A 144,179-nucleotide genomic window follows, 5' to 3' on the forward strand; every position below is an offset into this window, starting at 1 on the left:
AGAACTAGCAGATACTAGTCTCTAACACTTAGTTTTAATTCGGAAGGAAGCAAGCTTTCCTGCCCTTCTGCCCTTCCCCAAATCTCAATTGCTTTCTCCAGTCTGAAAGAACTAGTTATTGAACGAAAACTAAAACTGGAAGAAAACATCCCCTCTGTCCCTTTACAAGCGGGTACTGATGCAAAAGGTTAGTTAAGTGCCCAGAATTTGATGAAACAATAAAGTAGTGGCTTTCTCTTTTTAGGATTTGACTTTCCTCAGAACTTCACTAGCAAACACATACAATTGAAGACCATCATTTTTTTAAACAAGAGCTATTTAAAAGTATGTTTGAAACTATGCCAGTGTATAGTGAGACTTGAACTCAGGCTGTTTTTATATAATGTTCTTTCCTCCACCTCTGGAAGGGTGAGTTGCTTTGTTGTTTTTCTTAGTTTCTGTTCACCCTTATAAAGTATATAAAGTATTCAGAATGGTCCTCATGTGGAACTTTTTGCATCAAACTTCTTGAGTCCTTGAAAAAGGCTCTTTGTTCATTTTCTAGGCAGTTCAAATGCTCTTTGATAATGTGATATTAATGAAATGATCATGCTCAGTCTTCAAAGAAAAACGTGGATGTCCTCCTAGGCAGGAAAATATCTACCAAAGTTGTATATAGCAGGGAATCCACTAAAAAATACAAATGTGCATGTACATCTATGAAGCGTACACAGCCAGGACTGAAGTACCAAAACACTAAATAAAAGGAATTTGGGGGTGATAATGATAGCTGTCTTGTACTTCTTCAGATATCATCAGACTGGTATTTGGCTGAGAGTGTTATAAAAGCAAAGGAACTTGAGACTTGAGAAATATTTTACCCTGAAAACTTGGTTTTAGGTACTTACTGTTATGAATTGGTGCAGTGCTTGAATGTATGTACACATTTAATTCTTCTGGGTGAGCTGTGGTCTAGGGAACTCTGGGTTCAGTTTGTATCACTGATTTAAATTTTCCATGCTATGGTCATAAAGGAAGTTAAGCAACTTAAGTTTTCTGCATGTTTAAAGTATGGAGAATACAATGTTCTTGGTTTGTCTTGTGTATTTATCTTATAAATACTCATCATATTTAAACGTTTGCACAACGGGACCCTGACCTTAGCAGGGGCTGTAAATGCTGTCATCGTACACATAATTCTAATCAAGCTTCAAAATGGTAAAGTTGCCAAAGGACTAACACTACAGTATTCTGCAAAACTCATAGTGGGCAAGAAAGAATAGAAAAGATTTTGCTCTCCTGTCTTTCAGATACGCTACATTTCTTTTTCTTACTGTACTTTCTCAAACAATGTTTCAAAAATTGTTATGAAAATTGAAACATTCCAGGTATAGCATTCCCCTGCAGTGAAAACTGTTTAATTGTTTTTTTTTTGTTGTTTTTTTTTTTTGGGAGGTCTGTTTTGCACCGCCAGTCTCTTCCTGGAAATAAATAAGTTGCTCTAAATAATCCCTTTCAGGATGTGCTGAGCAGCAGCTTTTATTTTTTTGTCTTTCCTCCTTGGGTTGCAGGGTGCAGTGCCAGCATACAGCATGACGCAACAGTCTTGGAAATTCTTGGAAAAGCACTTCCGCTTGCTCTAGGTAAAAATTGTATTGGCAGCAAAACTGACTCTGCTGTTTACAAGTTGGCAGCATTCTTAAGTGAACTCCAAAAAGAGCACTTTAATGTATGTGGTTCTGCATACCCATCCAAGATGCAGAGGTGTTTGAGACTGTTGGCCTGTTATTATGGGTGGTGCCTCTGGAAAGGGAATGTCTTGAGTATTTCCCCAAGTGTGGACTTCTTTTTAGTAGCTGTAGACAGCTGGCTTATCTCAGTTTTTCTGGGTCTTCCAGTTTCTGGTTGTTCATTTTAAGTGATGGGTGTAATTGCCATAGTGATATTACTTAGCTCCTAAGTGAGGGAAAAAGTCACCTGAGTGAGGGGAGAGGACTGTTAGCCATTATCTTCATTCTGACAATGAGTATTACTATGTTTAAAACAAAGACGTGAGTATGAGAACCTGTTTGGTACTGATTTGCCGTTTGATTCTGGAAAAATCATTTCATGTCTGTATGTCTCCATTGCTACTTGTGTAAGGGCATGATATTTTGAAGATGGGCTGAATTTCCATTAACATTTAATCATCGGTAAATAACAGTAGTAGCCGCTATTGTCTAATATTTCACCCTGCTAATGGTACATGAGGATATCATGCTGAATCCTGTGCTAATAATTCAGTGACTTGTAAGAGGAAGCAAATGCACAGAACACCAGCACACTTAATTGTGCTGCAGTAGTGGAAACCACGCTGTTATTTAAAAGCTGTGTGAAGGTATTACTAACAACAGAGGACAGCTATGGAAGACAAATATATTTAAGGGTCTTGCTGGAAGAGTGATCATTGGAATATGGAATTAAAGTATTTACCTAACTAGCAAAGACATCCTTTCCACCCTAGGATCTCAAAATGCTTTCCTAATTGGTAAACTATACTTTACAGTTCTACCTCTGGTATCTTCCTATAACGATGCTATGCCCAATATTTTTGAGATGTTTTTTATGACTTTCTGAAAGCTGCACAAGGGTTCTCCCTTAGCAGAACAGAAGGCATGGCCATAGCCAGACAAACCAGCTTCCACTCCCAGTAGATGCAGCAAATGGCTGATTAAGCACCCCAGTTTCTCTCATTTGTAATAAACAAACAAAATCTCCCTTTCCCTTCCAAATTTTGAGGTTCACATGAAATGGGACCAGGGCTATGTGACACCAGCTGTACCATTGCAAGAGATTTATCAGTAGTTTTAAACCTAAAACCCAGAGTATCTAATACCATATGCCAGAGGCTTGGGATGTTCCCCAGCCCTGAACTGGTTGGACTAGAAAGGGGGAAAGGAGTCCAGGTGAGTCCAAGCAAATTTCCATGTGCGTCTACTCTGATATTATTCAGAATATTTGCCTATTTGTGCTTGCTTCCTCCGTGGTTACACATGGACCCGTGCTACCTCTGTGTTTGTCTGCAGCCGCTTGGGTTGCATCCCCACCAAAAAGCAACCAACCAACAAACAAAACCAACAGAAAAACCCAACCAACCAAAACCCGAAGAAACAACAACAAAAGAACACAACCCACAAACAAACAAACAAACAAACCAAACCCCTCAAACAGCCCCCCTGAGCGTAGCAGGAGCACAAGGCAAACGTAGCCCTTTCGGAGGTGGAGGGGAGGCTGCTTCCCTACAATGGCTTTGACCATCAGAAGCGGTGCGTGGGAGGGTATCTGACAGCGCTGGGGCTGTGCATTGACTGGCTGGGGTCACGTTTTTGTAAGTGAGAAGGTAGCAGCTGTCCTTTGTGGCATGCAGGACGCAGCATTTCAGGGGAAGTTGGGGATTTTTTTCCATACGAACTGCTCTGTGCTGTGCCACGCTGCTGTCCCACCCCCTCCCCCTTGTCTGCTTTCGGGGGGAAGGGGCTGGGTGCCCAGCAGGAACGCCAGCGCTGGCATGGGGAGGGAAGTCAGCCTCCGGTCGTGTGTAAGCTTAGCAGAGGCAAACCGGTCACGTTTGTTGCTTTAATTTTGGATTTGGTTCCCAGTTCTTTTAAATCTTCAAGGACGAAAGGATGGCAGCATCTGAAGTGGAGTCAGTATAATGCCAGGGTGTGGGATTTCTATAATTCAGTGCTTGTCTGGTTACTTTTTAGGAAAATGCTTGAAATTAAAGAAGTGGAGAGGTAATATGAACACGGTGGTTTTGCAATAAAACAAAATAATGAACAGTGCAAACTGGTTGTTGGTCAGATCACAGTCTTCAGGGGAAACTGTCTCTAATAGATGTCATTGTAAGGGTAATGCTGCACTTGGCACCAAAAATTAGATTTAATGCCATAAATGGAGATAAAGCATGTTGCAGCTGACAATATACTTCCAGACCATGTCCCTGGCTAAGAAGCTTGCAATGCAAGGCACAAATAGGTGCAGTATAGATAACTGCCTGGGGGGGGGCAGATTCTGCAAATGCTTACTCAGGCACTTCGCTTGAACCCAGTGTGACTGCTGGGGTAAGAGCTTGCACAATTCTGCCCGAGGAGCGGGGCTGGAGCCTTATAGCTGTTGGGTAAAGCAGAACTGCTCGGGGGGGTTATTTATTTTTCAAGTGCCTGGTGAGGCTGGTGTTAAGTAAAAGCCTGCTTCCGACCCTGACTTGTATGCCTGCTTATTTGCTGATATTCTTAATCACCTGTAATCTAGAATTGCAAAACTCCCGTGGATACGCTAGTGATGCCTTTGGTAAAGGTTCTCTAGCAAAAAAAAAAAAATCAACTGGATTTAAAAATCACATGCTTCTTTCAAAACGCTTAGCTACACCGTTCAGTCCTGCCAGCCTGGTGGGCTGAGGACATTTCAGAAAAGGTCAGAGGGCCACATTGAGTACTATGGGTCCAATTTCCTAGGCTGATTTGTTGCCTGAACACTTTAAAAGGAGTGGAGCACCTGCAAATCCCCTTCTGGGGATTCCCTTAAAATGTGGGGAAGCCTCCAACAGGTGTGTGGAGCTGGCATGGCCTTGGCCCTAGGTGGGGAGAGGTGTGGTTGGGACACGTCTGAACCTGCTCCTGGGCTGCAGCAGGGAGGCAGAGGCTGCAGTGGTAGCTGCTCCCAGCTCCTCTCAGTTCCCTGTGTGTAGGGAAGGGATGCTAACCTCCACAAGGCACTTCTGGAAGCTGTTTCCCCTTTCCTGCAGCCCATTGTGGGGAAGTGGGCAGTAGGACAGCATTTGACATCAGGCAAGGCAATTGCAGCTGCTTGTTCCCCCTCAGAGCGGCAGAGGGTTGGCTGCAGGGGCAGATGCTAATTGTATCAGGAAAGAAGTGGGAGGCAATAGAGCTGATTCAGATCCCTGGTTTAAAAATCCTTAGCCTGGCTGTGTGAATGCCTGATTAATATATTTTCTTCTCAGATTCATTTGCTTTGAGGTCACAGTTCAGAGGCTTGAGAGAAATTGGCCAAAACATTACAGGTCTAGCGGGACGTATGGCACATGCTCATTGCCTAGGTGCTCCTCATGTAAAAGGCTTTGAGAAAGCTAAGTCCCAGACAGACTCCAGTACTTCTGTGCTAGAGGAGGCTTTTGGCTGGGATGTTTGCTTGGGTAGGGGTTTGAATCTTTCCTTTTGGTAGGAAGCAGTTTGTTGGCTGGCACTAAAAAGTTATTCCTTCTGATGGGTCATTGGATCTTCTTTGTAAAGCTTATTTAAAAAACTTACTGTTCAGGGGATAAACAAAGCATTTCTTTTGGTTTTGTTTAAAAAAAAAAGCATAAGCACTTATTTTGAGTAGGAAATGAATTATTATTCATATGAAGTCAGTCTCTGCAGTGAATGAACAGAAAAAAAGCCAAATTGAGAGAGTACATCAGTTCTACTGAGGGCAACGGGCTTTTAAATTCTGTTCATCCCCAGAAGTCTTAGAGAGGAATAAGTTTTCTCCCTCCTGCTTCTTGTCAGAGGATTTGGCAGAAAGAAATCTACCTCCTTCTCAATCTAGTTTTTAGAATGCATGTGCTCTTTAAGAACAAGTCAGCATGGTAATCCTGTTTCATGTTAACTGCTATGAAATATGGTGTTAACTTTTTAGCCCTATAGTGGCAGGAAATGGGATTTAAGATTTTTTTCCTTGAGTATGGAAGAGCTTAGGAGCAGGATTTCAATAATAAAATTCCTTACAATCCTCCCTCTGAGTCTATTCCCCTAGACTAATCTTCTTTCAATTCGTATCATTTGTCTATTACGCAATTTGGTGTATGACTAACCATGATAGTCTTTAAATGCAAGCTGATGCTTTAGATCCCAGTGCTGGCTTTGACTTAAGAGTCCATAGAGCCAGCTTATTTTGATTTGTACTTTGGTTTTCTAACTTGCTGGATTCTTTACTTTCTCCAGAATTCTCAGCTGTGCACATACTTGCTTTGTCCAACCATTTCTACATATTTGCCCTATCACTGTAATCAGTTCATTCTCTGGCATGTGCCCATTCCTATCTGTTTTCTCTGTCTCTTTCCACACAGACTTTGCACCATGTTCTGGGGTGTCCTTCATAAACACAACAGTCATTCCTTCACTTTAAACTACTCCAGAACTTCAGAGAGTCACCAAAATAGTCTCAGACTGCATCCACACAACTGCTGGTGTGGCGTCTGTTTGTGCGTGAAGACTCTCTTTAGAAGGAGATCTGTGTTCCAAAACTCCCTGCGAACACTAGTCCTACGAGAATATTTGAAAACCGCTGGGCAGAAATATTTTTTTTCCTGACTTGCATCAAACTGAGATCCCAGTAAATAAGAAAGCATCATGCTCTTAGGGAGATGAAAGTGAGGAATATCTATTATGACTTGCACGAAAATCTTCTTCTGGCTGTTCTGTTGAAGAAGATGCCTTTCTGCTTCCCTTAGTATACCTTTCAATGTTTGATTAATTCTTCTGGAAGAGTCATATGATAAAGTTCTAAGGAATATTCCAGAAGAGAGGAACTTTGATGTTTCGCTGCTTTGTCTTGCTAGATACCAGCGGTTACATTGAAGCCTCTGGTTGTACAATTCCCACTTGTTTTTAGGCTCAAACCTCCATCATGTGTCAGTCTTGCTTTCCAGGTCTACATGCCCTTACATCTGAGGGGAACTTGTGACTGATGGAGGGTTTGATACCAAGTGCTCTCAAATCCTATTGAAATGAGTAGGTTGAGAGTGCTCATTGCGAAGATCGGGCCCAACAGCTGAGATGCAATTTGCAGATCAGATCAGTCATTCCTGCACTTGGGTCACAGAGCTTTGGAGAGAAGCAGTGTGGTCTCATTCCCTGTCAGGGACAGCTTTGAGCCTTCTCATTACATTGATTATTACTTATTAAACACAAACATAACATATGCACTCTTTCTCTCATTTAAATATATTGGTATAATAGCAGACATGAGTGTGCCTGTGTGGACTAACTGAACACATTTATACTTGGTGCTCAGTTACAGCAGCAAAAAGTAGGTTTTGGTACTTAGTGCTGAATAGCAGAGGCCAACTCATCAAGTTTTCCAGTTGCAAATATGCTATGTCTGAATTTCTTAAATAGTGTGTGTCTATAACAGGCACAGAGACATGACAGCACATGTGGAGCACATGAAGGGGAAGACACAGGACATGAATTTTTCTGCAGGTTTTAACAAAGCCAGAATTTTCTGTGCCCTCTGCTCTGCCACTCAGAATGGAAGCCCCTGGGGATTTGTTTCTAGAGTCATCTGAGAGCTGCCAGCACAAAATGAAAGCCCCAAGGGTTTCTCCAGTCACTGAAGGGGCACCCAGTGCCTGTAAATGTGAAAACGCAACTAAGCTGCACTTTGAAAGCGAGAGGACAGCAGCCTGGCACAGTCTCTGGGGAGTCACTGAACAGTTGAGACTGATGCAATGTGGAACTCATGAACTTGTGCTTAAAGAAGTAATTTGTTTAGCCAGTATGTGACTTCCTACATGTTGGTGGCTGTTGGGCCCCACATCCCTGCCACCTTCCCCATGTCTGTCCATAAGGCAGCTTCCCTTCAGGAGGGGCAGGACACCTGATGTGACAAAAAGCCTGCTGAAAAGTCCCTGATGTGACACAAAGTCCTCCTCCATTGCAGACTTGGGCCCGTGGGATGCCTGGCTCTAATGGAGCAATGTGGGCTTTCCTCTGCTATCTTTTTAGGGGGACTGCCACCTGTGTGTGTGTGGAGACAAAGGTCTGCATGGCCTCTGTGGGGAATTTCACCAGGAGTCTGCTCCCACTTTTGGCTCCATCAGACAGATATACAGGCCTTGGATGTGAGTGATGTTGCTGCCCTCCCCAGCCGCCTCATGCGGCTCACCTTGCGTGAGTGGGGCAGAGAGCGCTGCAGGAGGGCGCTGGGGGGACCATGGGCAGTGCAGGGGGTCTGGCTCCAGCCCTGGGCTGTTGGGACCCCCGGCAGCAGGGCTGCTGTGTGGCTGCGGTCACGGACAGTTGCACCTGATGTGTGGGAGCTACCTGGCACCTTGTGGATGTAGCTGCCCATTGATTTTCGTGGAATTGATTCATAGAGCTATTTAATGGAATTGATTCTTTTTACAACTTTTTCCCCTCTTAAAGACCAACTGTTTTTCTTGAGTGATGGCTACAAGTTTGTGTTTATGTATTAATATACTCACGCACCCACGGCCCTGACTGTATTCCTTCTACTCACACTGCAAAGGAAAGTTTCAATCTCAAATGCCATCTTAAATTTTAATACTATATTTGATGTATGACCTGGAATAAATTAAACGTGCTAGAACTTGTGAGATGAAATCCTAGTGGTGGGTATAACCACAAAGCAGTGTTCTATTAAGCCAAGGACTGTTGAGAATGTCTGTTGTGGTTGTGTCTGGGTTACGAGTGGCTCCCTTTGGTTTAGTGTAGGTGGATATTTTTATTCTGCCTGGCTTGTGAACAAGGGGATGAAAATTCAAAATTTACCTATGAGAAGTGTAGGACTATGCCGAGTTTTCCTTTACAAGCCCATAGGTAGGAACCACATTTTTATCCTAAAACCAATATTTTTATTGTACTTAATCTCTTTCATTGATTGTTGCTAACTGGCTTCCATTAAGAAAATCTGGTATTATGTGCCTGGAGGAATACTATGAGAAAGACTAAATATTATCATTCTTTGTCACTGTTTTGTACCTCATAGGTCAGTTCTGCCAGTAAGTTTAACTTGCCACAAATTTCTTTTATGTTTTTAGGATTCATTCTTTTTTCCTTCCTTTCTCTCTTTCTTCTTTCAAGAAGCACCAAAATAAATTTGGGCAAGGTCCTAGCTCTTTGTGAGAATCCTGAACGGATACTGCACCACCCAAACTTCCAGATCAGAGAGACTTAAAAATGTTGCTGAGGGGTTAGGATTCTGCTAACAACTGCCTGTCAGGATACACTGAAATACATAATCTCTGAAATAGCCAGCACCCAAGTCATACAAGGTATTAATAATCCAGAAGTATCTCCTTGAATGGCAATGCCAAACCAACAGGACATCAACAATCACAGTTGTTCCGTGTGATCCCTGTATGAAATTTAGCTAAGCAATTTGGCAGCTGTACGTACTACTAACTGCAGCCCTAAGCATAGTACATTTTGGTAATCTAGTTATCACCAGAGAAGTGACAGAGATAGTACAAGCCAACACCCTGTTTGAATAGAAAAGCTCTCAGCTTCATGACTGCATATCAAAACTTCCACCCTTGCCCAGCTATCATTTGTAGCCATCTAAAAACTGATGAGAATCCAGCAGGGCCCCCTACTGTGCATTTAACTTATACTGGGAGTTTAACAGGATGGCCAAGAATAATATCATTAGCATGCTGAATGTGCAACTGCTGTAGAAGTGGGTTGTACATGTGAACAAAGCTTAGTAGGAAAACTGTAGATGGTACGTGCATGATGCAGAGCAGATAATAGCAGTTCATCCGGTTGTCTTATATCTACAACTCTAAATCCCACATGCCATTAGTTTTGGAAAAGGACTCCAAATGTAAGCAAATTGCCTTGACCCAGATTTTAAACTGGTAAAGGGACTTGAATTCACATGCAAGATGATATGGGCCTTTTTGCAAAACATGGTATTTAAATGTGGCTTGCTTAGAGAGGCTTCCAACAACAATCAACCTTAACCATGTGTCCCAGAAGACAGCTAAGACTTTATTCAACATCTTAGTGATCCTAAATGGCAGTCTTTGAGAGGGAAAACTATATCATTACTTTGTAAATTAAACCTGCAGCAGTTGAATTATACTGTAGTTTTACAGAGGTGTTTTATATACCACAGCCACATTGTAAACTAGATTTTGTTTGCTTGGAATTATACTAGTGATTTGTAGTCTCTCTGACAGATGTGTATGTGTTTCTCTCTAACCATCATATGCCCTAAGCAATTATGCGGAGTTAACAAAACCTACAGAGAAGGCAACTGCTCTTATCTGTCTTGCCCCATGCCAAGTCTTTGCCTTCCAGTCTCTGCTGGGAAATAGTAGAAATTCCAGGCATTCTTTGGAAGGGAGAGGGTTAAGTTTAAAGAGAAGGGTATCTTGTCTTTCACCACTACTGGGGTGGAAAGTTTTTAACTGTGCCTGCTTCCTAAAGGTGCTTCGTTATGGATGTGATGATACAGGTTTGACATGTCCTTGTAGGATAGCTTGGACATTAAGGATCTATACTGCCGAGGTTTTTCCTTGTCATATGGACAGATTCTGGCATCATGACTCTCAGGGTATCAGAAGAAGCATTTACGTGAGTATATGAGATTTCATAGTTGGTGGTACATATACTCCTCTATAGCAAAGACTATAGATAAAAGCATTGTTTATTTTAGGGAATGCAAAGCCCTAAAGCTTTCACTAGGTGCAGTACAAGCACAGTCTCTTCCCTGAAGATGCCACAGTCTAAATGGACAGGATAAGCAAGGTGAGAAAGGAAGCAAAGCCATGAAGAGATGCATTTGAAGCCAAGGTAGTGTGACAGATACAGAGGACTAGGAGAGGGAGAGAACCTTGAGTTCCAGTTTACCTTGCTGCTAGAACAGACTACTGTTATCATAGCACTCTTTTTTTTTTTTTTTCATCCTTATTCTTCCAACTAAATTAACTTGCCTTGCCTCAACAACTGACACAATCCCTGCAGAGTCTTCTGGTATACTTCAGCTGTTCCAGAGAACTGGACCAGCAAGCACACTAACAAGTTACTGCACACTGACGGATCACTGCTTACACTCAATATGTGAGTCTTTAACTCATGGCAGAGGAAGGTAACCAGACAAGACAGCTTTGTGCCCAGGACAAAGGCAGCCACACAAATAGAAGTTGCTTTTGGGTTTGCACAGCTACATGTCAGTCTTGCTAGTTCTGGAGATGCTTACCTTCTGTTTTGTTTCCTGGTGCTTCCCACAAGCAGGTGTTAGACAAGACAGTGCTAACGCCACATGAATCTGCCCTAGGTGTGTTCTGGGCATGCACGTGCATCTTACCTGAGCTGTGACTGAGCTGTAGCCAGCGCTCTGATTAAGTCATAATGGTGTAAGATGTTCTTGACTATTTAACTTACAAAGTGCAACATCATTCCCCAAGACCCCGTCCAACATCTGGGCACCTACCCTCAGAACACAGAGTGGAGACAGTTTTTATGGGTCTTCCTTGAGACAAAGTAACAGGAAGGTAAAACAAATACAACTTCTTACCACTCCATACTGCACAGAGTGGTTTTATCAGAAAGGTCCTGTGGTTGTCTGCTCTAATCTTGCTAGTTTAAATTTCCTTGCCAGACTCCTGTCTTACCAAGCATTTGAGGGATTGCATTTCTGCAGTGCTTGGACTTGGAAAGCTGTGAGACGGAAACAAATATTCCTGCTCCAGAACATGGTAAACTGGACCAAACAGTTACTTAGTCTTTGTGAGTTGCCTTGGTAAACTTAAAGACTTCCTTGTATTAAATGATGCAATAGCAAATTCTTCTCAAAAATAAAAATAAAATGCCTGTAATCAGATAATGGTTGCTCTGGTGCTAGTGGTAACATGGCATTGAATATCTCTTGGTTTGGCTTCCACAGTTCAGGGGTGAGGGGAACTGGAATGGTGTTTACTGAGCCAATAAACTTCTCACTAAACATAATTCATGGGCTCTAGCTGGCTAATAACCAGGACCTCAATGCACTAACAGTTGGCCTCATACATTTTAAAACAAAGCTTTATTTGAAGTGAAAACTTTAAGAAAAATAAACTTTAGGATTTAGTGGCCTCTAATATTATCCGCCTCCATAGGCCATGGGAGATCTCATAACCAAGGAGTGCATTTTTAAGTATTTCTATTGCAGTTTCTTTGACCAATGCTTGCTCCAAAGATTGCCTCAGCATCATTTTTTTGTTTGTTTGTTTTGAAACTTACAGGAATCCATACAGTTCTTTTAAAACAACACTATGCAGGGATATTTTCTCCCTATTTATGTTTAAAAGGAATTTCTGCTGGCCATTTGAGTGCTCCAGGCAATCAGTGGTTCTTCAGTTAAAAGAATAAGGTGAGGAGCTGAAACAAGGCTCTCTTAAGATGGCATTTTTGAAATTATTTCCATGACCTTTCTTGTAGTATTAGATTTCCTCCAGAGAGGAGAGATCTTCATCTGAACAGGTTTATTTAAACACTTGCTAGGTTATGAAGCAGAATTTTCATTCCTCACCTCATGAATGAAAACCTGTGCTTCTGCAGGTTGATTCAAGGAGTGCTTCTACTTGGGGCACTGCAGAACTTAAGATTTGGATTGGTTTCCAATCCCCATCCTTTGCATTTATGGGGAAGAGTACTGCGTTACATATTTGTTTAGTTTCTAATGAATGTGATTTAAATTCGTAAATAATCCCTAGCAGTTCTCGGAGGAGCGTGGGTGAGTGGTGGTTCTGCCCTCTGGTGCACGTCTAACTTGTACTGGGAGCAATGTAGTTCATTTTTAAGGACTGGGAATTAGTTAATTTAGATTTCTGCTAATGGTTTTACCTTGTCTGGTAGACATTGCCACTTTGTGCTTCAGCTTCTTCCTTGGATGGATGGAGAAACAACGCCTGCCTGCCTCCTGTCAGATGCTTTGAAGTCTGTAGATGAAAGATATCATATGAATGCAAAGTACTTGCCAGTTAATGTCAGTAAGTCATTTTGCTTGTACCTTGATGGAAAAAGCTTTATTGTAGGCTTACAATGAATAGATTTGCATATGCACCAGCAGTTCTTTCCCTTTTACTTAAGTCTTTTGGAGAATTATATTGACTACCTCTCAGAAAGATAAAGGGAGGTTAAATAACAAGCAATAAAAGATTATTAGAGGAAATATCTTGTCATGTGATACCTTAAAGATAATACTTGTTAATATTTTGAAAAAGAAAGAAAATAACAACTATGCACCTAGTCCACCAAGAGTTCCTGCTAAATACTATCTCCTCTTTCACGGATTATTTTCTGATGCAGAGCCAAACCTAGTTCCATCAATGCAGAGAGAAGTTCTATTATTGTACACTGATTTGATAAGATAATATAATCAGTGTCTTGGACCATTGATGCAGACCTCTACTGTCCAAAAACAACATTAGGTTATTAAATCAATTCTCCTATTTGTTACAGTAATAAGCTAAAATAGCATTATTTAGATACCACTTGTCTAAACTTAGATAAGTCATTCAACTGTATCTGTGTTTGCTTATCCACATTCTTCTAGTGCTTTTAAAAACCAACACAAATTCAATAGGTAGGTGTAGGCTTTGGATTTCCTGGTTTTTATTATTTGGTGTGGCAAGGTCTTTGCTGTCGTCTATTTGTATCTTGTCTGTTTAGCTCTGCCTCCCCATGAGCAGATGGGCAGTAAGGAAACGAGGGCTCCAGTGGATAAATGCATCATCAGCTGCTTTCAAGAGTACCCATGAAGCAGGCTACAAGTGAGATAGTGCCTGGGCAGCCAATCTGAACAGGTACCTACCAGCAATTTCTGCTAACACACAGACTGGGAGACCTGGGTTTGACAGTTAAACTGGCAGAGAGCCAAAATCAACAGATTGAAGAATATTCAGGTAGAAAGGCAGGGCTAAGTTTCCCCAGACTACAGTTGGCTTGAGGGACTTGGAAGCCCTCTGGCTCCTAGACATTCTAGGAAGAATGGGCCTTGCAAAATGCCCATTTCAAGTATAAATGCTATCCCAAAACTCCTAGTTCATAAGATGCTACAAGTATTTATAATTCTACAGGAGATGTGCTGTCTTATTCAGAGGTTGCAGAGAATAGGTTTTGTAGGTAAATTTTGATGGGCTCTTTTTAGCTGTAGAGACACAGATTATACAAGACAGTCTGATCTAGCCTGATGTTGAGGGACTATTGTGTCTAGTGAGATGTCTGTTTTTTTTTTGTTTTTTTTTAATATTGCATTCTATATTAACTTGGGCTGCAGACCACAATTTTGCTGTGGCCCCCTGTTCTGTAACACATTTATTTGCATGGGAACATCCTGCTTCTTGTATGTGTGAGGACTTCCAGGGTGAGAGCCGAACCCTGATCAGCTTTGATCCCAGTTCTGCAGTGGAACACAGAATTCTTTGAAAATGTAAAGAGCCAAGCTCTGCTGCTGTGTGCTCCCAGCATGCTGCTGGCAGGAGAGCGCAGGGCCAGATGGAGAAGGAAGGCTATTTAGCGGGCCGTGTGTTATTGGAACTTGCCATCTAACATTCCTCGCTTTCCCCAGTGTGTTCTCCCCCTTCCAGGGTGGAATGCAGTAATTGCCATACCAGAAAGAAGCCATGATCTGTCTGTCTAGTCTGGCATCCTCTCTCCAAGAGAGGCAAACACCAGATGCTTGAGGGAAAGGTACAAGAACTCCTAAAACAAACAACTAAGCAATAACTTGCCTATAGAGGAAGTTAGTGGTTGGCTTATGCCCGAAGGCGAGAGAGTTCCTAGCCTTTCCATGAGTGTTCTGTGTAGCTGGGTATTCTTCTTCACGTACAACACACTTGCAGTTAATCCTTTCTTGCTGACTCCATGCCTGTTTGGACTGGGGACCAAGGCACACCGCAGGTCAGCTGCACTGCTGTGCACTGTGCTGCAGTGGTTCTCAGTCTTCAACTTTCTGTGGGACAGGGAAAGCGAGATGTGATGTTGTTCCTTGGTGCATCACTGACATCGTTGCCTACAGAGCAGTGCTCACTCTGGGCAGCTGCCATTCACACCTCCTTTTTCTTTTCTTTCTTTTGCCAGCTTTGTTTGCTGACCTGTTTTCAGTCATCTGCCATCACTAGCCCTGCGTCTTGTGCTAAAGGCATGAACTGTGTTTGCCAATGTGCTTTTTCGTAGGGCTCAGTTTTGCATATCTCTGTCCTCTGTCTCAGTCCTTTCGACCTCTGTACAGCAGTCTTTGCACACTGTACGTGGCCTTATGCTGTGTCTCATCTCTTCCTGCATGCTAGGCCTGGTTAACGTAGTAGATGTCCCTGGTCTTTCAGTAGATTTTCCTGGAGAGGGTCCTGAGAGAGCGTGTTCCAGGTGGTATTACCAAATGATGGGATTTACCCTGTCCAGTAAAGTGGGATCGGATCTCTCTCCTACTCCTCCCTTCTAAACACAGGAGCAGGAGGGTGGTTCCACTGGTGCAGAATCAAGGCCGCCAGTAAAGGACCACTGAGCCTCTACTGCAAGGCAAGGTAAGAACTAGCATCCAGTTCCCTCCCTCCTGGTGTTCTCCAGTGGCTAAATCTTTCATCACAAGCTGCAAATACGGACAGCATGTCCTGCTGCACAGGAACATTGCTGGTAACTGGTGTGAAATAGCCTCCAGCAACTGAAAGCAAGAGGGAGAGAGGCCTGCCTAGAAATGAGAAAGACCTCAAGCAATATCTTCATTCTCTGGTGCTGATGTGGAAGTCAGTATTATGCAGGACCTGTGTTCACCTCAGGGATGAGGAAGGGGAGAGTGCTTTTTTAATTATGTATTGCTAATTCTTTCCCAACCAGCCAGCCTGGGATTTCCTTGCATTCTGAGGTGATGCTTTCATCTGTCTCCTGTTAAACAATCTTTACTTGCTTGAGAAGTCGGTTTCCCCTCCTGTAGAAGACTGCATCAGAGCCAGAGTGTTGCTTACTTAACATTTATAATCAAAATTCTTTATCCCTTTTTTTTTTTCCTTCTCCCACTCAAAAAGAGGAGCGTGTATTTCTGTGGAGGAAGATCTTTGGGGTTCGGCCTATTTAGCACCCATATTACCAGGTGCTCTCGCCTCAAGCAGTTGGTCAGTCTCCCTGTTGCTAGCTGGACTTCTGTAGTTCTTTTATATAAATACAAGAGACATTATTATATAGATGTGACTAGCAGGGAAAGAATCGTTTATCCTGGTTCTGATTTCCCCTGAGATGTCCCAGCAGTTTTACGTAAACTGCAGTAGAAAAGTTAAGTCTCTTTTCCTAAGTGGCAGCTAGAAATTTACCATTGCTTGCCACTTCTCATCTGTGAAATGATCTTTGCTGAACACTTAGGATGAAAAAATGTTGTGGCCATGCAGCTGAATTGTGGTGTTGTATGGCCATGCACGAAACTATCTACAAAAGGTTTGGATTGCTTAGGTAACCTGGAAACATACCAGTTGCTTACAAACAGCACAACAATGTTGCCCTAAAGCTTGAGAACTATCTGGTAGGTAGGTAGATTTAGGTCATGGAAATGGTGGAAGTCAAATCTAGATGTAGGTCCATAAGCAGCCTGTTGTACAGATGTGGCTGGGGTCTGGTGTCTGTCATTTCACTGCATGAAGTAATACCATGAGTGTTTCTCATGCACTGCTGTCTTTTCCCAATTTTTATGATATCAATGTCCTTTTTCCTCACTTTTGCCTGCTAATGCTTTTGTTCTTAACAACACATGTGCTCTGGTACATTGAAACACAAGGCAAATGTAGAGACAGAATTCTGTTTCGTTGATGTTTTTTATTTTTAATGCAGCTTGAGATTTGTAGATATTAATAATTAGTAAAGTCAAATTTATAATTTTAGTTGGCTTGTTTTTAAGTGTGGGTGAGAATTAACTTCAGCATGGAAGTGGGGGGACTTCCTATGCCACATTCAACTCCAACATAACGTGTAACTTCATCCTTTGTTCAGCTCATTAATCCTGCATGGGCACTCTTAGAATTAAAATGCTCTTAATTCAGTAAAATGAGATAAACCAAATCATAGTTCCTTTTCAAACTGAATGAGTGTGCCTGCACAGAGATGTGGTTTAGCTCATTCACTTTAAATTTACAACTTTAGTTAATCTGAATTAAGTTTCCCAAGTCCTGCGTGTAAGACCTCTTTATTTAGAAAGAGCTGCTCTTGTGGAAAGAGGGATGGACTCAGCCCTGTCCTGAGGCATTCGGGCGTGCAGCTAGCTTTTTCAGGGAGAGTTTCTGGGCATTAGCAAATTGTCTACCACATCCTTTTCTTCTCCTCCCAGAACGCCTCTGTGCCACCTCCTAATACTAAAGTTTCTGAGCCATTACTCTGAATACTTGCTCTGTTCTTATTTGCTGTGCAGCTGGAGAAACAATATTTCAGCAACTTACATTATTTAAGAACAGGGAAAATCAAACTCATTGTAAAACCAGCCACGAACATACCCTTTGATTTGAAAGTCCTGGCTAGTGGACAATTACTGCCCACTCCAGATACAGAAAGCAAGAAGCAAAATGTGGCATCTCTCTACAATAGTAAAGGTTTGCATTTAGATGTGAAAGCCAAACAATTAGCACAACTATTTTTTTTGGGTTGGACTTGAGCTCGGGGATTTGCTTCTGGGCATACATGCTTTTCTGCTTGGAAGTGATCTTGTGGCCGTGTTACACTTTTCTTATGAAAGGACAAACTGGTCACATGGGTCAAGTATGTCCATTTAGGACAAACACTGCTTAATGAAATTTGCTGCTTGCCAGATGCAAGGAGTGTTGGACCATGTGAACTCTGCCTGCAAGTTTCACTCAGTTCTGTTTATTGCACTGTTTTCCAACTCTTGCCCTAATGGGAAGTTGTTCATAGAATCCTTGCATTGTTTCATGGGTTGCTGTTTTTGCCAAAAAATCAACTGGGGAGGATCAGTTGGCTTCCTCTAAACTTTTTTCAGTTGGAATTTCCAGTACATTGATCATGGATGTTATGAATAATGGGGAGGAGATAAAAGAGCAAAAATTATTTTCTTTCACTCCAAATTTGAGCTGGAGTACAGAGGTAGGCAAACACAAGGGAGGTGGTTTTCTACGGATCAGTTGAAGAATTCATGTTCCTTCTAACTGGCAAAGTCATACCTGAAATGCTGAAGTCTCCAGAAGCCCCGAAAGCATCATGCACTGTGCGTGTGTACTATAAATAAACTTTTAAAAACGTAATTTAAAAACACCTCTGGCAAAGCACATGCTTAACTGAAACTCGGTGGAGGTTGACTCAGGGGTGTAGGAAGGAGGTGGGGAAAGAGCAAGTGGGAGGAAATAAATGGAACCTGCTGTCAGAGAAAAGCCACTTGTTTGTAATTTTTAGGCTGTCCAAGCTCTTGGCATCTCAGCTTTGGGAGATCCCTAGTGACTTTCTGGATATTTGCCCTTGGCAGGCATATGTATGTGTGAACTGAGAATTCGAGTATTAACAAAGCTGAATGAGCAGGTTTATTCAACCTACTAGAAAAGGATCAGATGTCTTGGAATTATGGTTGACTCTCTAGTTCTAGGAATCCAAATGCCTCTTGCTGACAGTTTCCAATCAATTAGACAAAATAATTTCAACAAACCCTCTTAATGAATTTTCATACATTCAACCTGCAATTTAGATATCTGCATCCCTTTATTTTAAATGGACAATACTTTTGATCTGCACAGAACCAGAGGCTGTTTGGGAAGATGGAGCTCTCTTAGGGTAAATTTCCCTGATAGTATCTGTGTAGGTATGTAATCCGCATTGCTGCTGACTCAAGGCAGGGCTGGCTTACTTGCTTGCTTGTTTTTCAAAGATGTATGAAAACATGATGCATCTTTGAGGAGGGAAAATAGGTCTTTTACACCTGAGCCTTTTAATGTCAGCCACTCAGGGGTTAAACCCATTGCCCAGTTATGAGGAAGCCTGTTCCAAGGAAGGCATTGACTGGAATAAGGTTTTGCTGCAAACACAAGCTGATGTGCTTGCAGCAAAGATTGCAGGCTTATCAGTAAAGATAAACACGCAAAGGCTTCTAAAACTGTGTGTCCCTGCCACTTGTTTGGGATCCTTTTTCAGAGACAAAGAGAAAATACAAGATCTTCTCCCAGATAGATGCTACTGCGAAGCGGGCAGCCAGCAGGCTGTAGAAACAGAGACCATGTATTACTGCATGGTTTGGAACAGGTACAGGAGATATTAGTTTACCTGATTCAAAATAGTACTTGAGACTTTGCAGTATCATGTGGGGTTGGCTCTTCCCACTCAATCATCAGCCTTTTGCAGAGTGTCCAAATACTGGACAATGCTGCGTTTTGTTGTCCTCACTTAGTTACTTCCCATGGCTAATTTCTGCATGCGGCTTTCTGCTGCTGAGCAATCTCCAGACTTTACTACCTATTTGTTTGCCATTTCCCACAAATACTTTGAATGTTCTTTTATTTTAATCCTGGTGCTGAGAGGAGGGGAATGGAGATAGTTTCTTTAACAGACTGGAATAAAAATGCACAGGATCTGCTATAGAATTTCTGGGCACAGAACAGATCTTGAGTTGCCTGCAAAGGCAGCCCCAATGATAATATTAGGCGTTATTATGGAGTGGCCTTATATATATTTATTTCTCCCTTTTCCTACTTGTATCACCAACACTGCAAAACAGCAGATGCAGAAATCAAGCAACTTGCCTCTTCAGGTCAAATTCAAAAAGTCTGCATTTTAAAATACAGAAATTATTCCAGATGGGTGAGGACTGGCACTTTGTTTCTCTCCAGGAAAGTCTGTGCCATTCTGAAATCTCAGCCTGGGTTCCTCTGTTTTGCCACAGAGTCTGATTGACACCTACATGTGTGTGGCCCTTTTATACAGGGGAGGACTTAAGTTTGAAAATCCGGACATTTTTGGACTGTGACAACAGTTGGTATGGTGTTTCAATTCATATTTTAGTTTTAAAAAATTAGATTGATTATTTAAAAAGAGATTGTAGCCACATTGCAAAAATCAGAGAGGTGAACAGTTTGTAAGTTTTATAATTTAAAAGCTTCTCTCAATAGAGTGATTCTTTGAATTTGAAAAGAGGGATTTGTACTATTTTAAAAAATTCTCTTCAACTTGCAATGTGATAGATAAAGCTAGTTCTGAGAATGTGAAAATGTGGGCTCCATGTGCTAAAGCTATTTGAAAAGAGGTGTGAGTGAAGGGGCCGAGGTTGGTGTGAACGTCAGACTTCCTGCCTTCTGCACTTTCTGTGTCGCAGCTGTAGCACGTTCATAGTGTGGCACTTTTTTTAAAAAGGGACTCTGAACTTACCCAGCCTTTCAGGAAAAGACTAGCTGCAGCCAGAAATTCTGGTCCATTGCAGGATGACAAGAGGAAGAGCTTTGTTACTAGCTTGTGTTTGATCTTAGCTGCTTTTTTTTTTTTTCTGCTCTCAGTAGCATGCTAATGATACCTGTGGGAGGTGAAAAACGGGTGAATTCCTGCTAGGGTGCGGACAAGTTCGCAGTTTAGTTCTTGTCCTCTTCTTCCCCTCTGGTAAAAATTTTGGGGGCTGTCCCAGATACATAAAAAGGAACTTTTTCATAGAATAGTTTTCTGTCTTACATCTGCTGAGGACTCTGAATCAGAAAGACAGTAAGCAGTTGACTCAGTTTGTTTTGTCTCCTCTCCCCCTTTCTTATGTTTAAAATGATGAGTATTTATGGGAAATGACTGGCTTGAAAGCCTAGGACAAGTCTGAGCTGCCCATAAGCCATTCCTTTGCTTCAGTTCAGGTTTGCTGTGTTTATTTTAAACTTTAAAGCTGAAATGCCAAGTGCATCCTGAATTCTCATTCTGCTTCAAATGCCAGTTGCCAGTTTTACATTTCTTATATGTGATTCTCAATGTATTACTCCACTCTTGGTATCAGAGAACCCAGCGAGGGTGGGTAAGCTGCACCCCGGTCAGAAGAACAGGGTAATGGTGAAACAGAAGGGTGCCAAATGTGGAGGCAAATATGCTCCAGTTTCTGCTGCTGCCCAGGAGAGGGTCTGTAAGTCTGTGATAAGGAATGGAAAGAGACCGAAAGGGATGGGTGGGCCCCCAGAGAAGGCGATCTGGATGCCAAAATATCTTGCTCCAGCTTTGCACAGAACAGTGTGCAACTGCTTCAGAGGGAGGGCTAGCTGTGGTTTGTGGTTTAGGGAGTCGACACAAATAGTCTCTGGACCCTTTTTACGGGCCTGCAAAGCTGTGTTCTGCCCGGTGAAATGGAGCTTACCCTCCTTGGTGTAATCCTTTCTTGCTTAGCAGGTTCAAGGCAGTGTTCAGAGCAAGAAGTCATGGCTGTCTGTCAGAAAGGCTCCCAGCTTAAGAAATGGGGTTTAGCATCCTATGTAGTTTATGCTATGCTAGAGTTAGATTATGCTGGACATGTCTGTAATTAAACACTTGGATTTGGGTTTCTGTTTTTAAACTACTGTTGTAAACCAGCAGTAAGTACCATGGCAGACAACCCATGAAGATGTTTCTGTGCCCAAGAACCACATGGTAGGCTAGGCTATTTTTTTCTTCTCTCAGTAAGTGAACTGTGTAACTTTTTTTGTGGACAGAAAATACAGAACAGTGTGTTGACCTTCATTGCTGATCAAACTTCAGTTGCACCCAGATATAACTGATAGCAGGCCTTACCTGGATTTACTTTCTCTCAATGCACGTAGCTGGTCACAGGGAGGGGAACTGAAATGCTTCAGTGTAATAATACGTACAGCATAAATGCCTGGATGGAATAAAGAGAAACAAAGCACATCAGTGGGGAAAAAGCACTACAGATCTTTCAAATTCAATGACAGAAAATTTCAGTAGTTCAAATATTTCATTTTGTATGCAAGGCTGATGCTGTACCCTGTAAAACTCATCCAGACAGGGGGAGATTGCTGATACCTGATACTAAAATACCAGCATGCCCATTGCCCAGTACTATGCTCCTCATACCTGGCAAAGCATTGGTTATGCTAATCTCTCAGTCTGCTTCCCTTCCAATTGAGTGTTTTTCTATAGGGATGACCAGAGGGAATCTTAGTGATACTACAAAGAAGCCTGTTTGCTTAAGAGGGCATATGTATATCTTTTAACAGTTTGGTTGTGTACCTCCTTTGTGGGAGGATCCCTGATCTTATACAGAGAGGGACAAGTGCTAATTAACTTAATTCTGGGAACAGGAGGTGGTATGACCTTTTCCAAAGTGATTCTTTTGGGATAGAGTTTATGGAGAGGTATTTGCTAGATCAGTGCCTGAATTTCCTATAAAAACACTGTTTGTTCCCTGGTGTGGCTGAGGGAAGAAATTAACCTCCTGTCCTGCTGGTTTGGGTTCACAGTTCCTTGCCTAAAGATTGTTGGCAAGATTTATCCATCTTATCTTTTAGCACTGAACACAGCAAGTAGATCCAAGTTTTTAAACTTACTTTGGCCTCCACTCACCATATGTTGTGAACATCCAGTCTTTTACTGGTACCCCAGGAGGAAATTCATTTCTGGAGCTTTTTTCTTTTTTTCTTTGTAACTATCAAGATGTTGTCTGTCCTGCACATCTTAAAATTTTCTCCCCCTTTCACCAAAGAAGTGTTAAGGATCCTTAATGCCATCTCTTTGCTGCACCCCCTCTGAGCCGCTCAGGGACACAATTACAAATGCCTTGAGGGTGCCAATGCTGTTTGATTTTCATTCTTGCTACCAGCACTAAGCGATCAGTTCCAGTGGCCTCAGCGCAGACAAAACCAGAGGCAGCTACAGCATTGCCTTAGCACTAACTGAAAAAAGCAGAAGTTACAAGACGTGGCTGAGATCAGCTGGACCGAGGGCCTTTGGTCTGAGTGCTGAGGAACTGAAATGCAGCCCCCACAAAGCAGGCAAGACCCTCTGGCTCACCACGTCCCTGGCTGCTGAGCAGTGTGCAGAAAGCTGGCCACGGGGTCTTACTACATTGAGAGAGGTAAGGAGGCAGCCGATGAGACTGGATTTTCCTTACAGAAAGAAAGATCTTTGGTTCCTGCCCCCTGTTGTCTTCTAATGTTTCAAAAAAAAACAACAAAAAAGCAACTCTTCCTCATTCCCCACCACCACCCCCCCCACCAAAAAAACACCCACAGGTTTGCTGGACCCTAAGAGAAACAAACGTAAGTACCTCTTTGGAAAACACTCCTGAGGCCTGCGGCCATCCGGCATTCCTGAGGAGGCTGCGAGCCTCCTGAGCCTCCCAGTGCCCGCCGGGCAGGGCAGCGCGTCCCGGGGGCTCCGGGGCTGCCCCCGTCACTGTGCCAGCAAACCCACTTAGCACTGTGATTAAAGGCTCCGACCTCTCCTAAGTCTTTGGGCTACGGCTCCGACCTCTCCTAAGTCTTTGGGCTACTCATGCTCGGGAGATGACGGCTTAGTTTTCCGCCACAGTCGTTCGAAGGTCTGTCCCATGCCTGAAGTGTGGGGGACTCGTCCATATCCTACTAACACCGCGAAGCAGATGCCGTGTCCTCATCTCACGTCTTGCCACGGCATGGCCACTACAGCACGAAGTCATTTGGTAACGCAGCTGGGTAGGGGGGATTTATTTTGATCAGAATGAGGTGAAAATCTCTATTTCCCAGTTGGTTTGACCCCTATTTACAGAGATCTATTGGTATGTGTATGTAGAATAAAGATCTACATGAGTGGAAATGTGCCCTGCTAATATTAAAAGGTACACTGTGGAATTTTGCCTAAGGATAAGATGTAATTTTAATTGAAAGCTGCTGTAACTTGATAGGGAATATCCACAACAGTCTTGAGGATCTACTTTAAAAAATAGTTAAACACAGAGCCAACTCCCATCACTCTGTCTCAGAGCTATGTGCCCTCTTTGATCCATCCATGGTGCTTACGATTCCTCAGAGACACGCACACTGCCAGTAGTCAGAGCTCATTAATATTTATATGATTCCTTCCATCTTAAGATGTGCGCTTTGCGATTATTAATTAAAACAATTTCACCAAACCCTAGAATTTAGCTCCATTTTTATAGCTTACAGAACTGAGACCCAGAAAGTTTGTGTGTCCTTGCATGAAGACAGAACGAGATCAGGAATGAGGAAGCTCGCAAGCACGGACTCCTATTAGGCTGCATTTATTTATCTTTCCTTCTCCAATAATTGAGAAGGCAGCACAGGTCTCCTCTGGCACTAAGACATGCTATGTGTCTGTATAACCTGGGCAGTGCTGAGAGGGTGAGTGAAGGGAATCTACTCTTTTATTTTGGTTCTTCACACGGCATTTGGTTGCTTTTTAAAAACCTCTTTAAGAACACAACCTGGGAATAACTTGCCAGCCTTGCAGAAAAGCGAATGTGTTAAACCTTTCCCTAGCACGCTGTGTTTTAGTTCCAGAGTAGGAGCAGACAGAAGGGATGGTGGGTTATAATCCAAGCCAGACGTGGGCTCTCTCCTTGCCGTCCTTCCTGGTACATATGGAATGAAGGAGCTGGGCCGAGCGTGAGACTGATAACGGAAGGGAGGGAGGGCTTGCCACGCGATTAGACCAGTTCACTGTAAACACCTAGGTTGCACAAGTAGCTCAAACTTTGATCTTTTTTGTTGTGGAAAAGAAATCTGAGACCGTGAAACCTGCCTTCAGTCACAAACAAGGAGGTGGACATTACTCAGACCCAACTTTGGAAATGTAAATACAGGTAAATGTGATCAAAACGGGAAAAGCACTATTTTTTTCCCTATCCTTGTCTCCCTGGCATAGTCTGCTTTCAGCAGGGGCTCCTACTCTGACTTGTCTAGCTCTGTTTGTGAATGCAGGCCCCAGTCCCACACCTGAAACGCCCAAATCCAAATGCTCCCAAATACTGTCTGGGATAAGGTTTAAGCCACAGGTGCAATTAAGCTTTTAAGTGGTAAGCCTATTTGGTTAGGGGCACACCTAGAGCCTACAACAAGCTGAGAGAAAAACGATCAGTCTTTCAAACTGACAGGCGGTTCCCGAAATACTGCTGGAAGGGTTAAGAAGAAGCTACAACATTCGTAATTCTCCTGGTATTTATTGTAACGAGTCTCTGAACAAGTTCTCTGTGGATGCATCTGGCTGCCCTAGTGAGGTGGGACTTGCTTTTAATTACAAATCTGGTAATGGATTGTCAAAATGATGGTGTTGCTAAGGCCCTGGGCACACTTTTCTTCACCCTCTCTTCTTTTCCCCCCACCCCCTCCTTCCCAAATCTGCCTGAGCAAACACTGGAGCAAAAGGAGAAGTTTCACAAGAGTGTAGGCTGTTAGCCTGTGGCCTCTTTTCCTATTGGCATTTGGAGCTCTGATTAGATTTTTAGAGGAAAAATGTCACAGCAGGTTGAACAGTAAGATACTGACGAATATTTTAGACACACATATTCAGAGACATTCAATGAGCATATGAAAAATTCTGGGTGTAACACTCGGGCTGATCCTCACCATTCTGATTTCTTTGCACCATGTCGTAGCGCTGCCCTTACGATCACTGAGACAACATCAGAGACCTTTGCTTTGCATAGCCTTGAGTTCTTGGGCAAGGATTGAAGCGTGGAACATCAGGACGTGTTAGCGAACACGTCCTAATTAGCCTCTGCCTTGGCTACCACAAGCTAGCTTAAAGGCTGTGAGCCTTGCTTCCACGATGCCTCTCGAGCATGTTCTATAATACAGCATTTTATCCGAGTCTAGACAAAGTCTACGTTGGGGGTAACGGGTTACGTTGTCTAGTCAACTAATCACTCCTTTTAGTGGGAAAACTGCTTTCCTTCAGGATTGTTTCTGTGCCTGCTTTTTCCCCATTGCTTTCTCTTTTCTCCTCCTTCCCTCTGCATACCTTCCCTGCAGCAACTCCAGTTCCATCTGCTGTAATGTAAGCGTTAACTGTTTAATTGCTGATTAGGGAAATCTCATCACGTGGCCTTTGGAACGACACTGGAGTGGGAAGAGAGGGGTGGGGGACAGAGGAAGGAGACGTGTGAGTTCCCACTTCTCTCTCACAGGCTGACCTGCGAGGGCATTAGTCATTTTTGACACACGAGGGTGTTTAACGTCTCCTCGATCTGATGGGTAGAACTGGTGAATGGGATTTGGATGTAACTGAGTCCTCGTCATCTTTTGCTGCTGAACTTGCTATTTGACCTTGAGAGAGTTAGGCCTGGCCTTTCATCCCTTAAGTGGATAAAGGGCAAGTACTGCAGCTTCGTTCTTGGATTCTTGAATGCAGAAGACATACTCATGCGAAGGACTAGCGCTTTTCCTGTATAATAAAATGCTGTGTTTTCTCCATTTTTTTTTCATGGTTTTGCATCAAGTTGCAGAGAGTGAGATGATAAGCTGGAGGAGATCTGCAGTTCTCAAAACAGTGAAAGCCCTTTTAGCTCTATGTTCCCAAGCAACCATATGGGGGGCTTTTACCCAACTAACTTACTTCATTGTGCGATGCGCATTCAGCTGGTGTGCCCCTTCTCTCCCTCTGGCACCAGCTATTCTAAGCATTCTCATGTTATCAGCATTTTGGCGCCTCTTGCACTTGCAGCACCTAGTTGCCACAGCAGCTGTGGCGTGCAGAATAATACTTGAGAAAATTTGGCAGACTCCTGGGGGACCGTGGGCGACGGAGGAGAGGAGGTGTGCAGGTGGACTCTGCTACCCACGTAGTCAGTCTCTGCTCTGAAAACTTTTTGTGACTAGACGTAACAGCCAGTTTCTCACGTGGTTTTGCAGGACTGTAGGAATTGCTTGGAGATATGAATTGGACCTTTTCCTTTCTGTCATGAAAGGACTGAAATATTTTGATAATTGGCAAACTAATGAATTTGCCATTATAGCAGACGAGAAAGTGGTATTTTTAGCAATTAGCAAAGAAAAGCGTTTTAGTCAATCTGAAACTATCTTCTCATTTGTATGGGGATTTTATTGCTAGCAGATGTTTAATTTCCGTAAGCAATTAATATTTTGGAAAGCTGAAAAATTATTTATACACATGTAGAAAAAGACTTGTATTTCACTTCAGTCAGAGAGTAAGCACTCACACAGTGCAAGCTCAAAGACCCCACAAAGACCAGAACTGGCATTCTTCATACTTTCAAGGAGCAGATGGGTCTACATATAGGAGAGCACAAAGGAGAGAGTAAGTGTATATATGGCAGGGAATGGAAATTAAGGAAAATATACCTTTGAGGAGAGGGACAATAAAATGCCAATATACTTATCATGCTGTCTGCCTTCATCACAAAAAATCCCCTCCTCTTTTTCCCCATTCCCACCCCAAAAGAAGTCCAAATCCATTTAGAAAACACCCTTACAGATCACATGGCAGCTGGCAGAGGCTGCCTGCCCTTCTGCTGAAGACAGCTTAAACTCCTGAAACAAAGCAAACTGGGCTGAAATTCTAGGCATTAAAAACCCAGAGCAGCTGCCTCCCTGACATCCTGGGTCGGACTCTCATTTCAGTTTCGCTTCTGCTAGATCTTAGGTAATATCATCGCTACGGTGTAACTGAAATCAGGGTCTGCTCATCCTGACATTGGTCACCCGTTGGTAATCCATTTGTTATCTCTGCTGCATTTGTGGGAGCACACTCACCCGCTCCCTGTAGGCTGCAGTAATTTATTTGGCCTATTTTACGTCTGATGGTCACTTGAAACTGTACCTCTTGCCTGTCAGCAGCTGTAGTTGTTTTGCTAAGTGACTATCTAAAGTGAGACTTCCTTGTGCAAATGTGTATTTTAGACACTGTCACCAGAAATCCAGTGGTCCTCTTCTCTCCCGACCCCTCCCGTCCCCTTCAGCTGTTTAAATTTCAGGACACATGGCTTACACGAACGTATGCTCGGGGTTTGCAAAACGGCTTGGATGACAGGAGAAATCGGATCACACAATGCACGTTCAGAGCCCAGCCACCAATTGGTACAGCAGGAGCCTGCAACTCCCTCACGCTCGTTATTGTCTCAGCGTTAACATCTAGCAGTGTGCCTTTCTCACGTCCCCCCCTTAAAAATGGTAACGCAACTGAAAGGAGCAGGCGGAGGAATGTCACCACCTCCCTCTGAGTGGCTGGGCTGTCAGCCTGCGCTCTCTGTGGTACCCCCAAGGGCTGTGGGTATCGGGGTGGGGAAGGGCCTGCACACCTCATTGTGCCTTCTTGCTTACGCTGGAGAATCTCCAGCTTATCCTGCCAGTGCAGTGACTGCATGTGGAGGAGGGGGAGAGGTTGTGTTGCAACCTCTGAGAAAATTAGTTGTCTCTATTTTATCTTTTGCAGCTGCAGCACTTTTTTTTCCCCTCATCACCCGCCCGCCCCCCATGCGAGTGGTATGTCTGAACCATATCCTTCAAAACCAGTTTTCTAAGCAGATTAGATGGGTAGCAGAGACAGCTATGCAATCAGGCAAAAATGTGCACTCAAGCCTCCACTTTTTGCAGTGGCCGGAGCAGTAAGTGTCTACCACCTGGATTTTTTTTCTTTATTCTCTCCCTTTCCTGTTATTCCAGTGCTGCACTCTGTTACTGTTGTAGGCTAAAGCAAAATGCTCATTCGGGATCTTAATTATATCACAAATAGGGAGAGGAAGGAAGCTGGGTTCCATGCTGATGTTCATTAACGTGCAATTAAAGCACACTCCCTGGCTGGCATGCTGCACCATGCAAAGTGACATTTGCTCCCTGTGACTGCGTTGAGGGGTAAGCTGGGGATTACCTCGGGTCTTCCAACACCAGCTTGCCCCTGACTGGTCTGGAAAACCAGCGTCTAAGTTTACTGCCCCTCTGAATTCATTCTGCTCTCGTGGACTGCAGCTGCAAATGAATTTGGTTTCTTGCTGCCCCGTATCTTTCGGTGCTCCCTGTCGGCCTCGTTGCATGCTAGGAATCTGACAATAATGGTCTTCACCTGCTTGGAGATATCATGAGAACTCTTAAGCATTGGTATTGGTTTCACGTCTGGTCTCTTACAGGACAACGAGCTGAATTTAGGGCTAAGCTCTTCAGACAAGTTTGGAAACCTTGCAGCTTGTTCGGTGTGGGTGGAAAATGGGGATAGGTTAGTGGGCTGAGCGGCAGACCTGAGGAAAAGAGTTGAGTAAGCTTTGGCTTTCTTCCATGAGAGGAAACAGAGCAAAGTGTCCCAGGAGCCATTTGTTGCTTCTCTGGAGGACAGGAAGGAACCCAAAGCAAAGTGATCCAGAAATGGTTTTCACTGCGAGTCTGGAGGAACACAGTGCTTAAGAGAAGGAGGGAGAGAAGACAAAATATTAAACCAGAGAAGTTTGGGATTCAGGTTTGGGGGAAGAAGAGGGAAGAGAAAATAAACCCTTTATTTCCCATATAAGGCACAGGAAAGAGAGAAAAGAGAAACTAACTTGAAGACTTTAGTGTGCTTTATGAGGTAAGAAATAAAAGATCAGAAGCCCAGACAAATGAAGTTGTATTTGAAATATTGATAGAAAAATGAGCTTTAACGTGTTGGCACAATGCACTTGTTTATCTTCTGCTGATTCCCCAAAAGTGAAGAATTAATTTGAGAAGATGTAGAAATTATACACAGAAGGAAGATCCAATCTTACTGGCAGAAAGGGGGTGAAAAAGTGGGTGGAAAGCTGGTTGGATGTGTCAGCCACAAAAGCAGTGAGATACGATCATAAAGAATTCAGGTTTTAAAACACAAGGAAATCATGCAGAGATACCTTTCTCATTGACTCAAAAGCAGCGTCTTCGGGTGCACAGCACTGCCAAATGCACCCCTGTTACAGGGGCAATTTTCAGTAAGTTCCCACCAAAGCCATGCGCCATCTGTTTGTATTGCTCAGAGAAAAGGTTCGTCTCCTTATTCCCTTTCTATTAGATGTGACAGATTAATGTCTTTGAGGGCAGATCACTGTTAGGCTAAATCTTTCTCTGGTTATGATTCCTTATAACTATAAAACAGTCACAAGGTTATGGGGTTTAAAAAGAGAGGTTTATTACAGTTTCCAACACTAAAACTACAGGCTAAGTGTCTCTCTCTCTTTTTTTTTTTTTTTTTAAAGTAAATCAAAACCATGCATCCACATGCACTCTCTACCTCCTCTCGGATACACAGAACTAGGGGTAAAAACACACACTGCAAGACAACCATTACAGATTCTGCAGGAAAAATGCTAAATTAACTTTCTGTGAAGGTGCACTAAACCTCATTGAATCCTCTCGCCTTGTTTTAAGAACAGTTTGGTGAGCACGAGCTGGTGGCACCCCTTAGGTTTGGGGCAGATCTCAAAGCCTTCGGCAGCTCCACCAGCACTCGCCTCTACCTAACCAATGCAAAAGCCACGGCCATGCCTCGGCTGGAAGCGAGATTCAGACATCTGTTGCAAAACCTCAACCTCCATCCTTGTCAGACCCTCTCTAAACCAGACGTTATACTTGGTCAATTAACTCAATCCTCCAGTCCTTGGGTCACACCAGGAGCTGTGTAGGAGGTGGAGGGGTGCTGGTATTGCTGCGATTTAAGTTCCCTGCTGGGGAAATTTCTGTAAGAGTGAGCTTTGTTGACGGGATTGCTTTTAAGACAGCGCGTTCAAGTGCCCAAAGGAAGGTGCTGCTGTGGTTGGTCTGAGCCTGATCTGAGTTTTCCTTTGTAGTGGCTTTTTCAGGGAAAAATAGTTTCTTTGAATTAGAAACTGGTTTTTTTTCCTCTTAGAAAAGCCCAATTCTAGACTTATGTTCACCTGTAAAACTAATAAGCTTGCTCTTTACCAGAAATATTACATTGACGGGTGTATGCTATGTGACAGGTCTATGCTATGCACAGGTGCTCAGAGAGCAGCACTGTGATGTACCTGTCCTCCCCTGGACTCTAAGGGCCCTGGATTTCCCGTACAGCTCTCCCTGAGACCACACTGTGCCATGGGGCACCTCTGTGCTACAGGATCTGCCTTCCAGCCAGGGAGACAGACCCAGAAGCCACTGTGAGAATAAAAGCAGTTCAATAGTGTACTGACTCAAAGCAAAATTTCTTGGGTCAGGTCACCAAAACAAAATGAACCAACCTTGGTTTCAGAAATGTCAAAATATTCCATTTCAAATAAGACAAAATGCACTGATGTTCATGAATAGGTTTCTCTTTTTTTTTTTTTTTTTTTTTTTACTTATGAATTTCCATCTACGAAGAGTCTCTAATTTCAGTTTTTCTCCCTAATTTGGGATGAGAGCAAATGTTGAAATACTGGAATTTCTTCCTTCCTGGGGAGGAGGCAGCTGATGAATATGAGCAGCCAGTTTGAGGGTTAGGACCGCTGACTGTGAAGACTTGCACATTGGAGCGGTGAAGGTGATGGTGGGGCAGATACAGAGAGGTGATGGAGGGGAGCGGGCAGGCAGAAGGCAGGCAGTAAGAGACAGGAACGAGAAGCAGCAATGAGGGCAATAACAGAAGAGAACGGAGAGAGCAGAAATTTCTATGCAGGTCCCTGGGCCCTAGGAGCTGCTGCATTTTTGTACTCTTGTGCTGCTGGCCATGCCTAGCACAGCACCTCCTGTTTTGCTGGGTGACCAGCAGAAATGCAAGCTGGTGCTGCACCAAGGGCTCCGTCAGGGAGAGCTTGAGGCTTATCTGAGAGAGGGCAGAGTGGGGTGAGGTGGAGACCTGAGGTTCACCCCAGCGCACAACCAGGCTGTGCTGTGCAGTTTCACTTCTGCTCACTGTGCGGTTGAGCTCTACCACGTTAATCGAACAGGGGTGAAAGCAGGGCTAGAATTTGAACATTTCTCACGGCACGGAAGCCCTCGCGAGCTAGAGAATCTCTGTGCCACTAATTTTTTTTATTTTATTTTTCCAAATAGGAAGAACAGGAATATTCCTCTGTGGTGTGACTGGGAAGAAGCACTAGTTACTGTTCCTAACACACTGCACAGTGTTTACAGTGTTTAGTATGCTGATGCTTTTATTATTTAACAAGTTTCTTAACTTTTTTTTTTTTTAAGTATACCAAATTGATACACTCCATCCATCAGCAATGCCCTCCAGGAATGAGTAGTTAATTAGAGAGCAGGACTTGTGAAAAGACAAACCTGGGTTATGCACAGAACAGGTTTCTCCAGTATTTATTGCCTACATTACTGGCCAAGCTTCCTTGTAAGTAATAGTCAAATAGTCGGCCTGGGTCCTTTTGTGAATGGCTTGAGTCTGTGTGGTCTTCCTTTGTTAGAACAGCTCATGGGTTCTGAAAGCTCCTGCACCCCCTGTTCTGAACAGCAGAGCCTGGTGGCACCAGCTGCTTCTGCCTGGAACAAACATTTGCATGTGACATTAGAAAAAAAAAGAGCCACTTTAAAAAATGTATTTGCTTTTCCTTATCCCCTCATTTTTCAGCCCTCCTTAGAACTCTGGAAATATTTAAAAGATGAATATATTTAGCTTTTGCTACAAGCATCTTTTAAACAAGTAAAGCTTGAAGAGGAAAGAGAAATCTTTCCTTCAGAAATAAAGCAGCAGCCAGTGTTTGGAAATATTTTAACAATAGACCATATGGGAGTCCCAAACTATTAAGCTTTATTATTCAGAAGGCGGAAAATGTGGTTTGATATTCAATTGATATACAGCATAAATGAGAGCCACAAACTCGGCTCCCTTGAGCTGGGATTCAGATGTTCTCTTGAATATAATAACTAACGCTTTGGCCTAGTTCCACAGAATGCATCCAGCCTGCTGATCACAAGCCAAGAAACTGTAGGCTTTTTTTTTTTCCTTCCCCTCTCTTCTCCGAAGTACTTTCCTCTCCTGCCAGCGTGAGCTTTTGGCCTGAATATAAATCTCCTGATATTAGATGTGTATAGAAAATGGGGAGGATGCTAGTAGTGCACAGCAGTGGAGCTGTGTGTGTGTGCATGTGTGTTTGTTTTCCTCTGCTTTAATGATAATAAGGTTTTCCCTCTGTGATATACTGTCAGGGGATTATGTTGGTCATCCTAGGTGGGAGCTTCTTTGTTCCTGTTTCACTGTTTGTTTCTTATTGCTGTGGGAGCAGGTGAACATCTTTTGGGGTTACTGTGAAGTAGTGCCAGAGACCATGAGAGTGTGGAATTTGTTGGATAGAGAGACTGGAAGTGGTTTCAGTTTCTTTCTTTTTTTTTTTTTCCTGATCTGACTTGCATATATTTATAATTGCCCTTTCCCATTAGCATCACGTCTCTCTTAAATTTCTGTCCTATAGGGAAAAGAGACTATAGAAGTTGCTTATAAAATAATACATATGTGGACTATGATTGCCTATGTGCAAAGGGAGACTGAAAGTTACGCAGATACCGCGACCAAGTAATTGCAGGCTGGGTCACCTGCTATTTTTTGACATAGGATCCCTTATTCATTCAGTATACGGGATGGACCAGCTCTGTCAGTGTGGATGTGGGAGGTGTGGGATGAACAAGGAATTGCAGGGATATAAAAAAATGGTCTTGTGGATCAGCAGTTGAACGCTGCCCTGAAATACTGAGTGCTCTGCCTGTCTTTGTCAGAGAGTTCCTTGAGATGCCAGTGTTGTCCTTGCAAATGGCTGAACTCTGGCCACTGACACCTTCTACCTGGGTACAGGCCTCTGGCATAGGAAATTGTGCAGAGGGTCAAAGTGGAAAGTGCTGTTTATCCCTGGAGTTGGTGCGTAAAGTGACAACAGCATGAGAGTGGACCCAAGAGCAGGGACTTCTCCTTGGGCAATAAGGCAGGAAAGCTTCCTCCTGAGGCCACAGTTCCCAGGAGAGGTGCCAATGTGCTGGGGCCCCGCTTACAGAACAATACCTAGCACCAGTTGGAGAACTGGCTGTGATGCTTGACAGCTGGGCAAACCGAATCATACTCTAACAGCCTAGATGCAGGCTTAACAGAGTATGTTCTGTTTCTGTTCCTTCCCTGTACATGTAATGGTTTTGAATATGTTTCAAGTGGTAGATGTTCTCAGAATTTCGTGCTGTAGGACTTCATGAGTATCTCTGAGCGACACTCTACCCAATTTTGTAGCTGTTGTCCTTGCTATGTTGGGTCCTCTCTTTTCCAGCCTCTCAGAATCTGTTATCAAGCAAAGAGTTCTCTATGGATCTGCGATTTCCCCTGAGTTGGCTGGAAGGCTCCAGCATTAAGCTATTTGGCACTTTTCTCTATAAATGTGATGAGCCCAAGGAAAAGTCTTTCACTTTACGTTTAAGTCCAGGAATGCCTGTAACACAGAACACTAGAGAGAATATAAATTATGCAGTCTGAATGTGAAGTTCAGTTTTGGCTTCTGTCTTTCTTCCATTTCTCTTCTCAGTTGTTCATGATAGCTGAAATTTTCCATGTTTTTGTCTCAACCCACACACAAATTTTTTCCTTTGGGGAAAACTGGAGCAAAATCAATTTTAGTGCAATTTTTCAAGCCTCTTTGACTTGCACCTACATCTGTTTGGTGTGGGGGAGTGGAATTTTATCATAAAACGTTTGATTTATTTAATGTATTCAATAAGCATCCAAGATGTGCCAGGTACTTTCTCAGCCCTTTTTGGATGAGAAATCTTGCAAGCTAAGAACTTAATAAACAAAGAAGCTACAGAACTCAAAATTTCCCTGCTGTTAAAGTGTCCATATATCTAAGGAATAAACCAAGTTTGAACAAAGCAGACCCAAAGACTTCTAAGTTACAAAATGTCACATGCGGTACTGATGAGACCTAACATTGTAGGAACAACTATTATTTAAACCTATTTCTTGATCCTGTAAGCTGCCCAAGTTACAACAAAGTCAGCTGAGATGGGCCCACACAGCAGCTCTACTCTCATTGCAACTAGGAGTCTGTTTTTATTGACAAACCCATCACAATGACTGTATGATAATGTGCTAACTAAGGGCACATTTACACAGGGTCACTGATTCAGACCAAGGTAAGTTACAAATCTGAGCAGAAGAGCTGTTCCCAGTTAACTTCATCCTAATGAAGAGGTGATTGGGAATAAGGAATAGCTGTTCTGGAATAATCCCTTTTTAAGACAAACCCTTACTCTTTCTATAATTGTATTCTAGGAAGCTATTCTGTACTGAATCAGCATGGGATAGAGTGCCTAGAAGACGTTCAGACCAAGCACAGCTAGCGGTGAGTGGGGCAATATGCGCTGGGATGCCCTATTGCAACTATTACGAGTGAGCAGAAGAATAGCAAAATGGGTTGCCTGTGCATCTTTCTAGATGGCAACTGAGAGTATTGTAACAAAATCACTGTGCAAAGGCCTCTCACTTAGCAGGGATGAAATATTAGCTACCTGTCACTGTCTCAGCATTAACCCCACGTTACAGACAGAAAACATGTTTCAGCTCGTAACTGATCACAACTGCATTAAACGTTGGGGTGTGGAAAGGACTTGTATGCTTTTTTCCTTGTGTGTATTTACAGTTTTATGTGGGGAGCAATCAATTTATCAAACCTGTCTGATTATTCAATAGTGGGGAAAGACAGTTGTTCAGAAGAAAACTATTGTTTCTAAGAAGGACAGAAAATAATATTAGATTTAAAAAATGCACAGTTTTTTTAAGGAGAACCTATACCAACAAACTAATTAAAAAAAAAGAAAAAAAAACACAATAACTTATAATGCCAAAGAAAATTTTCTTTTAACACAAAATTTTGTGCTTGACCTTGCTAAGGAGGATGGGCTGGAATAGAGATGGTGCTCTTGTACTTTAATGCATTGTAGTTGTGATATAGTTGCTGTTAATTCATAATTCTCTTTTGGACTTCTGGAATTTGTCCCTTCCCATAAAATGGAAGGTGGCAGGCTGGAGTGGAGAAGCTCCAACTGCAGCCCTTTGGATGGTAATCCACCCTGACTTTCTTAAGCCTCCTACTTAAACCATTATCTTAATGAATCACCACTGCTGCTATCTTCAGTGCTACACAGGAACATGCAAATTTTAAACAGCCTGGGGGAAAGACCTTTTTGTCTGTAAAGTGCTCTGATACTTGCATTTAGATGTTACCATGATAGGTACCTTGGATACTACTTTCTGCCTAACTCCATGGATAGATCATGGGCTCTGTGTATCACCAGTGCATGCTGCTAGGCGGCTCCCAGGGCTTGCCTCTGAGAGGAGATGGATGGGATTCTGCCACTGACTGTAAGAAGCAGCTTTAGCTCTGGCAGATGAAGCCAGATCGCTGTGCAGGTTTGTCATTTATTTAACTGCCCGTTGGCTATCCTTTTGTTTGGTTGCAAGATGATGAATAGTTAAGGGACTGGGGATGGGGGTCCTTCATCAGCTCTGCAGCTGCCATTGTAACTTCGAAGCAAGTTTCTCCACCTCTATACTCAACTTTTTTTCCCAGCACAAATAAATATGCCATGCAAATGTTCATATACCAACTAAATTTTCTCCCAGATAGATGAAGGAGGGAAGGAAATTTGATACAGCAGGAAAATTGCAAGAAAATCTTAAGAACATTTCTTTGAAGAAAAACTGAACATAGCAAAGCCACTGCAAAATATCTCCACAACTTTCATCGTTGTGTTGTCCAAATGTTTTACTTGAAGAGTCAGCTTGGCTAGGCATTGAGCTTTCCCTCTGCCAGCTCCTCTAGATGACCACTTGAGAAATGCTTACTTGTAGACAATGGCTATGGAAAGGGAGCAAAATGTACAGCTGCTTCAGATGGCAAATCCTTATGGCTATTTTCAATATACATTGAAAGACTTGATTTGTTTTTCAATGAAACTAAGAACAGGGGAGGCCATTTTATGCAAATGTCCTGGATGGTAAGAAGCATTCATCTCAAGTTGCAAACTAAATTCACCCATGGTCCTCTTTTTGTGGCTTAGAAGAGCCCATTCCCTTCCAGCAGTAATAGTTCTGCTTCTGGAACGGTGACACCAGGTGAACAGAGATTCTAGAGTCTTTACTGGAAGAGGACCCTATTAACAGAACTCACATGCATTTTCTGCAATAACATGATGAATTGTCAAGTCCTGCTGGGAGAGTCACACCCACAAGAGGCCAGAACATCTATCTCCAGGAGGGCATCCTCATTCTTCTCAGCCAAATCTTCTCCAAAACCAGTTGAGCTGGAACTAGATGTTTTTCAGCTATGAAGAAATGTGTTTTCTTGGCTCATGCTAAAGCTAAATAACATGTCCTTAATCAGTTACCAAAGAATGGGGATGTGAGCAAACTGCACATAGTGACTTTTTGCAGATGAAAGCCTGGACAGAAGTCCAAGATGAGGCAGGAGATGTTTCCTTACCTGTTTGTGCACACCTTCCTAGATAGCAGCAAGTAACTAGTCCTGTGACTCAAACTTCGGAAAATCCCTACAAAGAGTAGAAAGTTCAGAAAAAATACCAGAAGTGGTGTGTGTGTCTGCGTGTGTATAAACACATGTATGTCTTTCAAAACAGAGAGAACTGAGGTGACTAACATTTGAGCCTGAGTGCAAAACTTAAATGCAACTTTATCTCATTCCAGCCTTCGAAAGCAATGGTGATGGGTGTGGGCTGGTCTCTGTCTGACTTTCTGAATTGTGTCTGTCAGAGATCCAGCAAGGGATTTGCAGGAATTTCTCATCCCATTGAGTAAAAGTGATGGTCTGTCCCACATTAATTTCCTTCAGAAGAAGAAGGAAAGGGACTCTTCTCCCCAGTACTTAACACACCCAATGTTATTTTTGCAGGCACTGTATGCAAAACATTCAGAAAATGAGATACCCAGAAGGAAAGTTTAGATCTCAATTTGTTCAACTGGCTGACAATACTCACCTAGCTTCCGCATGCTATCTGACGCTTCTGGGCACTAGTAGAATTCTGTCCATGTGCAAAGGTTGTCATTTCAACCATTTGCTCATTTAGATTGAGAGGTTTCTAACTATGGAAGTAAAGTGTGTTTCTGCTATTATTTTGTTAAGGTGTCTTGAGCTATCTTTGTTAACTGCATGTTCACAGCAGCCTGTGTTTGCCCAAATTACCTGCTCAGTTTTCTGATCAGCTATGCTGAGATACAGTGTTCCTGCTCGTAACTTTGTTTTGTGTTACCTTTCTCATGGTCCATTACAATGCTTCCCAGAAATTCTGAAGCTGGGGTCAAATGAACTGTTCTGATGTTTCTCCCAGCATTCACAAATTTGGCAGGATTTGAGCTGCTACTAAGAAGCATGGAGAAATCGCAGCTGAGCACAGTGACTGACAGAGCTGTCGTGAACAAGTGATGCATGTGGCATTACACAAGATTTTGATCTGCAAGCATATCTATCATTAATTTTAAGGGCTTTAGGAACCATGTAGAAGAGAGGGGAGATAAGCCAAGCAATTAAATGGAGCAGCTATATTTGGTGAAGCATGCCTCTTGGGATTAGCGGCGACTCATGAGGCAGTGTAGTGAGCTGTGTGCATTATGGTGCCAAGTCTGACTGATCCTTGCAGGACACTAATTAATATGGGAACACCTGGGAAACTTCTTAAAACTGGGGCATTTGCTGGGATGAGCTTATGGAAGTTTCCTGGGTTGGTCAGTATAGATTTTAGTGTACCCATGCTTCTTCCTGCCTGCCAGGGAGAACCACGTACTTTCTGCTTCTCTGGCTTGTGGGACTTCCTCCTGGGTGTGCAGGTGAAAGAACAAACTGTGAGCTTTGAGGATCTGCAAACTGACATGCTCGTGGGAAAAGGGGAGAGTGGCAGGGATTTGAAAGCTGTGAGTTTCATAAGAGACGAGTCATACTGGAAGAAATGGCTCTTTCTTGGGAGCAATGAAACGAACAGAGGAGTGGGAGATGGAAGAGAAGGGACCGCAGGTACCGCTCTGACCAGTGTGAGGGTGTTTGTGGCTTGTTCTGCTGCTGTGCTTTGACTCAGAGCACACTGCTCTGCTCCAGCTCTAAGCCCGGGGTAGCTGCAGTACCGAGCACTCTGCAGGCCAGGAAATGGGGGAGGGAGGGAGTGTCATTTTGGTGTTTTAGTAGATATTTGACAGTACAGGAGGAACTTACATTGTGAGCTAAGTATACATCGATGAAACAACCTGCAACTTTGCACCAAAGGTGAGCTTAAATTAGGAAGAAAAGAAAATAAGTTTTAGCATTTTGTGTTACTATTTGTTTTTAAGCAAGGTAAAGAAGGCAAGGTTTTTTGGAAGGTCTTATATAAAGCCAACTAACATAGCAGCAAAATCAGTTAAGGACTTGGGCTCAGAAGCTTTTTCTGGGTCTAAATGGGGAAAAAAATAACACATGTAGATCATGTTTCATGTTTTAGCCTGTGGTGACAGAATGAGCTCGGTTTTGTGCTGTGCTTTCCCGGGGTCCTGGGACCGCCTGATAGCCACCTGAGTCCCCAGGGGAGCGCCAAGCAACCACCCTGTGTGCAGCCTTGGTCTCCTGCTGGGATGAATCCAGCAGTTCACAGGTAGCCAGAATGCCAGCATGTGTGGAGGGGCGGTGGTGGCAATTGTAAAAATCCACCTCCGCATAGTAATTTAATTCTTTAAGACAAAGAAGGCTTAATGCGAGCTGAGGAAAGTTAGTAAGCACCTCAGCTGTGGTCTCTCTGCAGATGATGACAAGGTTCTTCCCTCATGGTTCTGGAATGCCATTCTCTCTCTTCATGCTGGAACAGTATTTTACAAATTACTTCTGCCTACTTTAAGCCCCACGTATTAAAAAAAGAAACAAAACAAAACTTAACCACAAACAAATCCTTATTTTTACTACCTTTAATTGGGTAAAAAGTTTACAGATCTGTGGTGGCACTTGTTTGGAGATGAAAATGTTCACTCGCCATCCCAGCAGGCTGTTTTAGAGCACTCTCTGAAGCGAGTCCCCAAAATCTTACAGAGAGCCCATGGGCCAGCTGGGAGGAAACACTACACTCCCTGAGCAATCAGCAAACTCTCTGGATGTTTACCCAAGCTGGTAAACCAAACAGAAACCATCAGTATGCTGCTGTGTAAATTCGTGGTGTGTCAGTGCCCTAAACACTATGCAGTTCTGACTGCCACCTCTCCAAGGCAGTGGTGGACCAGGGACAGTCCGGAGATCATCAAAGACGGGTCTCAAGTCAGTCAACAGGATTTCTCTCCTCACCATAGAAAGGAGATGACTTATTACAGAAATTGCAGCTGTTCTGTGCTGTCATGAATGGGGAGGGGAAGGGGAGGAGGGAGGGATCCTTCACAGTTCTTGTGTTGTCTTAACTAAACTGAATCAAATCAGGCAAAGACGGCACACACTGTCAAGCAGCAGTTACCACGTGAAACACATTGCCAAAGGGTGTTATGGATAGTAAAAGTCTAAACAGATGCAAAAATCGATGAAGGGCAGATAAGTTCTTATTAAAAGTGATGGCCTGGATGCAACCTCGGGATCAGAAAATCTTTAACAGTTGCAGAGGGTATAAGAAGGGAAAAGACTGCCTGTACTCTACCCTATTTCACTGCCTCTTTTTTTCCCCACTGTTCTGGCTACTCCTGAAGAACAGATAGAAAGCTAGACCTCTGCTCTATTGTAATATGGCTATTTTTATAGTTCAAAAGTAGAAGGGAAACTAGCTACAGTGCAGTGCAGGGAACTGGTTTTGTCTTGCAGCCTACAAGTACTGCATAGCACACTGAAATAAAGAGAATTAGGAGCCAAATGCCTCCTTAATACCTTAAAAATCTGTTATGAAATGCTTCTGTAGCCTGCTTACTTCATTAAAACTCTGACTTAGCAAAAAGCTGACCGTCTTAATGAAGCAGTGAGTCACTACAATGTTTCTAGTTATTTTTCCCACCTCTGTGTTTCCTGCTAGGCAGTCAGCTTGCCTGATAATGCACCTAACGAGCTGGCTTAGGCATTTGAGCTCAAGTAGTAGTGACACCTTGGGCTGGAAGCTGAGGATGCTTTGGGAGCACAGCAGGGAGAGCAGCAGCAGCAAGCTGAGCAGGAGATACTAAAATCTCTTGCATACGTATAAAAGCAGGAGAGTCTAATACAGAGCAGGGCGTCTAGTTGTGACTGCAGTGGCAACAGTCAGTTGGTATTTGGGAGGTGAAAAAATCAGTTTTACATTTTGCTAGACGACCATACTGTAATACAGCAGTGCCTCCTGGCAGGGAAAGCAATGTAATGTAAAGCAATTCAGCGTGGTAGAGCAGTTGGAGCACTGTCAGAAGCTGAGTAGCTTGGAATGCTTCCACGTGAACCTGGGAGCAAGCGAGCTCACTGCAGCATGGCATTCCCCGGCCGAGGAGGAGTACGGACTGCAGCACGGGCGTCAACAGCACATCTTACACACAGAGCGGGCCAGCTCTGTGGAGGACGGCACTAGGAGGCTTTTCAAGGCAAAATAGCGAGAGTTTCTCTCTCCTCTTGGACTTTGTCTCTTCTTGGATGTTTGGTGGTTTCTCTTCAATGTTATGGAGCCCTTCTGAGTCTGCATGCCAGGCACCCCTGGGGCAAATGAGTTTGTACCTGTCAGCTGTCATTGCCTGCCACACCCGAGTACTCAAGGGCACAGGGTTGCCAAAGGTTTAGCAAAAAGTGAGGACTCCACAATACAGGCTGCAGGAAAGCTGCTGTCTCTGACCTGACTGGACAAACAAGGGAGTAATGACTTTTTTTAAAAAAAAAAAAAACAGTTTATATTTCCAGAGGGCTTTGGAGCATGGCATTGGCTTTTATTCCAATTTTTAGTTGTTGGATAAACTTAGCAAACTTACTTGTGGTTTTTAAGCCTCCCCCCTTTCCCTGTCCCCAGCATTCTCTTTCCCTTCAAATCCTCTGCCCGACTCCATGTATTGCTACTATAAACTGCTCTGGACGATGGGTCTGGCTTCTTACTTGGAGCCTCTGGATGCTATTAACAAGTAATTGCTGGGGAAGCTTGTTTAAACATCAAAACAGAACATTATTTTTTAAATTGCCCTTTGAGGTGGCAGAAATGCTACTGAAAGATTACTTTCCTTTAATACTGGATAAGGGACTTTATTAAGTAAGGGAAATGGCATTCCCACTAGTGTATGTCGAAGAAGGGACATGCAGCTGTACTCCCTCTGCTTGCCCCTAGCTCCATACCAGCAAACCAAACGATGTTTAGACAGAGGAGCAAGGAAGTTTTATGATTCTACCTTTTCAACACATCAGGATTTTTTCAAAACTCTGTAAAAACTCAACAAGTCATTCTCCATGCTTGCTCCTTAGCCACCACTGAAATCCAGCAGTACTGGTCAATTACCCCTGGAGATTCTCTCGTTGCCAAGCTCCACATAGGAGGGCTGTTCAGCAAGACATAGACCAGGGCACTCTGTCTAATACATGCTTCTCTTGCTGTAATCACACCAGCTGGATTACTGCTAACCTGCAGTCATGGATGAGCTCCACCATTCAGAAACGGGGCTCGCTACACGCATGCTGCATCTCTCAGGGTTAGGAGTGCTGTCAGATCGGCTGAAGCACACGAGGTCTCGTTCAAGCTGTGACTGAGGTGTGCTCCGGCCATGGCACTGAGTCACTGGGAGCCTACCAGCAGCCCCTGGCTGATCAGGTGAACCCTGCATTTCTTTCACATACTGAAAGCTGTTAGCAAAGGCTTCCTCATGAGATCAGTGTCTTCTGACTTCAGGAACAAGTGGTTCACTTTGCTTTGACATTTATGCAGTTGCAGGGACACAGTAAATGTATTGACTTTTTAATCTGGTTTTGCCGAGGCATTTCTTTTCATTTCAGTCTACTTAATGCGGTAAAGGATTTCATTCAAAGCTGAGAAACCAACGAAAGCTTAAGAGAACTGGGATGCTTGTTTTCCTTTTCTAAGTTGGTGAATAAGGACTAGGTATAATGGGAGACAAATATCAGCTAGCTCTACATTTTGAAGGACAAGGAAATAAGAACTCAGTTTTACATCATCAGCTACACCTCACTTCTCCTTAATAAATCAGTTTGTTTTAAATGTTAAACATGTTCTGACTTAAATGTTTAGTATGCCTGATAAGGAAATGAGGTCAGAAAATTCTCAAATTATTTTTTGAGTTTTCAGGCAGTATAGTTCAAATGAAAAAAATAAAATGTCTAATAAATGTCATTGGCTGTTTATTAAAATAATAAAAAAGAGGAAAAATGTCAGTTGGATAAATACCTGTAAAATAAAATAAATGTTTCAACTGGAGATAGTGCATCCCTCCAGTTAGCAAAAAAATAATACCAAATTGAGACCAGGCTACATTTAGGTGTAAATCAAAATGCCTTAGCAGTTACCAGCCACTGATCATCCTTTACAGAAATAATGTGACTGTAAATGTAAAACAAGATTAGAATTGGTAGCTTTAAATGACTTTGTTTTCAATCTACCCTTCCCTCACCATTGGACACTATTTGAAAAAGCAGTAAGTAAAAGCACCTTAACTGCTGGCATGGCATTGCCACGGCTTTTCCTGTATCTGCTGTGATGTGACAGATAAAGGAACTCTCTCTATGTGTTCATGGAGTAAGTCAATAACCTTACACTCTGGTCCCCTTCTTCTCCCCTTCCTCTTTCTCTCATCTCCACTACCACCCCCAAATATCAAAACGGGCAACTGGATTTTAAATTTGTCATGTGTACATACTTCTCAAGGTGTGGGAACTGCCTCTGGAGATAAGTGCATCTGGCCTCCTGTTTTCCTGTCTTCTCTATGTTTGATACAAACTTCAAGAGAGCCCTAGAGAGGTTTTTCTTATTTTACTACTGGTCACATGTTTGGTACTGTAACTTCTGAAAATTAGAATTAATTATGACCTTAGAGGCAGACAGTCCAATGGTGAAATAGCTTGTAATTTATTTGAACTCTGAAATTCTGCTGGTTAAAACTGTGTAAAACTTTCCAATAATTTGTTTATATATTTCAAGAAAAAACACCTTAATTATTAGTCTGGTTCCTCAATAAAAAAGGATAGCTATCTAGTTAATCATTGCTATGCACTAGATCACTAATTTTCTTCTTAATGAGTGGGATTTTTGCCATTTTCCCCTGTAAAACTTCTTCAATTATATAATGCCAGCATTTGGTTTAAAGGGATGCTGTCTAGGATTTTCTGCCCCAAGACAGGCATGTCACGAAATAGCTGTAGGTTGGTGAAGAACCTCTCTTGGATTAAACGCTTGCAAGTACTGACAAGAGTGGGAGTTGAGCATTTGGATGGAGGCCTGTACAGAGGCTCATGGACAGCTCTGTTCGCAGCTACTCCTACCTGAAGTGAGCTATTTTGTTGCTCTCTCACCAAGAAATTCAAACTTCCTGAGCCTTTAGAGAAACTGAGTGCTGCTGCCTCCCCATGGGACCACAGCTTTTACCTAGCTGTATGTAGAGCTTGCTGATAAGAAAGCTTGGTTTTCTCAAAGTCTGAATTTTTATCTGTAGAAAAATGATGTGAATGATTGCACTCCTGTTCAAAATACGGGGAATTTCTTTAATGGTTTCTTAATTATTTGCTTCTGCATTAGATGCATCATTAAAAATGAATGTTTCTCAATACATCTTGTATACTGCACAGATATAAAATACAGCTGGGCCTCCATTTGTCTGCTGGGGACACAGACCTGCCCTTGTGATTTGGTTTCAAGTTGCTTGAGAAAGACATGGCAGCGTATATTCTAAGATCTCATGACAGATGTGAAGAGTTAAGTGCTCTTACCAGGCTGGCTGCTAACTGGGCAGGAAGTCTGTAACACTGTGATCGCCAAAGTAGAAATAAAAATGTAAAGATGTTAAATCTTGGCTATGGGAAACTGCTCAACATTTAAACTCCTCTTGTCTGAGAACATGGGGTGGCATTTGTAACAGATGCTTGTCTAGTAATCAAAGCCCCGGTGTAATAAATAGTTGGCTTAAGAGTAAGAGTTCACCTGGCGGTTAATGCTGCTTTTTATGGCTATGGACTTGAGACCTCCTGAAAATGAGAAATGGCAGTAGTAAGAACTGTACATGTTTCTAGGGGTAGATGGATTTGGGGCTTTTGGGGTTCTGCTTATTTGTCTAAGAATGAAGTATCATGGCATGGCCTTATTCTGGGATTCATTTGACCAGGGATGGCCAGTGGGCTGAAGGGATGACTGGGACGTAGAGTATGTGAGAATTTCTCTTTGCTTCCAACCTGTGCTGGACTGATGAGTTGGGTACACTGAACCCTCTGTGTCACCCAGCCCTCAAGGCATTCTGGTGGCCTGAAAAAGTTCTACCTACGCCACTTCTGAGGAACGTTTAGTTTGGCACTGCCTCCACCGCTGCCAGCTGCTCGCATGGCCTGGGGCCATTTATCGTAGGGATGAGCAGACAAACCTGATGTGTGCTCAAACCTGGAAATCTGAATTAATTAACCAGTGGAATAATTTATGGATGTGGTAGATTCCTCTTAAATTAGACTTTTCATTAAGATCGGTGCGTGCACTCTCACTCGTGCACTCTCTCCTATAAGCTGCTGCCTGAATATAAGAATCCCCTGCTGGAAAACGAAGGAAGAATAAGGCAGGAGGGTCCTACACGGCTCTGCAGGCCTCCGCCTCCAAGCCCATGACTGCTGGTCAGCAGCTTCTTGCCTCCATCAGCTCTCAGTCTCCTTGTCAAGTACTGCATGATGCCCTTCATGAGATGGGTGGCATGGGAGCAGTTCTTCATGCTGAATACTTCTGTGTTGTGACGCAGAGCTATAGCAAAACCAAGTAGCTCTTCTCTTTTATTATCTGTGCCAAGCATAAAGACGTGATACAGAAACTGCTGTTAATGCATTTGCTGCCCCCAGAATTTTCTTGTTGGCTTTTGCAGCCACCTAGGCCAGCAAGGCCTAGTGACGAATTAGGCTGAAATTGCCAAGGGGTGTCTCTTCCTGCACTGACTTGAAGAGATGTGTGAGGCTCACTCTCCTTTGTCCTTCCTTCATCCTGTGCTAGCCATATCTGTCTTGTGCCCTGTCAGCATTTTCTGCTTAGGAATGGCTGAGTGGACTTTGCTTTGTTAGCCATGCATCTTTTTTTAGTTAAAGGAGATCTCCAGAGTGTCTGTTTGGCATAAATCAGTTGAGAATTTGCTGGTAGTAAGTGCAGAGAAGGGAAAAAAGAGAATTCTTGGAGCCCTCTGCTCACCGTCACTTGGCAGTGCCTCGTCATTGCTCTTGGAGGAGTCTCTTGCTCGTTCCCGAATTGATCCAGCCCCTCGAGCACAAATGCCGTGAAGCTGCAGGCCCGGGGTCGCTGTCTGTCTCCGGAAAGTCACATGGCGAGGGCCCTGCGTGGTATGGAGAGCGGCTCCCCCCGTGCGAGGAGTTACAAGATACCGCTGGGGGTAGCTCCAGCTGGTATGCACTGGTACTAATATAATCCCCCAGGACTGTGTCCATGAGACACAAGTGTGACATGTGAGGTATTTAAGGAGACACACCTGTTCTAGGCACAGGCCCGGGCACTGCATGCTTTGGAAATGGGAGGTTTTGGTGGAGCAGGAAAGACTCCTATTTCATCCACAGGAGGGCTTTCCTTTCTTCTTTCTCTTCCAGCCTCATGTTATTTTATAATTTCCTAATATCACGCAATCTTGTGGCCTCCTAGCACTGGGCTGTTTCAAAGGCCAGGCTAGCGTTTTGCATTTGAACTTTTTTTTACCTTTGTGTGATTCCAGAGTGATTAGTACGCGAGAACAGCTTCTGGACTGAGTGATGGTTTGGGTGTAACTGCTCCCAAGAAAGGGCAGAGAATTCGGAGAATGTCATCTATGTGTGGGGCTGGGTTTTTGAGTCCTTTAGATGATTCAGATTTTATGTTGTGTTTACCTGTATTTTTATTATAAGACCACTGTCTTGCAATTCAGAGCAGTAAAACACATAAGTGATATCAATTTACCAAACTTTGTACAAAAATATGTCATCCCTTTGCTTTGAAACCTTTGGGTGTCTTTCTCCCTCTTCTCCCCTACTGCCCCCCATCCCCAAAACTGTGAATGGCTACTTTCCACGGAGAAGAAAAAGCCAGCAAATGCAAAATAAATCTCATGGTTGTGTAGTATAAAGAAATTAAATGGCTTAGATTTTTATCTCTCTTTTTAAAGTTAATTTGACATTTATTTGGCAGAAGTTTTTCGTCATTGAAAAGGGGATGTATTAAGGCGGAGAAAAAAAAGTTGCAGAGTTTGCCATATGACTTGATTCTATCTGTTGTTTTGGGGTTTTTTGGTCTTTCAAGTAGAATGGAATTTTTCTATCAAACTTCTTTTCATGTGCTTTTTTTTTTGGATGTCAGTATGGAATCTCCTAGTTTGCCTTGGTCCCACACTGTATGACATTTCTCTTTATGGATTCCTGCTCTTGGTGGTGTTATAACTGCTTGTTGGTGTGGGACAGCTTCTAGGATTGGGGCCAAGATTTCTCCTGTACCTGATTGTTGTGTGAGAATAGTAGCGACTGTATGGTCTTTCCCTCCCATCCTTTTTAATAGACTTTGCCAATGAATATCTAATATTTAGTTGTTTTTAGAAGTAATAATGGCTGGCAGAAATACAGGAGAGATGGTGAGAGGTACGTTTTATTTCAGGACTTGGTTAGTTTTGGCTGTTACGTATTGAGGTGGGAGGTGGTTATTATCCCCTTCTATAAAAGCTCTGAATTCTGAGCAAGGTGGTGGAATAACCAGACCCTGAGGGGACAACAAATCCTCCTTTTCATATATGAAATGTTGTTGGCAAGGGAGAAGACCCCGGGACTGGAGATTCCTCAGCTCCAGCCTCACCTGGCCCATGGGGCAGTCCCAGAGTGAGCAGGTCACTGACCCTTATGGCACAAGGACATCTGGAATCTTGTTAATCCTCTTCTGAAAGGTGGCTGCAGTGTGCCTAGAGCCTCCCTGGCTGCACGGGTGAGCAGAACTGCTGACCAAAACCCACGGTTCTCTTCAGTCCCTGTATGCTGGCATTCCCAGTTTGGCCAGCCCCAAAGCCTCAAGTCCGTTTTCTTCCTTGTGGGCAGATACTGGTTTCAGTCTTGTGCAGACACATTTTTGTATGGATTAATGTGAAAATACCTTTGATCATGACACTAAGAAGCAGAATATCTCATTGTAAAGGAAGCATTATCCTCGGCTGGGTGTGGTGCCCCCCAGACTTGGCCGAGCTCTGTATCTCTGCACATCACTACATTTTGCTGCACGGACACAGCCTAGGGTAGACACGGCCTCACTATGCTTGCTAGCTGGTAATGGTGGGCTCTCTCCCACCCCTGTCCCCACTGGATTCCCACAGAGTTAATCAACTTCCAACCAAAAATTGGAGAGACTTACTCTGTTTTCTCTCGGTTTTTTTTTTTGTTTTTTTGGTTCCTTAACTGCGCCCCACTGCAAAATGTCCCTGCTCAGTTGTTTCCAAATGCTAGCATCTCTAGGGAAGGGGTTATAAATTGCTAATTTAAAGCCTGCAACAGGATAATTAACTAACCAGTTTGATGTAAATGGCTTAATGGGGCTTTACTAGCCCCTTTGAACTTAAAGTAGCACTAAAAAGTAAACTGTAAATACCTTCAAGGAAAGTACTGGCATGCTTGAATGTGGGGCTGCTTCATTTTAAGGAGCAAGCCTGTTCAACTTGCCAGGAATCTGGTGTCCTGTGTGACAGCAGACATGTCAAGGGGGTGAGGGGACCGACCAGGCACTCCTTTGGGAAGGCTCTGCAACTGCTCTAGTTCTTCAGGAAGTGCATAAACTCTGATATATCAGGCTTTCAAACCTGCCCTGCCTGCTTTGGAAAATGTAAATCACAACCTCAGTTTAAATGCAACTGTAATGAATTTCATCAGGATTGAAGAAAAAAAAAAAACCCTGAGGGGGAGGCAGCTACTAGAGTCCACCCTAATTTTCCTGGAGTTGTATTTGCATTAAGGTCTTTTGGCAAGTCCAGGCAGAAATGCGTACTACATTTTGTTTCAGAAGACCTTATTACCCACTAAATCTGCTGAGACAACGTACTGCAGCCCTGCAGCAGCTTTCAGTTTCTGATGCATCTTGGGGACTTTTGGGAGAACCTCTAAATGTTCATCCTTGCTGGGCTGCTACAAAATTCCACGGGAGGAAGCCAGCAAATATTAAGCATCTAGAAATAAAGATTATTATAAAGGAGAAGCATCTCCCATTGCTAGGCATTGATCTTGCTTCTGACTGGAGTGTCAGAGAGGAGAACTTCAGGCCCAAAGGCAGGCAGGAGTATTCGCCTCTGTTCTTCTCTTTGATGGGAGAGAAGCTCCTCCTGGTCCAGAGTGCTGCTCTGATCCATCTTTTCATTGCACATGCACCATGCAGTGCCAGCAAAAATTGTCACCACCTTCCTTGTCTTCATTGTTCCTCTGTCTCCCCACCATATTCCACCCATTGCCAGCAGCCTTCCTGGACAGGGGAGGATGTTTTGGAGTTTGAAGCACGATCCTCAATTAGTTTTGTGACCTCTGACATACGGGATTTGGCTTTACAGCCAGTTTTGCTGATGAGTGTTCCTGGTCCTTGGCTGTGCTTTCCTGCCTGCTCAGCTGCGCTACAGTGGAAGACCGTGGGGTATATGGCTGAGCCAGAGCAGGCTCGATGCAGGACAAGGGCAAGACCTAACCTTTTCAGTGGCATCCTTGATTTGGATGGGCTAAAACAGTGCCTCATCATTTATAGTTAAGGATTTATTATTTTTTTTTCCTGAGCTGCAAAATGAGGAAATAATATATCTGTCTTTGCCACTGGCAATGTTAATGCTGGTTTTAAAAAAACAAAGGTGAAAGTAGGGTGGACAATGATACAGGAGTGCTACATCTTATCCTAAAAAGTATGCCTGACACAGGATTCAGCTCTGTGCTCTGATTCTGCAGGGGTCAATGGGCCTGTTACATGCAAAGACCAAAATGCTCTGCTGTCCTTTGGAGGAAGAGGTGTGACATGGCACGTCTTTGCCCCTACACGCTGCCTGAAGCCGTGGCACTACCTGCGTGCTGCGTGTGGGTGGGAGCAGTGCGGGGTTGGTTGTGTTAGCAGGGATCTGACAGCAGAGCGTGCCCAGCTGCCTGTGCTAGGCTGTAGCTGTTAATCCTTTGCTTTTATGAGCACTAACCTAGATCACATATTTAAAAAAAAATAAATTAAAAATGCATGTGCTACTGGAGAGAGAGACTTGCAAGCAGGAGAGCCCTGTACACACGCAGTGCTGACGGCTGGAGACTCCCTAAAGAAACGCCAGAACACCTTAGCATGCCAGCACTGATATCTTGGCATCTGACTGGGAAATGCAAATCCTCAATCTTAATCCATCATTCCCACACGCTGACTTGTATCCAAGGGGAGCTTCTGTGAAGCTTGTTATTCCCATATAACTTCAGCTATTTCTTTACTTCCCAGCACCACCCCACCATGTGTCCAACTGAACGTGGTGTATTCCAGGCCTTTTATGGCAGATCTTTTGGATTTGTTTCTCTCATGGGAAGGCAAAAGGGCATCTAGGGAGCGTGTGTGGCAGGAGGAGCAAACCCTGTGTTTGGAGGGGGGGTTGTTATCATGAAGCTTTTCTAATTTTTACCTCCCTGGCAAACTGTTCTTTAGGTTTTTAGATTCCTTGGTCAGTTCTTTAAATAATATGATCAATTAAAAAATAAATGAACAAAAAAGCTTTTTCAGGTGAGGAAAATAAAAATTCAGTTAAAGAAAAAGTGGATTGTAATAATCATCCTGTCTTTCAAATGAGAGACAGTCTGAGTTGGGGATTCTTTCTGAAGTTCTGGTGTGCTTACACAGCTTCTGATAACCATATTTTTGTCTCTTACGATGGAAGTTTTATACAAATAGTAAAAGAATACATATAGGGAGAAAAAAAGCTAGGAAGCCTAAGAATTTTTACTGCACCTTTGCTACATTCATCCCATTGCAAGACCCAAACTCATCAGCTATTTTGGGGCATCTCAGTAAATTTCAGCACATTTTTTAGGCCTGTCTGGAGCTCTGCGTATATTCCAGTGACCTGGTCTCTTTTGAAGGGGAAGAAGTAGAATTTTCAAGATGGCAAAGCAGAAATTATTTTCTCAGCAATTTCACTATTTGTTATGAACAATTGTCTTTAAAAATAAAACAAAACCAATCACAATTAACTCCCTTCCAATACACCTTTTGTTTCAAAACTCACCAAACCTGACACCCCTATTTGATATGTTGGTTCAAGAGTAACAGGGGAAATGTGAGCAGTAAACCCTGGCCCAGCACTTTCAGTGACTGCTGCTAGAGAGAGAACAAATCATGTGTAACAGTGCTTTCTTGACCCTTCCTCTGTTTTTAGAAACACAAAAAATTTCATCAGCACTTTCTGGCTACTACAAATAATAGAAAGTTGTGTGAAAATTAGAACATAATGAAGACAAATTTTAGAGTGGTGTCTGCTGCAGGGTCTTGGGTGTGTTTGCTGAATTGCCTCCTACTTAGAGAGGCGTTGGAAAATCCAAGTCCTTTCCCAACATGTCAAAACCAACTTTTTCAAAGGATGCAGTAGTAGTGCCAAAGCACCTTGCCTGTTTGAAAGCAAATCCATAGCATTGGAACCCTCTCTGCTTGGGCCAGCACTCTCACATGCAGCTGGGCTGTATTAAATCAATTTGATGAATTACCATGTAACTTTTTTCTTCAGGCAAGTCCCTGCTATTTTTCCCCTGCACAAGATGAAAAGGGTTTTTATATTACATACCTTGTTTTAAGACTTTGATTGGAGTGGGTCTGTGTATGCAATGACTGGTCCTGGAAGGATCTGGGGATCTGGGATTATTGTCAGGCTTCTTGTGTTGAGGTACCTGAGGGAGAAAGAGCATAAAAGCCATGTTAGCATCACAGTGGCCTGCCTACAAACGAACATAGTCTCTTTTAGACAACAGATGTATTTCATGATGGAGGATCCTTATGGTAAGAAGGATGCCACAAATTCAAGTTCTTTACAGGAGATGATTGTTGTTTGGGGATTTTGGAGTGCTTTCCCTGCTGCTAGAAAAGGTGTCTGCCAAGAAAAGGCTTGGAGAAGGGATCAGATTAACCCAGATGGATTGACCTGGTGAGTCAGGGAAAGTTGGATGGCATCAGAACACCCCTATGTCTTACAAGGAAGATGAAACATACCTCTTCTCAAATTCATGAGCTTAAGGACACGTGTTTTGGAGCACCTGCACTGTGGCATAACAGTGCTACAATTTATTTAGCCCTCCTCCAGGACAGAACTGCATGTGGCTGAATAATGTGCAGCCAAGGGCCTGGGACTGAAAGCAGCTAGATACTAGATACAGGTGTTTGGGAATGCACAATGCCAAAAGAGAGGTTTTAGTCCAAATATATCTTCATTAAACATACTTTCTGCATCACCTGGAAGTCTCTTGATGCTGTTACATTAGCAAGCTCTGCTGGAAGTGGTAAGGATATAAGAATTTTATGTTTTCCTTCCAGTCCAAGGTGTAGCATTGGTGTTTGTTGTGGGTGTTAGCAGTAGTTTGTACATATATTACTCCTTTGGCCAGATTCTGATCATATTTATGGAGCTGTAAAACTGCTGAGTTGTTTCATCTGTGTAACGGAGGTTTCAGTCCCTCTGGCTGTTTTGGTTTTTCTGTTTTGGTTCTGTTTTTTTTTTTTTTTTTTTTTTTTTTTTTTTTCTTTAACCACTTTTCTTGCTGAGAGGGTAGAGCTCTGTGGGAAGTGATCCAGCAAACTTTTAAAATAGCCTTTTAGCGTGTGTTTTTTTTTTTTTTTTTTTACTCTTGCTCAAGGTTTTAAATATGTGAATTCTCCCTGTGAATTCTCATCTGAGTGCCTATGAAACCTGCCAGTCAAGCCTGAATCTTGCAGGAGGTGCGGCCACGTTTGTGTTCTCAGAGCTCTCTGGCACAGACACCTGGTACACCTGCGTCTCCTGCTAGTTTCAGTACTGTCACAACTTCACCACTCGTGCCTGTTTCTCTTGTACCTCCTGTTTTTCCCAAGGTTATCTGCTATAAATAGAATCTGCTCCAGCTTTTCACTCCCCCACACCCATCTTGAGGAGAATAATTACCAAATGAGATGGTTTTAATAGTGCTGAAAGAAGGAGGGTGATCCATTCTGCTGTGCTCTTTGAGGCTTTTTTCTGACAGGAAATAAATGCACAAATGGCTTAGCAGTTTCCTTAGGTGACAACTGCAAAGTGAGTAGCTTTCGAAATACTTAAGCCTGAGTATTTAAACATTTGATAAACCATGGGTTATCTGAAGAATAAAATTCTTTTAACTGTTTTGGAGCTGACAGAATTCCATGCCAAGGTCTCAGTCTGAGTATAAAATGTAGTTGTTTCCTTAATTGTTGCTAGGCTGGTGGAGATAACTGTGGTATCTATTGTTCACCTGTCCAGAAACCAAAGCCGTGCTCAACCCAGGCTAGCAGAGATGCTTTGGGTGATGCAGCTTGCTTTCAGCAAGTGATGAAGCAGCCAGAGGGTGCAAACATGTAGAGCGTTCATAAACCATAAACCTTCTTAAAATGAAAAGAAAAAAAAACACAGACTGCATGTAAGGGTTTACGGTGATGATGCCAACTTTACTGTGCTTTAAACTATGCTCACAGCAGCCCAGACTATCATAGTAAATCAAGAGAAACGAAAGAGAAGCTGTCTATAGGCTATATGAAGCAACTGGTGAGCAATCACTCAGATGCTGGGGTGCCCTGCACAGAACAAGTGCCTACAGATACAAATGCTGTGCGAAGGAACCATTAGTGACACGCAGATACATGCTGGCAAATTAGGCTGTAGGATGATAAGACTTTCCTACAGCTTTTAAAATCATCCTTGTCGTGATCACCTCACCATAAAATATGAATTTCTCCAGCGCAAATAAAAGCATAGCGCATCTCCCAAATAATCTCTTAAAACCAAAACAGACCGGTAAGAGTAAACCAAGTCGAACGACCAGCCTCATCCTACAGTCCTACCACCCAGAGCTCAGAATGAAACGAGACTGGCGGTACTTGTTCAGGTTTCACAGCCACCTCTTTGCTCTACTCTGACAATTATTTATTACCACTAACATTGTACTTTGTAAACTTATACAGTGCTTTATGAAGTAAGACGTTTCCTATTTTAAAGATGTTATAATCTTGTGTGTTGGTAAGGGGTGCAGGTTATCCCTTGGATGTTCATAAACAGCATTAGCACTAAGAGTTTTATTAGTGCTGGGTCCTTGCAAGCGTGTGGCTCTTTCTTGTTCTTAACGACACTTTCCCAGTCAAGTGCTGGAATAAGGATTTTGACACCTTTATCTTCCAGGCTGGAACAGTGTGGGCATGCTTTTGTTTTGCTTGTAGTGAAAGAGCAAAACCCAAGCAGAGCTCCAGTGGAGTGACTGTTGCTCTGTATGGGTTTAATCCACTGCCTTTTGATGCCTCTCTGAGACGAATCTTGAGTTTGGATGATGGCAGCAGAGAGCCAGTTTGTGAGATCTGAGCGTGTGTGTGTGTTCGTGCGCGTGTTTTAAATAAACAAACAATGGAACAGCAACTTTAACAAATTGTGAGTGGTGCTAATTTGTTGTAGCGCTGTCTTGCCTTCTGGCAGTGTTGATTTAGGAGAAGCTGAGCAGACTGGAAGGGATGCGGGAGATGCTGGTTCTTTTGCTGCGGGGTGTGCATATGGTTCAGCATAAAGCGCTTCGGGGGTCCCGTTCTGAAGATGCACAGGCTACAAATTCCCCTTTCAAACAAAATCTTGGGCAAAACTACCTTCTCCTCTGCCTTGCCCCTCCCCTTTCACTTTTTTTAAATGGAGACATGTTTCGAGTCTTGATTCATGACAAGAGTCTATAATTTGTGTGTTTTGAGAACTGCCAGAAAATCCTTGACCTTGACAAGAATAGTGTGTAGGGCAGGAAAGGAGTAAGATACTTTGCTTTGGATTGTAGCAAAGTTTTCAACATCCCATGACCTTGCTGGGCAGCTTTTCATAACCCTCCTGGGGTTGTAATCACTGAAGCTGAGAAGCCTTCTGACAGAGAAGGCTGGCCAAATGTGCCTGAGATATCTGCAGCCCTGGACCACAGTTGTGCAGTGCTGCAGGGTAAGGATGGCAGGATGCGAGCCTCGCTGGGAAGAGATGGGTTTGGAAGCATATGTGGAGTGACCTCCCTGTAGCCAGTGAGCCAAATGTAGAGAAGATTTGAAGTCTCAAGTGAAGAAAAGAGAGGAACAAAACAGTTGAAATGAGAATTTGGGGTACCAGTAGTGTTTGAAGACAGTCAGAGAAGGAAACGTGAATTTTTAAAATGAGTAAAATCACACAAACCATTCCTGCAATGCCGTAAGCTCTGCTTTCCCCTTAGGATATCTTCATCTTGGACAGATTTGGCTGCAATACAAATAGTTGGCAAGACCTTGAGTCTGTGTAAGGCTGCCTGCTTTTACAAGTGATAGTGGCTTTCTGGCATCTTCTTGTTTGCCAGGCTCAGAGTTGCAGAAACACTGCGGTGGTTACAATGCACCCAATACCTCAGTGTTCAGGATGATCAGTTAAGCATATGATTTGGAGGGGTGTTGGACGGGCAGTACAGCACAGGGTCTGGATTCCACCAGGATTAATTCTTAAACAGTGCTTTGCTTGAAAGACTTCACAGGAGTGGAGCATACAGGAAGAATTTGAGGCCAGGTTAGTGCTTGGAGGCAAAGATTTCTCTGGAAGTACAGGCCTGAGCACATGGTCAGTTCTTGGCAAAAAAAAGAAAAAAATGGTGGATACAATGCAAAAGGTGCCATATTTGAGGCATTGCTTATTTGTGTTAAGGAGAACTGCTGCTGCAGCCACAGGTATGGATGAGATAAGGCAATGAAATTTGATCTTGCAGAAAAAATGGGATGGCAAAGTTTGTTTCTCTACTCACTGGCACCTGGCATATGGTGAGAGAGATGACATTTTGGTCCAAGACTGTGACTGCCCACGTCCTCCCTGCACCCCTCAGCATGGAGCTTAGTGGAAATGTAAACTACTGCACCACGTTCACAGCATTAGCAGTATTCTGTATGCAGATGCTCCTGCGCAGACTGCTGCTCTCTGCAGAAAAGTTTGCTGAGTCCACACAAGAAATAAAAATAAGCAGGCCAATTGAGAGGATCTTTATCAAACCCTCTCCCATTTCTTCTAGTACTCTGAGGCCTTGTTTGCTCTAACAAACCCTGTAACTAAGGGGTCTGAGTCACAACAGCTCGTGGATTTAACACTCCCAGCTGTCTGCTTCATCCCTGTCCTGGAGATCCCTCCCCAGTCGCCGGGACAGCTGAAAGCCATGCATTTGCTCCAGAACTGCTGCATTTCACAACCCAGCTATCAGCTTGTACCTGCGCTGACTCAGAGCCCTAAAGCTGTGCTGCAACTGGGAGGCTGCTGTAAGACAGTCTCAGCTGGAAAAGGGTCACAGCGTTCCTTCCCCACCACGCTGCGTGCTCTTGCCCCCAGAGCAATGTCCGGCATGAAGCTGCCACCCCATGCACCCCCTGCCAACTGTAGCCCACCACAGCGAGGAACAGGCCCTGTGCTTTTAGGACCAGAAGCATCTTCTCACTCCATGTAATTCATAGGGTTGTTGATTTTGCCTAACACTCTCTAGGATTAGCTGGGAGGTAGCAGCAGTCCTTTAGTCATGTCCTAAATTCTTGCATTGTAAAGGGAGAATTCTGTATATCAAGGCTCAAAGGTAGCTGGGAAACTGGAATTTTGCATACCAAAGGGCCCCTACCTGGTGGGTGGGTAGGGGTTCCCTTCCTCCTCTGAGGACTGAGCTACTCCACTGGCTGTGTGGGTATTTTAGTGCAATAAGGAGTCCTTAGATTAGTGTGGGGCATCAAAGCTGCCTGTACCACTTGCAATGCAGTACCAAGCTGGAGCTGAGCCTGCTCAGTTGGTGCAGGGCTGCAGGAGGGCCCAACATCTATTGCTGCTCCCTGGTTTCTGAGCCTTTATTTGTGTCACTGCTGTGCTGAGATCAACTGTGCTCTGCAGACATGCAAGGGTTTGTAGTGCCTGGCTCTGCCTGACAAGATGTCTGATGTCCATGCCTCTGCTTTTCTCCCATCTGAAGGATTTGGGCAGTCTTCATGTCAATGGTGAAAATAGATGTACAGTATACAAAAGCTCTGTTTAGGAATTGGCAGGAAGCTTTATTTCTGACTGCAGCATGATGTTCTAGCAGTAGGAAACACCTTTGTGTTAAGCAGTTCTCTGCTAATCTCTGCCCTAGAGGGGAAACACAACTATGGAGAAGAGCTTCTTGCTTCACAGTAGCAAGAAGTAAATTGCTGTAATCTGGGTGTAAATCTGCTCTTGAGCTACTGTCTCGAAACCAGTCCAAAAAATACCTCAATGCAGCATTGAGCCTTTCTTAAGCTGAGTATTGCTGAGGATTTTGCAGAGTCCTGATGCTGGCGGATGAAGTGTGTTGCTTTTAGGGAGTCTAGAGGGTGTGATCTGTTGGAGAGGGGAGCTCCAGCTCCCCAGGGCTCAGGCCCTTTATGTCTAAAGCTGCAGGCCATTTAAATGTGCGTTGGCCTGTTTGTGCTGGCAGTGGCCTGTTGTCCGTAGTTCAGCAAATGCTCTTGGATCAGCGTAGCCCAGGTCAGTAAGCAAACACTTGCTTACATTTCATTTCTTCATTGTATTGACAAGATTTAAAAATCTACAGTCCATAGCAGTCAAAACAGGACAATCTGAATACAAAAGCCCTGTTAGCTCATTGTGGAAGGGATTTAGTTACAGAACTTTGGGGTAAGAACTCAGGTGGGAATAATGGGAACATGCTGTCCTGGGCCTGAGCCCAGCAGATGTCGAGGAAGAATGAAGATCTCCTTACGTTCGGTGTCCTTTTCGTGAAGACACTTCCTAGCTGCCAGGCCACTGTCCTCCCTTCCATTCACTGTCATCCAGATAGATTTCTTATTGTAAGCATTTTTCATTCGGCCTTTTGTCTTTTAAGGTTGAACTGATAATCGATATTCTTCTAACCTTTTACGTGTAAGATTTCTATCTCCAACAGCGCAGCTGGAGACATGCAGCCATCAAGAGCTGTGCAAAAGCTTCACTTTGCCAGGAGGGTCTAAAAACCTATTTTAAATCCCTGAACAGCCACAGGCTTATTTCTAGTGGGTTGTTTCTTTTTCCCACTGGGGGAGCAGCATCAGTTGTAGAGAGAGACCTGTACTTAGCCATCTGCCCTGCAAGTATCCTCCTTGATAACTGCCAGAGCTGATTACAGGAACTCCTGGAGGAGGATATGCACTGCAGAGGATATCCTAGGTTTGACAAGCTGAGTGTGTCTGTGGGACTTGCCTTTTCTTGGCATGCAAAGGATGTTGTTGTTTTTACCTTTGGGCAGGGAAGGGTGGAATTACACCTTAAGTTGTGTGACTCTCGTATGAGCTGCAGTTCACCATGAATCAGCTTCATCTCCAGTCTCCAAGAATGGAGACTTAAATTATGAGTGAAGCATTATTATAAACAGGAGTGGGTACACAATATTCCCTTTTCCCTCCTCCCTCCTTGCTCCACAGATGTAACAAAAGTCAAAGGACTTGGCCTGGCTCAATTACAACCGCAGGCTACCAGGGGCTTGGGAAGAGGGACAGGGAAAAGGACCCACTGCAGAGGATCAGCATTTATGTGTTTCTTTCATTGCCTGTATGCGGGGGACAAGACGATGAAGCTCTGGCACCATGTTCTTCTTGTTGTAGAAGCATTTCTAAATGATGATATTTAGTTGCCTGTGTTCGTGGGCAGAAGGAAGCTGGTGCAGACACCCTGGGATCTGCTGTTCCTGGATCTGTGTCACCTGGTCCCCCCGCAGCTCAGTGCCGTTGGAGTCGCGAATGGAGATGGCCAGAGCAAGTCACCAAGAAACTTGCAGAGGCCTTCTGCTGTGTTCACTGCAGTTCAGCAGCTCTGGGGAGATGGGTGGAGGGGAGGTTGTTCTAGCACTTACATTTTTAAGGCAGGTGGCCATTTTAAAATGTACGTTTCAATTTTGATTGCAGTTTTTTAATTGCATTTAACAGCGCCTGGTTCTCCATTCTGCATCCGTGCAGCCACGTTCTATTGATGGCCTGTTGTGATTTCAATGGAACATCATGGGATGTACCTGGCACGTCGGGCAGCACTGGATGGAGGTGCCTTTAGCCCAATGTACCTGGCATGGTAAGCGGCAACCAAGTGGTTAATCTGCATTCTACTGCTCGTAGTCTCAGCTTGTATAGCAAGGTGTTCCTGCTTTGCTGCAGCCTTGCAATGACTGGAAATCACTTTGCTCTCCTGATGTTAGTGCTTTCATGCACATAGGGCCCCTACCCCTTTCACCCATGGCGATTCCCCTTCCCTGTACAGTTTGCCATGCAGTAGGGAAGGGACTAGCCATGTCAGGCTCTGCTTGCTCTTCTAGGACAGGAAAGAGAAGGGACTGGGGACATCATCTGACTCTTTATCTTCTCTCCTTTTTGGGCCAGGAGCTGGGAGCAGTTGAGCATGTATTGCCCACGTACCAAACGTCCAAACGTTGCCGCACAAGGGTACCAAACAGGTGCTTGTGTCCATAAGCAAAACTACTCCATTTCTGTGGGAGTCCTGCAAGAGCTGCTTCAGGGAGCCGGGAGGGCAGTTCTGCCTGGCACTAATTGGAATGTAACAAACTAAATAAGGGCCACTTTAAGTTTGCTGATCTGGTATCCTCTGTGAAATAATCCTCCATTCTCCTCCTTTCCATGTCCACAATTGCAACAACAGCTGTGCATCCTGCTCTGCCTTGCATGTCGCTTTCTCTCCCTTGCCCAGCTCTGCAGACCTCTTCCCGAGTAACTTGACATGTTGTTCTTACCTATTTTGAAGTGTGAGATATTTCTGTGTGAAAACAAGGGTGCTGCATCCTGTTTTCTGCTTGAGATCACCCCAAAGAGCTTTTGCTGCTCCACTGCCAATGATGAAAAAGTGCACGTTCTTGCCTCTGCTTCCACATTCTGCTGTCTGCCTGCTCGCAGGGGATGGGGATAGGGAACCATGTGGGCTAACACAGCTCGTGCATTCCTCTGTCTGCCTCTGCTGCTCTGGAATGTGAATACGTTTACAAGGCATGGGCTAATGACCTGCCAACTGCAGCTCCTAGGGGGAAGGTTAGCAGCCATGAAAGACCACCTCACTGATACCTCAGGAGAGTCATGGAAATAAGTTCTGTTGGGATGTGGGGAGAGGAAGACCAGATGAGCCAGTGAGCAAAAGGAAAGCTCTTCCCACTGGGGTCTTCCACGCAGTGTTCTAAAAGAGTTAGTTCCTCTGAAACTGAAGGGTGAAAAAGTGATCTGTTTCAGATTCACCCAGATCCAGTAGTACATGGACACAGTATTTTTAATGTTAGAAGTAAATTGGTGGGAAGACCAACATAGAAAATGAGTGATTTTGTTTTGTCTTGTTCTTCCCCATGCTCACTACTGCAGTGTCTGCTCAGTGCAGCAGAACTGCTTGGAAAGGCAGAGATATAAGTAAGCAGGCCACTATCTTGTCCTAAGTATATTATAACATGCACAATAGGCTAGTGCTTTAATGGCATCTAATTTGATACATCACATCTAATCTGTTTGTTGGTTTTTATCTGCAGTACGGTTAGTGCACTGCTCAGGTGCTCGGTGTCTAGCCTTCTCATCCATCCACAAATCCTCTACGTGAAATGAGTGATTCCTTAGATCTGTTTTTGATTGATTCTTTGCTTCACTGGTGTTGCTTCTTAAAAGGTAAACAATATTCATATGCTGCAATCTATAACACAGAGGTGAAATCAAATAGCATCTCCTGCCAGAGGTTGCTAAGATAACACATTTAGCATTCATTCCGGAATTACTTTTATGAAGAGATGTAGCAATATTAAAGAGAATCAAATCTGTAATGAATATGTAGATTTTATGCTACTTAACGGGGTGAAGGCATTCCTCTTCTCCTGCATTTGGCAATCTAATTTTAGTGATTTCCAGAGTCCTTATGGAAATTGAGCGCAAATTACGTTTTTCCTGCTTTGTAGTGAGAGCAGCAAAGCTCCTGGAGCAGCTGGTACGTTCTGCACCATCTTCATACACCGTGTGCTCCAGACTGGGCACAGCAACTCACAGCTACCAAGCTCCCTGGGCACAATTGCTTGTGGAAATGCTATCAGCTCTTAGCTTGCGTAGCTTTGTTTGATGTGTGGCATCTGCTTGCAGCATTACTGTATTCTGTGATTTGTGCCCTGTATTTCCCACACCTTTGCATGTGCTGTGTCTCAGTGTCATGGATATGGTGGAGGTAGTGGAGAGCCTCAGCCTTGCTTCCTTCCTCACTTGCACAAGAATATCTAGGCAGGTTCACTGCTCTGAAAACTGTGTGCCTTGAATGACTAGGAAGCAACCTAAATCTGAAAAAACATCTCGAATGCTAATTGAACAAAGCCTTCTGTGATTGTTTTAAATGCAAAGGAATGAAATTTTGCACACCAACTTCAATGCTAATAGACTGTGGCCCCCAGTAAGATATTTACATATTCTTTAGGTTTGTTTGGTTTTGTCTTTTTTTTTTTTTATCCTGAAATGCATCTGAGCCTCTTCTTAGCCAGGGCTCCTCTGAATGGGGAGTTTATTTTTCATATTTACATGTAGAAAAAAGAAAAGGAAGGGTTCTTAAAATGATACTGAAATACATGAAATATAAACCACTGCAATTTTTCAGGGACTTCTGGGGCTTTTGTTGTTGTTATTGGTGGTGGTAGCCACATGTTCAGGGTTTGTTAAGAGCCATTCTCTGCAAACTAATGGATAGCAAGGCTTTGTAAGGTTGCACCTGCCATTTGTTTGGGAAGATCTGCTAACTTTTATGCTGGACTTAACCTTGTAGTTATCTTTGGTCCCATGCTTTCAGCTAGAAGTGAGATCTTAGGAATGCCATAGATTAAGGAATAATGCCTGCTTCTCTCTTTGCTAACAAGATTTCCAACACCCCCCTCTTTCCCTACCCCAAAAATGCATCATTGCTAAGAAGTGTTTATATCTGGTCAGCTCTGGAAGACATCTTGGAATGGATTTCTTTGTGCTCAGGACTACACAAGACACAGAAGCCAGGGTGATGCTATAAAGCTTTTGCTAACAAAGGTACGCCAGTAAAAGGGTGTGTTCTCTGACCCACGTTGCTGTCCCGGTAAAAGCACTCAGTGGGCAATTCCTGGGAAACTTTTAAACATGGGGCTCTAAACTAGGCTGAAGGTTTTCCTGCCTTATTCTATTACATTCATTTTGTTGGGGTTGATAAATCCATGTTTGACTTCAGCTAACAAATTCAAGTATGATAGGCAGTGTTGTAGTACTTATAGCTGACCACTGCTTTTAAAACCTCCTAAAGGTAATAACCGACCCCATACTTATGTCCTACTTTGAGTACTTTTGTAAAATTCGACAGGTGAGATAAATAGAAGTAATTTAAACAACTTGTACTGTGCTAATTTTTCTGCTGCAGAATGTCCTGAGACTTAATAATAACATTATCTTCCTCATAAAGGTCAGTAAAAAGCAAAACTATAATTCTGCATCGGCTTCCAGGGCTTTCCCTGCAGGCTCATTACCTGGCTTCAAGATCATTTAAAGCAGAAAGAGAAACCAGAAGTAAAAATCCAAACCCATTTCCTGTCAGTAGCAGCAGCAATCCTTGACTTTTTGCAAAGGCTTAGACAAGCACATATACAGAGATTTCTAGGCCACTGCTTCAAATGCCACATGAATGGGAAATTAGCTCACTTTTAGACTTTTAGTTCAGTAACATACTTTTTTTTTTTTTAGTCTGTTTAGGAAAAAAATACTGGGTATGCTGTTTCCTTTCCCTTCCTGCATTTCTTTTTCACGGAACACTTAAAAATTATATTGAGGGATTTTGTGTGCTATATGCATGGAGAAGCACCATTCTATCTGCAGTGAAATAGTGTAGTAATAGGCTGTCTCTTGAGCATGATGCATATATATAGAGAGAGATGCTGCGTTACGTTGCAAGCCGTGTTTTTGTCCTTCCCTATCGATATATCTTGGTGACCCAGAAGTAAGTGCTTTTACTGGCCTGGTTAGATAAAAGTGGGTATTTGGTGCCTCTCTTGTTGCTTCCTCCTTTTAATCAGCAATTCTGGAAGCAAGCCACTAAAGCCAGACACATCGCCTGCGTGCTGCAACTCTGATGTAGCTAATTACAGCAAAACTCGTTTTTAAAGTGCTCAACACTGCTGAGTGCTGGTAATCCCTGTCTCTGTCGTGTTTTTGTGATGCTGCAGAACGAGTTTCTATGGCAGAAACACTACAGAGAGAGAAGAACTAACTGGCTAATACCATGGCAAGCCTGCATTTCTTTCTTTGGCTGCAACCCTTTTTAAAGCCGGCTACCTCAGGGAACAGTATTAATGTGCCAAAGGGACAGTGGCGAATGCCCCATCTACTGTGGTTCTCATCCACTGCTGGAACGGATGCGAACAGAACAGAAAAGCAGAGCAGTCATTTTAGCTGTGGGTCAAGGTGAAAAGCCCCTGAGATCGATGCGGGTGCTGAACTAAGTGCCGGTACACTGAACTGGGGCCACGAAATTGTACCAAATGCCTAACCGAATTTCAGGCTAGCCAAGTGAAGAAATGTGTCCTGTGGAAGAAGGGAGGCACATCCTTGGCAGATCTTTTGGTAACCACAAAACTACCATGCTAGCGAGTCAGCAGTATGGGAGGAAAAACCGCATTAGTTTACTTTTCTGTAGCTTTTTTCATAAAGAAAAATCTTTTTGTTGTACAGAAATGGATGATGTAAATTTACCACCTTTCTGCCAAATGAAATATTTCTATTTATCACCAGTCAGTAAGAATCACATTTGAAGAAGGCTTATTTTTACTAAGGAGAGTATCACTCATATTTCTTTTTCTCAAGTACACATACTTGACCCTGAGAGAAGATAATTCAGTCTAATGCTTCATCATTTGAAGTCTGATGGGACAGAATGTGGTAATGGGGCTCACAAGCAATAAAAACATTAACTCAAGATGATTTTAAGACAAAACTTAAGCTCTTCATTTCTATGGATGTATGGCCAGCAGAAATCTGTTTCAATAATAACATGAAATGGGAAAGGAATGAAGAAGAGGAAGGCTAAAGGTAGCTGGTTTGTGTCTGGTATTTAATTCCTATGTTTGAAACTCAGCAATTGCTTTAAAACAACTTTAAACTAACAGATAAAAGTCTATTACAAATAATAGCTGGCACTTTCAAACAAAAATCTCAACAACAAAGTAAAAAAGAAAAAGATCTTGGATTTCTGACCGCAGCCCCAACTTTAAATTCTAGTTTTTATGTGCTTTACTATCTACCAAATTTGCAGTTGTAGTTAGTTAATTCTGATCCTTCTCAAAGTAGATGTTTCCTAAGTGTCATACTGGTGGGAAGGTCAATATAAATATCCAAACTAAAACACATCATAAATACTGTTTGTGAAATACATGAACTACACAGAGGGAACCACAATCTTTCTCTCTTCTCAGTATTTCAGGGTAGAGAGACTGTGACTTGAGACAGGTTATTTGACTTTATCAGTTTAAACAAAATTCCTCCAAAACTAAGGGAGGGGAATTGACTTAAGAAAACAGTTTCAGATTGCCGAAGACTTTTGGTGGCATTTAGCTAGCTCAACACCCTGAATTTCAGCCAGTTCAGGGTTGATTCTAGCCCTTAAGGTTAGTGGATTGGGATGTGGATGTTGCCAGGGGGCTGGTTTTTAAAGCAGCCTTTCATACTCTTAAGGAGATTTCCCATTCGCACCTCAGTGTGATTAATTCCATCTCCTACAGATTTAGTTGATACATGTCATTTTCTCAATCCCAGAGCCACCGGGTTTTGTAAGACTTCAACATGTAAAAGCCAGGAAACAAACTACATGGTAAAGCAGGGAAGCTGCAGCTTATGCTAATTATTTTGCATGCTCAGATATGCAAATGGCAGAGAGGTAGATGCTTCTTTTTTCTTCCCTTTTTCTATCTCCCCATTCACCCTTCAGATTTGCACCAGGGAAGGGAAACAGCTTTCCTCTCTACCTAACTATTGTTTTCTCGCTGGTATCTTTTGAATACTAATTCCAGCCAATGATGATTTCTTTTGTAAAAAGATACTTGCAAATCTGATTTTTGAGACTTGAAATCTTCGCATGAGAACCACTTCTCTCTGTACTCCAAGCGGGATCACAGCTTGCAAGGCTGGATCGTACCCAGGCCTCCCTAGTCAGTGTCAAGCCGAACACAGCCTGCACCGTGTTAAGCCAGTTTATTAAATGTCGACTTGTTCAAGTGGAAACAGCAGGTTCACACTTCTCGTCCTCCTGTTTTGCAGGTGGTAAAGTGAAGGTGAAAGGAAGAGAAGGTGGAGATGGAACTGCCAAATCATGCCAAACAACTGCTACTGCAGCTGAACCAGCAACGAGCCAAAGGTTTCCTCTGTGATGTGATCATTGTGGTAGAAAATGCCCTGTTTCGTGCCCATAAGAACATCCTGGCAGCCAGCAGCATGTATTTCAAATCCCTTGTCCTGCATGACAACCTGATTAACTTAGACACGGACATGGTGAACCCCACCGTGTTCCGTCAGATCTTGGACTTTATTTATACTGGTAAGCTCTTAACGACTGACCAGCCCGGTGAACAGAACTTTAATGCTCTCCTCACCGCAGCAAGCTACCTCCAACTGCACGACCTGGCAGCTCTCTGCAGAAAGAAGCTGAAGCGGAACAGCAAGTCCTTTGCTGGCAAGGCCGGTGGCCTTGGGGTCGGGAGATCTGCCAGGAGTCAGAGACTTTCCACCGCTTCGGTCATCCAAGCTCGCTATTCAGGGTCAAATGAGGGGATGAAGGGCTCGCACTCAAAGGAGCTGTCAAAGGGAAAGCTCTCCGATGACGAGGTCTTCATCAGCAGCTCCAACCAAGAGAACTGTCACTCCTTAAGCAGGGGAGCCAGTAAGAACGGCGGTGGGGGCGGCAGTGCAAACGGGAGCACCGGCGACCAGGAGCTAGGCCTCGATCTGTCCAAAAAAAGCCCGTCGCTCCCTGTTGCAGCCTCCCATGATGACACGCAGCACAGCGAAAGCCAGCATGGCTCTCCCCAATCTGCCTCAGCCCCCGCAGCCAACAGTGCCTCATCATTCGACGAGTCCGGAGTCGGAGCCCCTCACAGCATGGCGGACAGCAGCGACCCCATGGAGATGGATCTGAGCGAGGAGTGCCACCACTCGCTGACGGAGGGCAGCCAGCGCAAGGGCCTCCGGCACTCGTCCCGCAAGAAGGAGTGGATCAAGAAAGACAGCGCCTTTGACCGAAAGGAGGGGAGCAAAGACAGGGACGAGGGCGAAGGGCTGCCCAACGGTATCCTGCTGGGGCCCTTGTCCAAATCTGTGGAGCGGAGCTTGGCCGGCGCCTATGGCGCAGACCTGCCCTACGCGTGTAAGGAGGAGGTGGAAAACGGGAAGGAGAACAGCGATGACAGCGGCCAGAGCGAGAGCGAGAGCGGCGGGCACACCAGTGCCAACTACGTCTACCGGCAGGAGGGGTTTGAGCCAGTGGCCTACGGTGACAACCTGTATGTCTGCATCCCCTGTGGCAAAGGCTTCCCCAGCTCCGAGCAGCTGAACGCCCACGTGGAGACGCACACCGAGGAAGACCTTTACATCAAGGAGGAAGGTACGTACGGCAGCAAGGATGAAGCTGAGGATTTGTCCAACCCCAACCAGTCCTACGCCGCGGAGTCCCGGCCCTTCAAGTGTTCGGTGTGTGAGAAGAGCTACAAGGATCCAGCTACGCTGCGACAGCATGAGAAGACTCACTGGCTGACACGGCCCTTCCCTTGCAACATCTGCGGCAAGATGTTCACGCAGCGGGGCACCATGACACGGCACATGCGCAGCCACTTGGGGCTCAAGCCCTTTGCTTGCGAGGAATGCGGGATGCGCTTTACCCGGCAGTACCGACTGACAGAGCATATGCGTGTCCACTCAGGAGAAAAACCTTACGAATGTCAACTGTGTGGTGGGAAATTCACCCAGCAGCGCAATCTGATCAGCCACCTGCGAATGCATACCTCTCCCACATAAGCCAAAGACTCCAGAATGAGCTTCGAGCCCATCCGCAGTGATTTACCTTTCTGTAGACTTGCTGCTTAAAAAAAAAGAAAAAAGAAAAAAAAAAAAAACAAAAAAGGGGGCAGCTCCCCACACTCTGTTCAGTCATGGGAGGCCTAAACAAATGTAGCTTTAACATTTAAAAAAAAAAAAAGTTCCTTTTTTCCCTTTTTTTAAAAAAAGAAAGGTCCACAGCCAAGCTGATGCATTTAGTCCAACTCTCCCTCAAAATCTTGGTGATCTGGCAAGAAATGCCACTTCTTTTTGAGCATGTTGACTTCTTTGCCATATTGATTACCTGCAGCGGGAAGGAGGACTGTGGGGGAACTTTTGACCTCCACTGGCTGCCTCCTCCCTGCCTCGTTCCTTTGTGTTGCTGTTACCCTACTCACGTCCTCTTTTCACATCCAACTCAGTAGGGGCATTTCTTGCCATTAAAGAAAAAAAGTACATCTTTTCAGCGGTCTGAGCAGCTGTGAATAACACAGCATTGCCCTCACGAGCACGGCAGCTGTGTCTGTGGACCATCTCACAGGGTCGGCAGCCCCTTCGGATACGGTGGGAAAGCCACAGCAGTGGTGGGACCCACCAGCTGTCCCCATGGGCTGCCCGTGGTGGGGAGAGCAGCCTACCGAGGCGTGCACCGCCAGGGTGCTTCACTTCAAGAAATGGTGATGCTTCCCTCACCGTCCCTCCCTCCTTTCGTTTTGATCTTTATCCCTGGCACGCATAACCACATGCCACCTTTTCCCACAAAACACACAAACCTCTTCTGCCTTACCCATGACTGAACAGGGACTGGATGCCCTGGGAATTTCCTTCAGTGAGCAGGGGGTCGTCTTTACTTTTCTAGTAGTTTCGTATGAATATTCTTTGCTTAGAGGTACTTGTTTTATTAAAGGAAAAACCATTGTAACGTTTATGTGAATGTTTGAACTGGAAGGTCTGAGGTTAATTCTAGGGTGGGTGGGTGGGGAGGGGGTTTGATGTAGGCTGGACTTGCTACAAGTTCCTTAGGTACTTTTTTATTATTTTTTATTTTATTTTTTGTGTGTGTGTATGTTTTTAGCTTTCCTCCCTCACTAAAGAGCGAGTCTGTGTGGACAGACTTGTTACCTTTGCTACCTCTTGAATTCATGAGAACAATAAGATGGTTAGTGAAAGATTAGGCATTTTTTTCTCTTATTGTAAGTAATTAAATGTATAAAAGTAGAAGCTAAATTAAAGTTAAGGGATTTTTACCACCCTGTCCTTCCATCGAAAGTCAGATAGAGAAATGTTAACGCAAAGCTTGGCCAAAGACAAAGCAAAAAATATGCAGCTCCAGAAGCTGTGCTGGCTGCTTGGATTGGCTTGCTGGCAGTCTCTTGGCTGGTTGTAGTAACTTTTAGATAAAAGAAGAAAACTTCTCTGAGCTTTCTGGGCCCTTTCCAGCTTTGTTTATTGACTCTGGATACTTTGGGGAGAGGAAAATGTCCCCCTCATCTTCCACTCCCCCAGCACATCTGGGTCAGTCTGCAAACACCTGGCAGGACAGAGGGTGAGGGCATAGCAGCCTATAATTTACTAGAATCCAGAGTGCAATAAGGTGGGGGAGAGGAGGAAAAAGCAAACCAAAGTGTTTCATATCCTCCCTTTTAGACAATTTAACACACGCACACAAAAAGAAAGAAAAATGAAAAGAAAAAGAAACAAAATGTTCTTGCAACATCTGCATAAGACATCACAGCCAACAGCTGCTATTGGTTTAGGAGAGAAGACAGAGAACGTAGCCCACCGATTCTTGGCCCCCTTGACTTTGTTGGCGTGACCTTGTGGAAAGCTATGGCTTATTTCAAGCCTCCCGTGACTGTGGTGGTAAAAATTCACAGCCAGTAGAATCATCCCTTCTGAATTGAGTAAGGTTTACACTTGTGTTTTTTTCATATTTTTTTTCTGCTCAAACCAGTATAGTCTCTATGCGTAGGGTTTACCAAACCTCACATTTTGTCTTTTTTAAAAAACAAAAAACAAAACCAATTTTTTTAAGTTTTGACCAAAAAAGAAAAAAGAAAAAAAAAGGAAAAAGTGAGCATGTTTAACTAAAACAAAGAAATATAAGCTTCATTTTCTGTTTTTTTGTTTTGTTTTGTTTTGTTTTGTTTTTTAAGGTAGACTAGTCCAAAAGAAGTTTTTGGGTCAATTGAATGAACTGAGGAAACTGGAATCCAGGCTCCAAGCAATAGAGAACCAAACTGCGCCTTGGCCTGGTGTCACGTTACAGGGAACACGCTCGCCCCTCTCCTGCCCGCTCCGCTGTGCTTCTGCTCGTGCCATTGTCTGCCTGCTCCGGCCCCGCTGCGAGCTGGGGGCATGAGGGGAGCTTGGCCTTCTTTTTTCTCATTGTGCTGAGATGCACTGTTTTCTTTTGTGGGGTTAGGTGGGTTTTTAGTGTCTTTAGCACTTCCACGTTTTGAATATATATTGAATTCTTCTCCCCTCGATTCCCTGCCAACCCCCTGAGAACGTCCCCGGAGTCGTCTCGGGCTTAGACAGGGAAAGCCTTGCCATCTTCCTTTTTCTCGGAGCAAGTCTCAGCAGGGCTCAGGGACAGCCATGCAAGATTAGTTCCTAGGCACTTTGACCCTGCCTTTCCCTTCCCTCCAGCAGCCCGCAAGCTGAGCTGGATCCCAGGCTGCCTCCCGAGCACAGCTCCCCTTGCCTGGCTCCGGACCAGTGGAGCCCAGCTTGCCGGAACAATTTTTAGCTGTTTTGGTGAGCACTGCGCAGCTGGCGCTGAGCTCTGCCCCCCGCTGTGGCTTTCGGCTGCCACTGCCCCCCTTGACTTGTTGCCCTGCGGTGGCTCTGGCGCTGGGGACAGCGGGCGGGCGCCTGAGCAGAGCCCCCCTGGGAGCAGCCGGAGCTGCGGCTGCCTGGGCCCGAGCAGCCAAGGGGAAGCACAGCCGGACCCGCGGTGGGCCACAACCTGCTCCCCTCGGTTAATTCCATTTTTACAGCATGTGTATGGGTAATGCAGCCTCTCCTAACCCCTCCACCCCCCTAGGCCCCCACTTCATTTGTTTTTTTTAAGCCTTGAGAATCATTGTGAAGATTCAGGACCCAATCCTATTTGAATTTTACTTTCTTTCTTTTTTTTTTTTTTCTGGAGCGTTTTTTAAAACTTTATCCCCCTCCCCCAGCACTTAAACAATACGACATAAAGTCTGTGTACAGCGAGAGTATTGTACAAAAGGAAATTTTGTTCTTTTTTTTCAAGTAGCTGTGTAAAGTTGTGTTCCATAGATTGAGTATAAACAACATTTTCCAAATTGTGACAGTAATAATGAATAACTAATAATACTCAAAACTTCAGGGACTGTTTAAGGCCTGCTTGGGGCCTGAACACTCAACTGCATTTGTACGACATAGTATTGTATCAAACATTTTTCTGTATTTTAATGAGAAAGCAAAACACTAGTTTCATATTTAAGATTTTAAGAGTTTTAGGGTGGGGGGGAGGGAGTTGCATTTTTTTTTAATTTTATTTTAAATTTTTTTTGAAATACACAAAGAGCCTCAAGAGGAATAAAACAATTTAAAAACAACAAAAAAAGAAAAAAAAAAGAAAAAAAGAGGCCTGGCAGCTTAAGTATATGCTTTAGTCACTTAGTTCCAGAATGTTTTCGGAATAACAGGAAAAAAAAAAAGATAAAATAGCAAAAGTTGTATAAAAAATAAAGAAGCTCATACCCAAATTCACAAAACTATTTTTTAAACCAAAGCACATTTGAATGAGTATGGAACCTCACTTGGCTCAGAAAAGTACTAATATATTTATCTCATTGTTTACATAAACTTTTACAGTTTCAGACCTCAACAGATCTAGGGGCCAGTCAAAATTAATCTTTGCTTTTTCCATTGGTTTGTCTGAAGGCTATTGCAGCGTTCCCCAAACCGAGAGGGGAAACCTGCGACACAGCCTGCATTCCAGCACTGCTCGGGGAGGGCGATCAGAAATATGGCACGGAGATTTAGGATTTTGTCTTCAACCCTACAGGGGCATCACAGAAGAGACCCAGGCAGTAGTGCGGAGGCACTCCTGGGAGTGTCTCCGTCTGGGCAAGCAGGAGGTGCTTTGGGCTAGGGCCACAATGCGAAGCTGTGCCGCTGGCCACCGCAGTGGGGGCTGCCCAGGCCCTCAGTCTGCAGGTGCAACAGAGAGGCAAATATTGGTATTTGGCCTAAACCAGCTGAGCTCTTCCTCAGAGGAGTATGAGTGGGTAAACAGAGGGTAGAGAGAGATGCAAGAAGCTCTGGAGATCAGAGAAGGGTGTTGGCAGAAGATGGTGGGAGCCGCTGTACCCAGCACATCTCCTTAACGCTAGCCATGGGTGAGCTGGGCTGAACTGTTTTCCGGTCCTTACTGCAAAATGTCCAAAACCAAATACCTGGCAAAAAAAAAAAAAAAAAAGCCCAGCTCTGTGCATCTAGGGGAGTTAGCAGGAGCCACAGAGACCACAGAAGACACCAAAGAGCTATTGGCACGCAGCTTCTGTGAGGCTCTGTGGCTGCTGACGTGGCAGAGTACGCACAACTCTGAACCGCCCCACCACGCCGGGCAGGGGCTGCGCAGAGGCAGCCGACGTCCATGCGAGGATGAGGTGGTGACTTGGGTAGCTTTAAGGGTCTGGGGTGAGGGCGAGAGCGCAGGCACGTAGCCTCCTGCTTCTGTCCAGAGCTGTGCTGAGGCCTGCGCTACACTGTTCGGACTGTCCGAGCCACCCTTTAGTTGAACAGCTGGATGGATTCACTCCAGACCTTACAGTCATGCGCAAAGAGACCGACCAAAACCCGCAAGGCTTTCTAGGTGAAACCTAAGCTTGATTTGCATGTTAGAACAGTCTAAAGATGACCAATGAAGATGGTTTGCTAAACTACCGCTGAAGCCAAAAAAAAAAGGATTTTTTTTTTTTTTTAAATTCCCCATCATTAGTCTTGACCCTTTGTAGCTTTTACCTTCTACACCAAAGCCACCTCAAACATTTGAGGGGGGGGGCTGATGGAAAATGAAATATTAATTTTGCCTGGTCTTAATATCTAACAAAGATGGTGCAAACACTATTTGACAGTGTTGTTTTTGTATCAATATGTATGTGCAGTAATGAATGTATTTATTTCTCAGATTCTGTATGCACAGTTTTGCAATGTAATTCAGAAAGTTGCAAACACAAAGATGTGTCCGCAGGGTCTTCTCTACAGGATTTCAAAAAAATGAAAAAAATATATTAAAAAAAAAAAAAAAGAATCTCAGAGACTCTCAGCATAGCCATAAACCATAACCTGTGAAGACAATACAAAGACTGGACTTTTGTAGCTTTGCATAGAAGAGGAATTTATGTTTTGCTGTATTTAAATGTTTCCAGTTACAGTGTCACTCTTTTAAGATTCCTGTTTTGTTTTTTTTTTTCCTCTCTCTCGTGTGTGTGGAAAGCATTGTTTTCAAGCAGTGCAGGTTCAAAGTCTGGGTTAGCAGTATTTTACCGTGTCGCTTCAGTTCCGAAAAGCAGGAATATGGGTCTTGACCAGGGAAACATCCAGTGCACTCAGTCAAACAAAATGAATTCTGGGGTAAATGCTGGCAAAATTCAGAGAATGTAAAAGTTATCAGAGGAACAGGTGTGTGCTTCCGATTGCAACTTGTGACTGAGGGGAGTCTACGCCCTGAAGGTCAGGACAAAGCTCCTTTACCAAACCCCCTCTCTTCCTCCTTTTACTGTTTACTGTAGAAGCAATAAGGATCTCAAAGGTGGGGAGGCGATGCCCAAGGTAGCTAGAGGAAGCTTCGTGCCAAACTCAGCAGCATTTGTGCCATTTTGTGACGGGCCTCGCAAACAATACTGAAGCATCAGATTCCCTACCACGTGAGGTGGTAAGAGTCCCTGGGAAAAGCTGTACTTTACAAAGCCTCTCATTCCAGTATTGCTAGAGTTAGCAGTTATGGACCTGCAATGACCTTAAAAATTAGCATGAAGAAAGGGATGTTTGTTGATTGCCGGGTATATGCCGAATCCAGAAGCCTTTCCAATCAGCTGTACTGGAGTTAAGGGAAAAGTAAATCAAAAACAAAGCAAAAAAATCCTCCCTACAGTTTAAATGGGTTTGAGGAGCTAAATGGTAAACATCTAGCTCTCTCTAGCCAGCAGAAATGCTCATCACTGAGATGGCATGTTTGATTAAACACTTATTTAAGCAGGAGTTTAAATTCTAAATGAGCTCTGACCTGTGATCCTGGAATATTTAATTGGTCTTCTAGCATTTTTTCTTGTTGTTGTTGTTTTTGTTTAAACTTAATGATTTTCTCAACATCAACAAAGTCTCTTCATTTACTGTAACTCCCTTTTTTTTCCACAGGCTTACTCTTTCACTCCAGAACTGGTCACATTCTTGAAAAACAAAATTTGGAGGTTGCTTTCAGTAGCTAGAAACTGCTTTTGCAATATTTTAAGTCCCATGGGACCTTATTGTCCTCTTTTTAGTGCAGGAGATAAGGAGGCAAGCAGTCAATTTTCAGCCCCTTTCCACTCCTTGTATTTGCATTTTTTTCAGGGTAGGGGAAGAAAGCAATTTTACCTTTGATGATTTCCCATGACACTCACTAAATTTGCTACTTTCCTTGTAAAAGCAAAAGCTATAGGATCCTCTGTGAGGCAGTTCCAGCTCTGCTGTAGAGTTCCCAGCTGGACCTCTTAGGAAGGCTTCTTCATTTCAGCCCTAGTTCATCTCTGTGCCACAATGTAACAACTATTTATTCTGCTTTCCTTCTTTTAACTAACATGACTCAAAAATACTGAAACATAAATTTAGAGAGAGAAATTAATTTGTTGTTTAGCTGTTCCACCTCACTGCTGTCTCTTCTCCTTGAAGCCCAGTGGCTTCAAAATATAGAGACAAACGGATCGGTGTTTTCTGAACAGAGAAGACCCCGTGGGATGCTGTAGGGAAGGTTTAAAACAATCCTTTGTGCTACAAAATTTGCTGGCAGTTATGGGACACACCTCATAGTGCTTGCTTTTCCTGAAGAGTGGGATGTTTTTTAAACTTTCTCGTTCACAAATTATCAATCGAAGCACCTGGACAACTGTTGCTCTAACTTCCACAAGAGTTGAGGATAATTGGCTGAGGATAACTTTTCTAATGAGGACAGGACCTTGTTTTGGCTGGCTGGATATTTTCCCCCACTTTATTTTAATACTTTAAATACAACTAAAAAGGGGATGTTCCATCTCTCTCTCTCTCTCTTTTTAATTTTAAGCCTTAATTGTCAGTCAGTCTAGGTGCCCTGGATGTTTCCTGGGGAGGGGGAGAAGAGGGCAGGGCAAGGTAAAGGCCGACATTCCTGCTGCAATGTTCTGTTCATTTCCTTCAAGAGCTTGAATTCAGGTCAGAGCCACACAGAGTTGTGGCTTCAACTCAAGTGTCATATAAAAAGATACAGAAATTATAATATGATCTCAGCATTCAGAAATTTGCAGTCTTAATGTACAGTGATGAGAAACTGTTATTTTATGATCTTTTCATTAAAAGCTTGATTGAAAAATTACATCTTTTGCTCTAGAGTTCACCTTGTTCCTACAGCTGACTGTGTCCACGTTTTCTCCTCCCTCATTTGTTCTTGCCCAGGGATTTGAACCAGTTGCTTCACAAAGAACCACCACTGCCCCACACATACGCAGCCTAACTAGCCACACAGCTTCTCATTTTATGCACCTACTGCTCATAAACCAGAATGTGTTGCTTGTTAGAATATAAGAAGGGATGAATAACACGGGCCAGGCTGGCATACAGGAAACGTGCAGGCAAAGGACAGCGGTGGTATCCTAATTTTACCTTTCTTGTCATGACCCTGAGCAACCTGAGGCTGTTTCTGAACAGTCACTCTTGCTTTGCTCTGCTCATGTCCTAATGACAGTTTGAAAGCAGTCTTTGTCAGAGACAGAAGATGGTAGATGCACCTCCTGATCTGCAGATGCCTTCAGCCTGTTTGGGCTGCACGTCTAACTCCGTAGGCCCATCTCCAATGAGCAGAGAAGCATCTGAAGCAGAAAAATTTCCTAAAAGAAATTAAGGTTCTCCATCCACATGTGGTGCACATAAACCATGGAAATGCTTCCAGGGAAGATGACTATAAGTAATGACAAAAGCACTTGCTGCAGATTTCACCCTCTCAAATGCTAAAAACCAGACATTTTTCCTCGGACAGGTGAAGTGTGAACCTAGTGAAATTAATTAACATTTCTTTGGTCCATGTTTTCACAGCATTTTCTAGTTCCCAGGCCACCTTTCTGGATCTAAATATGCTTTGATATAATATATATTTAATGAAGACAAATTAAGTATCTGCACCATAATGCAAAAACCAAGCCTAATATTATGCAGCATTTCCCTTTGTCACACTGCGCATCACAACATTTGTGCTGTTTCTCCCAGAGCCTGTTGGAACGTCTTAATATTCAGCAGAGTAATCCTGGTGTTGAATTCCTGTATTTTGTTCTTCCTCTTCTTTTTTTAAGCACAATGCTGACTATATTTTAAAGTGACTGACTGAAGGAGCTTCAAGTTTAGTCAGTTTTCTGACAGGTTGCAAAGTCAGCAGCACTGGTAAGAATATCATTTTTATTTGTCCTTGGAGATGTGTTTTACCCGGCAAGGTTAAACAGAAGGACAAAAATGAACAGAAAAACAGATGAAGAGCTACAGAAAACCAGCGGTTATTATTCAACAGCTCAGATGTGGTAATGAGCCTGTACTCTTCTCCCAGCTACCGGTGACTTTTTTTCCTTTTTTTTTTTTCTTTTTTCTTCCCCCTTTTTCCCCTCCCTAATTTCTTGTGGAAGTTTTTGCTTCCTGGCACCCATTTCTTTGTGGCATAAGTGGTTTCCAGCATAGTTAATAGATTGCATGTTCTATTTTACTTTCTTTGCCGCGGTCAGCTCCTTTTCATCTCATAAGATCCTGTGACAACTATACAAAACTCTTTGTATAATAACTCACAACTGAAATGCAGCTGCCTCTGTGGTGGAACACTGAAATATGTACAAGCGAAGTGCCCAGCGCAGGATGTAAAGGATACCAGATATGTCTGGAATGCCTGGGAATTTGTACTTTTCATCCCTCCGCTTTCATTGCTCCCATTTATTGGTTGGTAGGACTTCTTTTCTCCCAAACCCACACTTGCTTTCTCTCCACTGCCTTTCTCCTTCTTGAGGAGTACACAGACATTGAGTAAAACCTTCGAACGATAGGTTTGGTTTTTGCTTTTTTGCAGGGAATACAATTTCATCAGAATTGGAACTCTTCTATGGGAACAAAACTTACATTTTTTTTGTTAAATGAAATTTTGTTTCAGCCACTGTTGAAATCCAATTTTGACCCTGCTGAGTAGACACAGATGCAGAATGTTTGTTTCATAAGAATTCTGATGACAGATATCATACTAAGAAGTTAAAAGGGAAGGACATTTTTTTTTAATAAAGAATAAGTTCAGGTCAATATAAGCCAAAAGACTAACACCTCATTTTGCAAATTGTTTCTAAAATATGCCTTCATCCTCTTTTGTATTGAAAATAAACTCTGAAACACTGTTTTTTTATCTGTAAGCAATGCCAAATTTTCAACAGCTCTTAGAATGCTGAAGCTATTACCACCTATTAATTCTGTGTATCTGCCTGGGTTTTGTTTGTTTGGATGTATTACAAAGTTGCCCAGGTTTAAACAAATTGATTTTGCGTGCACTTGTGCAAAGCCTGCTATGTACCAAGCGTAGTGTGACCTGGCTTAAGTCTGCAATAGCTAAAATTATGCATTTGCCTTAGCAAAACTCATTGTTCTTTGTCTACAAAGAATTTGTTATAGGAACAAAACCCTAAGCATGTCATTTTTCTAATTTTCTTCTCTTCTGAGAGAGGAATTCTTTCAAAATCTATTACATATACTCTCAGACCATGACATGTGAAAAGTATCTAAGAAAAGGCTTTCTTCTGCTGGGGTAAGAGTCGTGGGCTGGGCCTCTTGCAGAGTGGGAGTTGCCTCCAGCAGCACCCCTTAAGCTGCACCTTGAGAATCCAACTGAAAGGGCTCCCACTGGTACCAGCAGAGCTGGTAGGTCCCTCACTCCTTTCATCTGGTGTATATATAGTCTTCAGCTCCCCACGCAGGACCACCGGATACTTTATGGCAGGATGAAAACTGCCTAAAACTCCAATAATTCAATGGTTGCATCCATTCTGAAGTCTAGTCCCTAGCCTGCAAATGTAATGCTGTTTTCATCCTTCTTTGCAGGACAGTTTGTGTCCCATCATGGCCTGCTTCTGGTCACAGTGCTGCTTCTTGGTATTGGTTTCCTTAAGATTGTGTTCTTCCAGCATTTGAAGCCAACACCCATCCCACCTCACACTTTGAGGTACATGTATTCCAAAACTTGGCACAGAGAGCCAGAAATACTCCCAAGTTTGCAATCTGGGACAAAACCACTTTCCACTGCACTCCTCTGGGCGCTGCTCTTGCCTCAGTTCTAGTTTCCTCCCTCCTCCAGGTCATCACAACACATCTTCATTCTTTCCCTTCATGGGCTCTGTAGCAGTTTGGTTTTTTTTCTCCTCTGCAGCTGTGCTGTGTCTTATTGATGAACACGATTGAAAACTGCTGCAGAGCAAGGTCTGAATCCATATGTTTCAGCTCGGTCGGTTGAGCCAGTTCTAAGAAAGCACGATCTCCCTGCAATTACAGCGCGTCCATGGCTCCAATACTATATAGCGAAAAACATTCATCATACTGTTTTCTGCTGTTCCAGGTGCTAAGAAGAGAGGCCAATGTAGCTGGTATGTGTCAGCCAAGGAGGTGATTGATGGTCCTGCCCACATCCTTTGCTTTATGCCTTCTTACCATTTTGCCCCTTCTCTTAGTTTCTTGCTCAGTTACAGAGAGGAGCACTGGTAGAAGAGGGATGTTGCAGGGCTCTCTCAGCAGGAGATCGTAATGATTTTTTTTTGGATAATTTGGCTTTGAAGCAAAAGCCTAACTCTCCATCTCTGTTCTTGTCCATCCCCTCCTTCTTGAAGTCAATAATTAGATTTTAAAAAGAAAAAAACAGCCCCACACCCCTCTTCCCTGGCTTCAAATTCAGCTGCCACATTAAAGCTACAGGCTCATTTACTTTTGGTTAGAGAGTTTGAATTTAACACAAATCAAGAACTCATCCAGAAGCCTAACCTGAAGCAACCAGCAGTTAAGGCTAGGGAAAACATGGCAAGGCCCTCCCTTGATTTCAGGGGGTGGTGATAGTTGCTAGCTCTGCGGTTTTTTTGGTCAGCCTCCCTGCAGAACGTGTGTGCGTTGTTTCGTTGTTTGGTGTGCACCCACTCACCAGGATGGGCACGGAGGATTCAGATGCAGGAACCTGGCCAGAGTACGTAACCACAGCCCTTGCTGTGGCCACCTAGTGAGCACTTTATGAGCACCAGGAATCAAGCTCCACACCGGTCAGGTCGCTTTTCTGTAGCCTTACAGCTCTGTGTGCCTTTACTGTAACTGGTTTGGCCACTCAAATGCCATCTGGGCTAGCTGGACAGATCTGACTGCAGCGCAGTGGAGAGGGCAGCATCACCACGTGGCACTTGTCACCTCTCACTCAAGTCTAAAACATGCAGAACTAAGATCTGAATTTCCAGCCTTCTTGTCGTCAGAGGCTCCCACCACCCTACTGCCTGGCACCAGCCTCCTGCCAACTCCAGCTGGTCCCCTTGCCACAACAGCAGCCAAAGGCCAGCCAGGGAAGATTGCACAACCAGGCCTTGATCTGTATTTTCCACTGCTCAGCCAGCAAACCCCTCCTTTTTTCCAGCCCAGCTGTTTTCCATCTCTGCTCAGGAAGCATGCCCTGTTTTTGATTCCTGGGTCTTGCTTTATGAAGCAATCATGGGCAGGCTGTCTGGGTGGAACGGGTCACAAAGTGGCTGCGGGATAACTCTGGATTCTGAAGCCAACACAGAACAAAGGGGAGCTTTGCCAAGGCTCAGGTGAGCCTGGGGTCAGCACACAGACAGGCTACTGACGCAAGCACGAAGGCAGGGTTTTCTTTCTCTGGGCCATGGGGTTTGAACTCCCCCCTCCCTTTTCCTCTCTTGCCTGCCTGCCACAGCCTTTTCCCTGCTAGATCCACATTTCAGTAACAACAGACGGGTGCATGGGTGATGGTGTCACTTTTTTCTGCATCTTACTCATGCAGAACTCCTGACCAAGGTAGCTGTGTCTTCTTATGCCACCAGCCTTGTGTGACTCGGTTAACAAGCTGCCAGTCTGTCCCCCCCAAGGCATCCTGGTTGACTGTATCACGACACGCAGCTGCAGCTGGGTAACCTGTAGCCCTGCCATTGCAGGCACCTAGCCCACGGCACAAGCAGAGGATGGTGGGGTGACAGACCATGGGTGGAGGCCCGGGATGAAGCACAGGCCCGGATGTGCTCCATTCAGGAACACCAGCAACCAAAACCACCCTGGCATTGCTCATCTTGGCTCTCTCCCCAAAACACTACAAATTAGCCAGCTCCCTGCTTGTATCAAGCTGGAAATTAAGTGGCTTCCTTAAGGGTTAAGGCATTAATGTTAACACCATCTGTATTAACTAAAAATAATATGTGTGCAAAAAGGTCTGAGCTACAGCTGTTACAGGAGTCATACCTTGACTTTTCCAAGTCCTTTACATGTGAAGTGTGGTCCTTTGCTGTAAAGGCCTGTAAAGTGTCAGTTCTCACATGTCTTTAGGCTGGAATTGGTTGAAGGGGCAGTTACAACGAACAGCCATGGAGCACACAAGAATTTGCTCTAGAACAGGCTTTGAGATCACTAAGGGCAGAACAACCTTTTTCTCTGTCTTCCCAGAAAGAGCTAACAGCAACTTCTAAGGCAAAGCTGTTGAGCACTGCAACCAAACTGCCTGGCTGTGCATCTAGGTAGAGGCAACAGACAGAAAAAGAGAAGGAAAGAAGTGTTCCACCTCCTTTTCTTTAACAGATTTACACTCGATCAGTTCCTGGTCACTCTAACTGGTTTAAGTGTCCACACAAGTGACCTACTGCCATATGAGGAAGGATTCAAAAATCAGCTAATTGAATCAGTGCTGTCATCACACAAGCCACAGCCTGCAGCAGCAGTCGACATTTGGGCAGCAACTAGGGAATCCGCTGCTACAGCTCCCGCCTTGCTTCTAGTGGGAGTCTTTGTTTCAGGGCTGGGGGCATGGGTGGGAACTGGAAGAAGGGAAGGGAAGGAAAGCAAGCAGGCTTGGATGTCTCTAGCAGCGCACTGCAGTCCTGCCCAACAGACAGATGCAGCCTGCTCTTCCAGTCTCAGGTTGCTTCTGAGCAGAGCGTGCCACTCACGCCAGGTTGTGCAATAGCAGTTTAGGATGTGTACAAATACTGGCAGTGGGAGAGATGTCAATTCTTGGTGTAAACTCTGACCTAGCCTGGCTTCAAGCCACTGATCGCAGTGGATAGGTCTATATGTGCCAGAGCTTGTCACACGCTCCCTGTGCACTCTACCCTTCCTGACAAGGTCCGTCAGGCTCCTCCTGTGCTTTACTTCATATGTGTACACAGAACGCTGTTTATGAGCACTCTTGTCCTCTTTCTTTCCTTTGAAGGCAGCAAAGGTGAGGGGGATCTCCGTTATTTCAGAGAGCATTTAGGTTAATCTCCTGAACTCCTAACAAGATGGATATTTTCCAAGCCTCTTGAACACTGTGAACACTTTCTGCAGAGACATATTAATTTCCCTTGATTGAGTCCAAGTGCCTACCTACTCTCATTACACTTTTGCCCTGCACGGTACTGTTCTTCAAACTACTGCAGTACAGAAGGCCTCTGATCAAAAAGTCCTGATCAGTTCCTGATCCATAGCACAACTGCAATACAAGTAAAACAACAGTTTTCAGAAGGATCACCCTTCTGTCAGCATCAGCCCAATAGTGACTGATGCGTGGTCTGTGGGGCACATCTTCCCAGCAACATGGCCCTTTCACACCCTAGGAACCAGTGAGACAACATTCTTGAGCAACAAAGGGAAGCATGACACAGTGGCACATAAAATGAACTTGTTAAACTTCTCCCCTGCCATCTTCTTTCTGCTGGGCTCTGATTTAGCCTTATCTCCAATGCCAGTACCTTGCTTTTACCTTCATCCATATTTTCTTAATTCAATGTTACAGTTTCAGTTTGTTTTGCGTGAGGCACAGTTAAAAAAGATTACAGAATAGAAAGACCCGCTTTGTTTTGATGCCAAAGGTCATTTTTTTTCATTTCTTTTTTTCCCTTTCTCTTTTGAATTTTTTTAGTCTAAACAAGAGATGACATACCTTTTGAAAAGCAGCTTTCCTGTGGTTGCTTGTGCCCTGAAAATGCATGCACCTGGAAATTTCAGTGCTTGAGAGAAGCTGTAGAAGATCAGTCCGTAAATGTTCTTGCTGCACTTGGGGAGCTAGAAGATGGTCCGGATTCCATGCTTCAGTCTTCCCTAGAAATGACAACAGAGAAAGCGTCAACACTGAAATGTAAGAGCAGACTAAAAGGCCAGGCTTCTTCTTCTTTAACAACGTATCTGAAAGAGTCTTCCTCCACCTCTCAGTAGAGTTGACTCTACTGAGACATTCAGAAAGGTGATGCTTTGACAACCTCACCTCAAATTATGCAGTGTACTAGCATAGGTAAGAGATCTTTTAATACTGCAGTGATGTTACCTGGCCAGCAGCACAAGGCAAAGTTTCTCCAAGTCTTCTTAACAAATAGACCTAGTCCTAAATGCTTCTTCAGTGGCTTCTTCCACCTGCCTCATTAAGCTTGGAGAAATGACAGAATTAAAGTGCATTTTTTTAATATGAAGCAAAGCCTGACCCTGTCTGCTGCTGGAGAGCACTAAGTTCTTCAGACAGCATAGGAGTGCTTGAAGGAAGGATCTGCAAACATATACGAAAAGATTTGCAAGCAATCTCTGAAGTCTGTTACAAAAGCCAGAAAAGTTTAAGCTGTGCTGCCCTACAAAGGGCAGAACTCTGTTTTGGGCAGAACTCGGTAAAATCCCATCTAAACCAGGACTGTCTGTGTCACTTATGCTGATGGAATTGAACATGTATGAACCATGGAGTGAGAGAAAAAATTTCAGAAAGGGTCTTTTACATCTACATGCCTTTGATCAGTCACTTAGTCTTCTGTACCTTGGTACCTGCTATAGCCAAAGCACTCCCCAAGGCAGTCGAGGGGCTGGCTGGTTTCAAAGTGTGCAAAGCAATAACAAAAGTTAGCAAATCTATGTCAGGTTGCTCTACGCCTTATCCAATCAAGATCAGAAAATCTCCAAGGATGGAGCTTTCACAGCCTTGCTGGGTGACCTGTTATAGTGCTTAATCCACTCTTACTGCAAAAGCTTTTTCCTTATATCCAATTTGATGGGTAATTCAGTGGGCTGAGAGGTTTGTCTAAAATACCAGCCTTATGTTTTCCTCCCTAACTTGACATGTGGGGGCTCCAGACCATGAGGAAAGTCCCACAGTGCCCCCAATACAGAGGGAGCCTGCAGTGTAATTATGTGTGGGTGCACAGGCTGCAAGGCCCCAGGGTCTGGAGATGAGGACAGACAAAAGAACTGCTAACTGGCTGGGCCTTGTCTTTGTTCCCAAGGCCTGTACAAACCATGCTGCCAACCATGTGTGGTGTGCATATTAGATAATAGTTAGAAACGTTCTTCCTCCAGAGGGATGTTCTGTGCTCATGGTCTCTGCTGCTATGCAGCTAGCCAGCTCTCCTTCCTCTTCCTTAACTTTGTGAGCCTGGGACTGAGCAGAAGTCAGCCCATGTAAGGGCTTCAAGGGGCTACAAGTGCGAGGCTGCTTCTGCAGGACACAATCCTGAGCGGCAAGCATGATACAGCACAGAGCAGGAGAGACATGAGAAGCTCTGTAATGCTGAAAGCAACATATTCTCCTCTTCTGCTCTAGGCCAGCTGAAACTCAGTGGCTTTATTTGCTTTTACAATTTAAGTTATAGGGAAATCCACATTCAGAAAGTAGCAGTTGGAAGAATTCAGCTAGTGTCACCATAACTGTATCTACTATGCTTTTAAGAGTAGGTAGGGCCTTACTTTCTTCTGATAAATGGGTGAAGGGAAAGGCCAGGGATTGGACGTGTATTCAGATGCTGCAGTTTATTCTCCTGGCTTTAAAAGGCTTAGTTATAGTAGGGCTGAGAGCCAAATACAACTCTGTCTTGAGCTATTCCTTCTCCTCCCCCACTAAAGAATGATCTTTAAGGTCTATACCCTCATCTCCACCCAAAACGACTGCCCTGATTTATTTTATGCTTTTTGTTGTTGTTGTTGTTTCCTTTTAAAAAACTTCTAAGCTAAGCCTTTGTTTGCCAAGCTTTCAGCCTGGAGCAAAATTTTACAGTCGAATTATAACCTTCTCTCCTTCCCCTTGAAAAGAGGTGTTTTTCTGGATATGCTGCTGTCCCACCCATACTCACCTAGCTGCAGGGAGGCAGGGGAGATGACAAGCTTTTTACAGATCGGCATCTCGGAGTTCAGTGTCACAGGCATGGGCACACATCTGGTTAAACCATTTCCCTTATATCTTGGCTCAAAATCCTTGGCCGAGACATCTCATGGCAGCAGCCGTGTCCAGGGAGCTGAGAGGGAGGGAATAAAGGAGACAAAGTGGTTAGGTTTCTCAGAAAGGGAATGGCTGTGGGCTGGAATATAACAAAATGCCAGGACTGGAGAGTCTGCTCTCTCAGCATTTTACAGGGCTTTTGACTCACGGCAGCACGATGCCAGCCCACACTTGAAAAGTCCCCTCTAAAGCGCAAGGGTGCAAAAAGCAGGAGGCTGCTGAGGCCAGCGCCTTCCACAGAAGGAAGGAATGGGTGATGGTCTGAAAAGGCACTATAACCTGGAGCCTCAGACAGTTTTGGACACTTCTCAGGGGTTTCAGTTTCCCCACTTAGACCCCAGTAAAACCTGAAAATCCCTGCTCAGCTGCCAATGAATTCCCAATGCTGATTCGAACCCAGGCAGGCTCTGGAGAAGACATTTCAAAGCACGCAGCGTCATCTCCCCAACTGCCTGCTTTACCAGTAGGATCCAGTCCCCTGTGCTTACTCACAGCATGCCTAGAAGTGTTATCTGTGGTCTAGGATGGGGTGTAGGAGCAAAAATAGGAGGGAAGTAAGGCATATTTGGTAGGGAATTCCCTGTGGATGTGTCAGACCAGGACGATAAGTCCTTCACTAGATTAGAGATGTTTCTTGTACATGAACTGGTGCCCAAATTTCTCTGGGTTAAGATCTTTTATTATTTTTATCAGCACTCTTTCCCCCTCCCACATGATCAGTTAACAAGAAAGGTTGCCTCTCCTCACTCCAGGCAGGCTGCCTGCCTGTCTACCACACTCCCTCTCCTCAAGCATTGTTCCATGTCAAGGAGCCACCCTAATGTGTAACCTGACATTTTCGAACACGCTGATATTGGCAGCAAGTTACGTGATATGCTAGGCTTTAAACCACTCTGCACAGGTCTTCTAGAAAGGCTACTGACTTTGAAGGAGAAGGACCAGCACTCAGCATACCAAAAAGGCCACTCCTGGTGCTGAGCACCTCTGCAAGGATGGGAGCTGGACCCAGGACTAACTCTGAGCTTGAAACGTGAACTCTGTGAACTTCAGGTGTGAGCAGCCATTAGAAGGTTCAGAGGTAAGAAAACCACAGGGCAAAATGCATCTCTGTTTCTTTCCCCTGTGAGTTAGAATATAAGTGAGGGAGAGTGAGAGGAGCTCCTTCCTACGTGCAAGCTCTCACCTGCATGCTAACTCCAACTGGTGCAGGGAGTCACAGAAATGGGGGACAGAAAGGGACCTTCTGCTTGCTCCAAGGCATGACAGTTCAGTCTGCAGTCCGAGACTGAAATTTTTATACCCTGCTTTAAAAACTGCCTTTGTAGACCCCACAGCCACTGTTGCACTTTATTCCAGGGCTTCATTAGCCTTAGTGCTAGGAAGATTTTTCCTAACGTCTTGCTGTAGTTAAAAACCTTGACATTTTGTCCTATATGTCCTGGATATGGAGAACAAATTATACCCATCCTCCTTGCATTACTTGTATTGTCCCTCCAGCCCTTTACTACTTCATGATGTTATCGCATTGCTCCTTCATTCTCCTTGTCTAAGAGCCTCGGGCTCTCTCCGTTCTGCTCATCTAGACCTCCTCAATCCTCTTCTCATACCTTCAGGCAAATGCCAAGCTTGCTACCTCAGCAGAGGATGGCACAGGCCCACACTTTGGGGGCAGGGACTGAAGTGCAGTTACATGACAGATTGCCTTAAATAATAATGCTAGCTTAAAAATTTCCCCTTTCCATTGTCTCTGCTGTGCTGCAGCTCATCCCTTTCCTCACTGAAATTATCAATTAGTCTGCAGGCTATGCTCCAGCACAGCCTGGAAAAATATACCTTAAAAAAGAAGTGTGGAGAGTTGTTGTTAACCGGGATATTTTCAGGGACCTACTGAGAATTTTTGAAGTTGGTTTCACCTCCCAAGCAGCTTACCAAACTACCCTTTAACAAGTATTTTGCCAATGTAGTTACAGAATCACAAGTTTGGAGGCATCCCTGGAGATTGTTTGTCCAACCCCCCTGTTCAAGCCAAGCTCAACTACACCAGGCTGCCCAGGACCTCTCCAGTTGGGCTTTGAAGACCTCCAGGGATGGAGCTTCTGCAACCTCTTTGGACAACCTCTTCCTGTGTTCAGTCACCCTTATGGTAGAAATCACTGAGAAGACTCTGGCCTCATCCTCTTTATTCCTACCCACCAAGTGTTTGCATGTATTGGCTAATCAGGTCCACATGGAAAAACCTGCTCTTTTCTTGCCTCCACACTTCCTTTTCCCACTAATACTTGCTTCAGTCGGTGAAGCAGATTCCAGTTTTAGGGAGCTGCCAGGTGAAAGTTGTAGCTAACAACCGCCCAGGGGAGCCCAAGTGTTTGGTTGCTCCTGTTCTGGTCAAACCTACATGACCAAGCCTGTGGTACCAATGCTTACTGTATTTTGCAGTGACAGAGAAACAAGGATGCAGCACCACAGATGTCAAAGCCAGCATCAGAAGACAAGTATGAAGAAGTGCTCTGCTGATCTTCTGTATTACAATCTTGACATTAATTAAAACAGGCAAAAATAAGCCACCGTCATGTCCATAAGCCTGCAGGGTGCTAAATACATAAAAGACCATGTGTAAGGAATCTCATGATGTCTGCCTGAATCTGCAGACAGCCTGAGAAGCACAAACAGCCTCCACTTATCTCAACGTAAGATAACTCAGAACCACAGATCTGGAAGGGGTAGGAATGGGTAACACAGCAGCAGCCTGGTATCCTTCCCGAAATACAGCGTTTCTTACCCAGCCTCCACACCACCATCCCAGCTTTTCCAGGGAAGGAGTGCATGGTAGCATGGAGACAGAGATAAGGAAACTGCTCCTCCCTGCACTCTCAATGCCTCCGTGGTGTGCCAAGATCCCAAATTGCACTAATTTGACCTTGCCAGACTTGTCAAGGAAACAATTACCTGGGTCTCTGCCCTTGGGACTTTACATTCAAAGACTCCAACCCTTCCAAGATGTATGCATTTGCGTGGCTCCTAGCTGCGCATACCAACATCATACGAATGAGTTACAGGCAAAGAAGAAAGGCTGGGACATGCATATTCTTGGGAGGTTAGCTGGAGAGCAGAAGACAATCACACACCTTTTTTCTCTGTATCAGGTGGAAAATGTTACAAACCATGGAAACTTGCAGCCTTCCCCCTCATCTGGAGTCTGCTTTTTCCCCAGAATATTTATGTTTTCCTACATTTCCCCTCAGTAATGATCTAATCAAGCAGAATTCTTTTGGTATTAATCAGAAGAGCAGGGGGACACTTTTGTGGTTACTATTATCAATGGGGATGTCAGGAAGACTTTGACAGGATTACCCTTGGAATTTGCCATTTATTAACCAGGCCATTAGCTAACATGGCAGGGCTGGGGTGGGGCTCCTTTGGCTTTGCACAAGGGAGATGGCTTGTTTGAGGGTGGGGAGGCTGAGGGTGGTGGAGTTCTGTCTCCATCTGATTCAGAGATCTCAAACAGCTGCCCTGGCAGCCCTGAGATATCTCTCCTCATCTGTACGTCTTTCTTTGCTTTCATCATCTCTTCCCATTATTGGGAAACCGTCACAAATCAAGCTACACACTGAGCTAGGAGAGCTTGCACCACCAAGCGTAGGCTTGTGGTCCTGACCCAGGGAAGATGGGAATGACACCCTGCTCTTACAGGGTGTTCTGCTATGGGAGGCCAGAGATAAGTGCTCCGAGCCCTCAGGCCAGGGCTCCAGGAAAGAGAAGCTGGGTTTAGAGGCATTAGACTTGCAGCTGGGATACAAAGTATGCACACGCAAAAATCTAGCCAAGTCAGGCAACAAAATGAAAAATTGGTTTTCTCTCCTTGAAATTTAGTGCTGCTGTTCACCCTGCATAGACAGAAGGTTAAATGTGGTAGGTAACGGATGAACCCAATCAAAGATAAAAAAGGAAACACAGGTAAAAATATAGCTGCAACCCCCCCCCCCCCCCCAAAAAAAAAAAAAAATCCCGTATTCCAGTGGCACCAAGCATTGTTTACTGTGGTTCAGACTACTAGATGGCCCTGGCCCACTGGTCTGACCCTGCAGGGCAATTTTTGTGCTGTTTCAAACCCCCAAATCACAAAGGCGTTGACTGAGAGCTTTTAGCAGCTCCCAAAGTTTGTGCACTGCAGTGTCTGTCACTGCATTCACATATCCCACAGCACATATTTGTCAGGAGTAACGCAGTGGAGTAATGGGACAAACTAGGTCCTTGTAGAGTGTTCAGACACTCTGAAAAAGAAGCATTGCTCTTCTAGGCCCAAACATTGAATATGGAAAGGCAAAAATGTTGGCATTCATTTCTAAATCCTGTCCTGGCTGGTCAGCTAAAGAAAGAATTAATGCTAGAATCTAAAATGCTGCAGGAACAAAAGCACATCCAATCCATACAGCTTCCTCTGCTTCGATACACACAGAGAACATATTTATGCAATTCCATCCACTTCAAACATTGCACTTATGCATAGAAAGGCCTGCAAAGCAGGCCCTTGAAATCTATGTAGAATTTGTAAAATGGGGCTCCTAGATCATAAACCAAGGTCTTGCATCAGCCCTTTACCATTTATTCAGCAGGAATAGAATGAACTGAAAATTCAACAGCTAGTCCATAATTTCTCACATTGCGTATGGAAAAACCCATCAACTCATGTCTCAAAATCCAGGTGTGAAATTCCTTCTTCCCAATTTGTTCCAGCAATTGCTCTAACAAGGGAACATCCCAGAAAAGGTACTTCTTCACTAGGTACTTTCACAAGTCTGGCTTCCAAACCCAAATTCCCTATACCGTCTTCCCAATGCCATCTTCTTCACCTTAAGCAGAGCACTTAGTGCTTGGTTAAGAGAGAAGGCTATGGGTTCTCCTTGAGGCAGCTAGCTTCTTCGGAGAGGTCCACCCAAAAGATAAATGAAAAGCCAAAAAAATGTCAACATAAAATAGAGACTCAACCTAACAAAACTGCTGCTGATATTTGGGAGCACAAACCACATGCCTCTTGCCTGAACAATTTCCAAACCATAAATGGTGTTTAATGTGGAAAAAGTCATAAATGTACAAAAGTTACTTCTAAAACCAAAAACACAGAGTTTCTTACTTATGGCTTTGATGAATGAAGTGTTTTCTATTCTGGCGTCACGCTTGGCACTCTAAAGAGCCTTTCTGCTAGGTGGAAATTAATGGCACTGCGTGTCAGTGTGACCACTGGCTTTGCAGCAGATTGGAGAGTGCTCTTCCAGATCCTAACATGGGCTACTTCTGTTGACTACTCAGCAAAATGGAGTACGTTCTCCTTCCATCAGAGGTATATCACAAGAAAGAGTTGTGAAACAATACTAAAAGGACTTAAAATGTTGCTGTCTCTTATGTTCTTCTGTGCTCTCCATTCTTAATTGTCTTTCAGCTATACATTCTTTACTGTCTGTCCAACCCAACAAGAGATAATGCATGAATAAATCACACAGATCACAAGCAGCTCTCATAAACAAAGCAGATAAAGGTATTTCTAAAGGACACAGAAGTAAAAGAAAGGATGCTCTGCTGTCCTCTCCATTGCTGTTGATCTGCAGACATTTCCAAGTATGTTCCAAAACTATAGTTAAAATTAAGTTTTTAAAGTAAACAGCTTATACCGGGTGCCAAGATTGCTTTAAGGCCAAAACAGAAAACACTGCTTGTCTGGCACACGCGTCACTTTCCAAGCAGGAAATCCAACAAAGCATATAACACAACAGACATCATTTGATAGTCTCAACTAAGACGCCCACTTGGCACTGGCAGTAACCAGTCTTCCATCAACCGGATCCAAAACTGATGCTTGCCTAACTTGTTATCATGCAAAACATTAATGGGAGTATCTTCCTCTTTTGAAGTCCATTGGAACTGGAAATGTGGGCTGAAAATGCCTGGTACACAACCACGCAGAACATCTGAGAAACAGCCTTCCAAGATAGAAGCACAGCGAATAACACCGGAAAGCAGAGCTTCCCAGCCTTTTCTGTGCTGTGAGTCACATCTACGCACAGTGCTGGGAAAACCTTATGGGAGGTCCAGCCACTGGGAATACAGGGAAGCAAAGCTAATAAATATTTTATATATTTGTTTGAGTAGCTGGAAGAGGTCAGCGAGCCTGGAGCTGCCCTGTCAGCTCTCTGAAGGCAACTAGTGGCTAGTCAGCAGGCCGCAGTTTTGAGTACTGCTATCTAAGCCCTTTTCTTTTTTTCTCACTGCCATTTACTTTTCACGTTATGTAATCCCAAACTTTGTCTTTTCAAAGGATCTTTTCCTCTTTATGCATCAGTGTGAGGCATGGGGTCACATCTTGACCTGGGGTGAGAGAGAGCTATATTAACACCTTCACTTACAAAAAGCAGTGACTTAAAAAAGCTGAGAGGGGTAGTATAAAAGCTGCTACAAGACTGAATGTATTTCTGCTCATAAACATACTTACGAACCCCAACACCAGATACTCAAGACAAACAGCCTTACTATCAACACCTGAAAATTCATAGTTTTCCTAGGCAAACGGGGGCTGTTGAAAGAAACACATAGCTGAAAATAATACATCATCATCACCACGATTTGTTTAAGCATATTCCTCTGTGATGTCCTGAAGCCTTGCCCCTACTCAGAGAAAAAGCATGCTACCTACCACTGGATCTTTTCGAGCAGGTCCTGATAGCTGTTTTCATCATTTCTAATAGCCAGTGACTCAGTTTTCCTTTCCTCCTCTTGCACCTCACTCAGTGAATTAAACTGGCTGTCAATGGCTCAAGGCCAAGTCTGGCCCTTTCTGACAACTCGCTTTAGTTTTGCTGTTCAAGCACTTCTTCCGGGACAGGTGCCCAGTAAGTGCTTTAGAAACCAGTGTTTACTATTCCTGATCGGAAGAATTGCTGGAAAAATACTGTAACATCCATGACTTCTTTTTTTTAATCGCTGTTATTACAGACGTGCAGTTTTGGCACGCCAGCATTTTAAATTCACTTTTGTTAGGGCCCAGCCTGCTCTAGGTTGCCATTCTCTGCACTCGCCCAATGGAGTGCACATTGCCATTGCCTTGGGTCTACTCCTGCCCAGATCCATGGCAGTGTTATTCCTGGGACAGTCACGTTGGGAAACGGTTAGTAACATGCTCCTTAAAGCCAAGTGGTTAGAACTGAAGTATTTCAGAGGAAGTGTGTTCCTTAACATACCCACTGTAGCACAGCTGGTCTTTCCTTATGGCCGGAACTGGGAAGACACACATCCTTTGTGTCTCAGCAGACACCTAAATCCTGAACAGCCAACAGAGTTGACTGTGTACCCTAACAGCTCGTGAAGTTCTCTCTCTCTCACTCCTTTTCACTCTCAGTTTATTTCACTATTGACTTATAACAAGTTTTCTCCCCAACATAAACAACTTGTACATCCGATCAGTGACTGCTGCAGCTAGGGCAGGGTCCATACACACAGTGAGGTGTCAAACACCAGATGCGGCAGGAATTAGCTTGAGATCCACGTGAACGATGTGGCATTCTTCATCAGTGACAGTTTTGTTTTACTCTTGCTCATTATCAAATGCTGCTCCTGCTTCTCATCCTCTCACAATGGGTCTATGTCTTTGGACCTTTTGTACGCCCCCCAGCAACCCAGGCATGGCTCCCATGCTCATACCTGGTGCTTGCTTGTCATCACCTTTCCTGTTTTTCCTATCGTCTTCCCAAAAGGCTGAGACACTCTTTTCTTTGCTTTTTGTTAGCTATAATACTTGTCTTCCTCCCACTTACTCGAAACTCACCACCATAACAATCCAACATGCCACCACTGTCCGTGTCACAGCAACAACCTCTGAGCACTCATTCCTGGAGCTGCTATGGAAACACAAGTATTGCTGAAAGAGTTTTCTGGGCATCTCACGGCTCCTCACCTGCAGCCCAGGGGTTAGGGATGAAGAATTCAGTGGTCAGTTGTCCAAATGGATGAAGATCCTCACCACTGTAACACTGCACCCTCTTTCTCGTTTAAATTTACTGATCTTTGGCTTTAAGCCACTGAATGTAACACACCTATTTTGTCCTGGTTGGACAATTTCATTATCAAAGCTGCACTCTCTAAGCAAGTACTAACAGATTACTGTAGCATTCTTTTCAGTAAACCAAACATATTGTTAAATGGGTGCTAAGATTGATTCTGGGTTATCAAATGCAGAAGTCTCCAGCTCAAAACACTTAGACCAGGGACAACAGGCACTGATACACCTTTGAGTCAATGGAAACACGGGGATTATTTCCACCAGCACTGGTGAGAGCACTGCCAGGTTATACAGCAATAAAGAAACACTCCTGAACCCCAAATTCCTGTAAAGAAGGAAATGATCCTTACACTGGGCTTGAAGCTTTCTAGTGAAGAGGCACAAAACTTTGTCCTGTTGCCACACAGACTTTGTTTGGTGACTAAGTATTCCTGAGTATCTTGTTAACATGCCCAACAATCTTGAAAGCTGACCCTTTGCAATAAGAAGTGTGACAAAGAAACAAGCTCTTGAACAGAAAAAAAAAGAGGCTGCGTGCCCCAAGCACTGTAACCCGAATAAAGGTGCTTTCTGCAGGAACAAAGATGCTTGTACACCGGTGCCTGCTACAATTGCTGCTCCTTGAGTCAGTGGGGAAAGTGCAAGACGGCAACACTGCTGGGAATTGGGCAGCACGGGAGTTTGAAGCAGAGAGGCTGGTCTGCGTAGCCTCTCGATTTCACAACAGTTCCTGAAAATTTCTGAGTTCCAGGAGAGCTGCCCGACTTCCTCTGAGCCGCTGCCTCCGAGCTGCATTCGCAACACTGGCGGCCTGTGTATTTCAGGAATGTGAAAAACTGGCACAGTGAGGTCTGTGATTCAGCCAAGATGATGTGTTGGGACATGACTGAAGTTAATTAAAAGGAGCTTAAGACAGACAGACAAAAAAAAGAGTTTGCAAGACTTCTTAAAGAGCCAATTAATTATTATTTGTGGCTGCACACGCCAGCTGGGCCACAACATGGAATCTCCCCAGCCCTTACCACTCACCTCAGAGCCTTCATACAAAGCCAAAGAAAACCCAAATGCAGGTCAGCTTTCGGGAGCTCTGGGCCAGTATCTTCACACCGTAGCTGGGTAAAACTTTACTGAAATCAGCAGAATGGCATCATTTACACCCACAGATTTAGGGTAGGTTTTAATGGTGAACACAGAAGCAAGAAATGAGCATCTCCACTGACACGTAAAAAAGCATGGGCTACTCCAGAGCAGGATCACCTAGTGACATTCATTGTCTTTGTGCACGCAGACCGGAAAAAGGAAGGACGGTCTCTGCCTGGAGAGAGGGTGGGGGAAGAGGATAAATGTGAATAATTTCATCCTCTCTCTACTGCATGATAGTGATCATTTTCAGAGCTGCATGAGGCACCCACATGAAAAGAGGCATAGTTTCACACAACACACTTCCAGACTAGTTTCCCATAAGGAACTCAGTGCATCCTTAGCAATTTCCTAAGACCCTAAATTCCTCTGACTTTCCAGAGACTCCACATCAGTAACTGTAAATTCTGAGTCCTGACTCCACAGCCCTGAATCCTTCATCACCTCCCCAAGACAGCAAAGCAATGGTGACACAGACCAGCGTGTAGCAACCTCCTCGCTTCCAGTTGTTCACATTGAGCACCGTCCCAGAGACAGCTGAGCAATGGCAGGAGCGAGCCTCGCCACAGACCTGCCTTGCTGGGCACCTAGAGCCCCGTGCCCTGCACAAAGACAGAGCCACGCAGAGCGAGCAGGCTGCCTGACCAAAATTTGCACTTTTCATCCTCCCGAGGAACGGACCCTCCTACGCCCTGCCAGTAACCGCCGAGTATGTTTAACAGGAGGCTGCAAATTTTAACAAAGGGGACTTTTCACTTTGGCTCGCTGTCATTTCAGTGGCTTACGGTGACTAGAGCTCGCAAGGCTGCAGCGTGCGTGTGACTGGCACAGCTGCTCCCCCCAGACAGGGCGAGGAGCCTCCTACCGCTGCAGGCCCCACACCTGCTCCCGCAGCCCTACCTGCACGTCTACCTTGGCAGCCCCTGTGGCATTTGCTGGGGTGGGGGTGGGAAGACCATGGTGTCATTTACACACAGGTTGAGCAAACCAGGTGCAATCAGTTTGGGTTTGGCTGAAGAATCCTCCACCCTGTGCAAGCTATTTAACCCCTGCAGTGCTGAAGCTTTCTGCATGCCCAGGGCAACGAGAGCGTGAGTCTGCAGAGAAGGAATCACTAGGTCAGTCGTCATTCCCAGATTCCCAAAGGCACCCACAGGAGGGTCTGGTCATATTAAAGACCTGCTGCCTAAAGACAATAGCCAAAAGCTCCAACTACTGTACTCGGGAAATTATTTTAACCTAAGCAATGAAAACACAGTATACACTGTGAAACTAACTGTCACTCGGATGTGGTTCCATTGCCCTTGTGCTGCCTGGCCTGGGACACGTTCAAACAGTGCTTGAAAACCCTCTGAGGAGCTCAGCATGGGCACCAACGTGTTCCAAATGCAAGGGGCAAGAAGACTGCAACTTGCACATTCCTCTCCGGAGGCTGCAGTAGTGCTTCTGGTGCTGTCCTGGTGTGATGCTGCGAGGGGAAGGCCAGTGTGGGGAGCCTTGGGGGCGGCTTCAAGACCCAGTGCTTGGTCATGCTCCATGCAGGTTGTGTGCAGAAAGCGACCTGAAGGAGCATCCCATTCACACAACTTTGCAAATGAGCCACCTACTGCATGCAGGAACAGAGACACTGGAGCATCAGTAGATAAACTGTGGCACTTCTGAGCTGCACGTACCCCAAAAGCACTTCCCGTGTAGCTAATGACTTACAGTGAGGGGTGCTACGGGGCCTGCTGGGCAGCCCAAGCCCTCAGCACAGGGAGCAGGGCGGCAGTACCACTGGACCATCCTTGGACACGGCTACATGTTCAGTCCAGCTCCATCTTGCATCAAGGCAAAACCACCAGGACCCACAGTCACCTCTGGCCTGCAAATCACTCCCTGGAACACCAACCTCTTGCCTTCCCACCCACCGAGCCCTCTGGCTGCTGGGGTATACCTCCCGTGGCTCTCTAAACAGGGAGGCTTTGGTATGCAGTTTGTAGGGGCTGGACAATGATCCACCCCTGAGCTCGGTGTCCATAAAGTCCACTAAGGGCTGCTCACTCCCAGTCTGTTACGCTGCTCAAAATTAATACTACCATGACAAAAGCTTACGATGGAAACCCCTATGGGAAATTGCTGACTGCAGATCACTCAGGCTGAGAGGAACGTGTTTGCAGAAAGCCCTGAAAAGGTGGATTTTATTTGAGTTTCTATCTCCAGTTGTTCTTCTAACCCTTTCACAAAGGCTTGACGAAGCAGGGGAGGGACTTGGGGGGAACTCCTGATTGAAAGTAGCTTAACACCTTGCTGGATCCTCGCCAAACACGGTTTTACGTTAAGAACTCCAAACTAGCAGGGAGAACGTTTCTCTCGACCCCTGGGGGGTCAGTGAGAGACCCAAGCACAGACGCAAGGCAGAGCTCAGATCTGACACAAAAAGACAGGGTTGCTCACCTCATTCAGGGACCGAAGCCCCGAGAAAGGGGCACAGCTTCCAGGAGGGGACAAAGCCTGCAAACCCCACAACAAAGGCTACTTTTCAGCAGCACATAAAAGAAGGAGGGCCTGGCTCTGCCCCTCCAGCCAGACCCCACCCCTCGCAGCGTGGAGGCCTTCGCCGGAGCGCCAGCCAAATCTAATCAAGTCTGACAGACAAGACAAGGCGGACAGCCACTTGCCTTAGGCACCCCCCCCTCCTCACCCACAGGCCTCCCCCTGATCCACAGGGGTGCTGCCTCGCTGGGAGAGCCCACGCCAGCCCCACGGCACCTCTGCCCGTGAGGCCACCTGCCCCAAGCCACCTCCAGGCCCTCACCCACTGAAGCGAGGCGTGCGCCCAGCCGCGGCCCCACCAGCCCCGGGGAGGACGCAGCATCCCCCTGCCTCCTGCCAGCCCGGCGTGGCCCTGGGACCTTCGCTGCCACCAGTGTGACAGCTCTGCTCGTGCAGGGCGAGCGGCGGCTCATGGCTGCAGTGAAGCTCTTGGGTGCAGGTCCCTCCTGGCCTGCAGCCACAGCTGAGGTTCCCTGCCCTTAGCGTGCCCAATGCCAGGCACCCACCGGTGGCTGGCACGTAGCCGGGGGATTCTTGGCCCCCTGAATCCTTAGGGTTTCATGCAAAGCCTGGTGTTGATTAAAGTAAACAGGAACTGGGCCAGATCCTCAACAATACAAGTTTCCCTTCAGACAGAAAGAAAATAAATGCAAAGCTTTAAAAGAGTTCGTTTAAGCATTGTTGGGACAAACAAGCCAGTGTAGATGGTAAAGAACAGCTTAAAGCAGTCAGACCTGTCCTATAATAGCAGGGAAGGCTGAATATTTCCTAAAATTGCCCCTCCTGCATTACCTACTCCACTCCTCAGGTCAGGGCTCAGTATGCTCCAGAGCAGGGAGGAGGTGGGGGGGAGAATTTACAAAGGAAAGCTGAATAAGCATTGCTTGAAAGGGAGGAGGCAGGAATTCACCAAAGAGAAGAGGAGGAGGAGGGGGAGACAGCACGGGCTGTTTTTAGTACTGGCACCACCTTAGTCTGCAGCGGCCAGGAAACTGGTTGGAAGCCCCATGACTTGAGCAAGACACCCAGACCCGGGAGCCAGAAGAGGAAGGGACTTGGCAGAAATTCCCCTGCAAAGCAAGGAATCATTTCTGCAGCAGAATAGTCAGCTTGGCCTCTCCGCAAGAAAACCCTGCCAGATACCTGATCATGCCACCAGAATATTAGCACTCTGGTCCCCTGCTCTAATATAGCCATGACTCTTCCTCACCCACTTCTGTCTTCCATTTGGTCTCTTTTAGTCAGCTCCCTCAGTCCTGGTCTTCCTGTGCTGCCCTGGGGCCATCACAGTGAGATCAGCCCGGCTACCACCCCCTGGCTTCCAGCTGCCCACCCTCATTCCTCCCACACTTGCCCTTTGGGCACTGTTGTCACTTCCCTGTCTCACCCCCTCCTTCAAGAGGCCACAGCTCACAGCACATGGAAAAATACTGCCCTGGACTTGCTAGGGTTAAAGACAGAGAGGCCAAGCATCAAAGAGCTAACTCAGGGAAGCTTTGGCACCAGCAGGAAGCTGAGATAACCTGGCTGCTGTACTGCTAAACTGCTGCAGTTTATCTTTACCCTTCCTCTCTGGGACCAGCTGTGTACAGCACACACCATGGCGCGGTGGTACAAAGCCCTGGACAGCTGGAATGTTTGCAGAGAAACGCAGCAGATACGGCACTAATATAGCACCACATTAATTCTCTTACTTGCAATACAGGAGGCGGCTCAATACCAGGCAGCTGGAGTGCCTGGCACCCACACCATCACGGTGGCGTTGAACTACTCCTATCGATACTGCAGAAACCATTTGTGTCAAGGGCTGGTGGTGCCAGCATACACCATAAAGGCAGTCTGAGAGGTTTACACATGTGCCAGCTACAACTTCAAGAAGAGAATACCACTTCAAATAGAGATAAAACACCTAAAAGCTTCACTATACAAAAGACAGCCATGTTGTGATTTTCTGAATGTGTCTCTTTCGAATTCATAAAAAAATGAAGCAGGACAATTTTAACCTTTTAAGACATTTCCCAGGGCAAAACAACACACTGAATAATTTCCCTTCACTATATCCCATGGAAATAAAAATATCCCTTTTAGAAAAAGCTGTAATCAGCTGCTTAGTGCATGTGTATACTTCTCCCCAGCAGGCAGAAAAGATAAATCTACACTGGAGTAGCAGTCCTGTTTTAACATGTCATCTAATAAGGCTGTCGATTCTAGTCCAGCTACGAATATTTGTTGGTAGAGGAATAAAATGCTAGCTGAAAGTTTAGAGCTAAAACATAACTACCCTGGAAACTTCTTGTTAATGAACAAATGACTGTGTAAAATGTACACTAGCATTTACAATTGTATTTTAATTATCCTCTCTGTTGAAAAGAAGCATAAACATACCCAAATCCACTTGGAAGAGCTCTATGGGGAATTCTAAAAAATGAGACAGAAGAAAGCAAAGTTCACTTTGGACCTGATGCTTGCCACACTGTTTGAAGTTACACAGAAACAGCCCCTCCAGCAACTGTTCTGGTTCCAGACCTTCTGTCCAATAACTCCTGCTGCAGACCAGACCCTGCATTCCTCCCCTTTGAAAAGAAATGCTTGCACGGGGAAGGCCTTGTGCCCACACCACGAGCTGGGTAACACCAGCAGGCACTGAGGGATCTACATTAAATGGGTTTGATCGTGGCTAAAGGGAATGGCTGATAAGCAGGAAAGTAAGTTCAAATTTGTGTTGTTGGCTACTTTAAATGAGAACAGGTCCCTGTCTTTGGGTCTATGCCTAGTTTTTGCTAGCTAGCTGGGTTCTCATCCTGTCTTTCCACATGCTCATGCTGGCTGTGAGTATAAGGCTCCTGAAAGGCACCAGATGTTTGGGGGATTGTTTGTTTGTTTGAACTCCCCTTGCAAAAACAACAATTAAAGAAGGGAAGAAGATTGGATGACTTTAGATTTACTTTCCAGCAGGGCGTGACTAAAGCAGGGAGGTAGCTTAGTAAATGCACTCAGGGAGGACTATAGGAAGGAACAGAAAAGTATGGAGAAACTCAACAAAAAAGGAGCAAGAAGGATAGATGTTTCCAGACACGAGTAGGGTGAAAAAAGGCCTTGTGGACACAACCTGGAAGGGAAGAGCCAGGAGTTTAATCCCTAGGCACAGTCTAAAAAGAACCCAGCAAACTGACAGCTGAAATAATAGGTGAGAAAAGTGAGGGCAGGAGACAGATCAGGAAGCTGGGCTCACTTTGTGATGAGCAGCCCAAACATTGTGCTGGAACCTGGTTTGGTTAGTCTCTGCTGTGTTACTGAAGATTCCTCTCTGTCCTTCTAGAAGTTCATAGCATTCAGGAACCTTCTTCTACAGTGAACTTGTCGTACCTGCATGGAAGAGCACTGCAACCAAGGTGAGCCACAGAGCAGCTATTGGAGGTAAAACAGAAAAGGTGTGAAGATGAATATGAGGAAAGTGTCAAAGGAATCCAAATTGATCCTGGGCTGTGGGACAGGGACAATCCAAGGAGGAAAGGATACTGTAGACAAAAGGAAAGCCCTGGAAGGAGAAAACAGAAGTTCTTTGAACTGAAATTCTGCTTTACTTTAAAACACACACATTGCAACAGAGATGTGCACACGCACGCACACACACAAACAAGTCAAGTATCCACATGTACACAGTTGGTTCTGGATATTCCTTCTTTCTTTAATTGGTCCCAGGTGAGGCATCAACAATCACATCTGGAAATTTTTATACAAATGGCAGGAAAGCCAATGACTCGGGTCACAAATATTTCACGCTCTCTCTTTGCCAGAAACACAGGACAAATGTGGTTTAAATCTGCCTCCCTATAAATACACACACTCACACTTGCAAGATTCTCCGCTATGGCTAATACTTCTGTACACAAAAGCAGAGCTGGTCAGCATGCCTCCCATCTCACTCAGCCTGGACGTGGTCAGAATGGAGAACCTGGATGCTGGGTGACAATCATGGCCCAGGTCAGCTTCTCATTAGGAGAAGGCTCACAAGATGGCAAAGACAACCAAACTGACTGTCGATACTAAGCACAGAATCAAATTACATGGATGAGCACTTTTAAAGGCTGCTGCAGCCTCAGCCTTCCAGACCCAGATTCTCCACGAGACCACAGCAGAGGCACACCCAGCTTCTGCCTGATGTGCAAGCTCGGCGTAGCTCTCAAAAGCTCACCTTTCAAGGAAAATAGTCGCCAGTCATCCTTCAGTGCCCTACCTTTCCTGCCTCAGCTGCTAACAGGCTTGCTGAAGAAAGGTGGTGGTGGCAGTAGCTATGCTGTCTATCCACTCATATTCAAGAAGAGATTGTTCTGGTTCTTGCCCATGATACACCAGTTCATTTAACTATTCGACCCGGTGTGCACTGATGCTGCAAAATGTTATACCAGTTCAACACATCTCGGTAGCATGGACATCACTCTGAGGCATCAACGTCAGGACTCAGATCAAGCCTTAACATCAGCACTGTTTCCTACCAGTAACAGTGTATTCAGCTCTATTTTGGGATGAAGTCTCAGAGAATGCACAATATCCCCCACACTGTCAGCATATGAGCATTACAGCTGCAAAAGATGGACACAGCTTCCTTGCTATCTGTGATATCAGTGTTCCCAGGGCTGAAGAGATGTTCTTCTCTTTTCTTTGGCATTAGCTGATTCTTAGAAGAACCACAACATCCTTGGTTCTTTGCTCTTCTGAGATGTCCTGCTAGCATAAATGCTGCTGTTGGTCCTTTGCAATAAATGCTGATTTAGAAAAAGTCTCCTGGGTGCAATGGAGCGTGCAAGGAAGGCAGAATTGGGCAGGAGCAGTTTACACACTTCTAATGAGGCAACTCTGATCCTATCTATGGTAACTTTGTGCCGCTCCAGGGATAAAGAGACTGCAGAAGTGACTTAACTATATGCCAGAGGGAATCTCCTACTACTCCAAGCAATCCATTTGGCAGTTTTTCATTCCTTCTGCCCTCGGCATAGTGGATATGACAGTAGCTATTTACAGAGCTCTGCCAGCCCCTGGGTAGGAAGATATAAGTGCCACTGCACTGTGCTGTACACCTACAGCAGCCTAGAGCCTGCAACTATAAACTCCAGGATGATGAAGCTGCTTAACAGACAGAGCAAAATATTTTCCCTCACCGAGGAGACTGCCCACAGCTAAAGACACAGCTTTACCTACCTCTGAATGCCCACTGTTATGCTTCATGCCATCAGATTCTGTAATGGACAAGAGTCAACAGCACCCAGTTACTGCATCTCTTGTTTTTTTGTGCTTCAACCATGGCATTTAGCTAGGGCACCTGGCCATGTTTTCCCTCATGTAAAGCTTTAAACCAAGCTGGCGAGTTCCACCTATGTTCAAGCAAGAGTTGGCCATGCAAGCAGAAGAGAAGAGCAAGATGCACATTCCCTTAAAGTCAGTGGAATTCTAAAGGAAAAGCATTTAAAATTGACAGAGGTCACTATTTTTCATGCAACGTTTAACACATACAATTTACCTCTAGTCTCACTGCTGCAAGGAACAGCTGAATAGCTTGTTATTTTTTATTTTTTTACCAGACAGGCTAGAACATGTGATGCTGCTGGTACCTGTCCTTGTCACTCTAGTCCAGACCATGTACTGCCTTAACAAACTGTTACCTTGTTAGTCTCAGTTGTTTTGGAGTTTTCCTTGGGAATTCCTACAAGGCTCACTACTGGAAACAGAACACTGAACTGATCGACGAATTCATCGTGGATGGTTCATGTTGCTCTCTTCTGGAACTTTGGGAGTTTCCCTGAAGCCCAGACCAGGCTAGCCAGCATCACGGCAGGACAGAGGTAACGCAGATGACTAAAAGAAACTGAACCAAGTAGGAGCACAAATGTTTGGAATCCTCATTCAGAGTGCTGACAGACACCGCCGTGCTCTGATTTATTCTCTGTAGCCTTTTTAAGGGCACACATTAAAATGACCTCCCCACGTGTCTCCACCAGTGCTCATCTGGTATGCCACAGGTGTGAGGCTGTTGCTGCTCTTAACATCTTTTAAACGTTCCACCAGATGAAGAGATGAATTCCCTTTGTTCCTCAGAGATTCAGTTTCTTTCATTTCCTGCATAAGGATGCAGTCCACACTTCCATTGGAGGGAACAGATGATGTAGGCCTAGAGGGTAAGGGTGTATTTGCATGGGACGGGTTATCAGGTGTTTTTGCACAATTAATCATATATGCCCAGTGGGCTGTACAAGGCTGGTAACAGCAATACATTTCTGAGGCTGTGCTCTGTTTTGCAAGAGCTCATGAGAAGGAACCATCCTTTCAAATCCCTTTGCTCTCAAGCCCATGGACACAGCCCCCTTAAAACCAAAGCTGAAAGAAAGGACCCTGATTCGACCTATTTGCATATGTGATTATGTAAATCAACCTACTGCATCTTATCCCATGGCAGCAGACCTGCCACACTATGCTGCAGAAGAGCCTCCAGGTCTGTGCCACAGTGGAGAAGAAGATTGGATTATAGAAAGGGACATATGTGTGAAAACAGGTCCTAGCTGCATATTCACAGCTCATCAGCAGGCACATGGGAAAAGTCGGCTTTAACCCTTCATGGTCAGAGGTGGGGGAGAGGAAAGCGGTGCAGCAACCACAGAGAATGCTTAGATAGAACACAGCAACCTTTGTTTGAACGTGCTTAAGGATAAACAGCAGAAGTATTCTGCAACCATGCAGGCAGGCAGCAGCCTGCTGCGTGCAAGAGCATTAATGATCTAAAGCCACCAGCTACAGCAGGAAGTCACCAGAAATCCAAATGGTGAAAGACATCCAGCCCAGGGATCATCACAGGATGAAATGCCTCACTTACACGCCACTGTCACTTTGCGATGCGGGTGCACTGCCTGCTTGTGCCTCACCAATGTGTACACTGGGCACTACACACCACTGCCCTGCAGCCCACTGCTGCCTAGGCTGTCATCTGCCTCCAGGCCTCCACCCTTCCAGCTGCCATCCTAAATACGAAGCATCCAAACCAATGCTAGCTGCACTGCCTAGGTGTCTGGGACTTGTCACAGCCCAATACCTCCTTGCTTTTATTACAGGTCTGCCCACCTAGTGCCCCACCACCTCCTGGAGTGGAGCATGGGCCCCTTGGGGTGCTACCAGAAGGCAGCTCTTACCAGTGGTAGGCTCACATCAGTGCAGCAGCAGTGCTAGGGTTAACGCATCCCCTGTGCGGCGTATCTGAGCATCTGTAGGAAGTGGAACATTTTTAATGCTGTGAGGAAACTGCTGCGTGGACGACAGAGGCAAAGAGACCGGGCCCCATCTCCATCAAGAGGAAATAGAAGCAGTGTTCAGGGATGCATGGAAAGTGCTGAGTAGTCACAAGACATATTTTGCAAGCTCTAAATAATCTCTTACTAGGGCTAATAGGGCACCTCCCACAAAAGTATGAAAAATAACAGAAGGAAAAAGAATTGCCACTTCTGGAGACCATGGGCCACGTGAACCAGCCATCTCCCAGGGAAGGATTTCAAACTGACAATAACTTCAGGGCTCCAAGAAACGTCCCAAAGCAAAAGTTAGAAAGTATCTGGATTTCTCTTTGTTCTGAGTTTTAAACTCAGGCTGGTTTTGGCCAAGAGTCCCTCAACTTTTAAAGCCAACCTGGCCCAACCTAAAGTTTCCAAAGCAGGGCAAATAAAGTGGATCTGGCTGAGTTTCCTTTGGAGGGAGGGATTTTGCACGTTTGACACAAACTCAAAGCAAAAAGCATTTTGGGGGAGTTGGTTTTGTTTCATTCATTTTGCCAGGGCTAGGCACACAAGGGGGGATTTTAGCAATACTATAGGTTGACCAAAGCCACTAACATCTCTTCAAACAATGCTGTTTTTACCTACCCTGGGTCAGTAACCCTCATCCACCCTTTGTACACATACAGAAAAGCATGCTGCTGTGCAGAAGCTGGTACTGGCTAACTCTACCTCATCTTCCTACTGCACGCAGAACCCAGGTGAGAACAAACAATGCTGAGTCAAAACCAAACTTAGCAAAGCAGCAGTGCTATGTGCAGCCCTAGCAGTCCCAGAAGGCCTCACTTCAAATATCCATGGTTTGAAATGTAAAAAATAAAATTTCTTCACTTACAGGATTCCACATCCTTCTAACCCAATCTTTCAGCTTTGATGCCCCTGAAAGGCAAGAACAAATGTATAAAACTAGGGCATCTGTGCTGTAACTGTGCTCTAATCCTGCAGTTTAGATGCCAGCTTCCTCTTCTGTGGTAGAAGGCCCTCTGCAGAGTCATTCTCTGAAACCATCAAGCAACCTTGAGTTTCTCTTCATTATTTCAGAGTTAAACCAGGGGTTAGCCACAGAGTTTCTTGCACCCCAGCTGCACTGCTCTAGCCACGGCACTGTATTGATTCTGTAGTTAGAAGGATGACACCATTAGAACAACATCCATATAGCTCCAGCGAAAAATATTCTGGCAACTTGTGAGACAATTACTAAGCTCCCATTCATTTGTGTTTGTTTCCTCACAGTGGAATCCAGGGTATGTGGTGGTGGAGTCCAAAGCCCCAGAGACTTGCACATGACAGGCAGCCATGGCCACTCCAGAGAAGAGCAATAAAGCAATGAGAAAGAAGGAATCCAGCTGTGGGAAGGAACATTCGTATGGACAAACCCATCCTGCTGAGCACTGCAAGGAGGAGCAGGGTGCTGAGTTCAATGCATCCTTAGGGACAGAGTCCGGAAGCAATGGGAAGGACTCTTGGATGTGCTCAACAACAGCAGTACGAGCTAGCTATTGGCAAGGACCCTCACTGGCAGCATTCACATACTATGTTTCTCTTTCCCCTTTCCTGAACACCCACAGCAGGCCTCTGCCACTAGAAGGTATCAAGCCTATATATGCATGGACCTACCGTGTTGCCTGTAAGTGAATCCCACTGTTTTTGTGCAGTCAGGAACTGAGAGACAGGTGGGAATGCTGCTGTACCCTACAAAGACAGCTGCACCAGCTGGAAAGGTAACTGCTGAATGCTGGAGGCCACTTTTTCCAGGGGTGAGACTGAGGCAGTCTAACAAGACCGAGAACTTCTTGCCCCTAATAGCTGGGCACTCCTCTACTCTCTGTTCTTCCATGTGTCCTTCCCTTGGAGTCCTGTGGCACCAGATAAACCAGCCCAAGGTCGAAGCACGTTTGAAAGGCAGCTGTTGTAACACCCATAGTGCCCTGGCCCCAGTGAGAGCATCGCTGACACGAGGCATCCGGCATCAGCCAGCCCAGAGGTTAGGCTCCAGCAGCGTCTTCCCATCCCCGGCTGGCTGTCTCCCATGTGGCGACGCATAGCACTATTCACCCGACTATTGGCCCAGCCCAGAACTGTTTTTATTAGAAAACACTAAGGCAAGCCTTTCCAAGCCTCAGAAGAATCATCTTGTAAAGATCTGGGCTTGAGATGCCAAATGATTGCTGCTTTGGCGGAGTCTGCACATTCATTTTTTATTGGTCACAAACGCTTTCCAGATGCTGGCATGCTGGCTGCAGATTGCAACTCTGGGGACTTGGCTCCCAGCCCTAGTCACTTTGTTAAACTCTTGACCTGCTGTGGGTTAAAAGAAGCGGGGAATGGGACTGAGTCACCATGAGGGCATTGCTAAGAGAGAGTGCGCACTGCACAGCAGAGACCCATTTCAGCAGCTTTCTGTGCTCAGCTGGCATGGAAAACATTTAAGGTGGTCCACAGCAATCCAGCTCCGCTGCCAAAGATGGTGAGAACTGCAGCACGACACCAGCCTGGGGCTTAGTAGCGGGGACGGAGAGGCTGTCCCGCAGCTGGATTTTCCACACTACAGCCCATACACTTTCCATCTTTTTTTCCTCTGCACAAGTGGATTTCCCATCCCTGCTCCAAGACTAAAGCGATCCTCTGAGCCAGAGCCATGTGCAACATCAGACTGAAAGCTGAAGCCAGGAAACCTTCCTTGGACTCAGGTTTCATGACAAGCCTGAAGCTTGTTCATCGAGGAGGTTTGCAAATCTTTGGGGAAAAAAAGACTTTCTGGATTCTGAGTTGTTACAGGATGTCCCAAATAAGGGAAAAAAGAGAAGTGAACAAGCAGGAGGAAGCACAATTTTGATAGAGCTGTTTGATACTTTTCTGATTGGAAAAAATTCCCTTTGAAAAACACAGCTGTTAAAAGGAATTGTTGTCACCCCCCACACACATCATAGGGGATTTTTTTTTAATTTAACATTTTGCATTTTTTGATATATTTCTCAACAGAAATTCTTCTGCAGTTGATGCCTTTCTTTAATCTCAGTTTTCAAGAGGAAAAGGTTCTCTCAAAACCTCAGTTCAAAGAGAACTCTATGAATTGAAACAAAGTTTTTCATTCAGCCTTGAAACATCACATCCAGGCAAAAAAAGTGTTTCAGAGGAAACACCTCTGTTCAGAACTTCTGGACAGAAAGGAAAATGGGTCTTGTCTAGTTCTGCTGACCCAAGCTGTGGCTCACAGCTCTGCCCTCCCCATGTGTGGGCACCCAGCCGTGGGGCTTCGAGGAGCAGGTTCCTCTGCCCAGGACATCACCTCAAACCTCTGTAACAAAATGCTGCCTAAAGCACAGCCCTGACAAGCTCCTGGTGTCTCTGCGAGGAGCAGGCAATGAACAACACTGCACTGGATGCCAGGCAGGACAGCAGACAGACACTGGTGCAAGGCTGTAGACTCACGGCAATGAATCAGCTCCTCCAGCCCTCCCAAAACAAGGTGGTGGTGGCAGCTGCTCTTGATGCCTGGGCTGTTGTCTGCTGCTGCTTCACCTGCGGGGAAACTGTGAGCAGAGGTCAGACTTCCTCCCATCCACCCTTGTAGCTGGAGTTGGAGAGCTGCAAGACACAGACAGAGGATGCTGAGGGATGTCTAGGTGTCTCGCTGCTCTTTCACTTGTTAACCTTTAACCTTTCTTCATACCTGCATGGGAGCTTGGTGTTGTCCACAGGCAGTTTGTTACCCTAGGGCTGGTAGGGCCTCAGGGTCTTGACCAAAACAGGGAGAAGACAGCGGGCCAGTGCTTCTCAAGCCTCCAGTAGTCACTCAAGAGACAGAAGCCACAGGCAGAGGGTTCAGCAAGTAAGCTGCAATCTGTCTCTTTGTACTCATTCTCCTCAGCAGAGGCCTGCTCACAGCTCTCCTGCCCACGTTTGCAGGCAATGCACGATCCGTTCAGCATACAGAAAGCACAGCGCTCCTGAGGGAGCACGGGGAGAAGGTTTTATCCCATGGAGCTGGTCCAGTGATGCTAATTAAATCATCACATTAGAGCTGGGGGCTTTCTTGAGTAAGTGTTGCCACTTGAGCTGAATCGCACCTCAGAGCACGGCCAGGTGTGCTGCCTAGCCTCCAGAGAGCCCTGCCAAACTCATTTCACTTGTGATGCTATGGCCAATTCCAGCAGAGTCTCCAGAGATTAATAAAACAGTGGAGCAATCCAGAGTAAACCCCAAACCTTTTAGGTTCAGCCAAGTGGAAATCCAGCCTGACTCCCCACCCAAAAACAAACAACTGAGAAAAAGAGAGAAAGTTTTACATAATAATCTATCCAATGTTACAGCAGACAGGGTTTCTCTGAGGACATTATGTAATGTCTCGTAAGAGCTTTTAGCTGAATTATCAGGTGACTTTCACAATTACTAAAGCGAAAAACAGAAAAACAGGTGAGCAGTGGGTGTGAGAATACACATCTGCCTGTTGTGCATTAGCAGCAGGAGAAGTAATTCAGAATCAATGAGATGTCACTGGAGATAAGCTCATGCTACAGACCTCAGATGTGGAGCTGACGAGCTGCAAAAGCGATAGCTGTTCAGACCTCATGTTCTGGTCCAGGCCTGTCTTCTCTAGCGCTAAGGAGGGCCCTTGTAGAGGGGCAGGCTCCCCAGGGTGAGTTTTGCTGCCTCCTTGTATCTTTAGGCCTTTGCACCAGGAAGCCCTGTTGTGGGACTGATTGTCTGTGCCACAAAAGCACAAAGGAGAGCTCTCGGCTATTTCCTCTCTCATCCTCCAAGATGGGAATGATGAAAACACTCTCGATGAACTCAAACTGCATATACACTGAGGTTTACTTGCATGCTATTCTCTCCTCCACCCCTTCTGCTGAGGGCTGTGGGGACCCAGGACGGAGGGAGGACACGCGCAAACACTGACAGTACATCAGACACAACCCCTGTGACAGCTTACCAAGTTCTATCTTAAACTCATTTCCAAGCAAGAGGGGTGAAAAAAAAAAAAACACAACAAAAAGCATCACTTCTTCTTGGGAGTTTGTTCCAGAATCTCTCTCCTCTGATGGCTGGGAACCTTCTAATTACCAGCCTAAAGTTACCAGTGGCTAGATGACACCCATCTGTTCCTGTGCCAGTGTTGCCTTTAGTTGAAGCAGTTGCTCTCCCTCCTTGGCATTTGCCTCCCGTTTTCTTCCTGTCCTGGTGTATTTATAGAATTTCTCTCAGCCTTGCACTTTGTCAGACTAAACTTTTTATGGAGGGAAGATTTATCTAATGGGTTTCACATTTGCTTTTGCTATAGATTGGTCGGTATTTGTCCAGTTTCGATGTCTGAGCGGGGAGCTTTGCTTTTGCATTAGCACTGTCCTTTTAGCGTGGCACTGAAGAGGTACCTAATACATTCATCAAATGAATGAATGCTCTATTACTATGCAGAGTGCTTTGCAACAGAATAAACACTCTCAGGAAGATAAATCTATGAAGTGCTATCAAAACAGTAGTGATTACTGAAGCAACAGGTAGATATTAGCACACAGAAGGCAACAGAAGAACAAGGTGGATGGTATTGAGAGCTGTTTGAAAGAGAAAAGAAAAGGCACTTGGCCAAATGAAGAAGAATTAACTTCCAGACATGCGGAGAGACCTAGTACTGCTCTTCAGCAAGCCCCTAGGCAACAAACCAATGGTGGATGGCAGCAGAACAAACTTTTCCTACAGAAGAGGAAAAAGCAAATGTTGCCAACATTTTTATACTAAAATTTCTTTTCAGTACGCAGTTCTGGTAATATCAGAGTAATTCTGCACACGGAATCATAAAATTATACCACAGCAAACTTAAATCCTTAATATCCTCTCACTTGCACCATAATCAAATTGCTAGTATCATAACCATACTGTGGTAAAACCAGCCAGACCAGCAGAGGGGAATGCCTCTTGGGTGAGTACATGCAAGTCTCACATGATGGTGGGATGAGATAGGAAGGCTTTGTCCTGTCTGCCTTTAGGTTCCATAGTGCTTTTCAGTATAGCACAACAGCTTAGATGCACACTGTCCTCTCTCCTGTGAGTGCAACCCAGAACTACACGTGTGAACCCAAGCCAGTGTATGCAGCTGGCTTAAATACATCTCTGCGAACAGCATTCCCAGCAAAGATTGCCTTAGACTGTATTTTCTGGCTAAATTACTGCTCACATTTTGAATTAGTTTCAACTGGAGACATTTTTAAGCCTACATTTTGTACACGGGTATAAATCAAACAATTCCTCTGACAGTTGAGGGAATTATTCCAGATTTCACCAGGGCAGCTGATACAAAAATCTCATATTTTGTGTCCCTCCCAAACTCGGCTGCGAAGTCCTGTTGGTTAACTAATTTTTGTGTTGCAACCCAGAGCAGCTGCATCAGACTAGAGAGTGAGTAGCTCTTGGAGTTAATCTGTTACACTGTGATGCTTCCTACAGAGAGAACGGTGCCCAACAAGACCTTAGTCCATCACAATTTAAAGTAAGTGCAACTGATTAACTAGAACTCTGGGAATCATCCAGGAAGCTTTAAAAACACATTCATATTTCTCTTAAACACATTTAGTGCCTTTTTTTTGCAGATTTAAAGACTTTTCCTACCCACTGCAACAAGCCACCAGCAACACCTACTGTTTAATTGATAGGTGTCCTACCGACAGCTCTTCTGCTCCCCCTAGCACTTGTTCCTATTACTGCGCATTATTTACTGCATTGCCAGTTACTGCTAATTTGACAATGTTCCGATTGCAAAGCTGGGTTTCACCCTCCCACATGAAACCTGTGGGAAGGGAGGATGGATAAAAGGAGAGCCATGAGAAGATTCCCCTGAATCGACCTGAGATCAGCTGGTTTCAGCTTACCCCACGTACTGGTCCTCACTACTCCTGCACTCACAAGGAGCTGCAAGAGCTCGCTTATCCCAGGGCCCACCACAGGCCAGAAGGGCTCCTTGGCTTTGCCTCCGTTCTGGGACCTCATTCTTGTTGCACTCCTTTTTGCACGTACCCAGCATGCAACGAGAATAGAAAAAATAATAAATCCTAGCAGTCCTTCCATGAAATTATTCTAATTTTAATTCTGTTATGTATAATTACTACTATCTTAACACGTTTGCAGGACATGCTGATGCTAACGCACAGATCCAGTAGATGTCAAACCTCACCTCTAGTGCCTCTGTGCAAACAGATCAGAGTTCCTTTCTGAACAGTCACTCAGACACAGCTCTAGCCCAAGCTGTAGATAGAGCAGTGAGCTGCTGTGCGCACGCGGCATGCTGCCTCCATTTCAGGGCATTTGCAGCACCAACATGAGCACCTGGCATCAGGAGTCTCATTCCTCGCTGACGTCCTCTGTGATTCACCATCTATTCTCACATTCTCACCTGACTCTTTGTAAGCGTATCTCCAGTAATGAATCAATAAACGTACACATACACATACACATCCATACTCTAATAGACCAAACCTCTACCTAACTTTGTCATGCTGGTAAGCTTCAAGAAGGGAAGAGTGGGTTTGAGGTCCCTTAGCAAGGGACAAAGATTGATGTTGATACCCAGACCCTCATCCTCAGCTAAAGTAAGACTAGGCTCTAAGGACAAGTGAAAGACAAGAGTTCTACGGAGCAATCTTTGGAAAGAAAACTCCAAATCTCCAATGGCCAGACAGACCATTTAGGTTCCCTGGGGTTAAGGCAGGAAAAGGTTCCCCAGAACACACTCTGGGGTAAGAGAGATAGGAATATGACTAATTCAAGCACATCGTACCTCCTTCCCTCTGGAAATTAAGGAAGAAATATTGACTGGCAGGGAGCTGCCAGCAGTTTGGGACTGGGATTCGGTCTCCAGGTGTTCCCAACTCTCATCACTTTGCTGACTAGCAGATCAATTTCTGTCTTAAACATTTCCCCCTTTCTTTCTCTATCACTCAGTTCTTCCCCTAAGTGTAAAATGAGTCAACTGGTTAGCAAAACAAGAAAAAGAAGATATGTTTATTAGAAGCTGGATAGAGTAAATATCTATCTTCTATTGCAGGGATTGGCACAGATTCCTACCCATAAAGATAAGCCTCCACAGCCTTAGCTCTAGGAGGTTAGATCTTCCTCCAGGCGTGATAGGCCTCAATCCAGTGGATAGTACAAAGAGAACAGGGATTTCCCCAATATTGGTACATATTATGGTAAGTTCCACCTTCAGGCAATATATAATGGATGAATTATAAACCCTTGAAACCTTGTTTTCTAGTACAAACATTGGTAGATCCCTGAAACAGTCATATTGATATAACAATTAGACTGGATAGCGTTGTTTGCTAGCTGCAGGAATATACCACAATAAACTATAATCTACCATGATATTATAATAGTGTACTGTGATTACAGCTAAAACAAATATTATGCTGAACTGTGTGCATGACACTTTCACATTCTTCTACTCAGCCACACCTAAGGCAACTGCTTTAGCACATAGAAAAATCTTTGCTTAATTTCAAGTTTCACAACTGCAGAGAATGCCAAAACAAATTGAAGTCCACAGGCAGAACAAAAGGAAACGGAAAGTTATGAGACCAGCATGCTTCAAAAAGAAAAAGGGAAAACACTGGCAAAGGCGATAACTGGCAAAAGGAATCACTTTGCAGAACCTGAAGGAAGGGAACGCTGGGAAGGTCACAGAGCAGCTCGCTTAAAATGGTCACAGAAACATTTGATTTCCATTTACTATTATAGTAATAACAAAATAAACTACACGTGTGCAGTGACAAACTATTTGGTCATATTTGTTTAATGCATATACATCTGAAGAACACAGTAAGTAAACATCCAAACCAGAACTATGCTGCTGTTCCTGCTCTAAGAGCAAGAAACATCGTTGCTGGTCTATGGTCTGCCATATCCTGCGGAGAGATGTTCAGACTATTGCTCAACCACTTCTAATGTCATTTGGTGCTTCAAGAAACATGGTGAGAAAGTTTAAAGAGCCATAAATAAAAGTCTCTTACACCTAGATCATCACTCAGGTGTCTTGACTGATAGCAATTACTAATGGTGCTTCATAACTGCCAACAGCTGTACAGTTTAGAAACAGTGATGTGGTAGATACCTGAAAGCAGGAAGATAAATCCATATTCAGGTAGAAAAGAAAACATTTCCATTTGCTAACCTTAAAATGCACACACATGCACACACAAACGTGCACACACACCCTACTTTATCGTAGTGCTTTCCAAACACAGTGCTGCTGTACAGTGTCTCGGAGCTTTGGGTGATTGCTCTGAATGCTTTAGGATTCCTTTTTCTACTCTCCAACCTAACGTAAGAGTCTTATTTTTTTGGCTTTTACCCCTGCCTGATTTTGTTCAGCAACAGTCAATTTTATTGTTTGCAGTTTATATGTACAGCAGACTTTTCAAAATGGTGTTGAATATTTATGGTAACCTAATAGTTGCAGTGAGCAGGCTGGACAGGTCTTCCTGGCCTTCAGAAAGGACAGAATATGCCATCTCTTGGTTCCGCTCCTAACCCTTCCTTGGACAGCCTTTTCATTTGCCTATTTCAGCACTGGATCCACCCAAGACATGAAAGGCTCAGCAACCATCATGCAAACTAGCAGGGGTTTGTGCAGAAGTTTTACATACAGGCAGAGCTACAGTTAATGTGGTTTTGGTCAGCCCCATAAACCCAGCATCTCCAACCTTTCAAGCAGTGACGACTCTTCGTCTACCACACCACACTGTCACAGGTGACCCAAAGTTGTAAACAATTTTCATCCATCCTAGCCTCACCCTATTCTGACTAGAAGCACGTGAAACACTGCTAGTTCAAGTCACAAGAATCTGAAAATTAGGGTGTTCGTATCAGAACTGGTGTGCACTTACACACTTAGCCTGGAATATTACAAGCACAGTTTGCCCTGAAATCACCCAGTAAGCACTCATGCCCGAGTGATAGCTTTCTGCTGCATTCACAGCGCTGTATTACAGGTGTGGAAGTGTCAGCGGAGCACGAACTCTGCATCCATCCTTTGGAGTTACGGGAGCGGGACAGATCTATCAGTGCTGAGCTTCAAGCTGCTGCAGATAGGCAGAACCACCACCAAAGTGGTTCTGGTATCTCCGCACTGTGTTTTAGTCACCCTGATTTAAGAAGAGGAAAAAAAAAGATCGGGGGCTGGTGTTTTATGAAAGCTGAGATTCTCCCCCTCTGCGTGATACCATCTGCCACATCAGAGAAAGCCCAATAGCCGTGGGCTTCCATCCAGCTCTGCCTCCTCTATGGCAAAGCTGCAAACAAACTCTAAATTAGGCAATGACTTCAGGTAAAAGCAGAATTACCACACACTTGTCAAGCAGCCAATTCAAAGCAGCCAGACCTGAGGAGGAGGCTGAAAGTTTGATGGCTTTGCTGGCTTGATTGGCTGCCATGATGCCCAGGATGACCGATGACACTTTCTTGGGCAGGAGCCATCTCCTGCAGGGCCCACACCCTGATCAGAGCCTGCTCTCCTTCAGAGCAGCTGGCTCCTGCAGCGGGTTCACTGCCTAGATGTTTGCTTCTTCCTGACTCCTGAAACAGGTCCTACTTGTACGGGGGCTTGGTGTGTCTCTGGTATTTATAATTACACATTTATTGAGCTTGTGCAATCTAAACTCCAGCTTCAGGCCAAAAGTTCATTGCTAGAGGGGTTCAATAAAGAATTTCCTCCTGAGAATGGAGCATTACATCACTTGCCAAGTGTGTCAGGCGGTTTTCCAGCCTCCTGTTGGGTCACGCCCATTCTGACTGCTCTAGTGCCTGGGTACTGTACATGCCTGCCCTTACCCTTATGCTCCATTGGGCTAATCGTGGCTATACCCCAGATGGCAGAAAACTGAGTGAGGTTGTCACACAGCCCCTGCTGCCACAGCCTTGGAACCCAGAACAGCTGAAGGAGTCCCGAGAGGTCAATGCATAAGGATGAAATCAAGCTTCCAAGCAGCAGACAGCCAATGTTTAATATTTTGCAGGTATACCCCTAAAATATCAGACCATTCTTTGCAAATCTCATCACACAAGCAGTCAGTGGTGACAACGACATTTTTTCTGATGGAATGCTTAACCACCTCCCAGCCACGCCGCTTATCATGCTAGAGACAGTGCATACATTATGGAAAGTGACGGTTCCTGCCCCAAAGAGTTCAGGCTCTGTTTAGCACGAGATCATGTTCCTTTCGCTTTATTCTTGTAGCATCATGAAGAGCTGAATCCTTAATAGTACATTATCATCTCCCACTTAAAGGAATACAAATACTGGTCCTTCCACGTGCCATTAAAGGATCATTGCCTGCCTCTTCACACGCACACGCCTGAAGATGCTGAAGTTAAGAAAACAGCTCATTTCCAATTCCCCTATGGGATATTGCATCATGCTGCCATGCGGATCAGCAGAATAATCCTACTGCAAACATAAACTAGAACTCTTACACAGACGGTTTTAGTTTATTATGGAGCCTGATAGCACTGTTGGTAGAAGAAGTAGGGGAATGAGGCTCATTTTGTTATCTATATCAAGGTTCATGTGAGTAGAAATGCTCTTTCTTAGCCTTGATAAATCAGCTTCCTCAAGGACCTCACTGCACTAAGCCTTACACTGCTCACAACGTGACAATTCTGCAGGTGGGGAAACAGAGGCAAGAAGTCAGAGGCGGCTTTTCAGGGGATCACGCAGAGAGTGAAAGCTGCACCAAGAGCAGGTACCTGTTGCTAGTCTGTAACCTCCCCTTGCTGAACACCGGGCTGAATTTCCTCCACCCCAGCTGGGAGCACTGGTGAATGGGTTGATGATGAGAAGCAAGTTACAGGAAGACATGGATTTTAGTAGGTGAGCAGACTGGAGCAGACAGATTCATGTTATTTAACGGGTCACTTGGGGAGGAAAATTGGGAAACATAAATACAACCCTATTCAGCAAAACTTAACTAGCAGATAAACCAGGCCCTAATTGTAGACAGATATATTGCTATAGATAAAAGGTCCTTTTTCTCCCATGGAATCTAACAGCTCTGTGCCCCCCAGCATTCAGGGATCTGTATTCAGAAAGGAGCGAGGAACATGCAAATATGATTTGGGGATATACAAACAGCACAGTCTGGTGATTTCTTTCCAAGCTGAGGCTGCCAGAATCAGCATAACCTCCCCAGCTCCAACCCTGATGCAAGAGCACCCTCAACTCTACCAATTTGGATGGAAACCATGCAAACTAAGAACCTTGCTGTATTCGACTCTTTGTTACGGGTTACTCTGACACTGAGGCTTTGAATTAAGCCAAGGATCTTGTGTTGTTCTGATGTCCCTGGAGCTGAAAGCCCAGAGCAACACATTTTTTTCATTCCCCATGTCACACAGCCTGGAGCCAGCCTCATGTCTGGGATAATGGCCAGTGATGTTTCTGAATGGTTTCCAGACCCTGCCAGAGGTTTGCGCCCAACAGGTCCCAGTAGCAGGCACATATTTCCTTGTGATTTGAGACTGGCTTACCATGGCTAAGGTGGGCAGCACGACCTGCCATATTAGCCCCCTAACACGGGTATGTCAGCCATGTCATACATCCCTCTGGTCTAAAGAAACTGATCACCAAAATGCTCTGCCCATCTTTAAACCTAATCACTATGGCACAGCCCATGGAAAACCCCATGAAATCCAAGGCAGCATTTGCAGGGACAGACATGTATATAAACCCAGGAGAAAATGGGGACTGGAAAGAGCCTCCAAATAAAAATCCCATTGTTGCTGACCAATAACTGTGCCAGACCACCTTAAATGGACACTGTGCCCATCTGCTCTTCCTCCCTCCTCCCCCACACCTCCTCCCTCAGGGTTGTAAACCATCCTGCAATATTTAAAGTAGCATTGTTCACCTCCCTCCTGAAGCCCCTGGACCATTTGAGTGGCTATATATTCTCTGTGCTGTTTGTTATTCCTGAGGACATGCACATTGCTGAACATACTAATAAAAATTTCATAAAAGAGGTTGCCAAAGGGGTGTGTATAAGGGATTCGCAAAGCGTGCACACACACAATCTCCATTCACCATTAAGAAAGGTCTGCAGCAGGCAAGAGCAAGTACCCCCGTACAACAGAAAGAAATGCCCTTGCTACTGCACGGGACCATGCAGCCTTTGGTAACAGAGCAAAGATCCGTATCATCCAGTAATTCAATGTAAGCAAACACTGAAGTGTTCCTTTGCAATTCCCAGCAAGTTAAGCGAGAGGCAGAAGGAACCAGCAAGCAAATGCCTGTTCGAGGTATGCCAGTGCAGCAGTGCTGCGTGTGCATGTTAGCGTCCTGCCTCCTACTCACCCACCCAGGGCCTGCCTGCACCTTTGCTGAGTGGAGATTAACACAACAGGGAGACACTGGGACTAGAAATGTGTTTAGGTATGGTGGCTTACGGTTGTTTTTTTTGGTAGCTGTAGTGCTGGACTGTCAGCTCTAGAGACCGACATGTGGAGCCCGCGTGCTGCCTGCTGCAGGAGATGTGAGCATCTTCCCTCCGATGGGTCCCTCTGGGACTGCTGGGCTCCCCTCCGGGGGCATCTCCCAACACCTGGTTTTGGGATGTGGAGGTCTGAGACTTTCCCAGTTTGCTTCCTTTAAAGGCGACCAACCATGCTGAGGTCTCTGTGGCTTCTTATTGCTAACTACTTTAGGTTAAGATTGTTGGTTTTTACTTTACAGTGTTCATTATCTGTGGCCTGGGACTCAGTGGAGAAGCAGTGGGGCTGGTACTTGACTCTAAGGCTGTACAGATTTTATAAGGAGCTAAATAACAGTTTCACTGAGGAAAACCTTTACCCTCACAGACTGTCCTGCCTCAAGGCTAATCAGAAATAGGTTTCATACAACCAGAGCTATCTAGAAAGCTAAGGTGCTAAAGAATGCTTTCTGGTGATCTGTTTGATAACTTTCTCCCTTCACATCTTTCCCTAGGGGATCAATGTTCTGCTTAGCAGAGTTAACACTCATTTCCAACAACTCTGAGAATGTCAGCTGAGATTTTCTGTGCAAGACATGGGGTTTTAAGCGGCTTTTAAAATTCTTCAATCTAGTCTGTGTGCAGCATTCAGTGGATGCAGTGCTCCTACCTCTGAGCAACTTCTGTGTCGGTGAAGTCACACACGTTTTATCTGAGATCCATCTCTGCCTCCTGGATGGAAGGCATGGTATAAGTGTATGTCATTATAATCAAATACAACCAGCAAAGAAATAAAAACCCACAAGATCTGCAAATGCATGTTTTGACTGTGCTAAAGAGGTAGAGCATTTATAGAATTGTAAATCAGGACCTAGTGAAGTCAGGCTCTTTGTTAAGCCATACGTTAGGAAATTAGTGCAACACAGGCTGTTGCCCTCACAGCGAGCAGCAGCGCATGCGGAATGGTTACAGCACAGCGCTCAGTTACACGTTAGGGATGTTTTTGTTGTAACACATATTTACAGGCTTCGTGATCTGTCTTGTAAATACATATTAAGGAAATGTAAGCAGTCAACTTTCAGTGCCGGGCCTCAAATATTTGCCAGCTCTACCTCAGATAAACAGGCACAGACTGCACAGGATGTAGAGCTTTGTTTGTAGTTGCTGCTATAGGAAATACCCAGAGTGCAGGAGTAATTTAAGCAAGCAGCAAGCTTAAAGGAACCAATTGTCTTAACGCTTAGGAAAAAGGACTTACACACAGAAAGTCATACTGCCCAGGGATGAAGCCTACTGCGTTCTCTGAAATACATTTACGCAGACGTGGACGTCTGGGTGGGCTGGTGGCCTCGTAGCCTGAGTGTCCACAGAATGTCTCCTGTAACGTGAGGAAAGTATTTACACTGTTTTCCACCCAAGACTAACGCATGATGTACTGATGTACCATAACAAGCATTAATAATTATTATACAGGCAAACAGATGTATACTGCGTGAAGTGACTTGGCTAGAATTTTACTAATGTGCAAGAATACATTCACTAAGAAAAAAATATTTTCCAGATTACAATCTATGTGCTGAATATTCCATATACATTCACCAGCCCAGCAAGCTCCATGTGTGTATAAACACAAAACGTACAGATGTTCACTGTAATTTGCCTCAGTGAACATCGTGTCTGTTTAATCCATTTTGAAGGTCAAACATATTTTAATATTTCTGCAAATGCCTTTGGAACCAACTTAATTAAACACCGCAGTTAAATTGGGCAGTAGGGTTTCCTCAAAAATGCTTACAGCAACCAGCCTGAACAACTAGCTACAGGCTTAGACCGATCCCGCTGGAGGACTGGAGCTGGGGTGCCTGTGCTCTGCCAGACCTGCGCTGCCTCTCAGCAGATCCACCTGGGTGCTGGTGATGCACTCCTGGCACCGCGCGGCACAACTGGTGATGGGGAGCAAGAGCAGAAGGCCCCGAGGCAGAGCGTGACAAAAGGAAAAGTGAGAGCTGGAAATAAAGAAAGTGAATCAATGAGGATGTTTAGCGCTGGTCTAACATAAGCGCAGCTCATCTACAAAATGTCTGAGAATCCCTGTCAAGAGCACCACGTGAACATTAAGGCAAAGGACTGGTGTTCCCGGGAAGGTATCTAAAGGCTGGGACTGGAACCCAGTTATTCTCAGAAGACACTGCCTTCACGTGAGATACACACACACAGATACACGCTCATCTCATGGTATGCATATGTACAGCACAGATGCCCTGCTTCTCCACACGAGTGCTCGTGCAAGACACCTTTTGCATGTCAGCAGGACTTTATGCAGGCTTCTCACATGAAATGTACATCTTATTTTCACACGTCAGCTCAGCAGCGTGTATGAACACCAGATTGCAGGCACATGTGCACATGCATGTGTTCTTGTGAAATTCTCTGGCAGAAAAGCAAGCTTTAGGAAAATGTTCTGTCAGACATTATGTTGACAGATGTAGATGCAATGCCTCTTCCAACTTACAGAAACCAGCCCAGACATCATCTTTCCATACACAAAGCCAAAACTGAAGTGTTAAAAATTCAGCATTGACATCACATCCAATGTTTTAATTGTTATCACTTGACCCTTTAGTCCACGCTTGTTCAAGGCGGCTTCTTTTTTATTAGTATCTCAGCACACTGTGCGACACAACTTCAGTGTGTCCTAATTTAATTTTAATTAGTGCCGACTTTTGCTTTCCTCACTAATGAAACAGTGCTCATTACGAAGTGTAATTGAAGACCCCTAGAGGGAGGGGCGCCTGGAGACCTCATTGTGTTGGTACCCGGCATCCTGCCCAATAAAATTCCCTTCTGAACGAATGCAGTTTTATCATTAATTCATACAGCAGGGGGGCTAACTAGCTGCCAGCCGCTGAGTTCATACTGCTCTTAGGAAGAGCCCAGAGTCTGTTTGTTTTCTCCAAAGAAACAATTCCAATTTTCTAATGACTAAAACACTTATATCGTAAATCCTTTGCTCTTGTTGTTAAAAGTATCTTTGAACACGGGCTGTTATGAAAGTACGTCTCTTCATTAGAAGCAGACTATTCATGAACTTTTGTGTGTGTGTGCTTTTAATTGAGCTTGAATGATATAAATATTGAGTTGTGGTTGAATCCTTTCAAAAAAAAAAAGAGAGAGAGAGAGAGAAGGAAACGTGCTCAGTTTACTAACAGTCTGAGATGACCCTAGCAATTCCAGTGAGAAACAAACTCAGAACAGCCCAGGCAGGTGGTTAAAAGACCACCTTCGGATGCACACACGGAGTGCCAACTGGGAAGATGTCTGTATGCCCAAAGCAGCCCCCGAGTCTCGCTTTCTTTGCTCTATAGGTGTGTAATCTCTGTGACTGCAGCAAAAAAATTCTTTAGACAACTGCATGCATCGTGGTTGTGGCAGACTCAGGACCTTTTGTAATTTTGGCCTCAAAAGTTTCCCCTCTCACAGTTGCTGGAGACAGAACTGCCACTAAGTTCTCTACGAATAATGACAGCATACCTACGGGGACAGTACAGTTATTGCATCTTAAATTCACCTCCTGCTTCAATCCAAGCTAAGGCTGGAGCACGTCAAGCCTCTATAATAACAGGACAGAGTAAAATGGGGCCTCCAGGCTTATCAGAGCTATCGCCATCCTGAAAATTGGTAATGGCAAAGTTCTGCTGGCACAGCACATGCCTTGAATCTGGGCCTGCGGTGGTACCACGTCTGGCAAGAGCTGAGGATACGCTTGCTAACAGATACACAAATCTGTCCAGGAAGGGGATACAGATTTACATACAAATCTCATCTCATTTTGGACTAAAAATTTCACTTCACCAGTATGGGATTAGGTCTGTAACAAGGTTTTAGCTAGCGTTTGCTGGGATTAGAGACACTTATCTAGTGATAACCCAAGCGGTGTTTGTGTGAAAAAGGCACCTCCTGCGAATGGATTGCTGAAAAATACAGAGCCTTTTTGCCAGCACTGATCCTAAGAAATTGCCAATTGGGATTTTCCCCAAAACCTGCAGCAAGCATACATATACCTTTTTTAGAGCAGTGGGGATTCAAATGTCTTTTCCCTCCGTGGCTACAAACAATGCCACAGCTTGTATTCTAATAAACAACTGAAGAGTGAGACACCAGAATGACTTGCACAGTCTCTTGGGATTTTGGTCCCTGTGAGCATAAAATAAAAATAAAAAATAAAAATCTGTGGATCAAGCCCCGATGCTGCTATAGGTAATAGCAAAATTACCTTTTCTGTTTCTGATCTGAGAATGCTTCTCAGGGCTAAGGTTTCCCAGTCAAATTTGGTACATGCATGCTGATTTGCAGCATCCTCTGCTAGCCCATTCCTGGACAACAGTTACCAAAGGAGAATTGTTTCCAAATTTTTGTTGTCCCAGTTGAATGCGCAGATATTCTCTAGGGCTGAGACATAACTTAGTACCCTGCGAACCTGGCCAGACTGTATAGGGCACTCAAAACATGAAGGAAAATGATGTGTTGATACAAACCTAGTCCATTTCCCTAGACTCAAATTAATGACTCTTCATTAACTCTCCTCAGATGGCCCTGTATAAAACAGCAGCAAAGATCCATGAACTATTGTGCATTTAGATGACTCCGTTTCCAGCTTAGTTCTGGAGCTGAACCACAATTTAATTGCATCTCATAACAGTAAAAACCTCTGTTCTTGCATCCTTTTTAAGCTCAGGCTTTGGTGATAAGAAAGTTGGGGGAGACCCAGGGAAGGGATTTTGCCTACTGACTCACAGCACCCATCGCCAGCAAAATATCATTAGCAAAACTCAGTCCCTTTAATAATGAAGTGCCTGATAGACACCGCTGCTGTGGTCCTGCTATTAATCTTGTCCTGACGCTGCTACATTAGGGGATGTAAACTATCTTTTCTCTCTACTCATTATGGAAACTGTGCAATTCACATCCTCCCAGGAGTGCTCCAATTAGCCAAGCCTGCATCTCACTCGGCTTTCCATCAACTCGCTGCATTATGCTGCGCTGGAAAAGCTAACCTCCTACCACAGGCATGCACAGAAACAGCCTGTGGTAGCATATCGCTGCTGACTCTTCAGATACATTCTCTCTAAAGTTGCAGGTTTTGGTCTCATCAGCAATTCCTGAATCTACACAAGAAAAGTGAAACCAACAATAAAATATTTTAAAGCAGCTATGAGACACACATACGATTCTTGATTGTAGCAGAACTATGTCTATTAACTGGGGAAAAAAAGCAAAGGTGATCTTAACCAGGTTACTTTTACCCATCAAGCACAATTTTGTACTGTCCAGCACTACATGAACAATGAGACAACTGAACGACAGGTTTTACAGTCTGAGTAATCCTTTGATGGCACAGTCAAATATCACATAGTTAATTCATTGTTTTGTGCATCTGCCAGTGTTTTCAGCTCACCTCCTGGACTTTCCTACCTTGTACTTAGTATATCTACCCCAGTGCCAGTGTTTTACATGAACAAGTGGGTTCTAAGAAGCGATTGGACTTGCTTTATTTTCTTTTTCACTTTAAAAGCAAATGATTTCTGCACTGTTTCCATAGTTAACTTCATTTTGGGTAGCGAGCATAAGATTACTCTGACTCTCTTAGGTGAGATCATGTAGGGTTTATGGGTTTTGCTTCACAAGTGAATTATCCTCTCCATGGGAACTGAAGCCTGCTTCATCAGAGGATGGCTCCAGAGGCCTGCAACGCCTCTCTAAGGCTCTGCTCCCACCTCTTGGTCTGCATGCAGCAGACAAATGACGATGCTAATTCCCTGGTGCAAGCCCTGCTACTGCCTGTCTGATCTGCTAGCGTAACTACAATTACAGTTGCTCCCTAACTCAGTGCTGCTTGTTGAGAGCCGGCATGGGGAAGGCAGAGGCTTATTGTTGCTTTGTGTGCCTCACCTACAGCCAGAACAGAGCATGCAAAGTAACCCAAAGCTTCTGGCTAACCCAAAGCTTCTGCACTTGGTTGTTGCCAACACTTCAGGGCTTTGGGGGGACGGTAGAATACAGTAATTAAGATTTCATCCTTTAGAAGTTAGATTCACCTGTCCTGGAAGTAGGAAGGAACAACTGCTTATGCAAATTGGTGCAGAGCTGCTGATTACAGAGCCTGCAGCTCCCTAGGCACTGCGTGCTCCCAGCTGCACGCTGACCGTGGAGCTGGGTCAGCGCCAGCAGCGCACTGCACACCAGTGCACGCTGCAGCACGGCCGGGCAAGCAGAAAGCATTTTTCAGAGGATGCTTCACAGACTGAGCAGCCCACAGACACTATTGAACATGCACTGTTGTGTACTCCAGAAAGATAGGAAGGTGTGTGTGTGTTAACTTACTAATTTTAAACAGCTCTCCTGCAACATGTAGCATTTTAAGTAAGTTCTAATCCTGAGACTGTTTCATATATCCCAACTATGGCTGGTGATAGAGCCCAGGTCTGAGATTTTGGGATGGAATAGCCATAAATAGGATTTTGTATGCCCCCAGCTCTCCTTAGCTTGAAATACAAACTATGTATATGTGCATTAGCGAAATGGCACATTCCACTGCGAGGGGAGTGAACCACTCCGGAGGTGACATTGGGCAGGGGTTACATGTGTACGGAGCAGCCAGCTGATGTGTGAATCCATTACTGTTATCAGCAATGCATTCAAATGACCTACTTTTTAACAATGTCACAATGGCCCCACAGAAGAATTCAGTAAACCGCTGGCATGCAGTTCTCTGCCTAGAGTGACAGAATAACAACCCTGCAGAAACACAGCACGTTAATCCTCCTCAGGTATATGTTTTTCCTTGCAAAGCTATCAAAGAAAGGTGGAAGAAGCCAAGAAAGATCTTCTCAATGGTCTGAGTGCTCTCTTCCAGCACTGAATCACGAAGATCGCTGTGCAAGCTGCTGCTGTAAATGGCAAGTGCCAGAGATCCCAACTTCTCATACAAGCTGAGAATGCAGGAGCTCATTCAGCAGCACCTCAGAGGCACAGACAGCTCGTCACTGCTCCCTTCCTTTGCTAGGCATTGTGCCTTTACATTTCTATGAATAAACTTTCTGCATAAACAGCGACTGCCTTGTTCTCAAGTCAGAAGAGCCTGCTGCGAAACGTACTACAGATCTCCATTCTCATGAGTAGATGTTATTGTTCGTCCTTGTGTTCCTTACACGTTCTCATTTGGGACTGAAAAAATGAAACTGCTTTCACCTGTAGCAACGTATAAATGCAGGTACATGTTTTTCAGCATATCTTGATCTAATGCCTACAACACAAGTCCCATATTTAATTGAACCCATTCAAAAACATTAACTCATAGCTTTTTATCTTAAAAGTAGAACAACTGTACTGACTATAAAAAGATAATAGTAAAACAGTAGTCCTATTACAAGTGCATTGCAAATGCATTAAGGATATGCTGAAAAGACATCTATAAATCTTCAGTGTTGCTGAAAAGACATCTATAAATCTTTAGTGTTCGCCAGAGACGCGCTTAAGTAAGTAACTCAGCTGAAACAATCCCACCGACTTCAACAGCACGATTTTAATCCAGGTCTTACTGAGATGAGGTCCTGCACGCATCTCTCACAGATGAGCTGGAGTTACAGGCAATCCCAATCATCTTCCAGCCCGATCTGTAGAAATGTGACACCTGCCTGCTCTTCTAAACGTACCACAAGACACACTTGGGAGACAGCAGGCTATTAGGGTTACTGAGAGGGGCTGCTCCAAGCTGCCCTTATACTCCTGGCCAGCAGGGAACTGAGCGCCTAGCAAAGATACAGCACCTCTGAACTGAGGTCAATGAAAGGCATGAAAATACAAGAGAAGGAGCTGATTCAAAATCTGCTTATCTCGGATAATACCATGTTGGGAAGCATCTCTCCTCCCAGTGTTTTAAGGAACAGGGAGCATTTGGGAATCAAAATCAGTCTGTCCATTGCTCATCTGGGGCCAGGGAAGGGATACAGACTGCAGCACGATGGTAAGGCAGCAATTTATGTGCCTCTCCACTGTCCTGAACACATCTCCACATCAGCTCCAAGTAGGACAAATTGCTCTACAGCTACATTGGGCTGAGACACCTTTGGCCAACAAGCACTAATCATTAAAAAAAAACAAAGGAAAAAAAAAGATGATATTTTCTTCTTTATAGGGGGGAAAAAAAAAAAAAAAGCCTGAGCATAGGATACAGAAAAGCCCTACATCCTCATAACTTCCCTTGAAGGTATCTGTGTGCTACTTGAAATCCCCAGGCAGATTTCATGTCATAGGGCATGCACAAAAAGCAAGTAGAGCCAATAGCAGCAGGAGAAACTAAATGACTAGCTTTAGCTTAATAAATATGAATATTCAAACAAACACAACAGAGACCCCCAAGAATGTCTGTGCACACGTGCATCTCCACGGCCACACACATGCGTACCACCCCTCGCATTAGTAGGAAACCGTCTCCATTTGTCTTTTTCTCTCTGTTGTTCTTCTTAGGATTTCAAATACAGCTTAGCAAATGGCCATTCCAGGCCACAGCAACCACCTACAGTGCGATGTTTTTCTACTTAAAGCCATTAAAATGTAACACATGCAAGATGGGCACTGACACTTGCAAAAGCTGGTGAAGGAGAGAAAGAAGCTTTCCAGACCTGCATAACCCCGCAGTCGCAAGCAAGAGGACAGCAGCATGGGAAACCCTGTCACTCTGTAATTACGCACAGACTATGCCGTGTATTAGCAGGACAATAGCACCAACTTGCTTTGGCTATCTAAGTGCAAGGCCCCATGGCTGCAATTGGAGCAGAAAAGCAAACTGTCTGAAATCAGACTACAGAGGTCTTGAGGCTTAGAAGCAGCCCTCCAAATTCTTCATCCATCAGGCATAAGAGCAGCTTTCTTCCATAACCAGAGCACGCAAAGCACTAAACCCTGCAAACCACTTGCACCACATGAAACCTTTTTACACAGCCTGCTAAAGACCCTCCTCAAGGCAGTGAACTCATTGCAGAGGCTGGAACATTCATGAGGGCTTTTTTCATCTGTACCAGGAGCAGGGACCACTCCAGCAATCGAATTTCTTTGCCTGTCGGTGCTCAGAGCAGGCCAGCCCCTGCAGCCACCAGCCAGAGCCCAGACTGGCTTATCCTGGTGCTGGTTCCTGCCAGCCAGAAGCTGCTGCAGAGGTGCCCGTCACCAACACCGGTGCTTCTGAAGCACGCCATGTTGTATCTATATGAAGCGTCTGCTTTGCAGGCTGTTGTGTGCTCCTCCAGCCAGATGGTCAGGGCTGCCCATGAACAAGAGTTTGGGAGTCTGTCTTCACCACGCTGCTCAGATCCGAATTAGCCAACTAAGGTTGCAAGGCCAATTACAGAGGGATTTTTCCACAAGTTTCTTCAAATTAAATCACGAGCAAGAAATGCAGCTTAGTCCTTCAAAAGCCACAATTTGCTAAGGCCCTGAGGGCTTCTTGGCAAGTTTCTTCATAGCTTCGTTCAAATATTATCTACTTCTCTGTGTTGCCAAATTTCAGGATAAACCTCCCTTCCGCAGATCCCTTAATGTGTGCCGGGTAGTGAGGCTGCAGTCTGCACACCTAGGTGTACAAACCAGACCAGACAGCTCAGTTCTCCCCCTCTGGGCCACTGGAGCTGCCCAGGTCACAGGTGGAGAGGACAGAGACTTCTTATGGTCAGAGGGGGGAGCTGGGATAAGTGGGTGCCCACAGATCAATGTTCAGATGACAAACCTTGCTGGCCTCTAAGAGCACTGCCGTTCTCCATGTAGTTCTTTCTTGTTGCCATCACCCACTAACGCTAGTTCCAAATTAAAATCACTTCTCTGTGTTCTGCATAACAAGGTCCTCCCTTTATCAGAAGGAAGAGATGACCTTGGGCTTTCATTTACAATGCTCTCCACACAACTCTAATGTTCCTGAGATTCCAGGGCTTGTTTCACGGCAGGAACTTTGGTGTTTCTTACATGTCTTGCATCTTTCTGGGACCCTGGAAACGCCAAGGTGTCAGGAAACTCTGGAATCCTAATTCTTTAGCATTTAATTCCAACCTTTCACAATACACCATTTCCCTAAACTTTCTCTTCCCAGAAGCATCACGCACTTTCCAGTTTAGTGCTACTTAAGTTCTATAATGCAACCCCAAATTTTTTGAATTACAACCTAAGTTAACTGGAATAAACACACAATTCATGAACTCTTTCACTCTTATAAATGTTACCCAAAAGGATTTTCTTCTTTCCATTTCAAAATGGGTCATTTAAATTCAATTTCATTAAGTTGCATCCCTAACTCCTTACTCCTGTAAGATTGTATAATTGATCTGCATTGGTTTTGCACCATATCCAGTCAGGAATATGTTAGCAAGCATTAAGTAAAAACACTTCAGTTCTCAAATTCCTCGTTGTGCTCCCTTTGCTTTTGTAGTAACTATAATCACTCTGCATGAAAAGGAGACTGAAATGCCCATTTTGCACGATGGGACTTGCTCTGGCATGAGACAGCTTTGGAGATGATCCAAGCGCAGACCAAGAGACAGCTTTGAAGATGACACAAAACAGTGATGCTGTATTAGAAGTAGCTGTATCTTCTTTTTGGTAAATCCTACTATTATTTTTTTTTTTTTGACAAATCAAGGCTGCTTCCTTCTGTGAAATCATCACTGCACAAGAGTGTCAGAACAGCTATGAAATAATGTGAAACCCCAAAACATATGCATGCACCCACCTAGCACAGTGACATCCATGGAATGTGCATTTACTCTTTGCTCAAACTATTTTCCAAATGATGAAAGATTTAAAGTTTCTAATTTTTTCCTTTCCCTTGATGAAGGATTTTCACTTTCTCAACCCCCCAGGGAAGCAGAGTCACAGCAACAGCAGCAGGGCACTGTAAATCTTTGAAACTAATAATTATTAAACACATAAATCTATTTAATGCATAGAGCTCCCAAACACGCTGACTGGATAATATGTAAGAGAGAGAGGGAGAGAGAAAGAAAGGAAGATGGAAAGTCTAAGTGAAGGAAGCTATCCACCATCAAGGAATCCACACATCCGCAAAAGAGCCTTGCCATCTTTCCAAACACAAGGCTGGAATTGTATTTCAGTGCTAAGGCTTCACCTGCCAAAACAGTTACCTGGCATGAGCCTTGGGAAATCGTGGGCTTCCAGCTTTTCATTCCATGCTACCAGCAGCTCCAATGGTCGCTGGTGTTGAACTGTAACCCCAAACTAGGGAACCGGACCTTCTGAGTTCTTTTAACGACCACAGCTCCCCACCCATGCCAAGCCCTCAGCAGACTTAGGCCCCCGAATAGGAAATAAAGCTGAAGGAAATCTCCCTGAGCTTCACTGCAGCTGGTTCCCTCCTTATTGCTAAGTACCTAGACAAAGCTGTGCTAACCTGTGCCCCTTCCTCAGACTTGATTTTCAACCTAGCCAAAGAGGGTCGCTTCCCCCTCACAGAAAAATGGCATGGATGCTGAGTGTGAGATTCAAGGCAGGCGGTTTTGAGTTTCAGAGTTTGCCTCCACCAATACTCTCAGGAAAAATGGGAAACAAGTGCAGCATCCTCCATCAGGAAGCAGCTTCTGTGCTAGGCATAATGTAATGCTCTGGTAATGTGACCAAAGAACAAGCGCCCTGCAGCAGCCATGGGAGAATTAAAATCTCATTCACTGCTGACCTGAGGCTAGAAGGAAGGGTAATGGACCTTTACAGGTTGCATCTACCCATTACAGTTCCCCTTTTCAGTCCCAGCAGCTTCCCCAGCCTCGCTGCTTTTGCACATTTAGCTCCAGTAGCCTTTTGCGAGAGAATGCAGCTTTAGCATTTCTAACACATCTGTCTTAGCTGGCATACCCTTGGCTTCCAGCAGGCAGCTGCTGATTTAAGCAAGCACCTTTCCTTTACAGTAGGCAAAATGGAGCCTGCTGTGATGGCAGCAGCTCTCTTCTACCCCAGAAGGCTTGGAAGCACCACTTCTGCAGATCTCATCTCCTACCCTCAAAACAAACGAAACCAAAGCAAAACAAAAACCCACAGCACACCTATAGGAGCAACCTTCCTGACTACAGCTAGAGACTGGGAAGAGCAGGGAGTCTCAAATGAGGCAGTTCTGGACACTGTGGGCATGTCCTGCTTGTGACTCATATTCTGCCGCAAAAAAAATAAGGTGTGATGACTCCGTCTATTTTCAGTTAGGAGTAAGGTACTGCCAGGTTCTCACAGGGTCTGTGGCCATCACACTTGCAAAATGACACATCCCACCACTGCGTTCGGGCTTCTCTCCATAATCCACGTGCACCCCGTTCGTGCCAGGTACGCAAGTTCAGAGCAGAGTCCATTGTTAAATGGGTTTCCCTAAAAACAAGACATCTTTGTTTTATATGAAGAAGTCTGGTATTTTCTCAGAGTAAAAACTTCAAATTCTGGTTTTACAACAGGAATTACTGGGAAATTTATAAATATCTATCACTACATGGCTGATATAGATAAATTAAAATTCAGATCCATTAAGAAATGCGGTATGTTCTCTATCATGTTCCAAGTGATGCTAACTGAATACATAGGGAAAAAAATAATAATGCATAAAATCTAACGTACCTTAAAATCTGTTTAATTTTCATCACAAGCACTATGACATTTCTATCACAGTAACAAATTTGTATCACTGAAAAGGACAGTTAGCTATTTTCGGATGGTTTTCCATTCCTTACTTTATTCAGATTCTTTTAAAGTTTTGTCTCAATTCTGAATTCCCTGGTCACGTAATGCCCACTGGAATGATACATACAACAGACCCTTGCAATGTTTTACCCTTCAGTCACTGATAGGTATTCTCAGCTTCAGCTCCATTTTAGTACAGACTTTTCCTGTGACTGTGATTCTGAATGCAGATCCAAATTTTGCATCTGAGGACTGCCTACTGCTATTTGCAATAGAAATACCAAGAACAAAAGATGCTCCAAGCAGAAATGCACTAAGGGGGAAGTAATCCATGGGACTTTAGTAAATCTTAGAAAAGGCAGTGTAGGAATGTGACACTGAGGTCTACAATATCAAAATTCAATGTTTGATATGCAATTTGAGCAGAAGGTTGGACAAGATGGTCTCTTCCAACCCACATTATCTTATGATGTATGAGTATCTCATATTTTGACCACTAGAGAATTTGTCTCTCTCTCCTCCTACCACTCTTCCCATCTCAACAGAACAGGAACCAATAAAATATTCCATGTTGCTCTCAATCGCTCCGCTGGAGAAGTGCTAGATAGTCTGGACCAGGCACTCCTCCTGCCTCTAATGGAAACATGCTGACTGCAAGTGACTGCACTTTGAACAGGCAGATCAAACACTGTGAGTGACAGGTTAAGAAAATGAAACAATCATCTCCATATTTTGTTGTATGATTTTTTTCTCTGAGAAAATATGAAAGTGAAGTGTGGTGGACAGGTCCAAGGAGACTGAAATTAATCTGCTTTTGAAGTTGTTTGTGGATGGTAAGAATAAACATGAAAATAATTTCTGAACAGATCTCCTATTTTGCAAACTAGTGGAATTTGCTGAAACAAGACCACCAGCTGCTTTGCTTATAGTATTTTGCACTGGATTCCAATACATTCATTTCCTTCTAATAGCTACTGACTCTATTCCGTACTAAAGATGGACCTCAGCCAGTGCTCCAGATCCAAACATCCCTTTACCCTAATGGTACTCCAAGTTGGAGGCTACATTTTTCAGCATGGAAAGTATGAAGAATCAAACAAAACCATCAAGTCAGTGACCTCTACCTTCTGAGTGCGTGCAACTGAGATCTTGGTTAGAATCTTTAAAAATAAATCACGAACTTCCTGTGTACGAATGGCCAAGATAAGAAAGACATTTGACAGGAGTTTTTAAAAAGCATTTTAATGTTTATTTTTGAACAAACATTTCTTGGAAGTTTGAAAAAGTTCAGATACTTTTTTCCAAACCATCCGTTACTTACAGGCTGGTTTCCTGAGAAAACAAGTCTTGTGCAATCCTGCTCTATTACATGCTTGTGCAAGTCTCCCCATTAATAACTGGGTGATTTATTAATACCCCTATACTACAGATTGTCTACCAGTTGTAACTCATTGGCCAAAGTCAACCAAATTTGACATGTAAAGATCTCAGAGATACTCAGATCTGGTTTTAGCAAGAACTAGCTTTGCTAATTCTGCATTGTTTTGCATCGAATTGCTCTTTTTGCAAAAATCTTTTTTCTGATTCAAGTTGAGACTGTCCAAGAAAATACCTAGAACTGGTAAGACTGACAGTCCACTACTCTTCGTTGAGACAGGGAGGCTATCTAACTTCTAATGTAAATGCAACTTACCAATCAAACTCTTGATGTCCATCGTCCTCTACTAATGAGCTCAGAAGAGAACAGTGAGAATGATAAGAGCTTAAAAAAATGTTCTGCAAGCAAAAATTGTTGTTCTGCAGCTGCTTAGTTTAGACTCTTGAGGAATAAGAAAACTCCATGAAGAAGTATAACAGAAGTCCTCAAACACAGAAAAGGACGTGGCAGTGGGAGGAAGCCATTTATTCTCTATGTCCATGGCAGATGTAATAAAAACGGATGCAAAATGAACCCAGGACGGTCCAGGTAAGACAACAAGAGGCCACTTCTTATGGTAAGGAATAACGAAGCAGCTGTCTGGGAAGGTGCAGAAGCTCTGTCACTGGAGATCCTTAAGGACAGGCTGGAGATCTCCCAGGAGCAAGCACCAGGACAGAAGAGCCCGCCCTGACTGAGAAGAATAACTTTATCTTTTGAGATCCCTTCCAGCTCAATTTGTCTATGGTTCTGTAGGAAGTAAAGTGGGTTGGGCAAAGGAAAGAAAGAAAGAGCAGAAAGGGGGAAATAGAACAGCCAAGGTGTTTAGAGAGACAACCGAATAAAAAGCGCTCCCTCATGCTATGTGCAACCACAGCTGCTGGCCAGAGCGCTTATTTCAGTGCAGAATGTGAAGTGCAGAGCAAGTGCAAGGCCAGGGTGTTTGTTGCCATCCCCTGTTTGTGCCAAAAAGTTTCCAAGGTTCATCTGTCTGTACAGCATTGGGAAATCTTGAGAGCCTCTGCCATCCTTTGTCTGACACCTGTCACTATGTCCCAACACCACCCACCCTTCCCAGCTTCAGAGGTGGCCTCCTGGCAAGCGACTGGAATCTCCAGCTGTAACAAGCAGAAAACACAGACACAGCTCGGGACCTACAGAGACAGAATTTTATGTGCTAGTTCCACCAGACCCCGCTCACATCTCCGTGCTGTAACCCTGTAACGCTCTGCCCTCCAGACTCCCCATCAGGCACCTGGGCACAGTATGTCCTGGTTGGAGTTACAGATGTGAGCCCAAACTCTGGAGATGCCTTTGGGATTTCTGGAGTGAGAGGGCCCTGTAAATGCTCCAGGAGCATTTTTTGAACATCAAGATGCTGCCACCTAATGGCAAGACAGGACGAGCAGCAGTTGGGTGAAATGCCAACGACCATTTGCAACACTTGCAAAGGTCTGGGTTTTCTTTGCAGACCTTGAGAAGCCTTGAATTTAGCCTAACTCCGTAGGAAATCCCATTCACTCTCCACCCACTGATGCACCTTCAAGTGCATCGTGGATCCCTGAATACCATCCTCCCCACACCACTGTTTACTATTCATGTAGTAAGTCATTGTTATTGCCTCCAGCCCTGTCCCTTCCACGCATCCTAGTCAGTAAAACTTCCCTCGGTGTGTCACATACACATTAAATATCCATCCCCATGATCCACGCATGATCGATCTCCCCATCCCACATTACAGTCATGATTAACCTTCTCCCACTACGTCACATATTCAATACACCTCCTTTACCTCCTTCACTCAGACAAAATGAATCTCCTTAGTATTGTCAATAATAATTTTCTTTATATCCTGCATAACAACATGAGGCAACCTGACAGAGCACTCAGGCAATAATTCAATCTTAGCTTCCCACCAACGTTCATTAAACTGAATATAACTTCACCAGAGCTGCCACTGAATTATACCCTCATATCCTTGTGGGAATTGTATATTATTCCCCGGGGAATAGCAGCAATGCAGCTGAAGATGAAATAATTCGTTTTAAAAACCCCAGGATTGTATCTGATAGCACATCATTTCTTCATCTCATTACTCATTTTGCATTAGTAATTAGCAGAGGTTATTTCCTCCCCCCTCCTTCCCCCCTTTTTGCTTCATTTCATGTCTGATAACATTAGTCCATGGGAGATAAGACGCTGTAAGATTTTAATACAGCTGAAATGATTGGGATCTTCACTAGAGGCAGGCAAACCCTAGGAAATCCAAATTCAATTTGGCAAACAACAAAAGCCACTCCCCCCTGTATTTTGGCATCTGTCCCTTCCCCTAGAGAACAAGCCTCCCCTGGGCCTACTGTGCAACTGGATGGTGTGAGGGTCAGGCGGTCCCTGTGCTACCATCTCAGGCAGCCCTGCACTTGGGCTGCACTGCCCACTTCTGAAAAGCTGTGATTCACTCAAGCTTCATGATAAGCACAAGATGCTTCCAAGTCCACCATGGTTTCTCGCAAGGACTTTGGAAGCTGCTCTGTGGTGCTGCTGTGCAGGGGATGGGGAGAGTTTCCTTTGTGCCACAGAAGCCACAGATGAGACTGTACCTGTAAATGACCAAAATAAATCGAATTACGCAATTAAAGGTTTCTTCCTGCCCCGTGCAGCCTCCTCCACTCTTCTGGGCCTTTGGGGAGTTTCCTTTAGCCAGCACATGTGCCCCCATTCTTTATTTCCTACAACAATGGAACTGCTTCGGCAAGATGGCTACTGGTCACAAAGCAATGAGAGCCACTCTCTGACATGCGGGCATCGGCCCCTGTCACAGAACTGCTTCACGATCTTCTCCAAAGCAAACGGGGATAAAGAGCCCATCTATGTCTCCGCCGGGCTGCAAGCAGCAACCGCCAGGCTCTGCCTTCTGCTTTTTTTTCATGGGCTGTTTGTTCCTGCGGCGTTTGGGGACAGAGCCCAAACATTCCCCCTGCCCCCCCACGTCAGTCTCCCGCTCGTGCACACGTTGCCTGCTGTTAAACCTTACCCTGCTGAATACCATGTGTTTGATATTAATTACATGTCCGAGCCCCATGAAAGTCATTGAAATTTAATGAGATGCAGGGATGGAACCACTGAGCCAATGGCATTCATTAAGAGTTGCCATGGAGATCAGTTTGCCAGGCTTGACCCACATTAAGTGCCACTGGTCACCTCCCAAATAGACAAAAACATGAAATTGGAGGAAAAAAAAAAAAGAGCCAATTCCTGAGGGGTCTGAGCACTATGGGCTCTGACCGCCTTCATTCCGTGCAGCTGGGGCTCACCAGTGCAGCGTGTGGCTCGTGGTCTGTCAGGGAACAGGGTTTTAACAGAAACTGGGGGGTGCTCGTCAGTGGCATCTGCAGAAAACAGAAAAAACAGCGACTCACTAATAAAAAGAAGCCAGTGAGCTCTTCACATTTCCCTTCTGCTCCTTACAAGTGGCTTAGCTGAGCAGGGCTGTCTTTGAAACACATTGTGTTCTTCCAAAATAATGCTGTTCCTGGCGGATGGTGGTATTGTGGTTCTGAGACCACAGAGATGGGATGAGAGAATGAGAGACAGGGAGCAAAGAAAGGATGTTGTAACTTGTCATGGAAATATTAAGATGGAGAAATTTAGAAATAGAAGGCTTCAGCAAAAACCAAGGATGCCTTCTGATAAGGGCCCTGCACAGGAGTTTGGGAGAGGTGACATTACTTTCTGGCTTAGCCGGGGTCTCTGTACAGCCTTGGCCACATCTCTTAGCCTCTCCCCTTTCCCACTTAGCCCTGTGCAAAACCAGGGTCACAACACGTAATTTTTCCCCACGCTTTTCTAGTGAGATAGAAACCAAATCAAAGTAGAAAGTGTCCTGCCCACATGCTTTTCAAGTGCTTAGTGAGGGGGGGTGGGGGGTGCCTGACCTCAGACAGCTCTTTGTAGTCTCTCAGTATAAACAGTAATAATCAAACAGAATTAATTAACCAGCTCACCAATCTGTCTACTTTTCAGTCCATCAATAACCTGTGAGAATCAGGCTCAGATGCAACTGCAGGAGAAGCCAGGTGGTGGTGGGGAGGGCTGCCTGCATGGCTTTGATACCCGGGCAGCGTCTTCACCTCCCAGGTAAAGCTGGTGCCAGTACAGCACGGCCCCCCTACACGGAGCTTGCTGCAGGTGATAGGGTACTGCAGCAGCAGAGCTACCTCTGGGTTCCCAAACATCTTTTAATACTTTATTTTTCAACTTTAGCCCAAGCACTTGCCTACAAGCAAATGCACACAACTGTCACATCCCTAGTTCTAGAAACAAACGTGCAAGAACAGGATAGTTTATGCCAGGTTTCAATGAAATGAAAAATGCACTCATCACAAAGGCAAAAATGTAAGTTACAATTTATAAGGCAACTAAGCCCTAAGCACAAGGGCCATCCTTTGAAGCACAACCCAAAAACCCACAGAAATTGCAACAAACTTATCTGAGTACATCTGGTTCACCTAACCCATCTGCAGCCCTGGGAAAGAACCCCATTGCCAAAAATGGCTGAAACCTTATCCTTATAGCCTACAGGGGTTCAGATAATTATATCTGACATGAAAACTTGTAGCACATACAAAAAAAAAAACTGGAGGGGGAAGAAAAGGTCAACTGTATAAAGATGCAATCACTGTAGAAGGGGCCAAGTTACAGCATGGTGAGCTGTTTAAACAGCCAAGATAAATAAGACACAATTAGGGTTACATTGGCTCACCCTTTTGAGATCCCATATGTGGGCGTATGAACCTTAGAAAAAAGGGGCCAAGTTATCAAGACTTGCTGCTTATTTAACTTGGCCCATTCCGAGGCTCTGCTTGTACTAACTTCATCCCATTTTTGCAGCAAACATCCTATTTCCAATATTTTTGTACTTGTTAAGAGCTTTGTGATCACATATCTCTTTTTTTTTTATTGTTTTCATTAGAAAGAGGAAAGTGCTGAGAAAGGGAAGAGAATCTGAACTCAGGGCTTCCTACACCAAAGTCAGCAAACCTTATCCCTTTGTGCCAGTCAGCCTAGGGTCTTTGGTCAAAAATGAAAGCACAAGAATTTCCAGTGTGTTTAATTACCAACCACAGGGAGCCTGGTACAGCCCCGCAGGGGGAATAACAGCATACTGAAACTGGCAAAGGAAAACTGACTGAAAACATTCTGTGGAAGGGCCACGGAGTTGAAGCCCACTTCTGGAAGGATGCAGAATTTCATGGGAATGTGATGTTGGCACTTAAAGCTTGGCTCCTGCAGAGCTGCCCAGCCCCGTGCCTTGAGATCAGCATTCCCCAGCCTCTGCAGATATTCAGAGCTGGATTTTTACATAGTTACCACATTGAAAGGTGCCCGTGCACAGCAGTAAGGTTAATACAGACCACTTACAGCTGTACCCAGTTCAAGGCACTATAAAAACAGTCAAGCTCTAGTTATGTATTTCCGTAGTTGTTAACATCATGGTATTTGACATCCGTCTTGCTATCTTACCAATACCACCACTGACAAAAGACAGGAGGCTGACTCCATCTCTTACTTTCACCCCAGTGCCACTCCACAGAGGCATAGGAACCATGTCTGGAAACCTTTGAAGTGTCCTCATTAACATGTGAAACAGCACCCAGTTACCTGATGGTGGGAGGACAGTGGTGACAACCATTTGGGGCACAGATCACAGAGCAGGAGGGTGACCATAGCAATATAATGTAAATACGTGAGCTATGTCCTAGCTGCAGGGGAGAAGAGGGAAGAATCAGTAGTGCAAATCTTTCGCTTAGGGTATCGGATTTGACAAGTCTGTTAAGGCCCTGCACCTAGCATCGGGATGAGATTGCCTTGCTACAGGCACACAGCAAGTCTGCCAAGAGCAGCCCCACAATGACTGCAGCAACGTGCTACTGTGGAGCCCTGGAGGGTAAGCAATATCACAGGTGTTCTCTTTCTGGTAACTCAAATCCACTCAATCACTCCAGTACTGATAGCTCTCTAATATTTCCATACACATTAGGACAGACAAACTCATTGGAAAATGTACTGAGGAGTATTCATCTCACTGTGGCACAGGGAGCTGTGGATGCAGAGATCCTCGCAGTGTGGACGATGGGGAGCAGCGCAGCACCGTTAGCTCAGCTGCAGTTCTGCAGTGCGGTTATCTAGAACAGCCGAGGAGGACGCTAAGAAAAAGGGTGCCATGAACTCTGCAGCAAAGACAAAGTGTAAAGACTGATCTGGACGGAGCACCATAGACAGAATCACACCACAGATGCCCTGGCCCTGTCACTGCCACAGCAGCACTCTGCAGGACAACACAGCCCCTCCTCGGGCTGTCAGGTCAGTGAGCTCCTGCAAATGTCCCTGCAGAACTGGAGCCCCAGAACAACACTGCTTGAGTTTCTGTGCAGCGCTTCAAATTATTAGAGCTTGGTGGAAGTACTGCTAAATGCACGTTTTTTAACTGCACGCTGCCTTTCAGCGAGGTTCATTGATTTATAAAGATGGCTATATTTTATGGAAGAGCAAGTCTGCCTCTCTCTAGAATTCACTCTGTCACCTTACTCTGCTCGGTGGTCTTGCTCCTTTACCAGGTCTGTGTCCCTGCACCCCATTTCAAGCAGCTGCCCCCCAGTGCACTCTAGGGGGCACCAGAGGCCTCCCAGAGCGCCCTACAGGCTCCAAGGGCCTCGCCCTGTAATTTAATGCCCCCGGGGAGACCTCACAGGGCTCTCCAGTGAGTTCTAGCACCTCCCAAAACTTTCCAAGGCTCTTTAGATGCCTCCCAGGATCCCCAGTGCCTCTGGTATCCCCTGCAGGCTCCCCAGGAGCCCCAGTGCATTCTAGAGAGCACTAGAGGGCTCCCAGTGCAACCTAGAGTCTTCCAGGAGCTCCTGGTGGAGTCTAGCAGAACCTGAAAGTCTCCCAGTGCCTACAGGCGTACTCCAATACCACACGGAGACCTCAAAGAGCTCTCCAATGTGCTCGAGGGCACACAAGAGGGCTCCCAGAGCACGCTAACACCAGCTAGATGCCTCACAGGGCTCTCCACTGCCCTCTAGGGCACCGTAAATGCCTCCCAGTTCACACGGGAGGCCGCCAGTTGCCCTCCTCTCCACTCTAGATCCTCTTCAGGGCCACCCATTGCACTCTCAGATGCCCTAGGAGCCTCCACGTGCAGCCTAGAGACCTCCCAGTGCTCCCCAGTGCACTCTAGGGCACACTCCAGGACTCCCAGGGCCCCGCCGTGTGGTCTAGCACCAGCTAGCAGCCTTGCAAGGCTCTCCAGTGTCCTCCAGCGCACCCTAAAGGCCTTCCAGTGCTCCCTGCATGCCTTCCATGAATCTCCAATCTAACCTAGAGACTCTGTATGTCTACAAGGGCCTCCAGTCCGCTCCAGCACCCCTGAAAACCTCAAAATGGCCCCTAGTGTAGTCTAGCATCCACTAGAGGCCTCCCAGTGCCGCCTACAAGCATGCTGAGATATTGCAGTGCACTCTAGTGTCCCCTGGATGCCTCGCAGGGCCTCCCAGTGCCATCTAGTACTTCCAAATGTCTCTCAGCACGACCCAGATTGCTAAGGGATACTGTACAGACAAACCAGGGACTCCCAGTGTACTTTAGCGAGAACTAGAGGCATCCACTGTGCCCTAGAGACACTCAAGAAATCCCAGTGTAGCGTGGAAAACACTGAAATGATCCTAAGGATTGCCACAGTGCTGTAACACTACTCACAACAGCACTCTGCGCTTTCATTCTCTCCAAACCCTAACCATAAGAATTACCCTAACCCAACATGCACCTCACCAAAGTCTCCCATGAAATAGTGCTCACGACAGAAGCCTTTCGGTAGACCTCAACTTCCAAAGATAATGAGATTCTACATGCTTTATGTGGGGAGAACCTGAACTTATCAGTTACTAGTTACATGTGGATGATGACAAGTCAGATCCTGCAAACCAGTAATAAAAATTAACTTCTGCAAACTCTAGAACAGCCAAGAAGACTGGAAGCCAATGTAGGATTATGCATTTGAAGATACCCTGTTTTGACCAGCAATGAAACAAACAGAGAAAAACAAACAAACAAACAAAAAAACCAACCTGATTTTCAAGACGAGCTGAAAACAAGTTTAGGAGGGCAATTCCTGTTCAGATCAGTTCTATAAAACTACAACCTGTAGGTCTCCAGCACTGACACTAAAAGACAACGATCAGAGCAACTTCTCACCAGATTTCAGTGCCCTGAGGTACTGACAGATGCACAGGTACCTCCCAGAAACTATTAACCCTATTCATTGGTGTCACATGGAGCACCTTAGGGTTTACGAAGGAAGTAAATGCCCGCATGGCTTGTGGTTCCCCACATCTCTAAAAGCAAGTCACCCACCATTAAGCAGTAACACTACTGTTCTTGTCCCAGGCTTTGCATGGGGATCAGTGTGCACTAGAAAGCTTGGCTGCTCTGTTAGAACAAGGCACCTACGAACTTCCCCAGCCAGGCAGACCTTGTCTTTAAATGCATTCTATGCAGATTTCGCTATTCTTGTAGGGAAAATGGGACGGTCACCTCTGGCAGCACTGCCCAGAGGCACTGATATGCAGAAGCACATTATGCTTTTTCCCTTCTTTGCAACACCACGCCGCCCCTCCCCTTGCCTTTTCAGCCAAACAGCCGCACGCCAAATACCTGGAAGGAGCTTGCGGGGGCTGCTGTCTCACACAGAAGCGGAACACCACCCAGCAGCTGCAGGTCAGTGCCTGGAGGCAGGAGCTGAGAGTGGCTGCTCACCGCAGCAGCTGATGGCTGAATCTTGCCTCCTGCAAGGCAATCCCCCTGGCTCTTCCTGAGCTCAGACAGCATCTTCATTTCCTATTGCCCAGCTTGGAAAACTGCCTACTAACAACCTACCTATCACTGTATCTACCTTTATATTACAACTTTTACTCCTGCAACCATGCAAAAATGTCATAGTCTAACCACTTTTAGATAAATTATTAAAGTTTCAAGCCAGGTGTAAGTCAAACTATTTAAAAGAAACCCAGAAATAGATACTTCCACAATCAGTGTTTTAACAGTGTAACACATCCTTATCTGATGGTTTATGCAAACATACTACACACCAGTATAGCTCCAATACTTCCTGGAATACGTTACTTATCTGGAATATTTGCAAACAACTTGCCGCAACTGTTGACTTTGAGTGTTCTTTATTGGAACGCTGGTGTGAGTAACTGTCTAAATCATATTTCTATCTTTGCTGCTTGCCTAGATGCCTCCTCAAATAAAAATCAGCCTTCAGAGTAGCTGCTGAGTGTTTCAACATTAATACTTGCCTATGTCCAGAGTTAACACAATTATCTGCAAGGGTCCCTTTTTCCCAACACCTCTATAAATTAAACTGTGTTAGAGCACCCAGGGAAAGCCAACAGAGGAAGTCAGAGATATCGTGGGGATGATGTTCTGATATCTTATGCTGAATTCTGCACTGAAACTGAGACAGAGCAGTGAAAACCATCAATTATCCACTGGTGGCTTTTGTCAGCAGCCACTGAGCTCTATCTGGCACATGACAGTCCTCCCACTAGTTAACTCAGGCTTCTTGTCTCATTGAAGCTGTGCGCTAACATGATGATTTACACTGTTTAAAGACAAACCAGAGCGCATACACTCACACAAACCAATACACAAGCAAGCCTGCCCCATTCCACCCTGGCAACAGTAGACTTAAACCTAACCATAAGACCAGCACCTGACAGCCATGAGGACCTAAGGGTAAAACCCAACTGTTGCTTTACACTTTTAATCGGCTGGTAATGCATTTGTTGCATCAGCCTGCTGTCTCTCATTGTGTACTCAAAATTGCAATTGCTTCAGGGCAGAGGCCATCATTTTTTTGTATGTTTATACAGTGCCTATAGCAACAATACAATAGCAACTGGAAATCAAATAATTAAGCTGTTATAGTAATAATGACAGGGCTGAGTACCAGTGATTCTGGCTGTGTCAAAGCTGCATAAATCCCTTTAACACTTGCACAGATTTTCTAACCTCCCTTGTCTAACTTTTGGGGGCAGAAAACAGGGAAATAAACCAATGCACCTAGGGCTAACAGTCCTAGGTAGGTCAATACATCGCTGCTAGTTGGGGTGACATGATGGGGCAGTCAGGGAAGCAAATACGTGTGACTGCTTCGAAATTCCTATTCTGAATGCCATGGGTTAAATTTCCTCTAACACACAGAGGGTTAGAACTGAATAAAAAAAAAAAAGGAATGGGATTTTGTTTTCATGAATGGGTGCACTTGTAACAGAGAAACTTCTCAGATCTACAGACTAAGTCAGATTTGGCACACTCATCCCTTCCACTACACACAGAATAGCATTCCTTTCAATGTAGTTCAAACTTCAGAACTTCCTTTGGAGCCTGGTGCTATTCAGTTAGTTAAAATCAACAGCACAGGGCTCCACAAAGCTGTCTTACACAAACCTGAGTGCAAAAACACTTGGTTTTTAGACCAAGAACATGAACAGTCGGTGAGGCAAATGCAGCCACGTGTTCAGCTCTGGCTCTACTACTGGTGCATCACTCCCATTAATAAAAGATCCCTCGGTCTACGTTACCACAGGACTGTGACCCTGCCCTGAACTGATTACCGTCTGAGTTAATGACAGGCGCAACAGGTGGGTGGAACAGAAGGAGACAGAAAAGGAGACCAGGCAGTGAATAAAACGAGAGCATTTTGCATTTTAAGCAGTTATCCCGTTTCTCTACACCCTCAGATTGACAGGGACCCTTTCTGCAGTCCTTCTGCAGAGTTCATCCATGGGACCTATTTGTTGTTCGTATGACAACTTCTACAGCCACATTAGAGAACCACCTGCTGTGATGCTTGGCACTGCAAGAGATTTGGACTCATACCCTGCCAGGCTACAGCATTTTAAAACACACCAGATAGGGCACCAGACCCCAACCACGTTTCCACCTGGCCTAAAAACTGCAGTCAGAGACTAAAGTCCTACCATCTATAGATGTCACACGGATGCACTACACTTCTGGGCTCTGAAATCTTGAAATTTCACCAGACAGGCGGGGAACAAGGCATACAGTTGAGGTGCTAAAAGCAATAGAACAGACCAGGAAAGGACTTTGGAAAGACCTCGAGTCTCTTGTGTACTAGCTCCAGGTTTCACCAAGACAGCACACTACCACTGCCTTGCCCACATTTTGTCTTGCAGAGCACAAAGTTAAGACTGTATTGTTACTGCTTCCTCCAGCCAGTCCAGACTGTGTTTTGTCAGTGAATGCCTCTAGCAAACCAGAAAAGGGGACAGATCATCTCCTGTATGAAGCACCAGGAAAAAAAAAAAAAATACCAGTTTTCAGGCTTGTGTTTAGCTTTTCCATAGCTGGTCACCTACAGAAGAACCAAACTCCAAGGAAGAATCGGCAGCTGATGTGACCCTGAAATCAAAAGAGCAAACAATCAAAAGGCTCAAAGAAAGACTTTCTGTTGGAGGTCACACACAGGGCCCAGTACCCATCCAATTAAACTCTAGCATATGCATTATTTATGGGATCATTAGTGAGTCAGTGGCTGCTGGCCACCCCGGCCCATCCACAGTGCAAACAGTCCCTAAACAGGATGCACCAGGACACACAGAGCCCATGCGTCACTCTGGGAAGGTGATAGGACCCTGGACCCAGGTTTAGTAGGCAGCTTTGCTTTCTGTTCTGTGACCCCCAGCCTCCCATGCAGCCACTCACACTTCTAGCAGTGGTGACCATTTCCAAGCCTGGAAGAAATCTGAGACCTCAAGAGAGGCACTAGCCCTTGGCTCCCTCCATTCAGGGAGGCAAAGCAAGTGACAGAGTTGCAGAGGCAAAAATTATTTCCCATTGAAAAATCCATCATCAGTCCCACACCCCACTCATGAGGCTCTGTGCAACATTTGCTCTGGAAGGAACTGCAAGGTCAGATGGGAAGTGTGAGAACAAAATTGCTGTTCTTCCTTGGAGGAGCAAGCAACAAAATCCTGTGGCCTGCCACGGTGGCTGCAGATGAAGCTGGCTCACCCCTGCCACTCAGAGCTGTTTTAGCAGCTGTGAATTTAACAAGAGCAACATTAAAATAACTACATTAATTTATAAAAGCAGGCAGGCTAAGTCATATTTCTGTCACAGAGCACACACCACCAGAAGATTCCCTGATGCTGCAGCAAACCAATGCAATCTTACATCACGATGCACTCTTCGCTCTGCAGCACGTACAACAAGGCTGTGCTGGACGTGAATAACAGCAGGGTTTGATTTTTCTTCCTAGAGCTGAAGGAAGTTTTGTTACAGGCTTTGGTGGTAATAAGATCAAGTACTAAATCCATAAGTAACCACTTATGTTGTTTGCATCCACTTGCCTGTTCATGTCGTATAATCAGCATTACATATCTCGTGATCATGCTGTCACTGCAACATCTTGCAGCACACTGCTCTTCCTAACAGCTCAGACTGAAATGAGGGCATTCACTTCGGAGGATGTTGCACAAAACTGCACTACAATATCACTTCCATATTCTATTGCATGGCTGAGATTTTTAACATTGAAATACTGGACCACTGCAGTTAATGAAAGGCTCACATTACAGTTGTTTAGACTCCTTCAAAAACCTCAGCAACCTATGGCAATCTATGGATTCCTCCCCTGTCCGACAACTGCCGCTAGAGCGTACTGGATGTATTAACAAACACAACAAAACAAGGTCAGATGCCGTTAATCACACCAGTTTAAACCCAGAGTCACTCTGATAAAATCGATCGGATTATTGATATTTACAACAGTATACAGGAGAGCAGAATTTGACCTCTAATCCTTATCACATGGGTTGCTGCCCTGCAGCAAAATGCAGGTCCTAGTAATCTGTTCAGGTGCCATCGGTGTAGTGTGCTGTAACTACTCTGCATCTAGCGCGTTAGTAAAACAAACAAACACAGAGCAATTAATGCTTATATCCAAGGCAAGCACTATCCTCTATAAAATACAACGTGCACAAAAACACTGCAGTATATTGCATGAATTAGCTGTTTGTGTCAACTGAAGCTGCAAGCTCCAGATAGCCTCCCTGCAATATACTACCAGCTTTACTCTGCCTGACTCTCAATATTCACTGGACCCAACTCTGTTCTTCTCATCTCAGATATAAGATGCTCATTTCTCCCTTGCTGAGAGGTCCTTCTGCATTATACTTGTGCCCATGACTGCAGAACCAGACCTGCTAATATGAATGGAAGTTGTGGAAAACAGTCTTCTACCTTTTAGCCCTCTTTCTACTGATGTTAAATGATTAGCTTTCTGAAATGTTCTTTTAATATATATAGGCCTCATCTGTACCAAAACAATTTATTTTTTATAATGACTACAGACAGCACTTTCTTGCCTTTTTCCACAAAAAGAATAATTTGTCAAAAACTGGAGTCCTTTTTTGCATCATGACTCAGAGAGAAAAAAAAAAAAAAGTATATCAAAGCCATAAAGGTTTTTTTAAAAAAGTACATTCTTCTAAAGACACTAAGCTCTGCTCTAGATACCTGTGGATTCTGACTGTGCCCATACCAGTCCAAAGACAGCAGCAGCACATGTTCAATCAGAACATACTTTAAAGCTATTCTATGCCCCAGTCAAAAGGCATACATGGTGTAAATCATAATCCCAAAGACTGACACTAAAATTGCCTTAGATGTCTCACAACTGGATATAGCTAAGCTTTTACATATTAATTCGGCTTTAAAAGCTCTGCTTTTCTGGTATTCAAACTGCAAGCACGATGCAGGGGGATGACTTTTTTGCAGGTAGGTGGGCTCTTTTTCCATCCTGGACCGCTGCTGAGTTAAAGG

At 44.6% G+C, this 144,179-nt stretch overlaps 1 protein-coding gene across 1 annotated transcript; it reads left to right on the forward strand.

The window, feature by feature from the left end:
- The first annotated feature begins 15,255 nt into the window (after positions 1-15,255).
- HIC2 (HIC ZBTB transcriptional repressor 2) lies at positions 15,256-74,525 on the forward strand. Its single transcript, XM_013173552.3, has 4 exons — positions 15,256-15,274; positions 34,824-34,893; positions 58,823-58,961; positions 65,171-74,525. Exon 4 carries the CDS (start codon positions 65,207-65,209, stop codon positions 66,917-66,919), a length of 1,713 nt encoding a protein of 570 aa, XP_013029006.1. The 5' UTR covers positions 15,256-15,274; positions 34,824-34,893; positions 58,823-58,961; positions 65,171-65,206; the 3' UTR covers positions 66,920-74,525.
- Positions 74,526-144,179: the final 69,654 nt, after the last annotated feature.

This window comes from Anser cygnoides, chromosome 17 (genome assembly GCF_040182565.1).
Source record: "Anser cygnoides isolate HZ-2024a breed goose chromosome 17, Taihu_goose_T2T_genome, whole genome shotgun sequence".
Taxonomy (NCBI): Eukaryota; Metazoa; Chordata; class Aves; order Anseriformes; family Anatidae; genus Anser; species Anser cygnoides.

Excerpts from the sequence above, each read along its gene's own strand:
- HIC2 (XM_013173552.3), top strand. The coding sequence starts at position 65,207 with ATGGAACTGCCAAATCATGCCAAACAACTGCTACTGCAGCTGAACCAG.